The sequence below is a fragment of the Nycticebus coucang genome, chromosome 8, assembly GCF_027406575.1.
Source record: "Nycticebus coucang isolate mNycCou1 chromosome 8, mNycCou1.pri, whole genome shotgun sequence".
In the NCBI taxonomy this organism is placed as follows: Eukaryota; Metazoa; Chordata; class Mammalia; order Primates; family Lorisidae; genus Nycticebus; species Nycticebus coucang.
The window spans coordinates 4,386,110-4,530,288 of record NC_069787.1 but is presented as its reverse complement, the minus strand read 5'-3'; the positions used below and the strand labels follow the sequence as shown (position 1 = coordinate 4,530,288).

The 144,179-nt window shown below is 46.0% G+C and overlaps 2 protein-coding genes across 2 annotated transcripts; one reads left to right on the top strand and one right to left on the bottom strand.

Moving 5' to 3' along the window:
• Positions 1–25,403: 25,403 nt before the first annotated feature.
• Positions 25,404–26,336, bottom strand: LOC128592408 (vomeronasal type-1 receptor 90-like). The gene has a single exon (XM_053600339.1). It carries the CDS (start codon positions 26,334–26,336, stop codon positions 25,404–25,406), a length of 933 nt encoding a protein of 310 aa, XP_053456314.1.
• A 42,212-nt stretch (positions 26,337–68,548) lies between these two features.
• WNT7A (Wnt family member 7A) lies at positions 68,549–125,728 on the top strand. The gene is made up of 4 exons (XM_053599884.1): positions 68,549–68,904; positions 73,752–73,978; positions 90,084–90,355; positions 124,314–125,728. The coding sequence occupies exons 1-4, from the start codon at positions 68,834–68,836 to the stop codon at positions 124,791–124,793; spliced, it is 1,050 nt and encodes a 349-aa protein (XP_053455859.1). The 5' UTR covers positions 68,549–68,833; the 3' UTR covers positions 124,794–125,728.
• Positions 125,729–144,179: the final 18,451 nt, after the last annotated feature.

The window sequence follows — 144,179 nt, the reverse complement described above, 5'->3', positions numbered from 1 at the left end:
CAAACCCATAGCTAATATTATACTGAATGGAGTAAAGCTTTTCCACTAAGAACTGGAACCTGAAAACATTGCCACTACTATTCAATATAGTGCTGGAAGTTCTAGACAATACAATCAAGGGAAACACTCACCATGAAGATATTTCAATTATTAACATTTATCCGACCAACCAGAATGCTCCTCAATTTATAAGGGGAACCCTAATAGACATGAAGAATTTGATACCTTCCAGCACCAGTACCATAATAGTCAGAGACATTAACACCCCTTTGCCACTGTTGGATAGATCCTCCAATAAGAAACTAAACAAAGAAACATTGGACTTAAACTGGACCCTACAACAAATGGACATAAAAGACATCTACAGAACATTTTATCCTAACAAAACTAAATACACATTCTTTTCATCAGCACATGGAGCATCCTCCAAAATAGATCACATCTTAGGTCACAAGTCTAACTTCAGCAAATTTAAAAGAATGGAAATTATTCCTTGTATTTTCTTGGACCATCATGGAATAAAATTTGAACTCCACAACAACAGGAATCTTCATACTCATACAAAGACATGGAAACTAAATAACCTTATGCTGAATGATAGCTGGGTCATAGATGAGATTAAAAAGGAAATTACCAAATTTTGGAACAAAACAATAATGAATACATGAATTATCAGACTTGTGGGATACTGCCAAGGCAGTTCAAAAAAAATTTTTTTATATCGTTGCAAGCCTTCCTCAAGAGAACAGAAAGAGAGGAAGTCAACAATTTAATGGGACATCTCAAGCAACTGGAAAAGGAAGATCATTCCAACCCCAAACCCAGCAGAAGAAAAGAAATAACCAAAATTAGAGCAGAGTTAAATGAAATTGAAAACAAAATGATTATCAAAAGATCAATGAATGACAAAGTTGGTTTCTTGAAAAGTTAACAAAATTGATAAACCTTTGGCTAACCTAACCAGAAACAGAAAAGTAAAATCCCTAATATCAATCAGAAATGACAAGGGTAAAATAACAACAGACAACTCAGAAATTCAGAAAATCCTTAATGAATACTACAAAAAAACTCTTATTCTTGGAAATGTGAAAATCTGAAGGAAATAGACCAATACCTGGAAGCATACCACCTTCCTAGACTTCTCCAGAAAGAATTGGAAATGTTGAATAGACCTATATCAAGCACTGAAATAGCATCAAGTATATGAAATTTCCCAAAAAGAAAAGTCCGGGACCAGATGGCTTCACATCAGAATTCTACTAAACCTTTAAGAGGAACTAGTACCTATAATACATAAACTTTTCTAAAACATAGAAAAAGAAAGCAAACTCCCCAACACAGTCTACAAAGCAAATACCACCCTGATCCCCAAACCAAGAAAATACCCAATAAGGAAAGAAAGTTATGGACCAATATCTTTAATGAACACAGATGCAAAAGTATTCAATAAGATTCTAGAAAACAGAATCCAATAAAACATCAAACAAATAATACACTATGAACAAGTTGGTTACATCTCAGGGTCTCAAGGTTGGTTCAGTATACATAAATCTATAAATATAATACATCACATAAACAAAATAAAAAATAAAGACCATATGATTCTCTCAATTGATGCAGAAAAAGCTTTTGATAATATCTAGCATCCTTTCGTGATCAGAACAGTTAAGAAAATAGGTATAGAAGGGACATTTCGTAAAATAATAAGAGGCCATCTACCAGAAACCCACAGCCAATATCATATTGAATGGAGTAAAACTGAAAACATTTCCACTCAGATCAGGAACTAGGCAAGGTTGCCCATTGTCTCCACTGTGATTCAACATTGTAGTGGAAGTCTTAGCCAACACAATCAGGCAAGAGAAGGAAATCGAGGGTATCCACATAGGGTCGGAGGAGATCAAGCTTTAACTCTTTGCTGATGATGTGATTTTATACCTGGAAAACCCCAGGAACGCAACTACAAAACTCTTAGTTGTGATCAAGGAATACAGTAGTGTCTCAGGATACAAAATCAATACTTTTATCAGTAGCTTTTGTATATACCAACAATACTCAAGATGATAAACAGTCAAGGACTCTATTCCTTCTACAGTAGTGCCAAGGAAAATGAAATATTTGGGAATTTACCTAACATAGGACTTGAAAGATCTCCATAAAGAGAATTATGAAACTCTGAGAAAAGAAATAGCTCAAGATGTTAACAAATGGAAAAACATACCATGCTCATGGCTAGGAAGAATCAACATTGTTAAAATGTCCATACTACCCAAAGCAATATACAAATTTAATGCAATCCCTTTTAAAGCACCACTGTCATACTTTAAAGATTTGGGAAAAATAGTACTTCATTTTATATGGACTCAGAAAAAAAAAACATTGACTAGCCAAGACATTACACACAAATAAAAACAAATCAGGAGGAATCATTCTACCAGACTTTAGACTATACTATAAATCTACAATGATCAAAACAGCATGGTACTGGCACAAAAATAGAGAGGTAGGTGTATGGAACAGAATAGAGAACCAAGAGATGAACCCAAACACTTATCGTCATTTGATCTTTGATAAGCCTATCAAAAACATAAACTGGGGGAAAGATTCCATATTTAATGAATGGTGCTGGGTGAATTGGCTGGCGACTTGTAGAAGACTGAAACTGGACCCACACCTTTCACCATTAACAAAAATTGACTCTCACTGGATAAAATATTTAAACTTAAGACATGAAACTATAAAGATTTTGGAGAGAGTGGAGGGGAAACACCTGAAGAAATCAGCCTGAGAGAATACTTTATGAGGAGGACCTCTTCTCCATTCCCCACCCCCCAACCCCCAGCAATTGAAGCAACACTAAAATATACATTACTGGGATCTGATCAAACTAAAAAGCTTCTGTACAGCCAAGAACACAGTAAGTAAAGCAAGCAGACAGCTCTCAGAATGGGAGAAGATATTTGCAGATTATGTTTCTGACAAAGGTTTAATAACCAGAATCCTCAGAGAAGTCAAACTAATTAATAAGAAAAGAACAAAGATCACATTTCATTGTGGGCAAGAGACTAGAACAGAGGGTTATCTGCAGAAAACAGGCATATGGCCTGCGGACACATGAAAAAATGCTCATCATCCTTAATCATCAGAGAAATGCAAATCAAAACCACTTCAAACCACTTCATCTAACTCCAGTGAGAGTAGGCCACATAACAAACTCCCAAAACTACAGATTTTGGTGTGAATGTGGAGAAAAGGGAACACTTCTGCACTGCTAGTGGGAATACAAGCTAATATGTTCCTTTGGAAAGGAGTTTGGAGATCACTTACGGATCTAAAAAATAGACCTGCCATTCGATCCTGCAATTCTTCTACGAGGTATATATCCAAAAGACCAAAAATCACTTTACAACAATGATATTTGCACCAGATTGTTTACTGCAGCTCAATTCATAATTGCCAAGTCATGAAAGAAACCCCCAAGTGTCCATCGACCCATGAATGTATTGATAAATTGTGGTATGTGTATACCATGGAATACTATGTAGCCTTTAAAAAAGATGGAGACTTTACCACTTTTATGCTTACATGGATGGAGCTGGAACATATTCTTCTTAGTAAAGTATCTCAAGAATGGAAGAAAAAGTATCCAATGTACTCGGCACTATTATGAAATTGATTTATAATCACCTGCACTTTCATATGAAAGATAAAACACAACTATAGCCCAGGATAAAGGAGGGACCATACCTATGGTGCATATTGCAAGGGTACATGTCAAAGCTATTAAGTTTAGAGTATAAATGTCTTAACACAATAATTAAGTAAGTAAGGTGAAGGCTATGTTAATCAGTTTGACGTAAGCATTTCCAAATTGTATATAAAATCAGCATATTGTACCCCGTAAATGCATTAATGTATACATGATTTGTATATTTATGACTTAATAAAAAATGAAATAAAAATTTATAAAAAAAAGAAACAAATGGGTGCAGAGGAGATCAAACTCTCACTCTTTGGCAATGATATGATCTTAGAGAACCCCAACAATTCAACCACAAGACTCCTGGAAGTGATCAAAAAATATAGCAATGTCTCTGGATATAAAATGAATGTCCACAAATCAGTAGCCTCTGCATATGCCAATAACAGCCAAGATGACAAGCTAATCAAGGACACAATTCCCTTCACAGTAGCTTCAAAAAAAATGAAGTACCTAGGAATATATATTTAAAAAGAGGTAAAGGACCTCTACAAAGAAAATTATGAAACCCTAAGAAAAAAAATAGCAGGAGATATTAACAAATGGAAGAACACACGTGCTCATGGCTTTGAAGAATCCACATTGTGAAAATGTCTGTACTAACCAAAGCAATCTACAGATTCAGGGAGAGGAAAATGGAAGATGGCAAACAAGAACCAACTTTCACCAGAGGCTCCTGACCAGAATGGAACTGTCTGAGGAGACATACTGGACAGATCTGGTCTCTGAAACTTAAGGAGGGGAGCTGTGATAGGAAAGAAGATAGACAAGTACACATCCTATTGGCTGAGGCAACCCACAACTCCAAGAAAGAGGATTCAAGTGAATAAATTCCAGGTACAAAGCCCATTGCCATGAGGATGAGAGACCCTTCCCCCAAGTGGGAGGCTTGCTGTGTCCTTTCTACTACTCATTGGGAGACAAAAGAACTCTCATTTTACCCCACAGGTGAGAGCCACTAAAAACCAGGCCTCTTCTTCCAGAGATGTCCCTCCTCTGAGCCTAAGCATCATGCTGCCCAGCATAAAACTGAACAAATACTCTCCCTGCAATTCTGAACTCCCAGTTCACCCTTTCCTCCTTGCTGGATGGTCTGAAAGTCTGACCCCTGTGGAGCTCAGAGTGTGTGAACATTCCCTAAGATGTCCACACATTGTGTGAACAGCAGCACGGAAAAAGTGACTAGTGTGGAAGCGGGGGGCATGGGAAGAGAGGGATGTGTAAGAGAGAGAAACATGCTGGGACAATGCACTGTGGATGGTGGCACTGACACCCAATTCAGTCTTTCATAGGCAGGGACACTGACACCCACTTCAGATTTTCAAAGGTGGAGGTGCTGACACCTTTGTTTTGACTGTGGCCAATGATCTTTCCTGGCCAGATGGCTTACCATAGGGACCTGGATCCATCTCCTTGAGTTTGCTGGATAGAACTGTCTGTGGATATCTACTATTGGGTCATTGGAGACCCTTTGAACTCTCCCTGTTGAGCAGTTATTATACTGTCCGGGTCAATCTGATTAGAATTCTTGACATGGCCTGTCTACCCAGGGCCCCTTCAATGTTGAGTGGGGTTAGGACTGAATATGGTAAAGGACTGAATATCCTTCAATAGCTGTCACTGGGGGTGGGGGTGGGGGGAAGGGCAGTGTAGTTGCTTGTATCTCTCCCAAACTGAGAGTCAAGCCTAATACTGCAACTCCTTAGGATTGGTTAGAGGTGGCCAATTTCAGGACAGAGCCAGCTTGCACTCTCTCACTAAGCAGGTCTTCAGAGCCTCCAGCTATAGCTCTGAAAGGGATCTGTAAAGCTGTAGTGGAAAAGCCACAATCACCAGTCCAAGCTCTTTGGTAAAGGGCTGGTTAACTACAACTCTAGGACCCCTCAATTCAATCACACCTTACCAGTTTTACTAGCCAAACTGCGGAAAATAATCATGGGACAGAACAGCAGAAAAACTCTGGCAACATGAATAATCAGAGTAGATCAACTCCCCCAAGGAATGACAAAGGAGATAGAACAGAAGATGTCATTCATAGACAAATGGCTGAAATGTCAGAAATAGAATTCAGAATATGGATGGCAAATAAGATGAATAGAATGGAGGAAAAGATGGAAATAGAAATCCAGAAATTCTGGGAAGATAGCCAACTAGTAGTAACCCTCAGCAGAGGCTCCTGACCTGAAGGAGAAAAACTGGACAGAATCAGACTCTATGAAGCCAAAGGTGGGGAGCTGAGCCTAGAAATAAGTTCAACAAGCTTTGATTCCAAGTAAGAGCATTCAAGTAAACAAATTACAGGTACAAAGCCTATCAAATAGAGGACAGGAGACCCCTCCCCACTCTGCTCAAGCAGGAGAGCCGTGCATACTCCTTGCAAGCCAGCAGGGAACAAAAGACCTCTCATTTTACCTCACTGGAGAGGGCTACTAAACACCAGGTCTCTTTCTCTAGGGAGGTCCCACTTATGAACCTAAACACCACCACCCCTGGGCATAAAATTGAACAAATATTTTCTGCCACAATTCCAAAATCCCAGTCCACCCTTCCCCCCTCGCATGGCAGTCTGAAGTTCTTCCCCATGCAGAGCACAGAGTGTTTGGTCTTATTCCTGAGAGATCTGGATATAGTGTGGACTGCTGAACATCAGGATGGAATCTGTGACTAGTGGGAAAGAAAGAGGGCATGGGAAGAAAGGGATACTTCGGGAGAGAAGGAGCAGTCCCCTGGTTATGACTTTTCCCTGCCATTGGTGGTGTTGACCCTTAGGCTCTGTCTGCTGGGAGGGGCTGCAAACCCCCAGCTCTGGTGGTACCTGCAAGCAGGAGAGCGGTTGCCTGGTATGGACTGAGTTTTGTGGCTAAGGCTGGTCCCTGGCTCCAACTGGACTAGGGAGAAGAGGCTTGCCAGCCGTGGACCAAGACCAGAGGGCAGGGGCATGGTCCTCTGACTCCAACAGAGCTGGAAATCCTCCAGGTATAGACTGAGACCTGTGGATGGGGGTGTGTTCTCCTGACTCCAAGAGGGCTGGCGAGTAGAGAAGCAGACACCAGTGTGGACTGAGTCTGGCCAGTGGGGGCGTGGACTCCAGGTGCCAATTGTGCTGTTAGATATGTCTCTGTTGAGCAGGGTTTGTACTGCCTGAGACAATTTGATTGAAACTTGTGTCTAGGGCTGTCCACCTAGGGACACTGTGATGTTCACCTTCAAAGTTCTGTAGCAGAAAAGAACTGAAGAGTTGGGCAGGGAGTTGCAGCTGTCTGTATCTCTCCACAGGCATTAAACCTGGTTTATGTTGGCTGATTTCAAAACAGACCCAGCTTGTGCTATCTCACCAAGTAGGTCTTCAGAGTCTCTGGCCCAAACTCTGAAAGAGGCCTGTCATAGGGGATAAGCCACAATTACAAAGCCTAGAACTTTGGTAAAGAGCTGATTATCTCTACTACCTGGGAACCCCAATTTAATTTCACCATACCAGTTCTAATAACCAAACGGTGGAAAATAAATATAGTGCAGAACCAACAGAAGAACTCTGGCAACATGAATAACCAGAGTAGATCACACACACACACACACACACACACACACACACACACACACCCCAAGGAATGACAAAGGAGGTACAACTAAAAATGTCATTCATAGACAAATGTCTGAAATATCAGAACTAGAATTCAGAATATGTATGGCAAATAAGATATAGAATGGAAGAAAAGTTAGGAATTGAAATCCCAAAAGTAGTTCTAAAGTTCTCTCAATAAATTAATAAATTCAAAGACAAAGACACCAAAGACATGGACATAATGAAAAAAGAGATAGCAGAGCTCAAGGAAATGAAAAAGTTATTGAAGGAGCTCTGAAATACATTAATAGAGTTGACCAGGCAGAAGAAAGGATCTCAGAAATTGAAGACAAAGCATTTGAACATTCCCAAATGCTCAAAGGGGCAGAGAAGTGGAGATCAAAAATGGATCATTCCCTGAGAGAGTTGTGGGTTCACTCCAAAAGATGAAATTCTTATAGGAATTTCTGAAGGAGAAGAGGATGGTCCTAAAGGTACAGATGCTCTATTCCAAGAGATCATGAATGAGAATTTCTCAAACATTTCAAGACATACAGACATTCAGATAGTAAAACAGTTTCAGAACACCAGCAAAACTAAGTCCAAATAAAGCATCTCCTAGATACATTGTAACTAACTTTGCCAAAGTTAAGATGAAGGAGAAAATTCTGCAAGCAACCAGACATAAGAAAAACATTACCTACAAAGGAAGAAATATAAGAATGACTGAAGATCTCTCAGAGAAAACTTTTCAAGCCTGAAGAGGATGGTCATTAACCTTCAACCTCCCAAAACAAAGCAACTTTCAGCCAAGCATCTTGTATCCAGCTAAACTGAGTTTCATTTGTGACAGAGAAATCAAATACTTTAATGACATACACATGTTGAAGAAATTAGCCATAATTAAACCAGCTCTCCAGGATATTCTAAGAACCATCCTCCACAATGACCAGCACAATGCTCTACCATCAAAGTCAACCATTCAAAAATTTTTGAACAAAACCCAACTTCCACAGCGGTGAAAGAATTAAAAATGTCCACAGGATATTTGAAAAACATGACATCCAAAATACTACCAGGCTTATCAATTCTCTCAATTAATGTGAATGGCTTAAATTGTCCTCTAAAGAGGCACAGGTTGGCTGAGACATTAGGCTTTCAACCAATAAAGACAAGGGAAGACAAGGATGGACACTACATATTTGTCAAGGGAAACACTCTACATGAAGAGATTTCAATAATTAACATTTATGCTCCCTACCAGAATGCTCCTCAATTTATAAAGGAGACCCTAAAAGACATGAACAATTTGATATCTTCCTGCACTATAATAGTTGGAGATTTTAACACCCCTTTGGCAGTTTTGAATAGATCCTCCAAAAAGAAACTAAACAAAGAAACACTGGACTTAAAATTGACCCTAGATCAAATGGACTTTAGAGAAACCAACAGAATATTTCATCCTAATAAAACTGAATACACATTCTTCTCATCAACCCACAGATCATCCTCCAAAATTGATCATATCTTAGGACACAAGTCTAACCTCAACAAATTTAAAAGAATAGAAATTATTCCTTGTACCTTCTCAGACCATCCTGGAATAAAAGTTGAACTCAACAACAACAGGAATCTTCATACTCAAACGAAGTCATGGAAACTAAATAACCTTATACTGAATGATAGCTGGGTCAAAGACAATATTAAGAAAGAAATTATCAAATTTTTAGAACAAAATGATAATGAAGACACAAATGATCAAAATCTCTGGGATACTGCAAACACAGGCTTACAGGGAAATTTATAGCATTAGAAGCCTTCATAAAGAAAAAAGAAAGAGAGAATGTCAACAACTTAATGGGTCATGTCAAGCAACTGGAAAAGGAAGAACATTGCAACCTCAAACCCAGCGGAAGAAAAGAAATAACCAAAATTAGAGCAGAATTAAATGAAATTGAAAACAAAAAAATTATTCAGATCAATGAAATAAAAATTTGATTTTTTGAAGAGATTAACAAAATCGATAAAACTTTGCCTAGCATAACAAAAACAGAAAAGTAAAATCTCTAATATCATCAATCACAAATGATAAAGAAGAAATAACAGATACCACAGAAATTCAAAAAATCCTCAATGATTACCACAAAAAAACTCTATTCTCAGAAGTATGAGTATGAAAGTCTGGAGGAAATGGACCAATACCTGGAAGCATGCCACCTTCCTAGACTCAGCCAGAAAGACTTAGAAATGTTGATACACCTATATCAAGCACTGAAATAGCATCAACTATATGAAATCTCCCAAAAAAGAAAAGTTAGGGACCAGATGGCTTCACATCAGAACTCTACCAAACCTTTAAAGAGGAACTAATACCTATATTACAAAACCTTTTTCAACATAGAAAAAGAAGGAATACTTCCCATCACATTCTATGAAGCAAATATCACCTTGATCTCCAAACAGGAATGTACTCAACAATGAAGATAACTACAGACCAATATCATTACTGAATACTGACGCAAAAATATTCAATAAAATCCTAGTAAACAGAATTCAACAAGACATCAAAAAAATTATTCACCATGATCAAGTTGGTTTTATCCCAAGTTTACAAGGTTGGTTCAACATACATAAATCTATAAATATAATACGCTATATAAATAAAATTAAAAACAAAGACCATATGATTCTCTAAATTGATGCAAAAAAAAAAACTTCTAATAATATCCAGCATCCTTTCACGATCAGAATACTTAAGAAAATAGATGGGACATTTCTTAAACTGATAGAGGTCATCTACAGCAAACCCACAGCCAATATCATATTGAATGAAGTAAATTGAAAATGTTTCCACTCAGACCTAAAACTAGACCAGGATGCCCATTGTCTCCACTGCTATTCAACATTGTAAAGGAAGTCTTAGCCATCACATTCAGGCAAGAGAAGGTGATCAAGGGTATCCAAATGCAGAGGAAATCAAACTCTCACTCTTCATGGATGACATTAGCTTACTCCTGCAAAACTCCAGGGACTCACTGAAAAACTCTTTGAAGTGATCAAAGAACACAGCAGTATCTCAGGATACAAAATCAGTACTTAAAAATCAGTAGCTTTTATATATATCAACAATAGTCAAGCTGAAAATATAGTCAAGGACTTCATTCCTTTTACAGTGGTGCCAAAGATTAAATATCTGGGAACTTACCTAACTAGGGATATGAAAGATCTCTATAAAGAGAATTATGAAACTCTGAGAAAAGAAATAGCTCAAGATGTTAACAAATGGAAAAACATACCATGCTTACAGATGGGAAAAATCAACATTATTAAAATGTCCAGAGGAGGAGACAAGATGGCTGACTGAAGCCAGCTTTCCACAAAGGCTCCCGTCCAGAAGGAGAGTTAAAGGACAAAAATTCAGCAAGTAACCTGGTGGATTTGAGCTGCACTAAGAGAGAAGGTTGAAGAACGCACATCAACCCCGCTGAGGTGAGCTGCAACCACAAGGATACAAACAAAAGGTACAAAATCCATCACCAAGTGGACAGGAGTCTCCTCCCCCACGAGAATGGCTCGGAGTACCCCATAAACAACCGGGCAGAGTTCAAAGCTCCTCCCACTACACTCCATGGGAGAGACCCTCTAAAAACTGAACCTACCTCCCCTAATAGGGTGCCACGGCATCCTCCTGCCAGGCATAAAACTGTATAAAACTGTATATAGTCTCTACCTGGAATTCTGAGCTCCCAGCGCTCCCCTCCAATCACACTGAGGTCTGGAGGCCAGTCCCCGAGGAGTTCAGAGTCTTGGGTGATTTCTCAAGGGGTGTGGACGGTGCCTGGACTGCAGCTGGTCGGCACCGGCTCTGGGGCACGGGAGTGAGGAGAGGACAGTCGGCGGAGAAGGGACCGCACCGGAGCGGCGGTTCCCTGAGGCACAGAGCAACAGCTGTCTTTTGGCGACAATACAGCCAGGCATAAAACTGTAAAACTGTGTGTGTTCTCTGCCCGCAACCCTGGGCTCCCAGCGCTCCCCTCCACTCTCGCTCCAAGGTCTGGAGGCCTGTCCCCCAGGACTCTTGGGCGATTGCTCGAGGGATGTAGACAGTGCCGGGGCTGCAGCTGGTCGGTGCAGACTCTCGGGTGCGGGAACGGAGAGAGGACGCTTGACTAGAAGGGAGCTGCACCGGAGCAGCGGTTCCCTGAGGCATAAAACAGCAGCCCTCTTTTGCTAGCAATACGGCTCACTACCCAATATTCTGAAGCCACACCCTCTGTCTCCCTCGGTAACCAGAGACTGTGAGTATAGGATTTGCCTGAGGCTACTCCAACTTGCAAACTGGGGAAACTCCCAGGATGGGGCTGACCCAGAGGTCTGCTTTACTAAACCTAAGACGCACCTGGCCCTCAGGGGATCGTCAGCCTATAGACAACACAAGACCAAAGACAAGCTGATTTGGAATTCAATTCAGCTTCTCTTCTGCAGGGGAACCGCAGAGTTGTTCTGTTTTCTTCTGTCAGTAACATTAATCAGGGGTGAGACTGGACCTGAGTGAAAACCCCCCAACCTTCATCAAGCGCCCGAGGTTGTCAGGCCTCACCTCCTCCTGCTAGAGAGAGGCAGAGCGCAGCGGCCTGCAGACTTCCTTGTAATTCAGGCAGGTGCAAACTCCTGGAGTACTGATTCATTACAGGCAACTGGGTCAGCCAACTGCAGGGCTATCAGTGACTGGGTGTGACAGCGGTGCAAGGTGGGGAAGGAGGCATCAACCTTCCTAGACTGATCTATTGGCTGGGTGGCTCCTCCTGACTCCACGCAGCACTGGAGCAAGCCACACCAGAGTAGTCATCAGACCCCCTGTGATCCAGTTCCCAGAGACCTCTTAAACTCTCTCACCCAAGATAGGTGCAGACTGAGACAATTGATTTGGACTTTTTGAACTGAACCAATCGTCTGAGGACAAATCAGGTGGTGCCCAGGGTGCACGGTGGTAGGAAGGTTTGATTTTTCTTTTCCAATTGTTTGCCGGTGGGGGATGGGGTGACTTAATTGCTGATATTTCTCCACAGGTGAGACTTCAATCCAGAGTAGCTGTTTCACTAGGGTGGAACAGAAACCAGCTGAAAACAAGACAGAACCATTTAGCCCCACCACACCAGATAGGGCCCCAGTTTCTCAGGCCACAACACTGTACAGGCCCTCCACAAAGCCTCAGGGGAAAAAATCAGAGGGAGCAAAACAACCATGGGGCGGAATCAGCGGAAAAACTCTGCTAACATGAATAACCAGAATAAATCAACCCCCCCCCAAGGAAAGATATGGCAGATGCAATTGAAGATCCCATTCATAAACAACTGGCTGAGATGTCAGAAATTGAATACAGAATTTGGATTGCAGACAAGATTAGCAGAGTGGAATTAGGAATTCGAGGAGAAATTCAAAAGTTGTCTCAAGAATTTAACGAATTTAAAGACAAAACCACCAAAGACTTAGACACACTGAAGCGAGAATTTGCAGCCCTCAAAGATATGAAAAATGCAGTAGAATCCCTCAGCAACAGAATGGAGCAAGCAGAAGAAAGGATTTCTGACATCGAAGATAAAGCCTTTGAACGCTCCCAAACTCTCAAAGAGGAAGAGAAATGGAGAGCAAAAACGGATCATTCTCTCAGAGAGCTCTGGGATAATTCGAAGAAGGCAAATATCTGAATCATAGGAGTTCCAAAAACAGATGAAATGGCCTCGCTGGGCACAGAGGCCCTTCTGCGTGAAATTATGAAAGAGAATTTTCCAGACATGCCTAGAGATTCTGAAATTCAGATAGCGGACAGCTTCAGAACCCCAGCACAACTCAACCCCAAAAAGACATCCTCCAGGCATATCATAATTAACTTCACTAAAGTTAATATGAAGGAGAAAATACTCGAAGCTGCCAGGAGAAAGAAAACCATTACCTTCAAAGGGAAGAATATTAGAATGACTGCAGATCTCTCTGCTGAAACTTTTGAAGCCAGAAGAGGGTGGTCACTGACTTTTAATCTGCTAAAGCAAAATAACTTTCAACCCCGGATCTTGTATCCAGCTAAACTGAGTTTCAATTATGATGGAGAAATTAAACACTTTAATGACATTCATATGTTGAAGAAATTTGCCATGACCAAACCAGCTCTTCAGGATATTCTCAGACCTATCCTCCATAATGGCAAACCAAATCCTATACCACAAAAGTAAACTCATTCAGAAACTTTGGATCAAACTCCAATTTCCACACTGGCGAAAGGATTAAAAATGTCCACTGGACTTTTGAAAAACTCGATACTCAAAATCTCACCTGAACGGCTTAAACTGTCCTCTAAAGAGGCATAGGTTAGCTGACTGGATACAAAAACTCAGGCCAGATATTTGTTGCATACAAGAGTCACACCTTAACTTAAAAGACAAATACAGACACAAGGTGAAAGGATGGTCATCCATATTTCAGGCAAATGGTAATCAGAAAAAAGCAGGTGTTGCAATTTTATTTGCAGATACAATAAGCTTTAAACCAACAAAAGTAAAGAAGGACAAGAATGGTCACTTCATATTTGTTAAGGGTAATACTCAATATGATGAGATCTCAATTATTAGTATCTATGCACCCAACCAGAATGCACCTCGATTTATAAGAGAAACTCTAACAGACATGAGCAACTTGATTTCCTCCAGCTCCATAATAGTCGGAGATTTCAACACTCCTTTGGCAGTGTTGGATCGATCCTCCAACAAGAAGCTGAGCAAAGAAATCTTAGATTTAAACCTAACCATCCAACATTTGGATTTAGCAGACATCTACAGAACATTTCATCCCAACAAAACTGAATACACATACTTCTCATCAGCCCATGGAACTTACTCCAAAATCGATCACATCTTAGATCACAAGTCTAATCTCAGTAAATTTAAAGGAATAGAAATTATTCCATGCATCTTCTCAGACCACCATGGAATAAAACTTGAGCTGAGTAACAACAGGAATCTGCATACTCATACAAAAACATGGAAGTTAAATAACCTTATGCTGAATGATAGCTGGGTCAGAGATGAGATTAAGAAAGAAATTGCCAACTTTTTGGAACAAAACAACAATGAAGACACGAACTATCAGAACCTCTGGGACACCGCAAAGGCAGTTCTATGAGGGAAATTTATAGCACTGCAAGCCTTCCTCAAGAGAACAGGAAGACAGGAAGTTAACAACTTAATGGGACATCTCGAGCAACTGGAAAAGGACGAATATTCCAACCCCAAACCCAGTAGAAGAAAAGAAATAACCAAATGAGAGCAGAATTAAATGAAATTGAAAACAAAAGAATAATACAACAGATCAATAAATCAAAAAGCTGGTTTTTCGAAAAGGTCAATAAAATAGATAAACCTTTGGCCAACCTAATCAGGAAAACAAGAGTAAAATCTCTAATCTCATCAATCAGAAACAACAAAGACGAAATAACAACAGACTCCTCAGGAATCCAAAAAATCCTTAATGAATATTACAAGAAACTTTATTCTCAGAAATATGAAAATCTGAAGGAAATTGACCGATACTTGGAAGCACAGTCACCTTTCAAGAATTAGCCAGAATCAAGTGGAAATATTGAGCAGGCCCATATCAAGTTCGGAAATAGCATCAAACATACAAAACCTCCCTAAAAAGAAAAGCCCGGGACCAGATGGTTTCGCGTCAGAATTCTACCAAACCTTTAAAGAAGAATTAGTACCTATATTACTCAACCTGTTCCAAAAGGTAGAAAAAGAAGGAAGACTACCCAACATGTTCTATGAAGCAAACATCACCCTGATCCCCAAACCAGGAAAAGAACCAACAAGAAAAGAATAGACCTAATATCACTAATGAATATCACCCAATATCACTAATGAATATAGATGCAAAAATATTCAACAAGATCCTAACAAACAGAATCCAGCAACACATCAAACAAATTATACATCATGACCAAGTCGGTTTTATACCAGAGTCTCAAGGCTGTTTCAATATACGTAAATCTATGAATGTAATCCAGCACATAAACAAATTAAAAAACAAAGACCATATGATTCTCTCGATCGATGCAGAAAAAGCTTTTGATAATATCCAGCATCCCTTCATGATCAGAACACTTAAGAAAATTGGTATAGAAGGGACATTTCTTAAATTGATAGAGACCACCTACAGCAAACCCACAGCCAATATCATATTGAATGGAGTTAAATTGAAATCATTTCTACTCAGATCAGGAACCAGACAAGGCTGCCCATTGTCTCCATTGCTTTTTAACATTGTAATGGAAGTTTTAGCCACCACAATTAGGGAAGAAAAGGCGATCAAGCGTATCCATATATGGTCAGAAGAGATCAAACTTTCACTCTTCGCAGATTATATGATTGTATATCTGGAAAACACTAGGGACTCTATTACAAAACTCTTAGAAGTTATCAAGGAATACAGCAGCATCTCAGGTTACAAAATCAATATTCATAAATCGGTAGCCTTTATATATACCAACAATAGCAAGTTGAAAAAACAGTTAAGGACTCTATCCCATTCGCAGTAGTGGCAAAGAAGATGAAATATTTGGGAATTTATCTGACAAAGGACATGAAAGATCTCTATAAAGAGAACTATGAAACTCTAAGAAAAGAAATAGCTGAAAATGTTAACAAATAGAAAAACATACCATGCTCATGGCTGGGAAGAATCAACATTGTTAAAATGTCCATACTACCCAAAGCAATATATAATTTCAACGCAATCCCTATTAAAGCTCCACCGTCATACTTTAAAGATCTTGAAAAAACAATACTTGGTTTTATATGGAATCAGAAAAAACCTTGAATAGCCAAAACATTACTCAGAAATAAAAACAAAGCAGGAGGAATTATGCTATCAGACCTCAGACTATACTACAAATCGATAGTGATCAAAACAGCATGGTATTGGCACAAAAACAGAGAAGTAGATGTCTGGAACAGAATAGAGAACCAAGAGATGAACCCAGCTACTTACTGTTATTTAATCGTTGACAAGCCAATTAAAAACATTCAGTGGGGAAAAGATTCCCTATTTAACATATGGTGCTGGGTGAACTGGCTGGCAACCTGTAAAAGACTGAAAGTGGACCCACACCTTTCACCATTAACTAAGATAGACTCTCACCAGATTAAAGATTTAAACTTAAGACATGAAACTATAAAAATACTAGAGGAGAGTGTAGGGAAAACCCTTGAAGAAATCGGGGTCTGGGCAACTATTTTATGAGAAGGATCCCCCAGGCAATTGAAGCAGCTTCAAAAATACACTACTGGGACTTGATCAAACTAAAAAGCTTCTGCACAGCCAAGAACACAGTAAGTAAAGCAAGCAAACAGCCCTCAGAATGGGAGAAGATATTTGCAGGTTATGTCTCCGACAAAGGTTTAATAACCAGAATCCACAGAGAACTCAAACACATTAGCAAGAAAAGAACAAGGGATTCCATCTCAGGAATTTGAAGAGATTTGAAGAGAAACTTCTCTGAAGAAGATAGGCGTGCGGCCTTCAGACATATGAAAAAATGCTCATCATGTTTAATCATTAGAGAAATGCAAATCAAAACTACTTTGAGATATCATCTAACTCCAGTGAGACTATCGTATATCACAAAATCCCAAGACCAGAGATGTTGGCGCGGATGTGGAGAAAAGGGAACACTTTTGCACTGCTGGTGGGAATGCAAATTAATACATCCCTTTTGGAAAGAGCTATGGAGAACACTTAGAAATCTAAAAATAGATCTGCCATTCAATCCTGTAATCCCTCTACTGGGCATATACCCCGAAGACCAAAAATCACATCATAACGAAGATATTTGTACCAGAATGTTTATTGCAGCCCTATTCATAATTGCTAAGTCATGGAAAAAGCCCAAGTGCCCATCGATCCACGAATGGATTAATAAATTGTGGTATATGTACACCATGGAATATTATGCAGCCTTAAAGAAAGATGGAGACTTTACCTCTTTCATGTTTACATGGATGGAGCTGGAACATATTCTTCTTAGTAAAGTATCTCAAGAAAGGAAGAAAAAGTACCCAATGTACTCAGCCCTACTATGAAACTAATTTAGGGTTTTCACATGAAAGCTATAACCAAGTTATAACCTAAGAATAGGGGGAAGGGGGAAAGGGAGGGGAGGAAGGTGTGTAGAGGGAAGGGGATTGGTGGGATTATACCAGCGGTGCATCTTACAAGGGTATATGTGAAACTTGGTAAATGTGGAATGTAAGTCTTGGCACAGTAACTGAGAGAATGCCAGGAAGGCTATGTTAACCAGTGTGATGAAAGTGTGTCAAACTGTCTGTGAAGCTAGTGAATGATGCCCCATGATCATATCAATGTACACAGCTATGATTTAATAAAAAATAAAACATAAAATAAAATAAAATGTCCATACTACTCAAAGCAATATACAGATTTAATGCAATCCCTATTAAAGCACCGCTGTCATACATTAAAGATCTTGAAAAAATATGAGTTCATATAAAATATGAAAAATTTTATATGGAATCAGAAAAAAACCTCAAATAGCCAAGACATTACACACAAATAAAAACAAATCAGGAGGAATCATGCTATCAGACTTCAGACTATACTACAAATCTACAGTGATCAAAACAGCATGGTACTGGCACAAAAATAGAGAGGTAGATGTATGGAAAACAAGTGAACCAAGAGATGAACCCAGCCACTTACTGGCATTTGATCTTTGACAAGTCTATCAAAAATGTAAATTGGGGGAAAGATTCCCTAATGTAACAAATGGTGCAGGGATTACTGGCTAGCATCCTATAGAAGACTGAAACTGGACCCTCACCTTTCACCACTAACAAAAATTTATTCCCACTAGATAAAATATTTAAACTTAGGACATGAAACTATAAAAATGATAGAAGAGAGTATAGGTAAAATGCTAGAAAAAATTGGCCTAGGAGAATATCTTATGAGGAGGACCCCCCTGGTAATTGAAGCAATGCCAAATATATATCAAATTAGTTTGTATCTGATCAAACTAAAAAGCTTCTGCATAACCCAGAGCACAGTAAGTAAAACAAACAGACATCCTGCAAAGTGAGAAGATTTTTTCAGGTTTCAATCCTAATGTATGACAGTGGTGCTTTAATAGGGATTGCTTCTGACAAAGGTCTGATAACTAGAATCCACAGAGAACTCAAACTAACAAATAAGAAAAGAATAAGGAACCCCATTTCTATGTGGGCAAGAGTTGAACAGAAACTTCATTGAAGATGACAGGCGTATGGCCAACAAACACATGAAAAATGCTCATTATCTTTAATCATCAGAGAAATGCAAATCAAAACCACTTTGAGATATCATCTAAGTCCAGTAAGAGTAGCTCACATAACAAAATCACAAAACTACAGATGTTGACGTGGATGTGGAGAGAAGGGAATACTTCTACACTGCTCATGGGAATGCAATGCAAACCAATACAGCCTTTTTGGAAAGAAGTTTGGAGAAGTCTCAAGAAACTAAAAGTTGACCTACCATTCAATCCTACAATTCCTCTACTAGGTATATACCCAGATGATCAAACATCATTTCACAAGAAAGACATTTGCACCAGAATGTTTATTGCAGCCCAATTCATAATTGCCAAGTCATGGAAGTAGCCCAAATGCCTATCAACACATGAATGGATTAAAAAATTGTGGTAGTTGTATACTAGGGAATACTATGCAGTCATAAAAAGGATGGAGACTTTACATCTTTCATTCATGTTTACCTGGATGGAACTGAAACATACTCTTTTTAGTAAAGTATCTCAAGAATGGGGGTGGGAGTAGCCAATGTACTCAATACTATTATGAAACCAATATATAATTACCTACACATTTACGTGAATGATAAAACATAATCACAGTCCAGAAAGAAGAATGGGAAAGGAGGGAGAGGGCAAGGAAGGTGGGGATTTAGGGCGGGGGGGTATTTGGTGGGACTTCAACTGTTGTGCACAATATGGTACATTTCGAAACTACTCAGAGTATAAATGTCTTACCTCAAAAAATAAATAAGTGAGGTGATGGTTATGTTAATCATTTTGATGTAAACATTCCTCATTGTATATCAAATCAACACATTGTACCCCATAAATGTACACAGTTATGATTTAATAAAAATAAACATATAAAATACCATCATCATATTTTTAAGATTTGGAAAAAATAATTCTTTGTTTTCTATGGAATCGGAAAAACCTGTATAGCCAAGGCAATTCCAGAAAAAAAAAAAACCCATATAGCCATGGCAAGCTGGGGTATCACCCTACCAGATTTTCAGCTATACTACAAGACCATAGTAATCAAAATAACATGGTATTGGCACAAAAATATAGACACTGACATTTGGTACTGAATAGAAAACCATGAGGTGAAACTAACATCTTACAGCCACCTGATCTTTGATAAACCAAACAAGAACATACACTGGGGAAAAGAATCTCTATTCAATAAATGGTGTCGAGAGAACTGGATAACCACATGTAAAAGACTAAAACTGGACCCGCACATCTCACTCCTTACAACACTTGATTCAAGGTGGATAAAAGGTTTAAATCTAAGGGATGAAACAATAAAAATCCTTGAAGAAAGTGTGGGGGAAAGACCTGAAGATATTGGCCTGGGGAAAGACGTTATGAAGAGGACTTCCATGGCAACAACAAAAACAAACAAATGGGACTTAATTAAACCAAAAAGATTCTGTACAGCTAATGAAACAACCAAAGCAACAGACAACTATCAGATTGGGAAAAGATATTTGCATCCTATCAGACAATAATATTAATCAGACAAAAGCTTGATAACTGGGATCTACAGAGAACTCAAGTTAATCAACAAAAAAAGACTCAACAATCCCATATATCACTGACCAAGAGACATGAACAGAACCTTTTGTAAAGAAGACAGATGAATGGCTAACAAACATATGAAAAATTGCTCATCATCCCTAATCACCAGAGAAATGCAAATCCAAACTGCCCTGAGATATCACCTAACTCCAGTGAGAATGGCCCACATCACAAAGTCTGAAAGCTACAGATGCTGATATGGATGTGGAGAGAAGTGAACACTTTTACACTGCTGGTGGGACTGCAAACTAACACAACCTTTTTGGAAGGAAGTATGGAGAGTCCTCAAAGAACTCAAATAAGACTTCCCAATTGATCCTGTAATCCCATTGCTAGGCATCTACCCAGAAGGAAAAAAAATGCTTTTATCATAAGGACATTTTCACTAAACTGTTTATCGTGGCTCAATTTACAGTTGCCAAAATGTGGGAGTGGCCTAGGTGCCCACCAACCCAGAAATGGATTAGGGGTGTGGTATGTGTATACCATGGAGTGCAGTTCAGCCACTACAAAAAGATGGAGACTTTGCATCTTTTGTATTGACCTGGATGGAGGTGGAATGCACTCTTCTTGGTGGAGAAGCAGGAATCCAATGTACTCAATTCTAATATGAAGGCAGTACATGAGTTAATACGGGGGATGGGGGGAGTAGGGGAATGAGCAAGCGGGAAGAGGGGAGGACGGGGGTCATGGTGTATGGAACACCCCTTGGGGGCAGGACACAAATTTAAGAGGGACTTTATCTAACAAATGCAATCAGTGTAACCTAATTCTTTGTATCCTAATGAATCCCAAAGAACAAAAAAAAAAAATTAATTAAATAAAAAATAGAGAATTTCATCAGACCCATTTGGCTAAATAGCATATTCCAGGCAAACAGACATAAAACATACACGTGAAGAGTGTGACTACTAATCTCATTTGTCTAAATATGCATTGCACAGAGGGGTATAGGGGAATTATGGACAGATCAGGAAAGATTTTGAAAGAAAGAGACAGGTAAAACAAAAAGCAGTAAGAACAAAAGAGGGATATTTCCTTTCATCTTAGGAGTTTAGTCTTATATTTTTCTTTCTTAATTTCAAATTAATACGAGGGTACAAATTTTTAGGTTACGTTTTTCTCACTTCCACGGTAAAATTCCAGGGTACAAGAGCCCCTCACCCTGGGGGACATGTTACACACCCTGACTATGTGCACATTAGGGGAGATCCCGCCTCATGCCCTCCCTCCCTCTGCCAATTATCCTTCCCTCCCCCCTCTCCCTCTACCCCTATACTAGACTATATTTGTGTTTTATTGTTTATATGAGCATGTAATTGTTTATACATTGGTTTCAAGTAGGTATAGAATGCATTGGATGTTTGTTTTTCCATTCTTGTGATACTTTGCTGGGAGGAATATGTTTCAACTCCATCCAGGTGAATGTAGAAACTGAGGTGTCCATATTTTTTGATGGGTGAGTGGTGTTCCATGGTATACATATACCATGGTTCGTTGATCTGTTCATGGATTGATGGGCACTTTGATTGCTTCCATGACTTGGCCATTGTGAATTGAGCCACAATGAACATTCTGGTGCAAAAAAAAAAGTCTGAAAAACGGCAAGAAAAGTGAAGAAGCAAAAAACAAACAAAACCAAAGAAAAAAATCCAGATGGGGCATGTAAAAGATAAATAACAAATTGTTAGATTGACACCAACTGATTCCAACGATCTCAAAACAATAGTGTAAACACCCCAATTAAAGAGCAAGAGTCAGGTAAAAACTATTACTTGGAATAATCTGGAACATTTTATAATGACAAATAGGCATGAGAAGACACTGATAAAATTTCTATTTATTTCACCTAATTCTTCTAAATTCTAGTGTGTTTATTATAAAACACTAATATAATTTAAGGTAAATATAGGTATACTATTTACAGTTACTTATGAACAAGTATAAAATATCTTCATTTGAGAATTCCAGCAGATAGTACATAACCTCCCAAATGCCACTGACATTCTTTTCTTAATAGCGAACCTTATTTTTATTTATCTTTAGTTATAAATTAAGAAATTATAGTTGTATGTTTACACATCACAAAATGATGTTATGATTTATTAATACAATGTGAAATTAAATAAAGGTAATTAACATATCCATCACACCTCAAATATTTATTTTTTGTGAGAACATTTGAAATTTACTTTCGGTTATTTTAAAGTATACATTATTGTCTACTATATTTATCACTCTGGGCAATATACCTCAAAGAAAAGAAACCTATTCATTTTGTTCAACCTTGGTATTCATCTCTCTATTTCCACCCAACCCTCATCCTATGATAACCACCATGCTTCTCTCTACTTCTTTGAGTTTGATTATTTTATATTCCATGAAAAGTAAGAGCATGTGGTATTTTCCTTCCTGTGCTTGGCTTTGAAATAACATTATGAAATTCTATCCACATTGTTCAAATGACAAGATTTCTTTCTTTTTTAAGGCTATGTAGTATTTTATTATGTATACATAACCATATTTTCTTTTCTTTTCTTTTCTTTTTTTTTTTTTGAGGCAGAGTCTCACTGTGTCACCCTCAGAGTCTCACTGTGTCACCCTCAGAGTGCTGTGGTGTTGCACCTCACAGCAACCTCAAACTCTTGGGCTCAAGTGATTCTCTTGCCTCAGCCTCCCACGTAGCTGGGACTACAGGCACCCACCACAATGCCCAGCTATTTTCTTTTGTTTTGTTTAACAGGCCTGGGCTTGGTGCATGTGGCTGGTGCCCTAACCATAGTGCATGTGGCTGGTGCCCTAACCACTGAACTACAGGCACCCAGCCAATACATTCTCTTTATCCATTCATCTGTTGATGAACAACATGTAGGGTGAGTCCACAACTTGGCTATCATGAGTGGTGATACAATGAACAGGGAGTGCCGCCATCTCTTCAAATTAATACACTGATTTCAAATCTTTGGGTTAAATACCCAGAAGAGGGATTGCTGATCATATGGTAATCTTATTTTTAGTTATTTGAGAAACATATTGGGTATATTAATTAACATTCCCACAAACATGTGTGTAGCAGTTGTGTTGTGGTATTCCATTGCAATTTCATTTGCATTTCCTTTATGATTCATGATGCTGAGCATGTTTTATTATACATGCAAGGGTCATTTGTGCATCTCTTTTATGTGTCTTTTCAATTGTTAGGCCCAGAATTTTTATTTTCTTTTGTTTCATTCGAGGTAAATTTCGCATGATATAAAATGTACCCTTTCAACTATTTTAAAGGTACAAATCAGTGGTGTTTAGTACATTAACAATTTTTTGTAACCATCACCACTTTCTGGTTCCAGAGCATTATCATCACCCCAAAAGGAAAGGAGTCATTCTTCACTGTCCCTTTTCCCTAGATGCTGTCATCACTGACTGCTTTATATCTATATGAATTATTCTGTTCTGGACATTTCATAAAAATGGAATCACACAGTGTGCAACCTTTGGTCTCTTTCACTTCACATACTATTTCAAGGATAACTCAGGTTGAAGCATGTATCAATCCTGAAATTTTTTTATGGTTGAATAATATTTCATTGTATGGATATAACATGTTTTATTTTTCAGTTTTTAAGTTAATGGACATTGGGGTTTGTTCCACTTTTTGGCTACTGTGAATAATGGAACTATGAACATCCATGTACATAGTTTTTCATCATGTATTTTCAAATCACTTGAGTATAAACTTAGGATTGGATTGTGGAGTCATATGGTAATTCTATTTCACTGAGGAATTTCTATAAATGCATGGGTGTATGGTGACACTCAATTCTATTTCTTTGATCTATATATGTTAGTACTGCACTTTTCGTTAAGGTAGATAATGTAGATTTATAGTAAGTTTTGAGATTAGGAGCTCAAAGCCTTCCAACTTTTATTTTTAAAGATTGTTTGGCTATGCAGGGTCACTTGCAATTCCATATGAATTTTAGGATCAGCATTTCTATTTATGCAAAATAAACAGTTGGAATTTTGATATGGTTTGCATTGAGTCTATAGATCAGCTGGGGGACCTTTACAATATTAATTACTCCATTCCAATAACAAAGAATGTCTTTCAATTATTTAGTTCTTTAATTTCTTTCAACAGTTTTTGAGAATTCAGTATACAAGTCTTACATTTATTTTGTTAAATGCATTTATAAATATCTTATTATTTTTGTTACTATTATAAATAGAATTTTAAAATTTCATTTTCTAATTGTACATTGCAGCAGTATAGAATTAAAGCTGATTTTTATGTTGATCTTGCATACTGCAACATTGCTGAACTTATTTAGTATTTCTAATTGTTCCTCCTTTTTAATATTCTCATTTTTGTTAGTACATAGTTTTTTCAATTTTCTTAGTTCTTTGCATTTTCCACAACTATACTACAAAACAACTATACATAAGCTAGTTGTTTTAAAGTCTTTGTCTAGTAAATCCAATCTCTTGGGTCCCTAAGGGAGGTACAAATCATTTTGTCTGTCTCTTTCTCAGGGCAGCTGTCTGCAAACTAGGAAGAGGGTCTTCACCAGACACTGAATCAACCAGCTCCTTGATCTTGGCCTTCCCATTCTCAGAGATCTGAGAAATCAAGTTATGCATTAAGGGAGATTCAGCTTCCAATGTTTAGGCTTTTGTATCTCTCAGAGCAGTGACACAGTTTCTCCCATAGCTTATTAAGTGACAGCCTGTTAAGTTTTGGTTAGAGTGTATTCCTTAAATGATAGGTAATGTTTTACCCTCACTACTAATTTGAATGCTTTCTTTATGTAAGGAGTATTTCAGTATCTTCTGATGCATAGGATTGTTTAGAGTTTATAATGAGGAAGAAAAAAAAACCCAGCCAACTTGTTATATTCTTTCTCTGGTGTACTTTGAGATCACATTTCAAGAATTAAGAGAAGCATCCTTACAGATCATCTGGAGTTGTGTCCTTTGGAATTCACCACAATAACAGAATATTGAAATTGTAATTTAGCATTTTTCCAAGAAAATAATGTATAAGTTCCAGACTTTCATAATTACCATTTTTACACAAAAACAAATTTTTACAAATACAGATATGAAAAATGTAAGCTATTTCATTATCTATCAAAAAATAATTAAACATTACTGTCCTTTCCCCACATGGATGGTAAGGCCTTGATTATTCGTTGTTCTGTGCTAATTAGCACCAGAGGGCTGATGGTGGCATAGCCATTGGTCACCAGCATCTGGACACACAGATGAACTGGATCATTGTTCCACAATATTCCTAAAGAGAAGCAGATAATGAAATCCAAAAAGTATATGACCACAAAGAAAGTCATGAGCAGCAGAATGGTCTGGGTGGCCCTTTGCTCTGGGGATGCTTTTGGAGAAAGGTTGGTGCTGTGAAGATGCTGGGACTGCCTCTTATGCCTGAATAAGAGAATCACCATGTAGCCACTGGAGAGGGCCATGAGCCCTATAAGGAAGACATCCCGGAAGGTCAACAGTGAGAAAAATGTATACTTGATCAAGTAAGTAGCAGGCCAAAGGGAGCAGGATTCAGTAACAAATAGAAGACTGTCTGAGGTCACATTGGGAGTGGCAACAGTTGAGACTATGTAGCGAGCACTAATAGTCATATTGAAGACCCAGAGGAAAATAAAGCTACACAAGTTATGTGAGGGTTTCTGTTTGAACTTTGCCAAACAGGAGCTCCTGGGGCTGAGGGTGATGGCCTGGAGGACACTCAGGAGGCTGGTGGTGCTAATGGAGAGGCCCCTCATCAACCTGTACAGGTAGATAACTGACTTACATTTAATGTCATCCCAAATTTCTTGAGACCCAAAAAGATCTGTAGCTATGAAGCCCACAGTCAGCAACATGATGATGTGGATGAGGGCCAAATGACCAATGGTCAGGTCAGTGGACTTGGGCCTGTGCTTGAGAAGGAACTTGAAGATGTGGAAGAGAAGAAGGATGGCATTGGCTGAGATTCCAAGGCCAACTTCAGAGAAAAAGACATCTTTTATGGCAATAAAAGCAGAAAATTTATTGTTTATATTCATCTTATGAGGGGGAAGCATCTAGTGTCTAAAGATAAAATTTTAAAAATTACCTTCATCACAAATATCAACATCTTCATTAATCTCAGCCAACGCTACTGTCATCATTAAAATGCTTTAATCTTAATTATTTTCACCCTCCAATGCTAAATAGCATCCTATTTTTATCTCATTTTTGAATTTTTCAAGGGCAAGGTAATGATTTATTAGCCTTTGTACCTACAGCAAACTGTAAAATGGCAGGCATGTAACAAGACCACTACAATTTTTGTTGAATTCAAGTAAGAATCACGGAAAAGTAAAAATCAGATCCTCATGAACAGAGAGGGTCAATGGGATAGCCCATATTATGTCAGTGCCATCTATATTATGGTTCATTTAGTTCCAGACCAAATGTTCTTAAAACATTAACCGACAAAATGAGCTCTACTGTCAGACTGCTTGAATTTAAATCAATGTTCTGCTATGTATTAGCATAACCTGGAGAAGTCACTTAATACATGTGAGCCCCAATTAACTCACCTATAAAATATGTTCATATAACCTACATCAGAGAGAAATTAATGAGTGTAAAAATATTAAGTATACATACCAAACATGTAAAGGTGTTTCTGGCGCATAATAATGTCAATAATAATGTTGACTATTATTTTTATTAGTATGTAGATCCTCATCATGGGACTCAGGAGAAATTAATGCAAATTCTCTTAATAATCTCCAAGATTATCCCTACCAAGAAGACAAGAGGAATAACTACCAAAATAGCAAGCTCTCTTTAACAACGTCTTTTCATAGAACTCTAATGGAATTTTCAGTCTTTTTCTTACATATTTTTTATCTTACATATTTTTTAATTCCCATATTTAAAAAACATAGTACAAACGAGTAATCAGTCATTAGCATGTCTGCGTTCTAGATTTTCTTCTCTTTCCATTATTGGAAATAAGAAATTAGGGTGATAAATATAACAATTGAAATAAATTTGAAAAAAAGAAAAGAGAGAGACTACAGCTCTCTTTGCCACGTGGGACACAGCTGGAAGGTACATGTCTACAGGCAAAGAGGCCTGTCTTCACCAGACAGTGGATCTTCCGGCACAATGATCTCAACCTCCAGCACGGTGAGAAATAAATGTTGCTTGCCTGCATAATTAATTAATTAGGTGACCAAATTAATTTGGAGTCATTCCTGTTTAAAGGTTTAATTTGAAGGCAGATATTCCAATTCAATCCTAAAACCCAGGTCTCTGTAGAAGTCCAAGATTTGTGTCTCCTTCAAGTAAGCAATAACATTTCTCCAGACTCAGGGCCCATGTGGGAGTAAAGGAAGAAAAAAAAGAAAGAATCCAGTGATGGCTTACTCATGGGTTATTTTCCTATGACAGATATTTACTTTAAGTAGTTAATTCAGCCTCATAAATGTGGAATACATAATATCGTCAAATGGGTTGAATCAGATATTCTCAGGTTTGTCATCTGACAATCAAGGGTTTTAGGCTAAATTGTTTTCACAGCCTCATAGAGCACTGTGGTTTTACCAGCGAAGTACTAAGGAAATGTTAAGGCACCAGGAATGTTTAAGCATTCCAAGCCTCTATGAATAATTGGTATAACACCTTTGAAAAATTTTGTCTAAAACAGAAATTCCATACTAACTTTAGAAACATTTAATCTTTTTCCAAACTATTTATCAAGTTCCTGACAAGACATTTTCCTTTCCTATGTTCAGCAAAGTCGGGTTCACTCCCATGATGTGCTCAGGAGAGACAACAAGAAAATACTAATCTAGTGGTCTAGCTATCTCCACACTTCACAGCTCACATTCTTACAAGCTAACAAGTCCTAAATGGTTCCCAGTGCCTTCTATCTATTTGTAAGTGGCATATACCTACTTCTGTAAATCTATTTCATGTGACTCACAAAATATATACTGGCAATAGTTTACCAACATCAAATATGTAATAAGATACATAACAACATTTAAAAGGTAATACATTAGGTGGTGCCTATAGCTACACCAAGGCTGGCGGGTTCGAATCCGGCCTAGGCCAGCTAAAACAACAATGATGACCGCAACAACAACAAAAAAATAGCCGGGCATTGTGGTAGGCACCTGTAGTCCCAGATTCTTGGGTGGCTAAGGCAAGAGAATCACTTAATCCCAAGAGTTTGAGGTTTCTGTGATCTGTGATGCCATGACACTCTACCCAGAACGACAAGTTGAGACTCTCTCTCTCAAAAAAAAAGGTAATACATTAAAAGAATGAAATAAAGTGAATTAAAAATTCTAAGTTTGCCTTCCATTACATTACTGCAGTGAAATACAGACTGTCTCCAACTTCTGATAGTTTGAATTGTGATTTTTTCAGCTTTACCATAGGTTTATTGTGACATAGCTCCATTGTAAATCAAGGAGTATCTGGACTTTCAATTTATAATTTTTAAACTTTATAATGAGCTTATCAGGGTATTAAATGTATATTCGACTTATGATATTTTTGACTTACGATGCATTTGTCAGGACATAACCCTACTGTAAGTCAAGGACATCCCTGCATGCTTTAATTCAGTTTTAAAAAACACAAATATACAGCATTGTAAAACTGGTCAAGTCGCTTCCTTTTATCATCTGTGAATTAAAGGCATGAAACTATATTACCTCCAGCATTGTTTATTACTACTTAGGAGACTAACATTTTTAGGAAAGCCAGGACTATAGAGGTACCATGAATTTGAAATAATATTCAGGAAATAATGGCTTCAGTGGTTCATTGTTCTAAAACCACAGAAAAATAATATTTTTCTAAAGATGAAATCTCACAGTAGGAGCAGGAAAAAATAATCTCCATTTTCCAAAGTATAAATCAAGAAAATGACACGATTTGATGCAATCAATATATCAACTTATCTTTCCTCCATGTGATGGCAGGTGGGACCACAGAAAATATTTTTTCAGTCACCTAGGTGTCTCCAAAAGAGACACAAAACTTTATCAGTGAAACAGATACATAAAATACGTATGGCTCAAATTTATGCTTAAAAATACATATAGCTTTAAAATATCTAAGTATACAGCTATTTCTGTATAATATTTTATTAGAAAATATATTCTAGAGAATATGAACATTTCACAAGAGCAAGCTGAAAGGCATTCCCCCCAGCGTGTCCTCTCCCTGTGCTGCATCACGCTCACACCCGACTAGCGCAGCACAGTCTAGGGACAGAGCAGAAACTCTCTGCCATTGGCAAGACGAGCTAAGAGACTCCCCAAACACAGCTCCTAGGAGTGGCTGATGCTAAGGCAGCACCTGGCTTGACTGATGTACTGAGCGCAAAAATCACATTTTACACTGGAAATAAACAAGCTGCTGTCACAGAGACTTGGCATTATATATATGATGATGCAAATCACTGGGAAAATAACATGGAGGAAACTTCCGCATCAGGTCACAGATAGGCCACATTGTAAAAGACGGAGGAAAAAGCTAAGTGGGAAGATCAGGGAAAAAACAAATACAGGGAGTAAGATATGCCAAAGGGGAATCCCTGCTTTCACTTTGAAAAGTCACCGTCAGGAGTTCTCATAACTGAATGTGAAAGCTGGGGTACTCTCGGGAGAAATGAAACCCAGGTAATATTGCCATTACAACTCAGGTGAAAGAAACAATCACATCATATATCCTGCCATTACTGAACTCACAGGATACACACTACCATCCAACAGGCCACAGACTAGGTCACACAACTGAGCCAAAGGTCAGGAGGGCAGTGGAGTGTGCAGCGTGAGGAAGAACCCCTCAGCCAACCCCAGTGCAAGGGGCAGCGGGGCACAGAGTACAGGGTGAAGGGAGGGCACATTGGTTCCCTGCTCAACATGAGCACAATCATGCATGCCTCTCAGTGCTGACGTGATACTACAGTCTGTTATCTAGCGCTTAGTGATGTGCTTAGATACATGGACGAGCATGCTTTGATTTGTTAAGATATATATCAACTTCACTTTTATTACCATCACTATCATTATCATCTATAAATCAGAATTTAAAAAATAAGGTATCTGGGAAGTGAGACCAATCATGCACCACGTTCCTGTTGTTAGGGCCATGTGTACTGGGCAACACGCTCTACCTTATGCCACAATTCTGACTGTAAAACTAGGACAAGCACGATGGAGAAACACTCGGCACGGTCAGGAAAGGCAAAATCACCACCAACTGGACATCAGTGCTGAGTAAATACACAGCGCCAAGAATACTGCACAGTGTATGAACCCCAGGAGAATAAAGAACTCACAGGATATTTAGGCAAACTAATGGCAACTAGTTTCAAAAAGCCATGAGTAAAAATTATCCATTGCCTTTTTTTTTTTTTCAAACTGGAAGAATTGTAGAGATCAGGGTACACTTCTGCAGCTAGCATATCTCTGGTATTAATATTTTTCAAATCTATCATGAGAAAAATCAGGAGAAAGGTCAAGGAGTATCTGGACTTTCAATTTATAATTTTTAAACTTTATAATGAGCTTATCAGGGTATTAAATGTATATTCGACTTATGATATTTTTGACTTACGATGCATTTGTCAGGACATAACCCTACTGTAAGTCAAGGAATTAATCTAAAGGAAAAACAAAACTAAACAAAAACATGAAACCCCAGAGATGCATTTTCACAAACAGTAAGCTGTCATTACTGTGAAATTCAAACAGTTCTACAGTGGAATACCTTAACAGCTATGCCTCGATTTCTTGCTAAACAGCTCTGCTTTTTGTTAATCATCATATTCTTGTACCTATGTAACAAGAATTAGTTCATCTGTTGAACTAATTAACAGATTAGTTGATTAGTTAACTGTTATGTTAGCTAGTTATGTTATGTTAACTATTTTAATTAGTTATGTATCAGTGAAACAGATACATAAAATACAAAACTAATCTTGTGAACAGGTTAGTTCATCTGTTCACAATAAACCACAAATAGATATAGTTTGGGGAAAAAACAAGCAACGAAAACCCAATCATAAAGATAAGGAACAGATGGAATTCATCTTATTCTACATTTTCTTCTAAACTAAATAGATTTGGCAAAGTCCATTATCAATTAAAGAAAGTGATATTTGTAAATGAATATTACATAAAGAAAAAAAATAAACATGAATAATCTTTCTCCTTATTAGCTTCCAGGAGATAATACCTTTAGGCCTTCAGTATGTAGGCAGGAACGTGACCATTGTCATCACTGTTTTCATTATATTAATTGCACTTGCACCATCATTGACACTATCCTCTAATATGAAATTTCCTAACTAATACAGCACAGGCTTAGAGGCTGACATCAATTAATTTGACATTTGTGAAACAAAAACTCCAAGAAGAAAGGTCTTCATGAGAAAATACTGGTAGATGGTTTGTAAGAATGTGAAGTTAAAATCTGTAAGATAAGGTTTTGAACAAAGATCCTCATTTGTTTCTTAAAATTAAAATTATTTTTTAAATTATTAGAAGTACCAGAAGGTACTTATAAAATAATGGCTCTAAATAATGAAAATTAAAAATGATAGGGGCAAAACTAAGGCTATTTAATAAAAATATGGAGTTAAAATTAATCTTTTCCCTAATGAATATGAAAAGTTTAACCAAATGACCAGAAAACATAATATGCACCTTGAGAACTGATACCCAAAGTATATAAAGTTACTTTATCAGATAAATGAAACCTAAAATTTATTATTTGATATTAAAGTCCTCATTTTTATTAGTCATTACATAAAAGACTAAATATATTGAAAAGCAGATATCTCCATATCACTATACAGAAATAATCTTGTGAGCTGTAGACTTTTAAAGCCGATGTCTATTCTGAGGCTACCAAAACCTCACCATCAGACCCAATTTGTCTCCTTTCATGACCTACCAGGACCTTGGCCACACACTGATTCTTTATCTGCAGAATAAAGAGGCACTTACCCAGATGTGCCTCTTTGGTGTACATGACAGGAACACGCAGTTTTAAAAAAGGGATTACCATTAGCTCAGCTCTCTGCAGGCCTGCAATTTTAGTTTCCACGGGAGGGAGATGACATCCCACTGGGGAGCACAGGACCATAAAGTCCCCTGTGAAACACTGCACCTGCCCCTTAATTTTACTTTATTCTCTCCAGGATAATAACAATCTGGAGATAGCTGTGTCCAAAAGTTTTCTCCAAGTTCCCTTATTACATCTGTGTCAAGGGCTCAGAAGGGTCACAGTCATGTAGAGAAAACACCTGTTTGATCCTAAGGTCAAATTAGTTCAATCCTATTTCATATCTTGTAATGCCTCTGCTCTGGGGTGAGAGATTTCTAATACTCCTGTGAATTCATGGTGGCTGTGTGTGTTCTCTCCCTACAGTGTGTGATGGGTACCCTAATCATTAATTCTATTTTCAGATAGAGTGCATAATTTCTGGACCATACTGGTCTTGTATTTATTATTTCCAAGCTCTTAGTTTCAGGTTTCAAATTTCTTCTTATTTCTTCTTATTTCTAGGAATCCCTAATGTGACTACAAATGTAATATATAGTCCCTGCATAAATGATCACCTATACACTTCAGGAGATAGAACAAAAACTTCTACATACATCATTGCTAAATATCACTACCATCACTTTCGTCATACTCCCCTTGGGAAGCTATGTACTAATGGCAGCGCCTAGTCAACCCTTCAAAGCACTTTTTCTAGGACAAGTTCACAAATTTAATTGTCAGACCTTGTACAATAGTAGCTCTGATGGCTATTCCAGAAAAAGAATTCCAAAATTGCTTTGAAGGGTAGACTAGGCACTGGCATCAACGCATAGCTTCTCACGGTGAGGACGTCCAAGGTGACTGTAGTGACATTCAGCCACAAGGTAGGTAACACTTCTTCTAGGATGAATTTATAGACTTAATTGTCTTACCTTACACATCTCAAGTTGCTGGGAAACTTTCTAGGACTGAAATACTAAAAAGTCCAATTCCTGTACCTTCTAGGACAACAAAAGAGAAATATATCATGATGGTCCACAGTGGTGACCAAAGGAGTCTCTGGCAGCAGAGGAGCCACCAGGCTTCAAATGTGATTACTCCATGAAAGCAAAAACGTTAGACAACTTGACCTTCAGCAACTATCGACTTTTAAAATTGTACTAAGTTAATTAGGAAGGGAACCAAAAAGGGAATAAAAGTTTCTTTCCATTCTGAATTTTAATGAGATAAAAGTAAAATGCTCAGGAAAATACATTATTACCTACAAATCACCAAGACTATTGCCTTAAGAAAGTGCCATAAACCATCTTTTGTCCAACAGTAATATGGACTCAGGCAAGAACATATGGGATCCATAGCCCAGGTCTGCCCTCCTTGCCCCTGATCAGGACTATGGAACACTTGAGCTGTGGCCGCTACTCTCATGGGTTAAGCAGCAAGTGGAAAGCCAGGTGGGGTGATAATGACATGAGCCAAGCAGCAAAGTTCTATCCCAGCTTTTCATCAAGCAACCGTCTGCAAACAAGTAAGAAAGTCATTAAGTCACCTAGATGTGCCTGTGTTCCCAGGTTTGAACAAATGTTCCTTTTTCAGCCCTGCTGTTAGCCAAAACAAAAAATGGTGTTTCTTGGTCATGAAAAAGATATTACTTATTCTTATGCTAGATAATTAATTAAGATTTTAGCCTAATTAAGCATAGTTTATTATCACATTATAGCAGAATCTGTTCAGAGTATATTCTAAAAAGTGTGATTATCAGCTCTAATGATTTCTAAATGTAGTTTAATACTTAACATCCAGTTTCTTCAATGACAGAAATTTTAGATAAAATCCTACGATAAATTAGTCCAAGTAGTAACGCTTTTGTGTATTTTATTATCATTAAGTTTATTTCTTGTGCTACTTGGTCTAATGTTTCCACATGGGAAATGAAAGTTGTTAATTCACAAAAACCTCTGTGTTGTAGGTCAAGTCACAAATATGATGCACTCACCAAGTCCACAAAACTCAGAGAAAGAAATGAGAAGGACCACAGCTCTCATTGAAAAAAAAAAAAAAATTAGGTAGACAGACAGGCGTGAGGTAAGATGGCCGACAGGAGGCAGCTTTCAACAGAAGCTCTCATCTGAAGGTAGAGATAATGGCCAGAATGAACCCAATAAAGCTGAAGGTCAGGAGCTGAGCTGAGAGAAATTGATAAGTGCACATCATCCCTGATGAGGCAAATTGCAACTCCAAGGAAGCAATTTTCAGGTACAAAACCCATCCCAAAGAGGGTTTTCCTATCCTCCCTTTCCTCCTCCCCCACCCCCCAGCAAGAGAGTGGTTCACTGTGATTCTCTACAAGCAGAGAATAGAAGACCTCTTGTTTCCTCCCATGGGAGACAGTCCCTGGAGGCCGGGACTCCTTCTCCAGAGAGATCCTGCTGTCAGTATGGGCATTCTCTTGCCCAGCATAAAAGTTCAACAAACATTTTCCCTGCCATTCTGAACTCCCAGTCCACCCTTCCCCCCTTGCCTGGCGGTCTGAAAGCCTCCCCACTGCAGAGCCTGGAGTGTTTGGTGGTTCCTTGCTAGGGCTGGGCATTGCATGGGCCATGGCAGTGCAGCTACACTGAAACTGTGACTCATGTAGAAGTGGAGAGAAACACAGGGGGAGGGTAACTGGCCCAGCACCACCAAAACGCTTATCAGTGGCAGGCAGAGGCATGGGGACACGTGCTAGGGCATCTGCCACACAGCAGAAATAGTGGCACGCTTCCTGCCAGGGCCAAATTTTGGAGAGATACTTTCCCAATTCCGTGGACCACAAGGAGCCAGACCTCACCCTGCAGGGGTACCAGAGGAGGAATGCATCTGGGGCAGAGGCGTGCTCTCTGAGGGAGAAAAACACACTGCAACATTAACCCCTGGCTTGGAAACAGACTCAGGTGGAACACTCTTCAGTATCAGAGTCAGGCGTTAGCTCCCCCTGTCTGCTGGTGGCAGAGTGCAGTGGTCCAGCCAAGGAGGTACTGATTCCCCTTTGACTCTGGCAGGCACAAATCCCTGGCGCATTTGCTCATTGGAGGAACTGGGCCACGAGCCCACAGGATTATCAGTGACTGGGCATGGCTTAGGTGGAAGGTGGGAAGAAGACAACCCCCCCAGATTAACTCTTTCACTGGGCAGGCCTTTCTGACTCCACTGAGCACTGGAGTGAGTCACACTTCAGCTGCCAGTGGAACCCTGCTGTCTGGTTGACACCTTTTGGGGTTGTTTTTTTTTGGGGGGGGTTGGGTTTTTTTACTTTTTTTTATTGTTGAGAATTCATTGATGGTACAAGTAACCAGGTTACACTGATTGCATTTGTTAGGTAAAGTCCCACTTATAAACCTCCACCCCCCACCCTCCTTCCCTCTCTCTGGTCTTCCTTCTCCCACCTCCTTCCCTCATTCCTTTCTTCCCTCTCTCTGCTCTTCCTTTCCTCCAGCCCCCTCCCTCCTTCTCTCTCTCTCTGTTCTCCCCTTCCCTCACTACCCAATGTGTACTAGGTCATTAATTGTCCTCATATCAAAATTGAGTATAGGATTCATGCTTCTCCATTCTTGTGACATTTTACTAAGAATAATATCTTCCACTTCCATCCGGGTCAATACAAAAGATAAAAAGACTCCATCATTTTTAGTGGCTGAATAGTATTCCATGGTATACATATACCACAGCTTGTTAACCACTCCTGGGTTGGTGGGCATTTAGGCTGTTTCCACATTTTGGTAATTGTTAATTGAGCTTCAATAAACAGTCTAGTGCAAGTGTCCTTATGGTAGAAGGATTTTTTTCCTTCTGGGTAGATGCCCATTAATGAGATTACAGGATTAAATGGAAAGTCTAGCTTGAATTCTTTGAGGGTTCTCCATACTTCCTTCCAAAATGGTTGTTAGTTTCCAGTCCCAACAGTGGTGGAAAAGTGTTCCTTTCTCTCCACATCCACACCAGCATCTGCAGTTTTGAGATTTTGTTATGTGGGCCATTCTTGCTGGGGTTAGATGGTATTTCTGGGTGGTTTTGATTTGCATGTCTCTGATTAATTGGGGACAATGAGCATTTTTTCATGTTTGCTAGCCATTTATCTATCTTCTTTAAAGAAGATTCTATTCATGTCTCTTGCCCATTGATATATGGGATTTTTGGCTTTTTTCATGTGGATTAATTTGAGTTCTCTATAGATCCAAGTTATCAAGCTTTGGTCTAATTCTAAATATGCAAAAATCTTTTCCCATTGTTTAGGTTGTCTATTTGCTTTAGTAGTTGTCTCCTTAGCTGTACAGAAGCTTTTCAGTTTAATGAAGTCCCATTTGTTTATTTTTGTTGTTGTTGCAATTGTCATGGAAGTATTTTTTCATAAAGTCTTTCTTCAGGCCAATATTGTGAAGTATTTTTCCTATGTGTTCTTTGAGGATTTTTTATCATTTAATGCCTTAAATTTAGGTCTTTTATCCATCTTGAATAAATTTCAAGCACTGAGATCAAAGAAGTGATAAAAAAATCTCCCAAACAAAATTGCCCTGGTCCAGACAGCTTCACATCAGAATTCTATCAAACCTTCAAAGAAGAGCTTATACCCATAGTGTAGAAATTATTCCAAAAAATTGAGAAGGAAGGAATCTTCCTCAATATGTTCTATGAAGCAAACATCACCCTGATACCAAAACCAGGAAAAGACCCAACTAAAAAGGAGAACTACAGAGCAATTTCACTAATGAATATAGAGCAAAAATTCTCAACAAAATCCTAGCCAAGAGATTACAGTTTAGGTATTTCATTTTTTTTGGAAGCTACAGTGAAGGGAGTTGTGTCCTTAACCTCTCATCTTGGCCGTTTTGGTGTATACAAAGGCTACATCAAAAAAGTCATACATCATGATCAGATTTCATCCCAAGGGATGCAAGGGTGCTTTAACATACACAAGTCCATAAATGTTATGCACTATATCAACAGAAGCAAAAACAAAGACTATATGATCCTCTCAATAGATGCAGAAAAAGCCATTCAATAAAATCCAGCATCCTTTCCTAATTAGAACCCTGAAGGCTTTAGGCATATGTGGCACATTTCCTAAACTGATTGAAGCTATCTCTGACAAACCCACAGTTAATATTTTACTGAATGGAATAAAACTGAAAGCTTTTCCACATAGAACTAGAATCAGACAAGGTTGTCTTCCATTGCCACTACTATTCAATATAGTGCTAGAAGTTCTATCCAGTATAATTAGGCAAGAGAAAGAAATAAGGGGCATCCAAATGGGAGCAGAGGAGGTCATACTCTCCCTCATTGCTGATATGATCTTATACTTAGAGAAACCCAAAGACTCAACCACAAGACTCTCAGAAGTCATCAAAAAATACAATAATGTCTCAGGGTATAAAATCAATGTCCACAAGTCAATAGCCTTTGTATACACCAAAACAGCCAAGATGAGAGGTTAATTAAGGACACAGCTCTCTTCACTGTAGCTTCCAAGAAAATGAAATACCTAGGACTATACCCAAAAAAGAGGTGAAGGACCTCTATAAATAAAATTATAAAACCCTAAGAAAAGAAATAGCAGAGGATATTAACAAATGGAAGAACATACCATGCTCATGGCTGGGAAGAATCAACATTATTAAAATGTCTATACTTCCCAAAGCAATCTACAGATTCAATGCCATACCTATTAAAATACTAAGACCATACTTTCAAGACTCGGAAAAAATGATTCTTCATTTTGTAGGGAACCAGAAAAAACCTCATATATCTAAAGAAGTTCTTATTAATAAAAACAAAGCTGGGGGCATCAGCCTACCAGACTTTAGGCTATACTACAAGGCCATAGTCACTAAAACAACATGGTACTGTCACAAAAATAGAGACATAAGACATTTGGAATTGAATAGAAAACCAGGAAATGAAATTAACATCTTATTACAGCCACCTAATCTTCGATAAACCAAACAAGAACATACACTGGAGAAAGAATCCCTATTCAATAAATGGTACTGGGAGAACTGAATATGTACATGTAAAATGCTGAAACTGGACCCGCACCTGTCTCCACTCACAAAAATTGATTCATGATGGCTAACAGACCTAAATTTAAGGCATGGTTGCTGGACACCTTTTGAACTCTCCTCTTGATCTGCATTTATGCTGACTGGGACAACTGGTTTGAAATGCTTGACCTGGGCCAGCCACCTGGGGACCCTCCAAGGTTGAGCCCTTGTTGTGCTGTTGTGGGAGGGACTGATTCTCCTCTTCCAGTTGCTGCCCATGGGGTGAGTATCTCAGTTGTTTGCATCTCTCCCCAGCTGAGATTTCAGCCCAAAGCCACTAATTCACTAGGATTGGATAAAGGCTGCCTGAATACAAGATAAAGCCACCTAGCCCCATCACACCAAGCAGGTCCCCAGAGTCTCATGCTGCAGGATTGAAAGGGACCTTTGTAAAGCTGTAGGGGAAAAAGCCACAGTCACCAGTCCCAGTTCTTTGGTAAAGGCTGGTTAACTACAACTCCAACAGCCCTCAATCCAATCTCACATTACCATCTTCTCTACCTAAACTGTGAAAAATAATCATGGGGTGGAACCAGTGGAAAAACTCTGGCAACATGAATAATCAGAGTTGATCAACTCTCCCAAGGAATGACAAAGGAGACACAACAGAAGATCCCATTCATAAACCAATGGCTGAAAAGTCAGAAATAGAATTCAGAATATGGATGGCAAATAAGACTAATAGAATGGAAGTAAATCTGGAATTAGAATTCAAGCAGTAGTTCAAAAGTTGTCTCAAGAAATCAATGAATTCAAAGACAAAATCTCCAAGGATTTAGACACAATGAGGAAAGAAACTGCAGACTCCAAAGAAATAAGAAATACAGTAGAATCCCTCAGTAACAGAATGCAGTAGGCAGAAGAAAGGGTCTCTGATGTTGAAGACAAAGTTTTTGAAGGCTCAAAACTTCCCAAAGAGGCAAAGAAGTGGAAACCAAAAACAGATCATTCCCTGAGAGAGTTGTGGGACCACTCCACAAGATCAAACATTCGCCTTATAAGAATTCCTAAAGGAGAAGAGGATGGTCCTAAAAGCACTGATGCTCTACTCCCAGATATAATGGAAGAGAACTTCCCAAGCATAGCAAGAGATACAGAAATTCAGGTAGCAAGACAGTTTCAGAACCCCAGTAAGACTCAGTCCAAATGAAGCATCTCCTAGGCACACGGTAATTAACTTTGCCAAAGTTAATATGAAGAAGAAAATTCTGCAAGTAGCCAGATGTAAGAAAATCATAACCTACAAGGGAAAGACTATCAGAATGACTGCAGATTTCTCAGCTTAAACTTTTTAAGTCAGAAGAGGATGATGATCAACCTTCAATTTCCTAAAACAAAACAACTTTAACTCAGGATCCTGTATCCAGCTAAACTGAGTTTCATTTGTGATGGAGAAATCAAATACTTTACTGACCTACACATGTTAAAGAAATCTGCCATAACTAAACCAGCTCTCCAGGATATTCTCAGACCCATCCTCCATAACGATCAGCTTATTGGTCTACCACCAAAGTAAACTCACCCAGAAAGTTTTGAACAAAACCTAACATCCTATAATAGTGAAAGGATTAAAAATATCCACTGGACACTTGAAAATCATGACAACCAAAACACTACCATGCTTATTAATAGTCTTAATTAAGGTGAATGACTTAAATTATCCTCTAAAGAAGCACAGGTTGGCTGACTGGATACAAAAACTCAAGACAGATATCTGGTGCATACAAGAATCTCATTTTACCTTAAAAGATAAAAATAGACTCAGGGTGAAGGGATGGACACCTACAATTCAGGCAAGTAGGTATCAGAAAACAGCAGGGGTTGTGATCTTATTCACAGATAAAATAGGCTTTATACCAACACAGGTAAAGAAAGATAATAATGGTCACTTCATATTGACCATTACAAAGAGATTTCAATAATTAACATTTATGCACCCAACCAGAATGCTCCTCAATTTATAAAGGAAGCCCTAAAGGACATGAACAATTTGATATCTTCCCACACTATAATAGTCGGAGATTTTACTGACCCTTTGGCAGTGTCAGATAGATCCTCCAAGAAGAAACTAAACAAATAAATATTGGATGTAAAGTTGACCCTACAACAAATGGACTTCTCAGACACCTATATTTCATCCTAATAAAACTGAATATACATTATTCTCATCAAGCCACAAATCATCCTCCAAAATTGATAATATCTTAGGACACAAGTCTAACCTCAGACCATCCCAGAATAAAAGTTGAACTCAACAGCAACAGGAATCTTCATACTCAAACAAAGTCATGGAAACTAAATAACCTTAAGCTGAATGATAGCTGGGTCAAAGATGTGATTAACAAGGCAATTTGCAAATTTTTGGAACAAAATGATAATGAAGACACAAATGATCAAAACCTCTGGGATACTGCAAATGCAGGCCTAGAGGGAAATTTATAGCATTGCAAGCCTTTATCAACAAAAGAGAAAGAGAGGACATCAACAACTTAATGGGACATCTCAAGCAACTGGAAAAGGAATAATATTGCAACCCCAAACCCAACATAAGAAAATAAATAACCAAAATTAGAGCAGAATTAAATGAAAACAAAAGAATCATTCAGAATTTCAACAACTCAAAAAGTTAGTTTTCTGAAAAGATTAACAAAATTGATAAACCCTTGGCTAACCTAAGACAAATAGAGAGTGAAATCTGTAATATCATCAATCAGAAACAATAAAGGTGAACTAACAATAGACACCCCAGAAATTCAAAAAGTTCTTAATGAATACTACAAAAAACTCTATTCTCAGAAATAAGAAAATCTGGAGGAGATAGACCAATACCTAGAAGCATGCCACCTTCCTACACTCAGCCAGAAAGAATTGTTAATGTTGAAGAGACCTATATCAAGCACTGAAATACCATCAACTATATCAAATCTCCCCAAAAAGAAAAGTCCAGGACCAGATGGCTTCATATCAGAATTCTGTTGAACCTTTAAAGAGGAACTAGTACCTATATTACATAACCTTTTCTAAAACATAGAAAAAGAAGGAATACTTCCCAAAATATTCTACGAAGCAAATATTACCCTGATCCCCTAACCAGGAAAAGACCCAACAAAGAAATAAAATTATAGAACAATACCATTAATGAATATTGATGCAAAAATAATCAGTAAGATCCCAGCAAACAGAATTCAGCAACATATCAAAAAAATTATACACTATGAACAAGTTGGTTTTATCCGAGGGTCTCAAGGTTGGTTCAACATATGTAAATCTATAAATATATCACACAAACAAAATAAAAACCAAAAACTATATGATTCTCTCCGTTGATGCAGAAAAAGCTTTTGATAATATCCAGCATCCTTTCATGATCAGAACACTTAAGAAACTAGGCTTAGCCAGATCATTTCTTAAACTGGTAGAGGCCATCTACAGCAAGCCTACAGCCAATATCATATTGAATGGAATAAAATCAAAAACATTTCCACTCTGATCTGTAACTAGACAAGGATGCCCAACATCTCCACTGCTATTCAACATAGTAATGGAAGTCTTAGCCATTGCAATCAGGCTAGAGAAGGCAATCAAGGGTATCCAAATGGGGTCAGAGGAAATCAAACTCTCACTCTTCACAGATGATATGATCCTATACCTGGAAAATCCCAGGGACTCAACTACAAAACTCTTAAAAGTTATCAGGGAATACAGCAGTGTCTCAGTATACAAAATCAGTACTTACAATTCAGTAGCTTTTATATATACCAACAAAAGTCAAGCTGAAAAAAACAGTAAAGGACTCCATTCCTTTTATAATAGTGCCAAAGAATATGAAATATTTGGTAATTTACCTAACAAAGGACATGAAAGATCTCTATAAAGAGAACTATGAAACTCTGAGAAAAGAAATAGCTGAAGATGTTAACAAATGGAAAAACATACCATGCTCATGGTTGGGAACAATCAACATTGTTAAAATGTCCATATTGCCCAAAGCAATATACAATTTTAATGCAATCCCTATTAAAGCACCACTGTCCTACTTTAAAGATCTGGAAAAAATAGTACTTCTTTTTATATGGAATCAGAAAAAGCCTTGAATAGCTAAGACATTACTCAGAAATAAAAACAGATCAGGAGGAATCAGGCCTCAGACTATACTACAAATCGATAGTGATCAAAACAGCATGGTAGTGGCACAAAAATAAAGAGGTAGATGTATGGAACAGAATAGAGAACCAAGAGATGAACCTAGCCACTTGTCATCATTTGATCTTTGATAAGCCTGTCAAAAACAAAAATTGGAGGAAATATTCCATATTTAACAAATGGTGCTTTTAGCTGGTGACTTGCAGAAGACTGAAACTGGACCCTCACCCTTAACCATTAAGAAAGATTGATTCTCACTGGATAAAAGATTTAAACATAAGGCATGAAACTATAAATACACTTGGAGAGAGTGCAGAGGTGCACTTGAAGAAATTGGCTTGTGAGAATATTTTATGAGGAAGACTCCCCTGGCAATTGAAGCAACACCAAAAATATATTACTGAGATATGATCAAACTAAAAAGCTTCTGCACAGCCAAGAACACAATATGTAAAGCAAGAAGACAGCCCTCAGAATGGGAGAGGATATTTGGAGGTTATGTTTCTGACAAAGGTCTGATTAACTAGAATCCACAGAGAACTCAAACTAATTAATAAGAAAAGAACAAGTGACCCCATTTCATTGTGGGCAAGAGACTTGAACAGAAGCTTCTGCGAAGAAGACAGGTGCATGGCCTACAAACACATGAAAAATTGCTCATCATGTTTAATCATCAGAGAAATGCAAATAAAAACCACTTTGAGATATCGTCTAACACCATTAACTCCCACATAAAAAAATCCAAAAACTACAGATGTTGGCACCGATGTGGATAAAAGGGAACACTTTTGCACTGCTGGTGGGAATGCAAGCTAATACGTTCCTTTTGGAAAGAAGTTTGGGAACACTTAGAGAACGAAAAGTAGACCTGTGGTTTGATCCTGCAATTCCTATCCACAAGACAAAAAAATCACTTTACAACAAATATATTTGCACCAGAATGTTTATTGCAACCCAATTCATAATTGCCAAGTCATGGAAGAAGCCCAAGTGTCCATCAATCCACGAATGGATTAATAAATGGTGGTATATTTATACCATGAGATATTACGCAGCCATAAAAAGATGGAGACTTTATCTCTTTTATGTTTACATGGATGGAGCTGGAACATATTCTTCTTAATAAAGTATCTCAAGAATGGAAGAAAAAGTATCCGATATACTCAATACTATTATCAAAACAATATATAATCATCCACTTTCATACGAAAGATAAAACACAATTATAGCCCAGTATGAAGGGGGGAAGAGGAGGGTGAAGGGAGGGGAGAGGGGAGGCCAGGTGGATGGAGGGTAATCGGTGAGACCTCATCTATAGTGCACATTGCAAGGGTTCATGTCAAATCTATTAAGAGTAGAGTATCAATGTCTTAACACAATAGTTAAGTAAGTGAGGTGAAGGCATTGTTAAAGGGTTTGATGTAAGCATTCCAATTTTATATAAAATCAGCACATTGTACCCCATAAACGCATTATGTACACAGTTACCATTTAATAAAAAAATTGTTAAGAGAAAAAAATAAAATAATGCTTACTCAGGAAAAAAATAAAAATAAAATAAAAAATAAATTACCTCTGCCATCCAGGATCTGGTTTTAATTCTTGATTAATTCATACATTATAAAGTCAGGAATGAAAAGTGACAAAATTCCTACATTCTACTTCTCACCTGTCATTCCTATTACTGGGGAGCGTCCCAGTTCTCTGTGGGCTCAGAAATTCACTAAGATCCCTAACCTGCCAGGAAATTACTTTCTTCACTATGAATAAGATGAAATGTGGTGAGCCACAGAGTTGAGGAAAAAGCAACTGTGGGAATGATTTGCAAACACCGATTCCTCTTATAAAACATAATCTTGATACCTCAATGATGGAGTTGCAGACCTGGTTAGACAATATATTTTTAAACATTCATTTTGATGTAAGTGTAGATTCACACAGTGTTGTAAGAAAGAATACAGAGAGATTCCTTCCCTAATAGTAACAACTTTCAAAACAAAAGACAGTATCACAACAATACTGACACTGATCCAGAGCATTTCCATTACAAGGTTCAGAGCATTTCCATTACAAGTATCCAGCACGTTGCCATTTTAAAGCCATAGCCACTAGCCTCCTGCCCACACATCCTCCTTAATCCCTAGCCACCACTCCATCTGTTGTCCATTTCTCTAATTTCGTCATTTTGAGAGTTTTATTTATTTATTTTTGTTTTTATTAAATCATAACTGTGTACATTGATGCATTTATGGGGTTCAGTGTACTGATTTGATACACAATGTTAAATGCTTACATTGAACTGATTATATTCTTTCCTTAATAGTTTTGAAATGTTCTATTGCATCATGCACATCCCAGGAGGAGGGAGAGTATTTGAACTCACTTAATCAGAGTTTTATTTAAATGGAGTCAGACAGTATGTAACATTTTGAGATTGGCTTTTTTATACTCACAATAATTTTCGGAAGAGTCATCCAAGTTATTCAATGTATCAGCAGTTAATTGCTTTTCATTGTTAGGTAGTATTATGGAGGAGATCTGGGTTATTTCCAGATTAAGGCTGTTACCTGTAAAGATGTTATCAGCACTTTATGTACAGGTTTTCTGTGTGAACTGAAGTTTTCGTATCACTGACAGAAATGCCCAGCAGTGCAATTTGGGGGTACTCTTCCATTTATTTTCAGTTAAATGTTTCATGTTTTCAAAACCTGCCCAAATGTTTTCCAGAGCAGCTGTACCATCTCACATCCCCACTAGCAATCTATGATTGATTCCATTTTTTTTTTTTTTTTTTTTTGCATTCCCACCAGCATTTGGAATTGTCATTACAGATGGTCCTTGACTTGGGAAGGGTTATTTTAGGCTCTTTGACCTTATAATGGTGTGAAAACAATACCCATTCAGTACAAATCCTACTTCAAGAACCCACACAACCATTCTGGTTTTCATTTTCAGAACAGTAGTCGATAAGTTAAATGAGATATTTGATACTTTATTATAAAATAGGCTTTGTGTTTTTTCCCAACTGTAGGCTAATAGTATAAGTTTTTTGAGCACAATTTAACGTAGGTTAAACTATGATGTTAAGTTAGGTTAATCATCCTTCATATGCTTATTCTTCCTTTTAAGAGAAATGTCTCTTTACATCTTTTGTCCATTTTCTACCTGGACTATTTACTCTTTACTGTTGAAATCTGAGAATTCTTCATACATTGTAGATACTATTCCTTTGCAAAATGCATAGTTTGAAAATATTTCCCCCAATCTGTAGCTTGTGACTCTTCACCTTCTTAATAAGATCACAACAGAGGAAATCATTCTTTTTTATCTTCTTTTAATTTTTGGATTAAATATCTATAACATGAAGTCTGCCATTGTCTCTATTTTTAAGTTTTATTTAGGTAGTTGATGAATAACAACTGTATATATTTAAGGTGCACAAATTGATGTTTTGATATACAAGTAATTGTGAAACGATCACCACAATCAGGTTAATTAACGTATCCAAACATCTCTGCCATGTTTTTTAAAAATTTTAATTATATTTATCATACATATGATTATGTTACATTATTTTCATTTGTTAGAAAAAACCCAGGTTGTATTTGAGTACTTCACTCAGAAGGTGTGCCATATACCATTTTTTTTCTTTTGTGCTGCAAACACTTAAGATATATTACCTTAAAATTTTTCAAGTATACAATACAATATTGTTAATTGCAGTCACACACTGTACATTAGATCTTCAAAACTTATTCTTCTTGCATAACATTTTACCAACATCTTCCGTTTCCCCATCTCCCCAGCCTCTGGCAACACCATTCTACTGCCTGCTTCTGTGAGTTTGACTTTTTCAGATTCCACATGTAAATGAGAACACACAGAATTTGTCTTGTTATCTGGATTATTTCACTTTGCATAATGTCCTCTAGGTTCATTATGGCAAGTGGCAAGGTTTTCCTCCTTTATAAAGATGATATCCCACTGCATAGATACACAATGACCTTTTACAGAAGGGCAAAATTAGTACAGTTGCTAATTTCATTTTCTGAATTAAAAAGTGTTGGGTGGCACCTGTGGCTCAAAGGGGAAGGGTGTCGGTCCCATATTCCAGAGGTGGCGGGTTCAAACCCAACCCAGCCAAAAAAAAAAGTGTCAAGCAGCTCAGAATCAACCAGAATCTGAAGTGCTTGCATCTCAGTGGACTTAATAAAGTCAATCAAAAAATCAAATTTACTGGTATCAAATAGAGTATCAAGTAATAATTAAATGTGGTAAAGTTCAGAAGAATGATATAAATTGTGGGATTTTCAGAAAACAAGTTTTCTGCTTTGGTAAAACTGAGACTTCATCTTGTCATGCCAGAACAGAGTACATCTAAATGCCTTTCAACAAAGATTGAAATTAAAATTAAAAGGCCAGAAGCTGTGACATGGGAAAGAAAAGCTAGAGCAGCAAGGGGATGAGGGGGTTAAGCCAAAGCAGTTCACAGCAGGTGTAAGATCCTGGAACCATCATCACCCCAGTATACAGAAAATAAATAAATATATAAACTGGTTGGCAAGATCAAAGAAGAAAATAAGAATAAGAAGTAGAGAGAGATGAAGCTTTAAGCAGATTTATTCAATCAAATGGTTCTGATGAAGTGAAACATGCCACAAACAAATCATTCTGGAGTCTAGTGGCACAATTTGAGTACCAGCTGCTCTAATGTAGGTAAAAGAAATGTTGGAATCAGTTCTTCTGATGATATGAAATGGAAAAAGTACTAAATAAATTGGTTGAAATAAAAGCTGCACACACACACATACATTTTCTTTATCTATTTATCTGTCAATGGACACAAAGTTTTCTTCCCTATCTTGGCTACTGTGAATAATGCTTCCATGAACACAGGGATTCAGATAACTCTTCAACATACTAATTTCTTTTCCTTTGGATATATACCTAGTATTGAAATCGCTGAATCATATAATAATTATATTTTAATTTTTGAGGAACCTCTATACTGTTTCGCATACAGGATATACCAATTTAAATTCCCATCAGCAGTGGATAAAGTCCCCTTTGCTTCATACCCTTGTCAACAACTTATCTTTTGTCTTTTTCATATTAGCCATTCCAACAGTTGTGATTTCACATTGTGGTTTTTATTTGTATTTCCCTGATGACTGTAATGTTGACCATCTGTGCATATATGCCTACTGGTCTTTAGTATGTATTCTCTGGAGAAATGTCTATTCAATCTATTTACTCATTTTTAATCTAGGATTCTTCATTTTTTGCTAATACACTATATGAGTTCTTATATATTTTGGATATTAACCTCCTGCAAGATATATCATTTGTAGATATGTTCTTTCTTTCTGTGGGTTACCTTATCATTCTGATGATTGTTTACTTTGCTGTGCAGAAGCTTTTTCCTTTGATGCAATCCAATTTTTTTTTTTTTTACTTTTGGTGTCAAAGCTAAACTTTCATCGCCCAGATGATATCAAGAAGTTTTTCTCTGTTTTCTCCTAGTAATTTTATGGCTCCCAGTCTTATGTTTAAGTCCTTAATCCATTTTGAGCTAATTACTGTGCATAGAGTGAGATAAGGGTCTAATTTCATTCTTCTGCATGTGCATATCCAATTTTCCAAACACCATTTACTGAAAAATTTATTCTTCCTTATTGTGTGTTCCTGGCACCATTGTCAAAGAACAGTTGACTGTAAATTTATGGATTTATTTCTGGGCTCTCTATTCTGCTCCATTCTTCTACATCTGTTTTTATGCCAGCGCTTTATATTTTGGTAAGTGTTGCTTTGTAACATACTTAGAAATCAAGAAGCACAACATGATTAGGGTGTTCAAGATTGCTTTAGCTATTCTGAGGCTTTTGTGATTCCACATGAATTTTAGAATTGTTTTTCTACTTTTGTAAAAAAAAAAAAATGCCATTGCAATAGTATTGCATTTAATCTGTAGACTGCTTTGAGGAGTACAGACACTGCAACAATATTAGTATTTTTTTTTTTTTGAGACAGAGTATCACTTTGTTGCCCTGGGTAGAGTGCTGTGGAGTCATAGCTCACAGCAATCTCAAACTCTTGGGCTCAAGTGATTCTCTAGCCTCAGCCTCCCAAGTAGCTGGGAGTATGGCGCCCACCACACCTGGCTGATTTTTTAGAGACAAGGATCACTCTGGCTCAGTCTGGTCTTGAATCCATGAGCTCAGAAAATCCACTCGCCTTGACCTCCCAAGTGCTAGGATTATAGGTATGAGTCACCACACATGGCCTAATTATTGATCCTTTCTTAAAACTTCACCTTAATATACGATTAGGTTACATTGTTTGTGTTTGGTAAAGTCCAAGCTGTAGTTGTATTTATGTTTATATATGTCTTCCTTAATTTCCTCATCAATGTTTTATAATTTTCATAGTACAAATATTTCAATTCTTTGGTTAAATTTATTTCTCAATATTTTATTCTTTTGGTTGTTTTGAGAATGGGATTTTCTTAATATCTTTTCAGACAGATTATTGTTTGTATAAAGGAATACCACTGATTTTTATGTTATTTTTTATCCTGTAACTTTACTTCTTTTAGTAGCTCTAACATGTTTTTTTATCATTTTTTTATTAAATCATAGCTGTGTACATTAATGCAATTATGGGGTACAATGTGCTGGTTTTATATACAATTTGAAATACTTTCATGAAACTGGTTAACATAGCCTTCACCTCATTTTCCTAGTTATTGTGTTAAGACATTTATATTCTACACTTAGTATATTTAACATGTACCCTTGTAAAATGCACCACAGGTGTGCTCACACCAATTACCCTCCCTCCACCCATCTTCCCTACCCTACCCTACCCCTCCTCTCTCCCCTTCATCTTGGGCTATAGTTGGGTTACAGCTTTCATATGGAAGTGTGGGTGTTTATAAATTGGGAAGTGTGGGAAGTAGGGCTGAGCAGATTGGATACTTTTTCTTCTATTCTTAAGATAATTTTCTAAGAAGAATATGTTCTAGCTCTATCCATGTAGACATAAAAGAGGTAAAGTCTCCATCTTTTCTAAGGCTGCGTAATATTCCATGGTGTACATAGACCACCATTTATTAATCCATTTTTGTGTCAGTGGGCACTTAGGCTTCTTCTATGACTTAGTAATTATGAATTGGGTTGCAATAATATTCTGGTGCAAATATCTTTGTTATAAAGTGATTTTTGGTCTTAAATCTGAAATAAGTATCTATAGAACTTACCTGAGAAAACCTATAAAACTCTGATGAAAGAAATCAAATATCTAAATAAATGAAGAGATATTTCCATTTTATGGATTCCATTGCTATGTAAGATGCCAATTCTTTCCAACTTGATCTATATACATGCCAAGCAATCCCAATCAACATGCCAGCAATGTAATTTGTGGATGTGCAGATTCTGCAGTTTAAATAGAAAGGAAAAAAAACTTGGAATATCATCATATTACTGAAGAAGCTCCACGACTGATGGTACCCAACTTCAAGATTTGCTACAAAGCTAAAGTACTTGGCATAGCATGTTATTGGTGAAAGAATAGACAAATGGACCAAGGGAACAGAGGAGAGCCCAGAAACAGACTCACATAAATAAATCATCTTTGAGTAAGAGCAAAGAAAACTCAAAGGAGAAAGGATAGTCTTTTCAACAAATCATGCCAGAACAACTGGATGTTTTACATGCAAAAATAAATAAATAAATAAATCTAGATCCAGACCAAAGTGGATCATGTACCTACCTATAAAAGGCAAAACTACAGAACTTCTGGAATATAACATAGGGGAAAATCTATATCATGGATTTGGTAATAACTTTTTAGATACAACACAATAAACACAATCAGTGAAAAAAATCACCATTAGATTTTATCAAAATGAAAAACATCTTATCTCTGCATACTATGAAGCATTTGAAAATACACCCATGAATTTGAAGAATGTATTTGCAAATAATATATAGGATAAAGGACGTGTACCCAAAATATACAAAGAACTCATAAGACCCAGGGGAAGAAGAAAACAAACAATATAATTTAAACCTGGGCAAAAGTTCTAAGTATATCCCTCACCAAAGGAGATGACAAATAAGCACATGACAAGATGCAGCACACCACCTGTCATTAAGTACATGCAGACATGTAAACTGAAGCAACAGTGAGATGCCACTACACCCCTATCACAATGGCTAAAATCCAAAACCCCGATAACACCAAATGCTAGTGAGTATGCAGAGCAATGGGAATTCTCTTTCACGACTGGTGGGAAAGGGAAAAATGGTGTCACCACTTTGGAAGACGCTTTGGTAGTTCCTAATGAAGCTAAACATAATCTTACCATAAAATCCAGCAATCACACTTAAAGAACCAGGCCATGTATTAAGAAATATGTCATCATCTTCCCCACCCCCCACTATAACTCCAAGTTGTGCTCAGATCAGTCCCCAAGGTGAGGTACTCCACATCCCAGGGCAGCCTATGCATTTTTCTCCCAACTGTAGAGCACTGGAAATAAGTGTAGCACTAAGTCATTTTGTGTCTTTATCAAGAGACCTGGGTTCCCCCAGCTTCATCCATTCTAGTTCTTGCCACAGAGAACTCGGTGTTCAAATAAAGCCTCTGGGAGGTCCCGTATGTGACTAGAAAAACTGGCTTTCCTCTTTGTGGAGAAGAGTGAAGTAGGACACTTACACCTTCAGGGCTGCTCGTTTACTTGACTTCCTGCCGTTCCTAATATTTATTCTTACTTGACTTCTTGGTACCACACAGCTCAAAAGAAATTACAAATATTGCTGTCACCCTTATTCTCCTGGACCTCTCTGCACTTGGCCATGCACTTGCTCCTCAATCTTCAAGGAACGACACTGATTCCTATTCTTACCTTGAACTTTGGGCATCTCCGAAAACCAATCACAGTCCTATAAATCACTTCTGTATTATTTATGTAGCAAGTTCTACCAATGACCTCTTCTTCACCTTACACATGTGTTTGAATCTCTCTGAACCTTATAATCTTCAAGCCCTGGATGACTTTGGGGATAGAGATGGACATAGTATTTTCTAAGATGTGCTCATGATGGAACCATGATATCTTTTTTAAAATGGCAGCATCCTCTATGTGACCAGGTTCTGCCTAGACAGACACACCTGATCCTTCCAGTAAATCCTCAGGAAAAATTATATTCTTTTATTTAATTACCATGCAATCAGCAAAAAGGAATTTAATATTAATACAATTCTCTAATATTCACATATTAAAATTTTGCCAGTTTCTGCAATAATGTCCTTTACAGTAATTTTCTTTTCCCTTTGATCCAGTATCCAACTAGGGTCTAGGTTGTATTTACTTAGCATGTTTCTAGTCTTTAATTTGTAACTGCTCCTTAGCCTTTCTTTGTCATTTATGACATTGGTATTTTGGAGCATATAAGCAAGTTGTTTTATAGATTGTCCTTTAACTGGGCTTTGTTTCCTCATTATTACATTCAAGATTACATTTTTGGCATGAATACTTCATAAATAATGTGTATCTTTCTCAGTACCAGAAAATGCAAAATGTTGATTTATCTTATTATTAATGACAATAACTTTGATCTCTTTGTTAAGGTGATGTTCACCATGCTTCTTAACTGCAAGGTTACTGTTTCTCCTTTTGTAATTAGTGTGTAAAAATACTCCTAAAAAAGCTCACCAACGGACAAAGGAAAGGAAAGTCAAAGTTTATGTTTTGGAGAGGCAAGATGACATTTTGGGCTGTGCTATCACTGGTGATGAAACATGGGTGCACCTATACAACACTGTAACAGAGTGTCAAAGTGCACAATGGAAGTCAGCTGATTGTCATGACCAAAACCGTCCAGTCAGTCCAAATCAAGAATCAAAACGATGTTGCTAATGTCTTTTGGATATCAAAGAGATTACTTATGAATTTGTGCCACTGAATAAATAGTTAACCAAGTTTACTATTTGGAGGTGCTGAAAAGGCCAGGTGAAAAAGTTAGATGAAAACGACCTGAACGTTTCACCAGTAACTCATGGCTCTTACATCACAACAATGGACCAGCTCACAAAGCACTGTCTGTGAGGAAGTTTTAGCCAGAAAACAAATAACTGTATTGGAACACCCTCCCTACCTACCTGATCCAGCCCCTAGTAACATTTTTTTTTACCCAAAGATAAAGGAAATATTGAAAGGAAGGTATTTTGATGACATTCACAACATCAAAGGTAATACAATGACAGCTCTGAAGGCCATTCCAGGAAACAAGTTCCAAAATTGCTTTGAAGGGTGGGCTAGGCACTGACATTTGTGCAAACCTTCCCAAGGGGAGTACTTCAAAGGTGACTGCAGTAAATAAGTTCACGAACTTAATTTTCAGACCTTTATAATCTATTGACACGTGACTATTGTGGCAAGATCTGCTAGATGCTCACAAATCCTCCTCATGTAAGACGACTACATTTTTCAGGCTCCTTTGTGGTTACTTTAAGACCATATGAATGAGTCCTGACTGTTGGAATATGAAAGGAGTTCAATATGGAATATGCTACCTCAAGCTGAGCCCCTGAAACGTCCCATCCCACCTTCTTCTCACAGACTAGAAGCAAGGGATGAGGACTTGACTGAGTCATAAGTCCTTTGAGCCCAGGGATACCTTCTGAGGCAGTTAAAAGACTATTATTAAAAGACAACCCCTGTGTCCCCTTCTCCTCCTGCTAGAATACCCTGTCTAGCCACCAGCTGCCCTTCCCCCACAGCACCCTGGTGTTCCCACATCTCCATGGCATTGTTTCAGGGCTAGGGCAGGAAGGTAACTGTGACACCCAGCCAATAAATGGGTCAACAGACAGTCACAGGCTCATCAGTCAGGCCCTGGGAATGGTGCAAACCAGGCAGCACGCAGGCAGATGGGTCACACACACATAATACATAGTAGGAAGATCACTGCTGTTCCCGTGGTCTGGCCTTGGACAGCTCTGGTTGGCAGTTTCTTTATGGAGTGACCACATTTCACAGGGAACTGTGCTGGGTTAACAAGCTTACATGATAAAGATGAACTTACCTAGGATCCAAGATGCTCCATTCTCTGGGTCTGTGGCTTCATCTGTGTCCAAAGCTAACAGAAGAGGCAGAACAGAACAGACAACTGCATCACGGCTAGGACGGAGATGTCTGCTCAGACTGGGGGGGCACAAAGGGAGAAGTGTCCAAATCAGGAAGACTTGCTTAAGGAGGGTCTTAACAACTGAGGAGTTCACCAAGAGCACTAGAGTAAGGGAAGGCACACACAAGCTGGACAGACCCACATGTGCAAGGGCACAGAGGGCTGCAATCATCCTTTGCTTTCAAAGCACTGAGAGCTTCATTTTAGTAGAGACACGGGGTGTGTTTATGGAAGAAACAGAGCAGGCTCTTCTGTATGAATTCCGACTTGATCCACAGGCTGCAGATTGTGCCCTAGGGTGCCTGCCCAAGGGGGCAAATGGGGTTGAAATCCAATAAAGCTCAACTCACCAAGCCACGTACCCTGGCACGGGTTTGAACCCACCAGGGTAAAGGAGTACCATTTCTGCAGTGCCCATAGGTGTTGAGTGGTCTAACAGAAGCCCTATTTATCCTGCCCCAGCATCACAGCTTTTGAAGCCTTTTAACACACAGGATTTCACTGAATGCTCACAACTCCATGAAAGAGGGATTATGAACAACACCTTATAGATGGAGAAACTGAAGCTGAGATGTGGAGAGACAAAACTCTATGGAAGATACTCATAAATGGGACCCCTTAGGTCCCAGCAATTCCCTTTGGGCTAGAAGACCTAGGAAAATCCAACAAGACTCTTGGCCATCTGCCCTGCAACAATCTTTTCTTCATGTGGAAAAACACAAGCTTGAGGCATACAACTACCTTATTACAACTTTACCTTACATGGTTCCAAGTATAAATTTTGAAAGATGGGGTGAAAAAAATGAATATTTCTATTATTCTAAGATTTTCCCCCACCCTAACTGTTTTGTATTTGTTGGAAACTCATCTATAAAGGATTTCACGTCTCCTTAAGCCCTGCCAGCAGACGCCCTGAACACCTCTGTTTTACTTTTATATACAACGTGATTTTATGGCCCCTCCTAAGTCAAAGAGGGGTCTGCAATCTCATTCATTTAAGATTTTTTAAAAATTGCTGAGAAATTGGAGCAAAGAAAATCTGATTATTACCTAATACCAATGCTAGCTTGGATAAAAAATAAATGTGACTTTTTGGGGAAAAAATATCCTACTAACTGAATTCTGTTTCTTGGCTTATGAAAAGCAGAGCCCACCCAAGAGAAGGAAATCTCTTCAACCTTGGCCAAATTGCCTAAAGCATCCTAGTCACAACATTGCAGGAAGAGACTGTGGGTGAATTCAGGTCCTTAAGCAGGTTCTGATTAAAGCTGTGTGGCTTGCTGCCACCATGGAGTATATGATGGTACTGAAATACTCTGGGTTATAAATTTTATCATACTCCTCTTCCTTTTTTGTATGTGGACAATTAATTCAATACTTAAAATTCTTTTGAAAGTTGTACTAAGAATACGTAGGCTGTTGATAAAGCAAGTACTGAGGGGGGTCTCTAAAAGTTCCAGTAACCAGCCCAGTTACCAAGGAGGCCAGTACTCATCAGCCCTTAGCTTAGAGGAAGACCTAAGTACAGTTCTGGCGCCATCTCATGTCTAATATTGAGCTCAGCACCTTAAATAGGAAAACAATTTCCAGAGCTACGCTCTGTACAGGAAGGGGTGCACAGCCAGGTGTTCCTGGAAATATGGGAGAGGGATGGAGAGGTGCAACTGGAGGAGGCTAAAGCCAGCTCCTGAAGGGGCCTTTACCTCACAGGCGCTGAGGGTTTTTGCAGCTAAGTAACACGATCAGATGTGTGCTTTCGAGCAGTTCAGCCGTAGGCGCTAGGCATGGACAGTGACATGGATCAGATACTTAAGAGGTCAGTGCTTCATGTTCGTATGTACTGCCTGAATTCTTGGGCCACACCACTGGAACAACATCCTCTCGTGAGAATGTTACGCATTGTTCACATCTGTATTACTACTCCCTAAAACAGTGTCTGCTACATAATACTCTTTCTTTAAAAATAAAAGGAAGGATTGGAGGATTGCTTGTGCTCAGAAGCCGGAGCAAAAGTGAGACCCCGTCTCTACTAAAATATGAAAAACTAGCTGGGGGTGGGGGAAGCACCTGTGGCTCAGGGAGTAGGGCGCTGGCCCCATATACCGGAGGTGGTGGGTTCAAACCCGGACCCAGCCAAAAACTGAAAAAAAAAAAAAAAACTAGGCACGGTGGCACGCAGTCCCAGCTACTAAGGAAGCTGAGGCAGGAGGATCATATCGCTTGAGCCCAGGAGTTTGAGGTTGCTGTGAGCTATGATGATGCCAGTGCACCCTAGTCTGGGTGACAGAGTGAGACCTTGTTTGTTAAAAAAAAAACTAAAAAATACACGCCTGTAATCCCAGCACTTGGGAGGCCAAGGCGGGTAGATTGCCTGGGCTCACAGCTTCCAGACCAGCCTGAGCCAGAACGAGACCTCATCTCTAAAAATAGCTGGGTGGTGTGGCGGGCGCCTGTAGTCCCAGCTACTTGGGAGGCTGAGGCCAGAGAATCACTTAAACCCAGGAGTCTGAGGTTGTTGTGAGCTGTGACGCCACAGCACTCTACCAAGGGTGACAAAGTGAGACTCCGTTTCAAAAAAAAAGTAAAAAGTAAACCAAGGGAGGGTATTTTTACATATAGACGACTATGTGATACTGTCACAAAACCGATTTCCTACACCACCCATCCCCAGGGCCTTTTATTGCAGGTTGCCCGCACACTAGACTGGGAGGCAGGAGGCACTTGCCTCGCCTTACACGTGACAACACCGCAGCTGAGCGAGGCCCCGCCCACCGGTGACTCGCCCCGCCCACCGCCTGCGGACGGCGAATAAACCGAAATCCCGGATCCTGTGGGCCAGCGTCTCCCGCTCACCTCTCTGGACCTCCAAGTCTGCCATCTACCACACCAAGAGCCGGGAAAACCCTCTGTGAATAAACACGAGCCACAAGGATCGCTCCCGAAGAGCCACATGTCCACACTGACTTTCCCCACCTGATCGCCCACGACACCCCACGCCTGGGAACTGAACTCAGCGGACCCCGTCGGAAGACGGGACATGGGATCCCTCTGGAGTATGTGAGAAGTCGCCCACGCGCGGGAGAGCCTAAGGAAGGCGGCGCCACCAGCCTCTGCTGCCTCCCTGCACTGTCCCGACTTGCTAAAAGAGGAAACTGAGGCCGTCGGGGAAAAGATGCACCTCTGAGGTTACGTCTCGGGAGGACCCGAGAGCCCTGCTTTCCAGTGGCTCCGAAGGGGACAGCGGCATAACACTCCCAGCCCAGCCGCGCCTCTCCCAACTCCTACCGCCTCAAGACGTTCAGCCTCGGCCGCAGCGGTTGGGCTCGGCCGGCCCCGCTCGGCCGCTCCGGGCTCCAACGGCTCGCCCGCGCCGGATCGGCCCCGCCCGGCCCCGCCCGCCCTCTGTTCGGCTCCACTCGGCCGCTTTCGGCTCCACCCGATTCCCTCAGCCACCGGCCCGCTCGGCTCCACGCGGCCCCGCTCGACCCCCCGGGCTCCTCCTTCTTTGGCAAGTGGAACCGAGCGGGGTCCCTGGTTCGCCCCTGGGCGCCCGGATCCTGTCGTGTGCTCGGTCTGGCTCGGCCCCCATCGGTTCCGTCCGGCATAGCCCAGCTCCACCCTGCTGCCTCCCTCGCCTCTTAGAGAGCCGACTGGGGCGCGGCTGCTGAGTGAATGCGCAGTTTTCGCTGCTCAGTTTCTGATTGTAAGGGTGAGGGTCTGATGGGCTGGGTGTAGGTGCCAGAAAATTCTTCACATTGAACTAGGTCTTGAACAACGAGTAGAAATTGTCTAAAGCGGCCCGGCGCCCGTAGCTCAGTGAGTAGGGCGCCAGCCACGTACACCGAAGCTAGCGGGTTCGAGCCCAGCCCGGGCCTGCTAAACAACAATGACAACTGCAACCAAAAAATAGCCGGGCGTTGTGGCGGGCGCCTGTAGTCCCAGCTACTTGGGAGGCCGAGACAAGAGAATCGCTTAAGCTCAAGAGTTGGAGGTTTCTGTGAGCTATGACGCTACAGCACTTTATGGAGGGCGACATAGTGAGACTCTGTCTCAAAAAAAAAAGAAAAGAAAAGAAAAATTGTCCAAAGGGAGAAGGAAAGGACTTTTTTCCAGATAAGAAGAACGGCATGTTACATTACCAGAAAGAAATCTTGGGGCCTTCTTAGAATGATGGTGTTTGCCACATACTAGGTGCTTTCCTGGTCATGTCATTCAACTGCTTGCAAGAACCCTACAAGAACAGATATGATTATTTTTTTGGAAAAATTATTGTATTGTGTTTGTAATAATGCTAAGTGCTTTTATAAATAATTCAAGCTACACAGCAAAATGTTGCAAAAATGGAGAGAGTAAAGGAATCAACTGCAAATCATGGTACCCCAAAGCCCAGAATATATTAGACAACATTATTCCAGATATCTTTTTAGGCATGTATATGGAAGAAAGGGAGAGAGTGAAAAAAAAAAGAGGAAGGGAAGAGTAAGAGAGGATGGGTAGAAGGAAAGAAAGAAGGAAGACAGAGTGGAAGGAAGGGAGGAAAATGAAGAATTTTATTAAAATGAGATTATACTATATATGCTAATTTCTTAAATAAAATATATGGAGCTTATCTCCCTGTGAATTTAACAAAAAGGAAAAGAATTTTAAGTGAAATAGAAGCAGTTGCGAACTCGACATACTTGTTTTGTTACCAAAAAGCCTATTTCTTACAAGACCCTGCCCATAATGGACAACAGTCAGAGACTGAGGGTCATTTTCTTCTTATATTGCATGTTTCAATCTTAGCATTTATTTTTCCTTGTTATGAAGGATGAGAAAATTAATTCTCTCACACTTTCTTCTAAGCCTGCCCCCAACATAATGCTTTCAGCCTTTTTTAAAAATATATATATAGTGCCAACATCTGGAACTTGCACATTCACTGTGCCACCTCCCTTCCTGTGGATTCATAATTCTACCCCTGGATTTGTTTGTTAGCTTTGCTCATCTCAGTCTTGTTACCTTGACTTTTTCCTTTCTGATTTTCTTGTTTACATTTGTCTCTTGGTTGGCATAGCTCCACCTTGTAGATGGGAACATTAAGGCTTGTTCACAGTGACCTTGTCCATGGCAAATCAGTACAGGAGGTGAGATTATGACCATGTTTGCCTGACTCAAGAGAGAATATTCAACATAGCCATGGCAGCTAGGAAGTTTTGAACTTGCACGTTGGCATCTAGGGAAGGAAGGAGTCGCTCTCACTTCTTGAACCTTCTAGGGCAACCAGAGGAGCATGGACAGGACTAGGCACTACCTGTGCCTCAGGGGGGTCAGATTAGAGGTTGGACAGTTTTCCTGTGGTGCCTGTAACCCAGCCCCAAAGATCTGGTGACATAGGGTGTCTGGTCCTGTTGGCCTAGATTCTTCTGGAAACTGAAGTCAGAGAACATAAAAGACAATGAGGAAGCCCAATGCACCTGTTTTCCTTCTACTAGAAACAAAAAACAAACAAAAAACAGGTGCCTAAACAATAGATTTTTCTTTTATTGGAAAAATTTTAAAGCCCAGAGTCAGGCGGTCTAAGCTGACATGGCAGCTCAACCATGCCATCAGGTCCCAGGCTCCTTGTTGCTTTCAATTCTGTCATTTTTCTCAAGACACTTCCAGAGGAAGAGAAATAAAGAGAAACCCAAGGGGCTAAAAGCCCAGTCTTTACCATCAATGTCTCATGGGCCAGAACATGTCACGGCCACCCCTGGCTGAAAAACATGCTGAGAGATGACTTTTTAAAAAGTTGGTTGAAAGACAGAAAGAAGCTTTATCCTCATGATAACTGATGTTTTCCATCACTTTTTAGTCTACAATAATAATAGCTACATTTCATCATTTATACGTAATCATTTGAAGTGCCAAATATAGGCCAGGCACAGAGCTGACTGTGCTGTGCACACTGGTGAGATAGACCAGGGTCTGTCCTTTGCTGGTTTCGGGACTGCTTGCTGTGTGCCAAGCACCTAACTGCCTATTACTTTGTTTAATTCTCATCAGAGCACTGGGAGATAAATACTACCATCCCATCTTACAGACAAGCAAACAGAAACTTTGAGAGGCTAATAATCAATTCTAGCCTTCATAAGTATATAACAGAGCCAGAATTCCAACCCTGTCAGTCCACTTCAGAGCCTCAGACATTATCCCACAATTATCCCCTACTAGTAGGTTCCACCCTTGGCTACATCTTAGAAGATCCTTGAAAGCTTTTATAAAATCTAATGCCTGAGACCTACTCCCCAAAGATGCTGATTTAATTGGTTGGATACAGAGCCCGGATATCGTAATATATTTGCATTACTTTAATCCTCATAACAACTGGAGATGGAGGTATTTTACTCTCTATTTAAACTGGGAAAACTAAGACCCAGAGAGGTGGACTCACTTGCCTAAAATCCCATAGCAAGTCATCAGTGGAACTGGGGAGTGTATTCACAACTTTTTTTTTTTTTTTTTTCAAATTGCTGCCCTTGACACCAGGAAAAGGCAGCCTCCATAAAGTTGTGGGGTACACGGTGAACCTTTCTGCCCCAGCCAGGATGCCAGGTGACAACTGGGTGATAAATGGGCCAGGACATGCCAGGATGTAAGGCGGAAGCCCAGCCCACTGAAGGCAGAGGTGTGGCTGGGCTGAGGTGGGGCCGCACACAGAGATGCACTTTTTCCCCAGCATAACAAGCTGGGGGCTTCCTCTTCCCCAGCTGAGCCCTGTGTGATATGGCAGGCCTACAATGGGTCACTAGCCAGGACCTAAGAGGTCTGGCAGGCAGGCAGGGGCCTAGGGCCAGTCCCCAGAGGAAGTCACATGGCCAGGAGCACAGGCCTGACCCAGGAATAGTGAAGAGAGGGAGATATTTCAGGCCCAAGAGGAAGGGCCCAGCCCACGAGATGAATCACCCAGGACTGAGATTATCCTGAGGAAGACCTTGGGGGTGGAACCATGATAAGCATTCTCCTCCCAAAGTGACCAGGAGCACATGGTCATCTGGCCAGTGACCAGCAAGGCAAAGAGAGGCTGGGAGCACACAGATGAATCTAACAATGCCCACTAGCTCCAGGTGTTTTCCAGAAGTGACTTCTCAGTGACCCTACAACACAAGGAGGAGCCTTGGGGACCAGTCACATGCTCAAGGTCTCAGGGCCAGTGATGGGATTTGAAATGGAGTCTGTCTTTCTGTTGCTGCCAGCTTGCCTTTCCAAAGCAGGGAGCGAAAACTGCTACTGACCTCCCATTCTAGTTATTTCTTGTGTGGACATGAAGGTTCACAAGTAAACACCCAAGCTCTAGACTCCTAATGGCAAACCAGGCCTAAGGTCTTATGTTTGCACTAGGCTTGCCCAAACTTCTTGCATGAATGGGAAGCAGGGAGTCCAGAGAGGACAACTGGCTTACCCAGGACTGAAGACCAAGTTGGGTAGAGGCCACTTTGATCTACTCATGCCTCCCAGTCAACAGGTGTTTATCTTCCAGATCTCTAAACATGCCCATCAGCATCACCTGGGAACTTGTTGGCAATATACATTCTTGGGCTTACCCCAGACAGAATGAATCTGACCTGGCAGGTGGGCATCCATGCCTCTGTGTGCGAACAGCCCCTCCAGGTGGGGATTCTTACGCCTCAAACCCCAAAGTATACAAACACTTTCACAGGGGTGGTATCTGGTGTCAGCTGGTTTTACAATGATTATTTGACACCAACCACAAATTCAATAAAAAATCCCATCCACCTGATGGTCCATCTGTGGGTCATAAACCCTGAGAGCGGACAGGTCCTTTGAAACCAACAGGGATTTTCTCCTCAAACTTAGGGAGTGCAAAAGCTCCTGGAAAGAGAAAATTGTGCTGCTTCCCACATGCAAAATGAGGGTTTAACTAATTTTTATTAAGCTCTTACTGATAAATGTACTATCATAAAACTAAGTGTAGGCTCTTATGCCGTTCTAAAATCAACAAGTTCCAGAATGAATACAAACAATCACCATCAATACTACAAAATCTGACTTTGTAATGAAGACAGTGACATACGGCAGAGAACAGTGATTTGCTGACGGCAGACTGTAGTTTGCAGCCTGACCACATGTCACCACTACCCCACAAGGCCCGTTACACTTGGCTCTAGGCATTACCCTTTGTCATGAGATGAATCAGCCTCTTGATACCTTCCTCAAGTACAGACCCTCCTCACTCTTCCTCCACTCAGGGCAGAGGCGTCACGCATTTTTTTTTTATTAAATCATAGCTGTGTACATTAATGTGATCATGGGGCACCATACACTAGCCATACACAGGCATGCCTGGCCCCATCTCTGGGCTGGAGAAATCAAGGCCCAGAGAAAAGTGGGGACCTGCTCTTCCCTCTCTGATCCCTCTAATCTCCATCAGCTGACTTCCCATTAGGGTGAAGCAGTGTCCTAACCACGGTTGTCCCCCCACACAAGGGGCTCCTCTGGAATAAATAGAGCTGCTCTCCCACGGAGAGGTTTGAGCACAGTTGTCCACTGCTCAGTGGAGATGGAATAAAGGAGGTGTGGGCACTGGGTGATGACTGTGCTCTGATGGTGGCCAGACTTGGCCACCACCAGAGGAGCTGATTAAAGGCACAGAATCAGCACACTCCTCTGCCTGGAAGAACATCTTGAAAAGTCTGGGCATCTGCATCTGTAACCAAGTAATTCTGCTCCCCACAGAAGTTTGGGAAACAGCAATCCAGATGATGTTCAGGATTTTGTCTGATCCTAGAGGGCTGGGTTCCAACACACGTCTTCATCCTCATCATCATCAAACAGCTGGCATGTGCTGAAGGCATGATCTATGCCAGACACTTGGTTGAACACCTTCCATATATGATTGCTATAAACCATAATAATCCCCATGCAGGTGAGGAAATTGAGGCTAAGGGAGGGAGGGTCATCATTTTCCTAAGATCACACAGCAAGAGGCTGCGCTGGGACTCAAAGCTGGGTCTGCTGCCCCAGCGCCCTTTGCAGTATTTTGTATCTACTCTGCCCCTGCCTGGCCAACTGTCTAGGGAGACTCTCATGCCTGCTTTGGCTCTCAGCTCCTTCATCCGTGCAATGGACTGACACTTTGCACCCTGCCCCATACTCTGGCCCTGAATCCACAAACAGGGTTGATGGCTCATCAGCGCAGTCAAGAGGCCTTTGACAGCAAGAGGGGTGAGATGCCGATTTTCCAGTCCTCAGGCCCCGTCCCAGCCCCTCCCAATGAAGGGGCTTCTTCTCTACACAGTCTGCCCACCACCGCCCAGGAAAACACTGAATCACTGGCATGGGTGAGGCCCACCTCGCGCACAGCAGTGGGAAGGAAGGGATAGGAACGGCATCCATGTAGGTAAAACTGGTGCAGAGGACCCATTCTTAACAGGGCTGAGGAAAGGTGAGTGAAGACAAAAAGGGAATCACAAATGTTAACTTATATTAATCACCTACTATGTGTCAGACACTCAGCCAGATGCTGAGTAAGCAATTTAACCCCTCAACATCCCAATTTTCTCTTCTGGAAAATGAGGTTGTTGTGAGGAGTCTATGGGATTCATTCAATTCTTTATTTATCAAATAAGTACTCCTTTAGGGCTGCGCATATGCCAGGCACTGTTCTAGGAAGGCAAGTGTTGGGACAAATATCCCTCTTCACAGGGCTGACAGTGCAGTAAGGAAGCCAGACCAAAAAAAAAAGTCAAAAAATAAATATATAATAACATTAGGGGTGCTGATAAATTCTAGGAAGATAAATAAAGCCAGAGTAAGAGGAAATCCAAAGAGCCCCACAAAGGGGAGGAGTGATTAGGGCCACCTCCCTGGAGGCAGCAATATAGGACATGGTGGTCTGTTTGAGGGCTGACCCATATAGCCGTCTGGGGGAAGAGTGTTGCCAGCAGTGAAGAAATATGAAGGGCCCACCTGGGGGCCTGGCACATAGTAGGTACTCAATAAATTGTGCATGGTTTCACGGTTCAGAGGGAAGGGCTGTTTCCTTATTTTACAAGGTGGATACCTCTGTGTTCTGTGTAATTATTGCTACCCAACTGTGGGAATGGGGTCTGCAGGTCCCAGATTCTTGCTCCACATGCTCCCATCCCAGGATAAAGGACTTGGAAGCTCCAAGGCAGCAGGAGGAAGAGGAGCTGGCACTAGAGGCTGCTCAACCTCCCCCAGCCTGGCACACAGTGGGAGGCTCCTCAAGTAGACACTAGGTGCCAGTCATGGGGGGTGGAAGGCTGAACAGCCACAGAATAGCAGAGGCTCACCTCACTTGAGAGAATCCACATGGGACTGGGTCACAGCCCTGCTCAGATGCCTTGGGTGCCTTCTGCATCTGCAGGACAGAGTCTGTAGGTCTTTACATTAGACATCCGGATTGCTTCTGCCGCCTTCTTTCCAACTCCTCTTTCCAACTCTTTCACTGGACTGGTTTTCCAGGATCTTTTGGGCATCACGGAGTGTGGCATCCATGGGCTCCCCTCTGGAGGTGTTCACGTCAGGGGATGGGGGGGGCAGGTCAACACACAGGTCTAGGCAAGGCTGTGTGGCAGGCACTGTGACAGGGCCATGCAGGGGCTGCGGAGCTCAATATCCAGGGAAGGAGGTGGCCAGGGACGGCTTCTGAGGGAGGCGAAATGAAGCTCTGAGGGTTCCTTATTGCTCAGGTCTCAGTACACATGTCTGAGCTCCAGGGAATCCTGTTCTGGCTCAGGTACTGGTGGTCCCCACCACACTGCTCTCTGTCACAGCTCCTAATTTAATTTCCTTTCGAACACTGTCCTCATATAAAAGTATTTCTTTCTTTCATCTATCCATCCAACAAAAATGATGTGCTCAGTACAGGGCTCTAGCAGTATCAAACACTTCAGTACCAGCATCTTTCCCTATGGTATGTTGTTAAGATTGTCTTATAAACAAAAATATAGAAAACAAAGGAACAAAACACAAATAAGAAGACTTCACAACCCCCTCTCCAGGGGCCCATCAGTGGAGACTACCTTAAACAGCATGTCACTTCTTGATTGGTGGCCTCATTAAGTGGTGCCCACAGCCTCTACGTTAATTTAATCTCACAAATGTGTAAACAGCCCTTGCTATGTTCCCAGCAGTGTGCTAAGCACTTTACACATAGCATCTGAAACCTCATAACGACCCCAGGAGACAAGGTGTGATTTAAGCAATTTTCCCAAGTCCACAGACATGATGCATAGTGGAGCCAGAATTTGAACCCTTCTAGAGCTCTCATTGATAGCAGCGTCTGAGATAGATAGCAGGGCTCAATGCATGTTAGTTATTACTGCCCCTGAGATCTAGGCAGCCTCTGCTAACGTGTCCAGCAGAGGGCGCCAAAGCCCCTGGCTGACTGTGCACCTGCAGAGAGATGCTTGGTTTGGCTGAGAGAACAGCACCTGCTGAAGAGAAATGATATGCCCTTCTCTTGATCCAGACACAGGGAGCCACACAAGGAGGAAGATTCTGGGTTAGAATGACTCTTCCAAAGAAGAACTTTCTTCTGAGGGTCCCATTAATTCATAAAACATTTATTCACTCTTGGTTCCAGCCAGGTCTTGGAATGAATCATAGTTCTGGGGAGCTCCCAGTCAAGGGAAAGATTGAATGACCTGAGAATCATTAGCCACAGAGAAATCTCAACGAGTTAAAAAAACGGTCTAGTATTAGCAGCATGCCTTAAGTATTAATAAAGCTATTTATTAAGTGGCAGAGCTGGGATTCAAACTGACTCCAAAGTCTATGTTCTTGTTACCAAGCCATGGTGCTCAATTGATGCAAGCCCTGTGCTGGGTGCTGGAGCCAGAGATGAAGAGGGCAGCACATTTCCCACAAGGAGGACATGTTCTGATGGATGAGTGAGGGGGTGGACACACACATTATTCAGGGTGGGAAGGGGTCTGTCAACATCAGCTCAGGGGCAGCACAAAGGAAGAAATGCATTGAAATGTGCTCCCCTCAAAGATCACATGCCCATGTTCACCTCTGCATGCCCGTACCTGGCACAGGGCCTGGCACACTTTAGTACCTAAGGGTTGCTGGAAGGGTGAATGAGTGAGGAAGAGACCAAGTGCTTAGGACAGAAGCAACATTGATCAAGAAAAGGCTTTTCATATGAGCCTTTCATATAATACTTGGGTAGGGCTTAGAGAATGAAATAGGAGTTTACCAGTTGGAAAAGAGGGTTAAAGGCATACACAAAGGAATGACAGGTTGCAGTAGCAGTCTCTCAATTTTTTGTAAAACCACAACCCACAATGTACACACGTGCACACACACAGAGTTGGAACCTTATAATGTATAAGGCTTCCTGTTATTCTCTCAGAGGTCCTCAAACTTTTTAAACAGGGGCCAGTTCACTGTCCCTCAGACCATTGGAGAGCTGGCCTATAGTTTAAAAAAAAAAAACTATGAACAAATTCCTATGCACACTGCACATATCTTATTTTGAAATAAAAAACAAAATGGGAACAAATACAATCACACTGCCCCATGTGGCCCGTGGGCCACAGTTTGAGGACCCCTGGGACTAGTCTATTGTCTTTCCATAAATGCTACTGTAAACCCACCAATCTGGTAGGAGGAGTTTGGGAAATGTGGAGGCTGTCAGTGTAATTTGGAGCCAGAATGTAAAGATCTTTGGGTGACAAGATTGGCCCCTTTCCAGCCCTCGCCTCCCCTGCCTTCTCTGGAAAGGCTGACACTGCAAACCCCTTTCTCTTCTTGCTCTCTGATTAACTCTCTGCCTCTCAGGCTCATCTTTATCAGTCACCTGTAATGGCTCCATTTCCCTAGCTGGCTATTTAAATCAGGCTGATTTCCTGGGGCCTTGTACCAGGCTTTCCCCATTCATCCTCCTCAGCTTTCTGGGGTGTCCCATCCACACCTTGCTTTGAGTGGCTACCTGGGCTTGGCAGTGGAGACCCCAGTTGCCCTCCAAAGTCCTGACCCTCCCTCCTGCGCACCAGGTATATGTATTCAGTGGCCCCTGCAGTAATCTACAGATACCTCAAATTTGGCATATCCAAACCAAGTTCATCTCCAAGACCTCCTCCTCTCTGGATCCTTTCTCTGTGTTGTCGACACAAGCCACATTCTCTCACAGGACAGGTTGCTGTCCTGAAAGCCTTCCCATCCTGCCTATTCTGCCTTCAGATGCATCCCGTCCTCTCCTTGCCTTCTCTCCCACCCTTGTCCAGGCTGGGCCTTGCCCCTCTGCATAATTGTTGAGACCTCCTGACTTACCCTCACTTCTCATCTCCTTCTGTTTGCTCTTAGGACAGCCATCACAAGCTTTCTGAAATGCAAATCTGATAATATGACACCTCGGCTTCCCTTCATGATAAGGCCCACATTTGTTAATATGTCCTGTGTCTCCAGACTCCGTGTTGGGCCTATTCCCTGCAAATCTCCCTGTATCTCCATTCCCTCTGACACCTCAAGCTCCATGGTTGAGCTCATGCCATCTTCAAGGCTGCACTTGCTGGTTCTTGAGTGCTGGGTCCCCAACCTGCCCCTCCACTTTCTCAGCTTAAATGCTGCCTCCTCAGATCTAAAATAAACTCCAACATCCAGCATTCCCATTACCTGCTTCATTATCTTCACTTGATCCTGAGCTATGTGAAATTGTGCAGTTGCTCACTGAGGGGCTGTCTCTGTCCTCGGCCGTAGGAGGGAAGACCTTTGCCTTTCTTCTTTCTTGTTCCTGGTATCCACAGTGCTCACCATGGTGCCTGGCACAGACACTAATACAACGTGAATGAAACTCATGGACAGTGATTTTCAGGGAAGAGAGAGAAAGAGGCAAAGAGTGTGTGTGTGGTGTGTGTGTGTGTTTTAGAAAGGCGGCCTTGAAGGACAGACAGGGGTAGGCAGACATTTACTAGAGTTGGGTACATCTTGTTTCCAATCTGGCTCTACCACCCACTCCTAACTGGTGACTTTAGGGAAACACCTTCATCTCCTTGGACCTCAATTTCTTCAGCTGAAACTTGAGTCCAATACCTCTGAGGGTGTATATCAAAGACAGAGGTCAACAGCTCTGCTCAGCCAGGATGCTCAGGGCGCTGGGTCCCAGGAGCGAAGCCGAGTTGCACCACCCGCCGCGCCCAGCTGGTGTCGCGGCGAGAGCGCTCTGAGAGGCCGGGTGAGCCCCAGGACTGCGTAATGCATAGCAGCCCGGCCTCAGCCCGACTCTGTCTGTCCGCTCACAGCGGACCCCAGAGGAGGCTGCCCCACCTGGGCACCCACCTGCCCGACCCCTCGAATAGATAGGGTAGGGAAGAGAGATGCTAAGCCAGTGATATCTGCTCCGACAGTATCTCCGCGGAAGGGGGCGCCCTCTCCTGAAGCTGGACTTGGAAGCTGGGGAGAGGGGGAAACCCAGGTGCGCCCTACCACCCCCAGCTCCCGGATCAGGACTGGGAATCTGGACAGCAAGCCGAGGCACGAGGGCTCTCTGCGGAGTCTGATCCCCTTCACCCAAGGGCAGCCTCCGAATACCAGCTCAGCCGCAACCTGCGAGTTAGTGACCCATGGGGGAGCAGCGGGTTCCCATCTACTCCCAACCCGGATCTGCGCCCCCGCCTCTCACCCGCGTCCAGGAGCAGGGAGGGGGCCCGCAGGGAGAGTGCGCGGGGAGAGGCGCGGGGTGAGGCCCTGTCCCGAGGGCTAGGGGACTTGGGGCGGGCTCTCCAGGGAGGCGAAGGGGGAGGGGAGGGGCGGGGGAGAAGAGGGAGGGACGGGGGCGGGAGGCAGCAGCTCCCCCGCACTCCCGCGACTCACACACTTGCACCCGTAGCTAGCGCGCAGCCTGGCGTCTCCCCGCGCCACGCTTGCTCCTCCCTCCCTCCTCCCGCTCCGTGGCTCCCGCGCTCCTGGCTAGGCTCAGGCGCTGAGCGCTTGGACGGGCGCACCGACAGACCGCCCCGGGGACGCCTTGGCTCGCGCCTCCCGGGCGGGCTATGTTGATTGCCCCGCCGGGGCGGGCCCGCGGGATCAGCGCAGCTCGGCCCGCGGCCCCGGCGGCCAGCGGGGACTATGAACCGGAAAGCGCAACGCTGCCTGGGCCACCTCTTTCTCAGCCTGGGCTTGGTCTATCTCCGGATCGGGTAAGGGCTGCCTGTGCCCCCTCCGCGTGTGTCTCGGCAAAGTTGGCGCGGCCCGGGGAGGGTGGTGTGCCATCTGGGAGCCGCCGCGGGGCACCAGAGAGGCCGGGTGGGCGCGGTGTGGGTGCACAAAGAGGTCCCGCAGGCAGATGCCCCAGGAGACTCAGGCAAGGGGGACCGGCCATCCGGAGGACATCTCAGTGTGGAAACCCCCAGAACCAGAGACAGCCAGCAAGGACTCTGCAGCCTGAGGGAGTCTAGAGAGGACCAGGTGGTGGAAAGGGTCGGCCTATCTCGAGGACACTTCAGATTTGACATAGGGGCAGCAGGTCCAGTGAGGACACCAAGCCAGGACCATAGCCGCTCCCAGGGCGCTGGGTTCCTAGATCTAGAGAGAAACTCCGCACACGGAGGCGCGGACAGGGCCGCTCCTAGAGACTGGGCAGTCCCCTAGTGGCAGGCGGGCCTGTCGGCGCAAATAGGGAACAGGTACCCGGAGGGAAGGACTTCACCGGCAATAGCATAAACCGCCGCTCAGAGCCCTAGCGCCACTCAATTTCCAGGGACACTCAGACTCCCAGGGTTCCTTCTCAGACCAAGGGGACAGCGCCTCAGCCCCCAACAAAAACACACAAAGGTAGGAGGAGAGATCCCCAAGACACCAGGGAGACTAGCTCTCAAAGCAAACTCCAGAGAGAGGCAGGACACCCCGCCCCCTGGCACTCTGGTCACCGGAGGCGACCCGGGCGCCCGCGGAGCAGCCCTCGGGAGGCATCCCAGCATTACCGCGGAGGGGTCTGGGGCGGCGCTGGGGCGGGGAGGTGGGCGGGGGTGGCTCGGGACACATCTCGGAGCTGCATTAGCATGGCCACCCTTTGTACTTAGGAGATAATACGTGTGAGACACGGAAGGACAGGAGTGGGGGCTCCAGGGATTGACAGAGGTTCTGGCGCTGAAGGACCACCTTCACAGGTTTCACACAACCTGCCCCTCCGCTCTCCAGCAGTGACCTCCTACCCGCCCCTCTTGGGGGCTGCAGCGAGGGGGCGTAGGTGGCAGATCTTTTGTGTTTTGCCACTGCTGTCCCCACTGCTGCCCCCAGCGCCCCGGCTTCCCCATCCCGCGTCTCTGCAGCGGGGGCTGCTTAGGCAGAGGAGCCTGACAGCCGGCAGGTGCGCTAAGAGCTGGCTAGGGGCCGCCAGCCCGACCGCGGTCGGAGAGGCGACGCGGGGAGAGGCGGCTGCGGGGCTCGCGAGCTGCCTGCCGGTGTGTTTAAGTGTTATTGATTCGCCCGCGTCTGGGTGGCTTTTCTTTTTTCCCCTGCTTTAATCTTCATCTTGGCCCGCGCCCCGCGGTCCGCGTACATCCAGCATCCAGGAAGCCGGCCTGGCTGATTGGCTCTGGCCACGTGCAGCTTTATCTCCTTTTTAATTAGAAACGGCGCGGAGGGACCCGGGAGGGGAGAGAGAAAGGGAGAACTGCAGAAATAACCTCCCCTGGCCGCCCCGCCAGTGGGTGGACCTCCCGGGCGCCAAGGCCTCACTGGATGGAGCCTGCGGGGGCCCAGCTGCCGTGGAGGGAGGGCGGAGGGGAGCCGCGGGGCGCTGGCCTTCTGCCCCAGGCTGCGCTCTGAGGTGCGGAAGGGGTCCCAATGGGGACGTGGCATTTGCGTGGTGACTTAGGGCCAGGCTCTGCTATTCCCTGAGCCTCTAGTTATTTATCTGTAAAATGGGATGAGATCTGGAATTCCCTGAGAGGTTTTCCAGTTTCCCAGATGTGACAGGCTCCTGCCAGCTTCCAACTGATGGAGGGTCATCTACTCTATTCTTTTATTTGGATAGTTCAGGTGACTCCAGCACTGGCCCCTTGTAACCATCTGACCCCATAATGACTGTGATGATAACACGACATTTGTTGAGCATTCACTATGCCGCTGGCGCTCTTAAGCACTCTCCCTGTTTTAACACATTTTGTTTCACAGCATCTCTTTGAGGTGGGGACTAGTTATTAATACCCTCCTTTTAGCAATAGGAAAACTGAAGTACCAGAGGGAATGCAACTTGCCTAAGGTGTGACACAGCTCCTTAGTGAAGGCAGCTTAGATGGCAATGAGGCCAGACTTTTAAGGTGCTACACTATTGTTCCAAGGCATTTTTTGGCACCAATAAACAACTACACTGTCTCTGGTGTAAAAATTTTCTACTAGTCTGCGAGGTGTTCAGGGGTCCCTCCTGACTTGTGGTGGAATCATCTCCACTACATCTTCCCACACTGACCCTTCCTTAAACATCTCGGGCATTCTGGCCATGTGGTAGGCTCTATCTTAGGGGCTGACCTACAAGTGGCAGAGCCAGGCTCTCCCACTCTAACACCTGCTCCTGCCTCCAAGTCTCAACCTTTGTGAGTCTCGGTTTCTGAAAACATGAAAAGGACATCACAATTCCTGCCCTCCAGGGCTGTTTAGAAAGTTCCCATGAGCTGGTGTGTGGCAGCAGCCACCATGCTGCCTTGGCACATGGTAGGGATGCCCCCAAAGTTCATTGGTGCATTTTATGCATATTTGGGGGCACCTGCTATGTAACAGGAACTCACCCAGCATGAAGTGCAATAATTCATTCATTCAGTAGCCATGCCCTCAAAGCGCTCACAGTCTCATGAGGAAAACAGGTGATAAACAAATGAGCACTCAAGTTAAAAATGAATATATACATTAAAACATTTCACAAGACCATGAATAACCAAGAGTATCAAATAAACAGAACAGAGATTGTGAGGGAAAGTTGTTAGGCGTAGGGAAGGCAGAGAGGTTCCCTTAGCTGGGATGGTCAGGATATGACCCTCGAGGTGATGGGATTTATAGCAAGAAGCCAGCTATGAACAGAGGGCTGAGAGAGCTTCCAGGGAGAGGAACCAGCCAGGACAAAGGGCCTATGGCAGGAAGAAGGCCAATACGTGCGGAAACCCAGAAGCAGCCAGGTATGCGCTGGGAGAGGAGTGGGTCTACATCATCTCCATTGGCATAGGGAAGCCTCACCCTGATGAATTCCAATCCCTTTCCACAGGGGAGCCCCAGGATGATGGACTTGCCCTGTGTAGCAGCCCCCGGTAAATGGAAGCTCGCACTATTACAACCAAAAGGAGGCATTAGAGGGGAGGTCTTCTCCTTTAAAAGTTCTCTTCGTGAACTTTGGGGGTCATCTTGATATTAGAAATGGCAACACCAACTGGCCAGGTGCCCAGGAATCACATTAATGCCTCTTTCCCTGGCATCAGGCCATCAGCTCTGCCTGTGGCCATCCCCACCACTGCCATCAGGCCAAGCCACCAGCACCCCTAGTCTGCCTGCTCCTTCTCTGGCATCCTCCCCCCCGACCCGGTCCTTTCCTACATGGAGCAGGGGCCACCAGATCATGGCAGTATCCTGTTGACAGCCCTTTGGTGACACTGCCTGATGCACCTGGGAAAACTTCAGCTCTAGGCCATCCCTTCTCCTGGGCCTTCCCCCTCCTCAAGCCCAGGATTCACATCACCTTGGATGTTTCTGTTCCTTGGAGACTTCAGGTTTATCTCCCTCCTAGAACTTCGCATGTTCTGTTCCCTCTGCCCAGAATATCTTTACCCACATTTTCCCCTGCTTCCTCCTGGCCATTCAGGGCCCAGCTCCAATGTCACTGCCTCAGGGAGTCCTCCTGGGACATCCCAGCTAAAGGGGCCCCTCCCACCCTTAGTTGCCATCACAGCATATTTACTTTCAACATAGTGTGTGTCATTGTCTGAAATGGCCTGTTTTATTCATTTGTGACACCTGTCTCTCCCCCTCCATAGCACCTTGAGTGGTGTTGTCTGCGTCCCAGCCAGTCAGGCACAGACTGACTGGCACCTGGCACGCCACAGGTGTCCCGTATTTATCTGTTCGGTGGACCAGTTGAGGAAGGCAGGAGCTCCAGTCATAATAGTCACACACGAGCTCCATGCCAGTCACTTCCAGAGAGGGGCACATGTACTCCATTGCCAGGCAGGTAGAAAAACCAAGACTTCCACTTACAATTACTCTCTAAACCGTTTTATAATAAAACATATACTTATGGGTGGCGCCTGTGGCTCAGTGAGCAGGGCGCCGGCCCCATATACCGAGGGTGGTGGGTTCAAACCCGGCACCGGCCAAACTGCAACCAAAAAATAGCCGGGTGTTGTGGCGGGCGCCTGTAGTCCCAGCTACTCGGGAGGCTGAGGCAGGAGAATCGCTTAAGCCCAGGAGTTGGAGGTTGCTGTGAGCTGTGTGAGGCCACGGCACTCTACCCAGGGCCATAAAGTGAGACTCTGTCTCTACAAAAAAAAAAAAATAATAAATAAATAAATAAAACTTATAAGAGAGTATATATAACATGCACAAACCAATTATTTTAAATGAACATCGGTGTACCCTACGTGGGCAACTGCCACATGAAACTTGGCGGTCATCATTCCCTTGCTCACTTTTAGAGTTTTACCGCAGAGGTGACTCATAAGCACTATTGGGTTTCTTTTGCCTCTTTCTCAATTGAATCTACCATAAACTCAAAGACGACTTGTTTGCTCTCAAGATGTTTGCAAAATACCTTTCTATTTTGTTCCTAAAGAAGAAACCAAGCTTCACTGATCTTGAACATATACACTGATATAACCGCCTGTGTAGCATTTATAAATTTGCAAATGAATATACATGGGGTGGAAGTGCAGGATCGAAAGAGTTGGGAGACTCTTGCTGGGGAAAGTGGGGTTACCGGGGATGGACACCTGGGTAGGGTGTCTAGGTTGTGTCCCCCACCTTGCTGGCCTAACACTCCCTCTGTCTGTGTCTCCCTTTCCAGTGGCTTCTCCTCAGTGGTGGCTCTGGGAGCAAGCATCATCTGTAACAAGATCCCAGGTCTGGCTCCCCGACAGCGGGCAATCTGCCAGAGCCGGCCCGACGCCATCATCGTTATAGGAGAAGGCTCACAAATGGGCCTGGACGAGTGTCAGTTTCAGTTCCGTAATGGCCGTTGGAACTGCTCTGCACTGGGGGAGCGCACCGTCTTTGGGAAGGAGCTCAAAGTGGGTATGTGCTCACCCTAACACCCCGAGCAGGGCTTCTAGGCTAAGGGAAACCGGAATACCCTTAACAAGTCTCTGGGATCCCCTCACCTGCCCACCCATAAGAATGTCTCTCCATATGGGATCCTGCAGGTGTCATGACTTGAATTCAGGTCTCTGGTTTGAGCTCACAGCACCCCAATGGTGAGTTGCAAACCAGCCCCCAAGGGCCGCAATGCTAACCTGCTGACACAATTCTGACGTTGTGTCGTAAACTGAAGCCCTAATTTAAAGTTAGTTGTTTGACCTAAAAATATGAATTTCTGGCTTCTTTGGAAAGGTTGGAAGATCTAGTGATAGTTTACACATGGGCCCACATGGTTAGAATGGGCTGGAGCTGAGAGCACAGCTTCTTTTAGGTGGAGCCTGCAGCCCATTCACTGCCACAGTCCCACTACGTCCTACTATTTCCCAGCCTGCAAGTCCTGTTGTTGATCCTCCTGACTCCTGTGGATGTTGACAATGCAACCCCTATTTTATGTGGTGGGCAGGAACACACAGACACACATGCACACAGAGAGTTGAGCCACCGTTTGACTTCTGAGGCAATTTTGACAAAAGCCTGGTGGATGGGGTGGGGAGAGTGATGTCGGTCGCCATGATGCCCTGGCCAGTGAGGAGAAGGCCATGCTGTGTTGCTGGGTGCATCAGGCTAGGGGGCCAGGAGCCCCGCAGGCTCGTTTCTGCACCGTGGGCTCCCCTGAAAGTCAGGTCAGCCTCAGGTCTCTGTGGGCTGGTGGTTCCTCATCCCGCATGGCTGCTCAGAGAGCACCTGTGTTCTCTCCCTCAGCCCCAACATCAGCACATTCCGTGGAATTGAAAAGACCCCCCAGTCCAGCCACTTCCCCCTATGCTCCCTGCCTCCCCTCGGGTCACAGGACTATCATATCTGGGCCTGCAGGCTATTTCGTGTTCGTACCAATTCATCTCCTTCTCCTTGCCGTCTACCCTCCACCTCAGCCATCCTGCAGACCCTTCTGCACCCAGCAGACAGGATGATCCTTTTACAATAGAAATCAGATCATGTCATTGCCCTAACTAAAACCCTCTGGAGGTGTCCTCCCCTCAGAAAGAAATGACTCAGTGCTGTCTGGCTGATGCTGACTTCTACACCCACCTGCCCCGTTCCCCGTGACCACTCAGCCTAGTCCTTTCCCCAAACGCACCACCCTGGTTCCTGCTTTGGGGCCTGAGCACCACACATTCCTTCTGCCTTAGCTCCTTTCCACAGTCCACCCCCTGGCCCTGCACAGGTCTTCTGGAGCATCCTGGATCATGCCAGGGAAAGTCCTCTCTCACCTCTGAGCTGCATCTCATCAGCCAAGCTCTGAGGTCTGTCTAAATCTGTTCTTAACTTATTTGGAGCATCAGCTTCACTCAGGCAGGGGCTCCAGTCCCGAGCTCATTACGGGGTGCTTTTTTCCCCCTTCCTCTGGGAGGGAAGGACAGCCTCATCCCAGCCCTGCAGCAGGCCTGGTCCATCACTGTATTCTGTAGGCACCTGCTTACTCTCACCTGAGCAACCTATGGAACAGGACGCTAGGCTCAGGGTGAAGTTGGCAGAGAGACTGGTGTCTCCCTCTTCAGAGCCCCTTTCCACAGTCCTACCTGTTCAGGGGGTCTTTGCTGTGCAGAAGTTTGCCTTGCACCACTTGCCCTTCTCCTCCCCTTGTCTAGGGGCTTACTTGTCAGGTGGAAAACTGAGTCCCAGATGGAGGATGGGACTGCCCAGTTCCTGCAGTGAGATGGCACCTCTGCACTCTGATTTAGGGTGCTAAACCCTGTCTTGTGAGCCTCTCCCAGCTTGTCACCTCTGTCCTACTCAAATATCTCTCTGTGTCTCTCTCTTTCTCCCCCACCCCACAACCCATACACACACACACACACACACACGCGCACACACACACACACATGCATACAGCCCAGTCCTGGGGCCCAGGCCTAGGAATGATTTTAAACTTATAGCTTGACATATATATAAGATCTTACAGATGAGGAAACTGAGGTTCAGAGGGGACTTGTCCAGAGTCAGGACAGTTTAATGGCGTGGTCTCCCAGGCCTGAGTTCATGCCCGCACAACCTGTACTCTTGGAGGAGACAGTTCATGGGCTGGTATGGGAACAGTACTCGCAGAGGTGCAGTATAGGCTGAGGCAGGATCTGGACTGCTTCAGGCTGTTGAGCAGCTCCCCACTGGCCATCCTTGTAGAGCTGAGGCTGGAGAGAAGGAGCATTGTCAGTTTAAACCAAGGAGGAACAGAGGGCAGTGGCAAGAGGCATTCTATTGGGCTTGGGCTTGCAGAGGTGGCCGTGGGGAATTCCAGCAAAGAGAGGAGCCCTAGAAAACCTGTGAGATAGCAATGCTAGGGCAACTGGTCTGCAGGCCCAGAAGGGAGTGGGAGCTGGGGCCAGGAAATGTGTGGGGTCAATCTCAGGGGGGTTGACTTTCTGGGCGGTGGAAGCTGTTGGAAGGTTTTGAGCATGGCCATGACTGCCAGAGGATAGGTGGAACCTACGAAATTAATGCTGTGCAATGATTTTTTAGCAACAAAAAGGGCAGTATCATATGATTCAACCTAATAGGAATTCTGGAAGGTTCATTAAGGGTTGCATACAAATTCAATTCATTCACACTCGTAATGACATGCTTTGATTCATTCACACATTCACCCAATCCTGGTCCATGCTAATGGTGACTACTGTGGCTGGAGGCTGCTACTCCAACACTTGTGGCCAGAAAAGACTTCTGGGTTTGTGAGGGAGATGAGCTCTGGGCATGCCCAGTGGAAGAGCAGGCCAGGTAAAGGGAGCAGTAAGTGCAAAGTCCCTGAGGCGGGAAGGGGCTTGGTGGGAAGCCTGAGGAACAGCAGGGTTAGGGGCCAGTGTGATTGGAGTACAGCGGAGAAGGGTACAGAGGAAGGCCCAGGGAGCAGGAGCTGTTCAGTCCAGCCTCTGTTGGGCCAGGTCAGGAAACATGAGTGGAGAGCCCCTGGAAGGACAGGGTAACAGCTTCCACACTGCAAGGGAAGCTGGGAAATGTAGCCTTTGGGATTTCAGGATATGGTTGTGGCAGCTGGGAAGAGAATGAACTACAGAAAGTTCATTCTGTCGGGTGGGTCTTCAGGAAAGAGGTGTCTGTGGCTTGGGCCTCACTGATGGCCATGGAAAGCTGTTTCAGAAGTGAGCTGCCAATATAAAGGGGAGCCGACAGCCCACAAGCCAGCTAGGAAAGGGTTCTCCTCCTGCCTGGGCTTCTAGGGTGTGGTCGTGGGACCAGTGGCAAGAGGCAGAGAGAGATAAGTCAACGTGAGATCCCATCGGTCTAAGACGTTGCTTCCCCTCTGAGCTTTGGTTTCCTCCATGGAAGCAGGTGCCCTGCCCCTAGATACCTTTGCAAGGAGTGAGCCTCACATTTAGGGTTACTGGGCTCCTCATCACTGCTCTCACTCCAGCTAATAAGGACTGCCTCGTAGGGGTGGGGATCGGGGTATGTATGACCTTTGGCTTTGGGAACTCTGGCCAAAAAGTTCAGAATTTAAATAGGACCAACCCCCTGCCTTTGAAGAGACTTCCCAGAAGCTTCACCCCATACTTTTGCTGCCAACTCATGGGCCAGGACCTGGTCAAACAGCTACCTAGCTGCAAGGGAATCTGGGAAATGTAGCCTTTTAGTCAGAGTGGCCACAAGAGCTGCTGACACATGGGGCTGAGGAGGAAGGGCTCTCCATCCTATTCTGAGACCTGAAGGCTCGCCTCCCACCCCTCCTCCCTCCTCCCCAGCTCTGCCTGTTCTCAGCAGCTCTGTCTCCCCTCTGGATGTTCCAGTTTTCCAGCATAGATCTGAGGAGAAGGCCATAGGCATGCAGCAGGCAGGACCCCCTTTGATGCTAGTAACTGAGGCCAAGTCCAGGCACTTGAGGTGAAAGGGGAGGTTATGGATGTGGCAGAGTTTGACCAAAGTCATGTGACTGTTTTGTGGCGGGGCTGAGATGGGTAGTGAGCTCCCTATTGCTGGAGGGATTCTTCTGTTTGTGTGGGCCACCATGTCTGAGATTCTCAAGGCTGCTGGGTTGAGCCTTGATGCAGGCTGTGGGACGGCCAAGCAGCCACCGGAATTGGAGTCACATGGCCTGGTTTCCAGCCCAACCGTCTCCCTACCTTGCTGGTGACTCTCACAGAGTCCTTCACCTTTCTAACTTCAGTCTGCACATCTGCAGAATGGGGGAGTCACAGAGCTCACTTTGCTAGGTGCCAGTGGCATGATATAGTACAGGATGTTAGACCCCGGCACATGGCAGGTTGGGGCCATTGGAGGATGTCCCTTCCTCCTTGTGTGCCCATGTCACAGGATTTTGAGATGCATGCTCTAGGTTTTATTCTGGGTGCAGTGGAAGCTATGGGTCTGATTACTAATCTCAGCTCACTATTTTGACTCTGCTTCCAAAATCTATCCCTACATCCATTCACTTCTCACCACCTCCACAACCACCTCCTGGTTCAAGCCTCCATCTTCAGAGTTGTTGCCTAGGACATCAAGCTCCTAGTATACCCCACCTCCTCTCTCAACCCCCCCAATCCCCGCAGCCATCCGGCATAGCATCTTCCCAGTGTCACTGTGAGCATGGTGCCTACTACATACCCTGCTGTGGTTTCCTGCTGCCCTTGGAATAAAATGCAGAATGGTCCTCTGCTCTTTTATAGACCTCTACAAAGTCCTTCCCCTGTGTTCCTGCTGCCTTGATGCTCTTCCCCAGGTGTCAGCTTACCTACATCCCTCATCCTTCCACCTTCTGCTCACCTGTCACCCTGTCAGAGAAGCCTCCCTTACCCCCTGTCCAGAGCAGACCTCCTGTGCCAGCCTGCCCCCCAGCTTGCTGTATTATCTGCTCATTTGTGCTGTCTACTGTTTTAGGCCCAAACCCTACTGCTTGGCCATTGGCTGTGGACCTTGACCAAACAGGAGTGATATTAGCACCTGTCTCATAGGCAGTGGGAGGAGGCAAATACTAATTCCACTCAGAACCATGCCTGGCACCCAGAAAGTGGTTCATAAATCGTAGTTGTGTTGCTGTTATCAGAAGGAGCCCTTGGGAGGGAGCAGAGGCTTTTGACATAGTGCCTGGCACATGGAGGGCTTAGTGCATATAGGGACACCATGTCCCAACTCATCTCTGGGGCTGGGGGTGGAGAGAAGGGCATGTGGAAGAAGCAGCTGAGTGATGGTGCTGTCCTCTCTGGCAGTATGTAGTTATCTACTTAGGGGCCACCTCCTCCAGGAGGTCTTCCTTGATCATCCCACTTGAGCTACATCCCCTCCCCTGCCCCAGCATGGCTCCCTGTGCTATTGTCCTTAAGGCTCTCAACCACTTTTGGAAGTGACTTTGCTTACTTTTGCAAGAATATGTCCAACATTAGTCTTGTCTTCAACCAGGAGGGTTCACGGAACCTGGACCTGACGATTGTCTTCTTCTGGGCCCCAGCGCCTGGCCCAGAGCAGTAGGTCCTCATGGAAGCCGTGAGGAAAAGCAGGCCCCCGACAGTCCAGCTCCTTTCTCCCCCATGCATACAGAGTTGCTCTGAGCCATGGAGCACAGGCCTGGTCTCGTTTGCCCTCCAAGCACCCGAATAAGTATGTACACTTAGAGGTACACAAAGAGGTGGGGCCAAGAGATCTGCAGAGTACTCACTTGTACTCCTGTGAGTGTGTACAAGACTGACCCAAACACAAGATGGAACATTCATGTCTGCACATTTCCTTTTCGATCCATTTCAGCCCAGTGATCCCACTTGTCAAAATCTTTGTGAATGTTGATTCGATCAACTGTTCTGTTAGCTCTTCTCCCTTTGCGTTGGCTTCAGATGGAATAAAAATGTTGGCTCCCCGAGGCCTGGGAAGGATCCTTGTAGGACACAGAGGGGCTGTGCCCAGGGTCTGGTCAGCAGAATCCTGTCCCTACTCTACATCCCACCCCCTCTGCCAGCTGCTCTGGGGAGAAAAGGACCATTCCCCGAAGGATAACATGGGGGCCTCAGCATGTTACTCTCCCTCTCCGAGACAGTCAGTATGCATGTTAAAGGCTCTGAAAAGTCCTGCAGACAGGAAAGCAGCTGAAGGAGGCTTTACACTGAGGATCCGCTCTTTTCCAACCTTAGACTCACTGATCATCCTGTGGAGCTGCTCTTCAGGGCATCTTCACCAGGAAACCCCTCTCTGGAGACCTCCGCAGAATGACTGTCCTCAAAATGTGGTTTGGGGGCCAACCTGGAATCCACCAAAAAGTGTATGCCCCCCCCACACACACACACCCCTCCCTCAACATCAGTATCTCTCCCCAAGGGTACAGAAGAGGCACATCCTAGCTCTGACATTGACACAGACAGTGAAATCTAGTCTAGTGCACCTTACCCTTAAAAGTCCCTTCAATCATGAATAAAACTCAGAATACCTGGTTTTCTGTACCAGTGCAGGAGAACAGTCCATGCAGTGTACAACACAGGGTACATACAGGGCTGCACTGTGTAGAATGAATAATACGAATCCAAAATGTAAGGGTGTAGCATTTTCTTTTTTCCTGGTGTATTTGGTTAAATTTGTGTAAATGCTCACCCGTTTATTCACACCCCCATCCCACAGGTATTTATTAGACTCTCTGCAGAGTAGATGCTGGTGAATTGTAGATGAATTGGCTGGGGGCTATGCCTGGGGTGCTCAATGTCTGACAGGACACACAGGGGCAGAAATGTGCTCTGGGGCCTGGTGGAAGAGGAGAGACCCTGGGAGGATGAGCTCAGAAGCTGCCGGCAGTAGGGACTGTCCACGGCTCAGGAGGGGAAACAGGAAAGGCTTTGCAGTATGTCCCAGAGAGAAGTCCTGGGGACCTGGGGCAGCTTTGCACGGGAGACTCTAGGATGTGGGGTAGGAAGGGCGGGCAATGATGGAGAAAGAGGTGGGGCCAAGAGATCTGCAGAGTTTGGGGCACCAGGCTCAGGGGGGTTGCTTGGCAGGGGACTTGTTTGAGGGATTTAATCAGAGGAGAGGCAGGATGCAGGAAGATAAGCAAATTCTTCGCACACATAGAAATGTGCCATGTCTCCAGCATTATCATGGACAAAGAAATGGTGACTTCCTGACCTATGCTCTGGGGATGGCTGCCTTCTTTTCCACATGCTTTGCAACCTCCTGTTTGGTACCCCCCCTGCCAGAATTTTTCCAGGGATGGGCAGATGATCTAGGATTGAGCCCCTGGAATCCACCCTTCTCTGTCTGCAAACCGGGAAACTTTGATGCATTTTTGGGCTCTGCTTCCGTCAAATTTGTCAACACTTCTCTCGAGCAGTCACGTGAGCATCTGCCTCCTCTCCCTAGGTGACTGGGCTCAGAGTTCCATCTCTGTGGCCATCTTGAGCTGTGAGCACATCTCAGAGCCTATGTCTGGTGGGCTGATCAATGCTTGGAAGGGTGGACTTGAAGACCCTTCCACAGACAGGGACAGAAGCAAGGGGCGGGCCAGCTCCACTTTCTCTCTGCCATTTCTTAACAATACACCATCTTGCCCAAGCAAAGACCTATTCTTTCCCTATTCTTGCTTCAAACACAGCTAACAAAGGACTTTTTGTCTCGTTTGCATTTTTTTTGCAAGCCTCAGTTCATCCTGGGTTTTAGCTCTCCTGACACTATTCTTTGAGATGAGTCTTTTGTTATAACGTTCTCTTTCCAGCTTTCATATGGTAGACAGACAGACAGACTCACACACACACACACACACTCACTTGCTTTCACACCCACATCCATCCATACATTCATTCAACCATTGAGGCTTCACAGATAAGTAATCCAAGTCTCCACTGATAATCCATTTCAATACAAAATAAGGATGGATAAGGTGCTGGGCTGCAAATAGAGGGAAGAGTTATGAGGCAAACCCTCAGAGGAGGGGGCTTGGGACCCCTGGCTTGATGGATGTGGTCCTGACCAATAGTGCTTACAGCTTACTGGGCATGGCCAGAGTCTCTCTCACACGCTGGTTTATTTAATCCTCTAAACAACATTCGAGGCAGATATTTTATTATTCTGCATAAGGAGTGTTTATTATTTCCCACTTTACAAATGAGGAAACTGAGGCCTTAAGAGGTAAATTGACATATCCAAGGTCTTGCTGCTGGAAAGAGGGGCCAGGATGTGGGTCCACGTTTAGTGGCCTTTAGGGCTCAGAGGGTGGGGGTGGGAAGGAAGGGTATTTCCAAGCTGAGGGAACAGCCTATGCAAAGGCCTGAGTCAGGAAGGAGCTGTCTTTGACCACTGTCAGACGGTCAGCCATGTGCTCTGGCCTTGTTCAGAGGGAATAGAGACCACTGAGTGGAGAGAAAGGTGGAGGCTGCATATGGCCCTCCAGTCTCCCTACCAGGCTCAGCCCAGACACAGGCTCCCTGCACTCCCAAATCTTCCAGCCTCATTGAGAGGTGACCTGGTTCCTCTGGACAGAGAAAGGCCATGTGGCATTCTGAGTCCAGAGGGGCTGTGAGCTGCCATGCCACCGGGCTGGCAAGAGCAACCTTTTTCCATCTGTGTATTTTCCAAATCATCATATATTTCAGGGTGTGTCACTGCAGATTGCTTGCTCTCTGACCCATTGGCTTTAAATAGCAAAAGAAAAAAAAGATACAATGCACTTTGTGGTTTCCAGTAAGATACCGTAAATACACCCAGATAATATTCCGGTGCAAACCATTTACAGTGGCTACACAGGGCGGTGGAATGGAATCTTTCAGGCAGGCTTGGACATCAGTTTATTTCCTCTGTACCTGCCAGGACCATTGTGGAGCTGAAACCATGGGGGGTGTCAGCTGGGCCCCCCATTTCCATCCCCGTGATAACACTCACTGTTCTTTATTCAGCACCTCCAAGGGCTCTTAACACATTTAACTTTATGGCAACTTGACGATAAGGTTCCCATTTCACAGATGGGGAAGCTGAGACCAGGGGAGACAGAGACCTTGCTCAGTCACCCAACTGAATAAGAAGAGAGGAAGGACTGAGAGGCTCAATGAGCTGAAATCACCTGGGATGTCCCAGTGAGGCTGTTCCCTGGGCCTCTGGGTGGAGACTCTTCCTGGAGATATGGATGGATTCAGAGTTAAGGAGGGTGTGGTGGTGGTAAAGGTGGAAACCCCATACTGGGAGCCAGGAGACTGTGGTTCAATCCTCTGGTCTTGCTGAGTCACTGGTGACATTGGGCAAGTCTCCCATCCTCCTTGAACCTACCATTGTAGGAGGGACCCCTGGGCTTTATGTCTATAACTTTAGAGGTCTGTTCTCTGATTCTGGAGAGAGGATGCTGTGAGCTGGCAGGACCCACCACTGCCCTCCTCCATAGCCTCCCTTTCTCCCATGCCCCTGTGGCTCACCTTCTGCCACCGGCTGGCTGCACCACCTCTGCAGCCATCACTCTGGCTGCCCCTTGGCCTGGAGCTGTCTGTCCTCCCAGAGAGCCTCGTGTCTTTCCTGCTTAGAAATCCCTGCCCCAGATACCTCTATCTGCATCACTGCCCTGTCTTACGTTCTCTGAAGTCCTTGATTGGCACCAAGTGACAAGATCTTGCTGCCATGAGGGCAAAGACATGTCATCTCAGTTTCTCCAGCCCCTAACACAGTGCCTGGCACATAGTAGGTGCTGAGGAAATACCTGTCCAGTGAAGGAATGGATGGCTTGGTGAAGGAAGTGGAGGGAGGGCAGGATTTGATGGAGCTTCCTCTGCTCCTGGGCAGTGGGGAGAGACAAGTTTTTCAGGGTGAGTCTGTCCCTGCATAGTCAGTGATGGCCACGCCCAGTGCCCACTCACCGGGTTCGTGTGGAATATCTGGGGGTGATTGTTGGCAGGAGTGAGTCACAGCAGGAGAGTGGTCAGACCTTGGAGCCTGACTGCGTGTAAATCCCCACAGGTTACATTGTGTCTCTGGGTCTCAGTGTCCACATCTGTAAAATGGAGATAACAGTCCACGCCTCATAGCACTGTTGCCAAGATTAAGTTGATTGCTTAGAAGAGAGCCTGGTAAATAGCAGGCATCATGTAAGAGTTTGCTATGCTTTTCATTAACTATATGCTCTTAGGTATATCATCTCATTCCTTCTCTGCAGCAATGAAACAATGGTTTTAGAAACCCCCTTGCAGGTATCTTCTGAGAGGCAAAAGAGATGGCATTTAAGAAATTTCCCAACTGGAGGGGCTTCCCCAGGCAGCTGAGAGAAGGACGTTCTAGTGAGTGTGGTTAGGGTCCAGGGGAGTCTTCTGGAGAGGCTGAGGACAGCATGTGACCTTGGGTTTGCATCCGGCTCTTCCTGGGCAAGGCTCCTCACCACTCTGAACCTCAGTTTCCCCACCCACCCGGGGAAAGTGAGGAGGGTGTGGATGGATGGAGTTTAAGACAACCCTTATCCCGAGCATCTGAGATTTTTTATTTCGGGATTCTTTTCTACTTTCTTTCCACCACCAAACCTCATCCTCAGCTTAGCAAGCCCTCCGATTTGAATGCGTCTGCCGCACCGCTTACTGACCAATTTTATCTGGTGACAACCAAGTGCTAACTCTTGACAGAAATAAATGCGAGAACCAATACATGAAGCCAGAGGAATCTTTCTCTCACTAGGGGGCTTCCAGTGTACTGGGGTTCCAAGGAAGGGAGGTGGGGTAGGGCTGAGGAAGGACATTGCCCAATTTGGGCCTTGAATTCAGTTCTGGCTGGTTTCTAGGTGGGTAAATCACTGTAATTTAATTTCATGGTAAATCATTTCAATTTTTAGAGCTTTCATTTCCTCAGCTGTGAAATTATGGAGAATGGTATTTACCACTGGGGATTTTGCAATATACTGCACAGTGAGCTGAGCACAGTAGGTGCTCAACAGAAGTTCCTTTCTCTCCACCCTTTACCATCACCCCCTGAAAAAAGTCCCCAACCCACAGGCTAACTCCATGGGGCATATTATCCAGCTATATGGCCAGGAGATGGGCTGTCAGGGGCCAGAGTTCATCACACCTGTGTGGTCAGGTCTTCTCTGAGCCTCAGTTTCTTCATCTGCAAAATAGGGATGCTGTTATTATCTCCCTTGAGGGGTTATTTTCCTAAGGAATAGATAAGGATTCTCTTCTAGCACTAAGCCTGGCAGATAAAAGCACTCAGTGAAGACTTCATGCTTGCTGGCCACTGTTGGGAGCATTCTTTCATTTATTTATTCATTCTGCTGATGTTTATTAAGTACTTACAATGCGCCAGGCCCTGAAGTGACCAGCGAGGACCACGACTAAGTGCTTGTCTTCAGGGAAATTATATTGCAGAGGTACAGGAGGGATGGACAATGGGGCTGCTACACAAACAGACAATAAACAGATAGATGAGTCAAAGATGACAGGAAGCAGCCAGCGTGGTGGCAGGTGCCTGTAGTCCCAGTGTACTTGGGAGGCTGAGGCGGGGGGTGGGGGGGAGGTTCCTGAGCTTGGGAGTTTGAGGTTACAGTGAGCTATGGTCGTGCCACCGTGTCATTCCAAACTGGGCAACATCGTGAGACTCTGTCTCTAAAAATAAAAAGAACAGTGGCAGGTAGCAATAGGGCCATGGGGAAGACTAACAGGGACTCACTGTACTTGCAACAGTACCCATGATGTCATCAGTTACAATAGTCATAACACACACTGCCCTTTATTTCAGCATCTTCTAGGTGCCAGGTGACAGCTACTGCTTCCTATCGGGTGGGTGCTATTAACATATGAGGAAACAGAGGCTCAGAGAGGCTAAAAGTCTTTTCCAAGGTTATGCAGCTCCTAGCAAGGTTGAAACTGGGGCTCAGATCTGGCTCATCCCTTACACATTATTGCTCTCCTTGGAGGCAGGGAGCAAGAAAGACATGGCCTCTGCCACCTTATGAACCCGACGTTTGGCTGGGCAGACAAGACACAAGAACAGCCCCCACATACTTGTCTCTGCCTGGGGCTGCCTTGTCCTTTGGGACCTGGTGGAGTATGCGGAGCATAAAGACTGAGGCTGGAATGGGACCCAATGAGAGTTGTGTAATAGCAGTGGCAGCAGCTGATGTTTGCTAAACACTTAGAATGTCCAGGCACTGTGCTCAGCACCAACGCCTCATTCTGTGAGTCCATTCACTCAGAGGCATGCATGCTGTTCTGTTCCCATTTCTCAGAAGCCACACAGCCAGCAGAAGCCCAGGGCAGTTTCCTAGTGGTCAGTGAGGGGTGGGGATTGGAGGGTCCCTCTCGAATGTTATTTGGCAGGGCCAATGTCAGAGTTAATGGCAAAGGTCAATAGAAATTCCTCAGAGTCCCAAAGAGTTGGACTTTATCAGCCCTTACCTACGGGGTAGGTGCTACTCACCTGGGTCTCTGAGAGCCCTAAAGCCAAGAATGACAGCCCCTCGTTTCTCAGCCCCGTGGCTGCAGGCCTTCACTTCTTGGAAGCAGTGGGTACTGAGGTTGTGGAACCTGACAAGACTTCAAGTAGCCCGGGTCTACCTGGAACTTGGGGAAGTTAATGAGTCCCAGGGTACAGCAGCCACCCCACCTGGGGGGGGGCAGGGGGTAAGACGAGAGGGGTGTGTTAGGAACAAGTCTGGAGCTAGTTATCCAGTCTGCACCATCTGGATGGTCAGGTGCTGCTCAGCAGATTCAGAGAGACATGGGGACAGTCACCTGCCTAGGGGTAGAGCAGGGGGCATATAAAATGATTACCAAGAGTGTTGAGCTAGCAGTCCCCCACCCTGGCCTCGGCCCTGCTCGCAGAAAGCACAGGTCAGGCCCCGCCCCTGCTCACCCCGCACACTCCATTCACAGTCACCTTCCAGCTGCTGCAGCTGCAGTGGTGACTGCCTACTATACCTTAGAGTCATTCAATCCTGGGTCTGTATGGGGTACCCAGAGGCCAGGTCTGCAGCGCAGCTCTGCTGCCCACCAGCTAGGTGTCCTGGGCAGGTATGACCTTTCCTCTTGGCTTCAGTTTCTTCAGCTGTCTGTAAAGACAAATGAAGACCTCTGCTCCTTACCTCTGAGCCCTCTTGTGAGAAACTGTTACCACTGTCATCAACAGAAAATGGTGAAACTCTAGCATCTGGGACCACTTTCTCACGCCAAGCTCTTTGCTAAGTTGTTTACCGTTGTTAGTTCTTTCTAGTCCTCCCAACCACCATAATAATGTGGGCACTGTTATCACCTCAGTTTACAGTGGAGGAACTAGAGCACAGAGATGTTATGTGTTTCACCCAAGGTCACACAGCCTGAAAGCAATGGAACAGAGACGCCCCCAACCCCTGCTCTCCAGCTGGTTGTTCTCCTTGCTGACGTTCTTAAGGACCTAGCCAGTGTCTTGGTTTCTTGTGCATTTGATACTCTGGCATTCTAACTTGTACCCAGGGTGGGGGACCCTGCCTCTCCTCCTCTAGGGGTCTCTGGAATCACTAGACTGGGGTAAGTCTTCCCACTTGCCTTGGAGACCTCGGAGCATGCAAGGGGATGAACTTTGGGATGAACCTCAAATCTGTGTAAAGGCAGGAATGTAACTATTCCTGCAGATCCCAAACTCCCCCTCCCCAGCCCACCAGCTCCTGCTCTGGCTGAGACAGGCCTGCTTGCTCAAAGTCTAGCTTTGCTGGAGGATTGGAGTGCAGAGTTTCCTCATCTGCCCTTTCCTTGGGGGGCTATCCATCAAGACCTTTCCGATGTCTTGCCTAGTGGCGAGCAGCACAGCAGCACAGGATGCCCACATCCCGTTCCCCTGTTCCCTGCTATCCATTCTGTCTCTAGCATGTGGCCAGCCCAGCTTCCGTAGATGTCACACAACACATCTTGATTGCATATAATAAAGGCATTCTTGGGTTTTATATCCAGACCAGCAGTGGCACCTGTGCAGTGCTGTCCATGATCTCCTGTCCCTGCTCTGCCAGGCCCTCAGTGGACGCATGGTACCCAGATATGGCTCCTCATACCAAGTAGAAGATAAATGCAGAGAGCTGGGAACCCAGCAGGTGCCCAAGTAATCAAACTCTTCACTTTCTAAGTCCCCAGAGTTGGGGCGAGAGGGCGGAGGCAGCACCCCCCTCACATCCACTCCCAGGTATGCTAAGAAGGGCTCTGGGCTACAGGTTTCTGCATTTCATAGGCCCCTTTCCTGCACCTTCTCAGTAGCTCCTACAGGTAAACAAGGAAACTGAGGTTCTAAATGGGGAAGGAACTCACTCAAGGCACAGTCAGTAAATGGCAAACCTGGGATTGCAGCTTAAGCGTCTGCCTCCAATGTCCATGTGAGCAGGGCGGCCTTGGGGGGATGGCATGGGACACCAGAGCAAAGCCGGCCAGTCCAGCAGGTGGACAGGCCTATGTCCTGCAAGTCAGAGAGCAGCTGTGGGACTGGGGCACAGATTGTTTGTTTCTTTGTTCTTTTCTTTTTTTTTTTTTTTTGAGACACAGTCTCACTATGTGGCCCTCAGTAGAGTGCTGTGGAGTCACAGCTCACAGCAACCTCCCGCTCTTGGGCTTAAGCGATTCTCTTGCCTCAGCCTCCCAAGCAGCTGGGACTACAGGTGCCTGCCACAGGTCTAGTTTCAGTTCTTTTTTTTTTATGAGACAGAGTGTCATTTTGTCGTCCTTGGTAGAGCACCATGGCATCACAGCTCACAACAACCTCCATCTCTTTGGCTTAGGTGATTCTCTTGCCTCAGCCTCCTGAGTAGCTGGGATTACAGGTGCCTGCCACAACATCTGGCTATTTTTTTTTTTTTTTTTGGTTGTAGTTGTCATTGTTGTTTGGCGGGCCCGTGCTGGATTCGAACCCACTAGCTCCGGTGTATGTGGCTGGCGCCCCAGCTGCTGAGCTATAGGCACCGAGCCACGTTGGTTGTTTTTTTTTTTTTTTTGGTTGTAGTTGTCATTGTTGTTTGGCAGCCTGGCCGAAGGCCACAGGAGGAAGAGGAGGTGGGTGGGTCAGAATGACCTGGGGCTCAGCAACTTGGAGGTCACCTCATCCACCTCATCACCCGCTGCTTCAGCCGTCTGCATCCCAGCATCCTGAAACACCTTCCCCTCACCTCATTTTGCCTACAATCTAAGGGGCCTCTTCCCCCCAGTGCCATCCCTGAGACCCACCCTGACCATGAGAGTAACCTGCAGAGTGCCTGCTTAAGGCCCCTACCACGTGTAGGACTTCCCATAGATGGCCTTGGTCAGTCTTCACCCCAGGAAGCAGACACTGCTCTTGAACCTATTTTGCAGGTGGGGAGACTGAGGCCCAGAGAAGCTAAGGGCCCAGGTGGCAGCATTGTCTTTGCACAAGTGACTCCTGCCCAGGGTTCTGCCTCCTGCACCCTGGCTGTTTAGGACCCCTTCACAGTCTCATGAGCCACAGAGCAAGAGAGAGGATGGACATCTAGAATAGGTGACACATAGCAGGAACAACAGTGGCCACGAGAACAAGAACTATGGTGTCAGGCAGTGGCAGGACCGTGAGCCCAGCACGGGGCTGACCACCCTGATGGACTCTTCTTGTTTCCCATCATTGGCATGGGCAGGGTGCTATTGGTGCATCTCTATTTTACAGCCCCAGAGACTGAAGCTCAGGGAGAGGTCGTCTGTGGCCAAGTCGCAGAGCCAGGAATTGATGTTCCCAGGCTGTAAACTCAGGCCTCTGGCTCCAGAGCAAGTGCACTCTGCAGGCGCCATGCTGCTTCACATGGTCATGCGGAGTGACCTCGGCGGCAATGGGGAGTGGACAGGCTGTGGGGGATGGGGGTCCCTCCATCTATCCTAATGGTGCCTGGATAACCAGCCCACGTGCCTTGCTCCTCCACTACCCAGCCTATTCCTCCAGGGATTGGGGATCAAATGGGTATCTGCCTCATGGGGGTGCTCAGGTCATCACCCCGAGAGGGAGGTTTGTTGGAAGTCAGGAATGGGGGATCAGTTAAGCCCTAGGGGGCCATCGTGTTGAGCTCGACCACCCCTGGCAGAGAGGCCCAGCCTCCTCACTGATGCCCAGGGCCTGACCCAGACTTTCCTCTCCTCTCTCCTCCTCCCAGGGAGCCGGGAGGCTGCCTTTACCTACGCCATCATTGCCGCCGGCGTGGCCCACGCCATCACAGCTGCCTGTACCCAGGGTAACCTCAGCGACTGCGGCTGCGACAAGGAGAAGCAAGGCCAGTACCACCGGGACGAGGGCTGGAAGTGGGGTGGCTGCTCTGCCGACATCCGCTACGGCATCGGCTTCGCCAAGGTCTTTGTGGATGCCCGGGAGATCAAGCAGAATGCCCGGACTCTCATGAACTTACACAATAACGAGGCAGGCCGAAAGGTAGGCAGCCAGGGCGGGCAGCCGGGCGGCTCTGCAGAGAGCCTGCCAAACAGCTTGTTTGTAACCTCTGCTGTTGGGTGTGTGGGGGCGAACCACAGGGCTCTGCCCCTAGGCTGGCTCTGCTTGACTCTGGCATCACTCTGCCACTGGTCAGGATTTGTGTGTGGCGTGAAGCTTGTCAGGTACTGGGGAGGTTGGATAACTGAGCCTCCATTAAGACAAATTGGATGTTACTCAGAGAGATGGAAAGAGGGACAGATGTGAACGCTCATCCTTGGGAGGGGCCAAGCAGGCTGTCCCCCCTCCTCTCCGCAGAACCTTCCAGGTGGCCATGGTGAGTCACTCACCTGTCCTGCTCCAGATGATGCCCAGGGGTAGATTACAGGGCCCTGACTATCCCATCCTAGGTCTGGGAGCTCCTGCCCATGGTGGCACATCCCTGCAGGTTCTCAGTGGCTCCTTCCTCCGTGTTTCTGGGGTCAGACCACTCTGCAGGGCACAGGTTACAGACTTCCTCCTGCCCTTAAAGCTCTCAAGCCCTGAAGGCAGACAAAAGGAAGACAAGTGGCTTTCCTCTCTCAGTCTCAGTTTCCTCATTTGTAACTGCCTGGTTGGACCTTGGTAAGAATTAGAGGAGAGAGTAACACGCGGCCTGTGATGAGTCAGGTTCAGGGTGGGTGAGGTGGTGTCCCATGAGCCACCTGCAGCACCAGGCCTGAGACACCTGCTGCCACAGAGTCGTGTTACCAAGCCTGTCACCTGTGGGTGACACAGACACCGGAGCTGTCAGAGGTCATTGGCCTGTCCTCATTGGGCTTCCTGGAGGACATGGACCCCAAAAGGTGAATGAAATTTGGCAGAGAAGACAGGTGAAGGCAACCCAGGTCTGATGGCAAGGGAGTGGACCAAGGCGCAGAGATAGAGCCTGGGGCCAGGTCAGGTCCCCACTCTGGCTGGTCTCGGGGTCCCTGGAAGAGTAACCACAGCTGGGGTGGCCCGGCAGGCTCACATAAGGAAGCAGAGCCTTGTGTCTGTACCCAGATCGCCCTGTGGCTGCCTTCTCCTTACCAGCCAAGTTTCAGCCATGATGGCCTCTCCTCAGAGAAGCTTCCCTTTCACTTCCTAGACTTGGGGGAGGGTGCCTTGTTCTGTGGCCTTCTCTATGTAGACTGAAAGCTGGCTGAGGACAAGAACCTGGGGTCTGAGTCCCACGTGCACTCTGGACTGCCCTCTAGAGACTCTATAAGCATGGATGGGTGAGCAGGTGAGCATCTGTAGTCACTGGGGAGCCACTGGTGGTTCTGCAGCAGAAGTGCAAAAGTCACAGAGACAGACCCTTATTAGGCAGAGGGAGGCCCCGAGCTGGGTCAGCAGAGAGGCCTGGATAGAGAGCAGGCTGGTCTGACCTGGAGTTTCTGAGCAGAAATAGTCCTCTCAGCTCAGGGAGACCAGCAGAGGGACACACATCCTCTGGCTGACCAGCCCCTTTCTGATTAGGGAGGACTTGGGGGTGGCTTCCTGGAAAAGCAACTGAGTGTTTTCCTGAGCCAAGAGGTAGAACAGGGGATACCTCAGTGTGTATGGGGATGGCAGCCACCAGGGCAGCCTCTTTGTGAGTGGAGGTGGGAAAGGAGGCACAGCGGGCACTCAGGGACTCAGGTCAGTGGCCTCACCGTTCAGCCCAGATGTGGATCCACATGGGTGGGAGCAAGGAAGTCACCAGATGCTGGGGCTCCATCCTCTCTTTGGACCTCTGTTTCCTGATCTATCCCTTGGGTCTATGACCCTGTCTTTGTTCTAGATGGCCAGGTGACAGCTTCTGCAGTGTGACATTTATTTAAAGCCATGGGGCTGCCCACTGCTGCTCCTGGCTGAGCATCCTAAAAGCTCACAGACATGTTTACCACCCGCTCCCTCACTCCTGCCACGGGGAGACAAGACTCAACCTGACCACAGGCTCTGGGGCTTGTTGGTAGCTGGTGAGAAAGAAAAGAGGGCAGGGGTAGTAAAGGAGGGGTGCACCACGTGCCTCCTGCAGACCCGATGAGGGGTGCCCCCAGGGCCGCAGCGGAGCCCACCCACTCACCAGGCAGAGGAGGGAGAATACACACTTCGGGACAGGTCTCCAGCTTGGGCCCTCGCAGGCACATCCAGGTCCTGGGGATAGGGAGGTGGGGGCACCGCTGCCAGTGGCCAGGCTTCCCTGTTCCCTCATTGTCTCATTCAGGGGTGAATCATAGAACGGTCAGGTTAGAAAATAGCAGGGGAGGGTGCAAATACCTATTAGGGAGGTGATTTTAGAATCATAGTTTCCCCTACTGGCATTATAAGGGTTTGGGGTTGAAATCACAGACTGTTCAGGTTGAGATGACAGAATATTAGTTTCACATCCCAGCATGTGGAGTGGGAATCCTGGATCTTTGGTTAGGAGGGAGAGAAGCATTGTGTTGTAATCTTGCAATGGTGGAAGCTTTGTGGCTTTGCATCCTTTCTTTCCAACGTTTTGCGCAGTGGGGAGATGGACACCTACAGCTCTCTCGCTCAAGACTAGATGCTCAGTCTAGGGAGAGAGTCAGGCAAGAGCAGCAAAGGTTATGATTCAGGGCCACACAGTGCAGGAGAAATGCCATCAAGAAGGTGCAGAGAAGAAGTCAGAGCAGGAGTGGTTTCCTCTTGGAGAATCCTGGAGACTGCTGGGGGGAAGAAGGGACCTCTCAGCAGGGCTTTGAAGGATAAGTAGGAGTCCTTCAGAAAGCTGAGTCAGTGAGAAGGAAGAGAGTAGTTCAGACAGAAGCAAGTGTGTACAAAAAACATGAAGTCCTAGCAAAGCATGGTGTGGGGGGTCTTGATATGGCCAAGGGTGGGGGATGAGGGTGATAAGGCTGCAGGGAGGGCGGGGCCTTGAGTGCCAGGCCAAGGAGCAAGACTTCCTCTTATGCTGAGATGCCACAGGGAGCTTTGGTGAGGAGTGTGCAGGCAGGTTTCTAAGCCTCTCTGGGACAGAGGACGGAGTGGAGGAGCCATGACCATGACTGGTCTCTAATCCCACAGGGGCTGGGGTGAGGTGTGTAGCAGGAAACATAACAGGCAGGATCCTCCTTGGGGTGTGTTTGGGGTGTACGGGGTGTAGGGGTGCCTCACTGGGATGGGGACCTGGGGGTGAGGACATCAATTTTAGAGGACATGATTAGGGTACTTTGGGATATGGGATTGGGAGATACTGGGGGCCAGGGCCAGGATGCCCAGAGCCACCAACACCTGAATCCCAACTCTAGAGAGAGAGTTGCTGGAGCTGCGTCCTGGCAGCCACCTGCAGGAGGGGTAATGGAAGCCCTGGCGTTTGTAGGATTGCAGGGTAGGAGGATTAAAGCAGGAGAGTGGGAGAGCCTGAGCCACAGCCTGGGCAAACGGGCTTCGGGGCAGGAGGGTCGTGGGAAGGGAGGAGCTATCAGGCCTTGAGTGCCAGGCCTCAAGGGAGGAGGGAGAGGGAGGAGAACCAGGAGGATCCAGGCCTTCTAGGTGCCTGGAAGTGTGTGTATGTGAAACGTCCCCCAGCGGGGTGCAGAGGATCCCAGCCTGTGCTCTGAGTTGGCCTCTGCTCTTTCCTAGCTCTGGTCCCCTGGGCAAGGGACAGGCATTGTACCTGGCCGTCCAGGCTGTTGAGGCCTTGCTGTACGCTGAGCGTGAAGTGCACTGGGGATTCGGGGGCCTTGTGGAAGGCAGGGCCCTCAGCCAGCCCTTGCCAGGAGTGTGGTGACTAAGCCCAGGAGAGGCAGCCCTGGGGATGGCGGCCCAGCTGGGACGGGGCTGGCCCCTGCTGGAATGCATCTCTCGCTCCGAGGGAGGTGAGCTCAGGGTGATGGAATTCCACCGGAGTGAAAAGTCACCTCCCAGTGCCTGCCCAGCCTCTTGCGCATGGAGGGGTGTTGGTCTTGTCCCTTCCTGCCCTGCCCCGTCTGGTCCGGGTGCTCCTGGGAGCTGGATTCCCACCCCTGCCCTGGCTCAGGCAGGCCTATGAGTCAGGGGACAGAAGAACCAGCCCCTGGCAGCTGGGGCAGGGCCTAGATAAGGCCTGCTCAGCTATGCTCCTCTCTGCTGTCCTGAGTGCCACTTGCATATTTGACCAGATAGAGTGGTCCTTGGTGGTATGTTGAAGGCCCAAGGAACCAGGCCCCGCCCAGCCTGAAGGTGCTGCCCAGGGCAGGCAATTGGGGTTGGAGGGGTTCCCTCAGGCTGCCGTGCCCCCCACATCTGCCCCACAGATCTAGGTTCTTGCCTTTGCAGAGGGAAGGCCTGCAGCCAGGACCTGGGACACTTGTAGCAGGGGCAGCCTTGCACAAATGTCTTTGATTTCTTCCATGGTAGGGATTTCTTCCTTTTCGTCTCAAAAGAGTCTCCCAGACCTGAGATATGTGGAAGGGTCAGGACTGAGGATCCACAGGGCCACTGGACATCAACCTTATCTCTAGCTACTCTCTTCTGCCCACCACCCTCCCACCACACACTCCTGGAGTTGGCCAAGCTTGTTCCCACCGCAGGGCCTTTGCACATGCTATTTTAATCTGTCTAGACTGCTATTCCCTCAAACCTCTGTATAGGCAGCCCCTTCTCTTCCTTCAAGTCTCCATGCAGATGTCTTCTCAGGCCCTCCCTGACATCCCTGCCCAACATCTACCTCATCTCCCCCTACCCCATTCCGTGTCACTTTCCATGTGAAACCACTGCATGAAATGATCTCATTGTGCAGCTCTCTCACCCCCCACTACAAAGTCAGCTCACGAGGGTAGGGATGGCCGAGGTTTAGAGCCGGATCCTGGGGCCTAGAACAGTGTCAGGCACATAAGAAGTGCTCAGGAAATATTTGTCTAGTGAATGAATGAAAGGACAAGTGTCCACTCTTCCTTGGGGAGAATTTTCCAGGAGCAGGGTTGCCACATAGAATACAGAACTCCTAGGTAAATTTGACTTTGAGATAAACGACAGATAATTTTTTAGTCTAAGAATGTTCTATGCAATATTGGCCCATTGTTTATCTCAAAGTCAGATTTAACAAGGTTTATTTTTTAATTGAACTTAACCTTGAGATGATCATACATTCGCATGCAGTTTTAAGAATACATAAAGCCCCTGTGCATCCTTGTCTCCGTTTTCCCCAGTGGTAACAGTTTGCAAAGTATAGGACGATCTCACAGCTAGGATGGTACGGTCAAGATCCAGATCCCACAAGGACGCCCACATGACACTTTCCTAACCACACCCACCTCCTTCTCTCCCTTCCCCTCTGGTGCCAACACCACTCATCTCTTCTCCATTTGAATCATTCCATCATTTTAAGAAGGGTGCATGAGTAGAATCATACAGTATGTAACTTTTTTAGATTAGTTGCTTTTCACTCCTCGCAACGCCCTGGAGAGTTATTCAGGTTGCCGTGTGTATCGGTAGCGTGCTCCTTTTTATCACCACCTTGCTTCTCATGGTGTAGATGTACCAGTGTGATTAGCCGTTCACCTGCTGAGAGGTGTTTGGGTTGCTGGCAGGCTGTGGCCAGTACACATAAAGCTGTTGTGAGCATGTGTGTAAAAGTTTCTTTGTGAACATAAGGTTCTCTTTCTCTGGGACAAATCCCCAACAACACAACCGTATACAGTGGCTATATGTTTAGGGTCTTAAGAATGTGACAAACTGTGTCCCTGAGTGGCTGTGCCATTTTGCATTCCCACCAGCGGTGTGTAAGTGATCCAGTCTCTCCATATCCTCACCAGCATTTGTTGATATCACCATTTTTAAAAACTGTTGCCAGTCCAGTAGGTGTTTTATCCCTCACTGTGGTTTTCTTCTGCTTATTTGCCATCTGTACCATCGTCCTCAGTGTCATGTCTGTTTTATGAATCGTGTCCATTTTCTAATGATTTTTTTTTTTTTTTACTGTTGAGCTTTGACATTTGATGATATATTCTAGATCAGCGGTTCTCAACCTGTGGGCCGCGACCCCTTTGTAACAATGAAAATACATCCTGCATATCAGATATTTACATTACGATTCATAACAGTAGCAAAATTACGGTTATGAAGTAGCAACGAAAATAATTTTATGGTTGGGGGTCACCACGACATGAGGAACTGTATTAAAGGGTCACGGCATTAGGAAGGTTAAGACCACCCTAGAGGCGAGTCTTTTCCCAGACCCGTGATTTTAAAATATCTCTTGCCAGTTTATTGCTTGACTTTTAATCATTTTTTTTGTTTGTTTTTTCACAGAGGAAAAGGTTTTAGCCCTGTTAGGGTCCAATTTGTCAATGTTTACTTTTATGAAAAGTGCCTTCGCTGTTGCCTAAGAACTCTCTGCTCAGCTCTAGATCCCGAAAATTTTCCCCTCTGTTTTTTTGGTAAAAGTTTTACATTTTTGCATTTAAATTCATAATCTGTTTTTTAATTGAATAAGTAATTAACTATTTTAAATGCTAACAAATGTTTCTTTTTCAAAACTTGCTTTACAGTACTTTTTTATTTTTAATTGTAGTTAAAACACACTTGACATAAAATTTACCATTTTACCCATTTTTATTTGTATGGTTTACCGGCATCAAGCAGGTTCACGTTGCAATGCACCATCACCACCATCCATCTCCAGAACGTTTTCCATGTTCCCACCTTGAAACTCTGACCCATCAAACACTAATTCTCCATGTTCCATCCCTGAGCCCCCAATGCCCACTCTGTGAATTTGACCACTCTGGGTACCCCATGTAAGCGGACCATAGACAATATTTGTTCTTTTGTGTCTGGCTTATTTCATTTGGCACCATTTCTGAAAGGTTCTGTGATCCATGTTGAATCGACATTTGTATAAGGCCCAAGTTTAAGCTGAGGTTTATTTCTTGGCCTATTTATGCGCTAACCCTGGCAACGCCCCTGGCCTGTGCTGCCCTGTCAGGGAGAGTGGCCCTTGGAATTGCTGTACGGCTGGAGGCTCCCCTCCCTACTTGGGCACAATTCATCAATGGGAGCCTGAAACTGAGACTCAGAAGGCCTTACCCCCATCACACTCACCAAGAGGGTGGAGATTTCCAAGCCTGGCTCCCAGCTCAGACCTCTCTTCTGCTCCCTGTGGCTGCTGAGGCCGGTGGAGTTGGGCTGGATGAGGGGCCACGGTGGAGGCCGGGAGGTCCGTGGTGGGTTTGGGGGAGCCCAGTGGCATGACTAGTCTTGGGTGTGGGGGCCCAGGAGGGAGCAGAAGCCATTGCAGATGGGTTAGAGCAAGGCTGGCCCAGCTGGGGCGGAGAATGCCCAAAGGACCTGAGGATTTTCCATTTTTTTCCTGTAACATAGCAAGGGCAGGGCCAGCCAGGTCCCGTCACTGATGCCACAGTGATAGCAGTGGATGGTGCCCGGGAAGGGAGGGGACAAGATAAGAGAGGCCTCAGGGTGGGAGCAGGGGCAGAGTAGGGCAGCCCTTCCCATAGGGACGGGAAGTGTCTGTGACCCCAGCTCTATGGGGCCTGGTCTCTAGAGCCCCACTTTGCTCTGGGCTGCTAAGACCTCCCTCCCTCCCCCCAGTGCAGGACTGACATGGGCAGCCTGGGGCAGGCACAGAGCAGGCGGCCAGGCACACTGGCCTGGGAGGAGCTCAGTCGGCTCAGCCTGGAGTGGAGCAGCCTCAGGGAGCTGTCACTATCCCCAAGCTGTAAGGATGTGAGATGGGGCTGTGAGGGTTGGGAGGGGAGCAGACTAGACAGGGAACCATGGGAAGGAAGAACATGGGGAACGGTAGGTTTCAGCTCATGTGAGAAAGAACTTGCTCCCAGGAGGTGGGATAAGGTCCCTGTCAGAGGAGGCAGTGCAGATGGGGGTTGGTGCTTATTTGCTGGGGAATAGAGACGTGGTTCTACTATTAGCACTGGAAATGCATGTACTAATTGAATCTCCCCAGTCGTCCTGCCAGGTTAGCATTCTCTGTTCTCTTCAATTTACATATAGGAAAATGGAGGCACAGAGAGGTTAAGAAAGTTGCCTAAGAACACACAGTGGGCAGGTGCTGCCCCAGAATCTGAACCAGGCTCCAGACTCCCTACTTAGCCACTGAACATCCTTCCAGCCCCAGGAGTCCTGGACTGAGATACTTCTACCCCTACAGTCTCCCTGACTTCCTGTGATTCCTAAGATTCTTGGGTCCTCTGATTTAGGGAATTTGGAGACTATAGTCCTCAACCCACAAAGGCCCCACTCTCTGGTCACTTGGGGATTGTGAGTTATCCAGGTCCCGAGTGTCCTCTTGCATTCTGGTGCCTGTGAACTTGGGAGAGTCCTTCAGCCACCATCTGCTGCCTGGGAGAAGACACTCCAGGGCCAGGAGGGACCTTGTCCGTGTAGAGAGAGGGAATCTGTGTCTTTCCCCTCCCCAGAAGGTGAAGGAGCCCTGGACCCAGACACGGGCATTCCCATTAATACTCATACTTGGTGTGGAGATCTGGGGAACTTTGCAATTTTTTTGAGGATTTTTTGCAACAGAGTTTTGCTCTGCTGCCCAGGCTAGACTGCAGTGATGTCATCATAGCTCACTGCAACCTCCAACTCCTAGGCTCAAGTGATAATCCTGCCTCAGCCTCCCAAAGTGCTGGAATTGCAGGTATGAACCACCAGGTGCAGCTCACCTTCTGCTGTGACGGAGTTTCTGGGTTTCTCAGTCTGAAGAAGGGAAAGCCATACCCTCTACCCCTGCAGAATCCTCCTCATCCTTCCCGGCCCCAGTCATGAGAATCACCTTGGTATCTCCTGGAACCCAGCTCAGACCCTAGCATATTCTAGACAACGTACAATAGCAGAAATGCAAGGCTGGTGTGTAGAACCAGCCATCAGAGCAGGGCAGGCCGTGGGGTGGAAGTACCTGTCCTCTCTAACTTCTCAGTCACTGGCCTGTACCTTCTCATATACTTGGGCAGAGGAGGGGTACTTGAAGGGAACTCTGGAGCCTGCTTCTGGATCTGCTGCTTCCTGGGCTGTGTGATTTTGGGAATAAAAGTCTGTGCCTCAATTTCTCCATCTTTGAAACATAGGCAATAACAGCTTCATAGAGCATTGGGAGGATTTCATGGTTAAATGAATTTAAAGTGCTTATGGCTGTGCTGTCCAATGGTCACCACAAGCCACATGTGGCTACTTAAATTTAAATGAATTACAAACAAGATTAAAAATTCACTTCCGCAGTCCACATTTCTAGTGCTCCATAGCCACGTATGGCCCCTCAGCTCCTCATTCCCATGGCAAACAGTCTACGGTGGCAGGAAAGTCAGGTGGACAGAGCTGGCTTAGGGTAGTGGCCACAGAATGAGGACTCAGACATTGGTATTCTCATTAAGGGACCCGCAAAGGTCTCAGCCATAGTACAACCCAGTCCTGCCTCCTCCGTGGCCTCAGGCCAGCCCAGGCAGGTCTCAAATACTGGCCATCTGATTTCTCTTGGAGGGAATTGCTAGTGTGGCTGCTGGCCCTGCTGCCAAGGGCTTGTGTGAAACCCACCTGAGCTGGGGAGGGGGCAATGTAGCAAGGCCTCAAGTGAGACAAAGTCAAGGGCTCAGTTACATCCTGGTGAGACCAAGTCAAAAGGCGCCCACCACGGACAATTGCCTCCTTTGTCCTCAGGAGGGGGACCGGTACTGCTGGGTGTTATCAAATCTGCCGGGATGATCGGGGAGGGGAGCCCTGTGATGGGGGAGGGGCCCAGAGAGGGGGACAGACTGTCCTGGAGGGAGGGACAACAGTTGGACAGGTGATCTGCCAGGAAGAACTGGCACCAGGAGCCGACTTTCCCTAATCCCGAGCACTTACGTGTCCTTTGAGGAGAAATCCAGGTGCAGTTATCCCTAGAAAGGACTTCTTGCCTGACAAAGGGGCTTCTTTAAATTATCCCCTTCCCTTTCACTATGCACAGGAGAACAGCTTGTCAGCACTGTCCACAGGGGTCAGCACTTGCTCCCGCTCTGCCCCGGGCAGTGTCTGCATGCTCTCCAGAGGTTAATCCATTTAATTTGCCCGACATCCTTGGGGGTCCTGTTAACACCGTTTCTCAGGTGGGCGGCTGAGGTATAGGCAGGGACTTGAGCAGCATCCAGGCTCCTGAGCAAAAGAGCTGAGAAGTCCCAGGGCTTTTGTGCCCTCAGGGCCTCCTCAAGACATGGCAGGGATGGGGTAGACCCCAACCAGCTGGGCCTGGGCTTGTGTGAGGCCAGCACTCGGCAGTATACCCAGCTCTTGACATCCTATGTGCTGGTCCCATTCTAAGTGCTCTCTGTAAATGATCTCATGGGAAATGGCCTGTTGTTATTCCCATTTAACAAAGGAGAAAAACTGAGGTGCAGAGCAGTTAAGTGGTGTGCTTTAGGTTGCCCAGGTAGAAAGCGTCCAAGCCAGGCCTCCCTCCCAGCCATCTCACCTCTGCAGCCCAAGTTCTGCCTGTTCTCTGTGCAGCCTCTTCTTAGGCCTCAGTTGTATCTGTGTGTGTGTGTTTGTGTCTGTGTGTGTGTTTGTGTCTGTGTGTGTTTGTGTGTGTGTGTGTACTTTTGGACCTGGAAGGATTGGCAGTATTTTGAAATAATGATTCTAACACAACATTTATAAAATACTTCATAACTTGGAAAACCTTTTGTTAACATTTTTTCTCGGCCAAGACTCACAGCTGTCCTCCAGATGAGTGGTGTACTTGTGCCCATCTTGCAGGCACGACTCTGGCTGGGCCCACTCAGTCCCCTGGGACGGTGGTGGAAGGAGTCACTCTCCCCTGGGCTGGATGGCAGGGAGGTCAGCGACTCTGGCCCAGACCACAGTGGGAAATGGGAATGTCATGGACATGGGAAGACCTTTATTACGTATCCTGACTGTGCAATTATTTGCTGTGTGACCTTGGGCAGTCACCCCTCTCTGATCCTCAGTTTCCTCACTGGGAAAAAGGGCAATGAGAACTTGTGCTCTTGAGAGCTGCTGTGCAGCCTAAACGAGATAATTACCAGAGAGAGCTTGGTCCCGTGTTCTCAAGCATGGCACATGCTGGGAGAACAGCAGTGATCTCACAAATTATTGTAATTCTCAGTAGCAGTGATTTTAAAGCCACAATCAAGTTTTAATTCCTACATTCTAGTCCTAAGGATCATTCTAGCTCTAAAGTTCTCTTTTTTTCCATGTACTGGCCGCATAGTGTGCTAGAAGGACTTGGGGAGACATAGCTGTCCAGGCGGTCACTGAAATTTGTCACTTCACAGAATAGGGAGGGTCACAGAGGACCACACTGATCCTCCTCTCTCTGGGACAGCTGATGTCCATCTGGGTCTCTCAGTCACATCAAGCAGCCACCTCCAGAGAGGACCCTGCCCTTGTCCTTTCCAGCCCTTTGCCATGACCTTTAAAGTGTCCATAAAGTCCAGTCTCCTGCCCAAACCTGCTTCCCTCACCTTCCTACTTCAGGGTGTCCTGGGCCCGTGAAACTCACCTGGCCCAAACTCCACTCCCAATCTGCACCCCACAAACTCACTCCTGCTTTTTTCTCCCTCCCCTAGTGCAATAAATTGCAGCTTTATCCTTCCATTTGTGTAGGTCAGAACCTTCTTTCCTATCCCACATTCATTGTCAGTTCTGCCTACAGCCTCTATCCAGCCTCTGACCCTCACACCAGCCTGCACCCACACTCTTACTTACCCGAGGCAATACAGCCGCCTCTGACTCCCACCCTCCCACCACCACCCTTTCCCTGCAGCAGCACAGCAGGCTCCACACTTGGCCCCTCGCAGTCTTTTCAAATGTAAGTTCACTCTTGTTCCCCTCTGCTCATAACCTCCCCATGGCTCCCATCTCCCCACGTTTTCACAGTGGCCGACATGGCCCTGCATGACCTGGGTCCCTGTGCCCCTCTGACCTCGCCTCTTTCTCCTGTCCCTTTGCTCACTCTATCCCATGCACACTGTGTCCTCACTGTTCCTCACACACGTAGGAGCGTCTCTGGCTCTGGGCCTTTGCACGTGCTGATCCCTCTACCTGGATGCTCTCCAGGCAGACATTTACCCTCACCTCCTCAAGTCTTAAAGAGGCCTTTCCTGATCACCCTATTTGCAACTGCCCTCCCATCTGTCTCACCACTTCCTGTTGCCTCCCATGTTTTATTTTTCTACGTAGCACTCATGGCCACCTGACATAATATTGGTAGTTTGCCAAATAATCCTAATGTGGCTGGGGAAAGTTAGAGTGCTTGCTGCAGGCCTCCTGCAGGAATAGCACTGGCTCAGATGGGAGCTTCCTTCCCACCTTTTTAACTCTGTTCCAGTGGGCTAGCAGTGAATAAGTATTTTCTTTTAAAGCATGTATATAGCTTTTGTCTTACTCTAGGCACTATTCTAAGTATTTCATATATATTCATTCGTACAATGCTCATAAGAACCCAGGGAAGTAAGCACTATTATTATCTCCCTTTTACAAATGAGAAAACTGAGGCACAGCGAGGATCAGGGACCAGCCCAAGGTCACACAGCTCATAAGCAGAGCCCCGCCGTTTAGTCGCGTATCCACTAAATATTTATAAAGTGTCTTCTTTGTTTTAGGTGCAAAATTGTGGAGACCAACAGATAACTAAAAAATAACATCATGGTAGGCTAGTAGGAAATGCTGAGCAGGTAAATAAGGGAAAAGGGAAAGCATATCCACTCAGCAGACATCTGCTGGGAGCTACGGCATGTCACCTCTGTCTTAGTTGTGGAAATCGGAAATAAATAAGACACAGTTTCTACTTGTGAGGGGCTTACATTCTGATGAGAAGAGTGGATTACTGCACATAAATATTATGGCATGAACTGGATTCTGAGGTGGTAGCAGAGGCTACAGGAGACTGTGGGCCCCAGAATAGGAGGTCTAGCAAGGGACTGGCTTGGATGGGTGGATGTGTGGGGGAGGGGAGGGCACATAGATATTGGGAGCACAGACAGATAGTATTTGGAAGGATGGTTGAATGCATGGTTGTAGGGGTAGATAGATGAACGGATGGTTAGATGAACAGATCTTAGCAGCTAGTCGGATGGATGTATGAATGGACGGATAAATGGATGGATGCATTTGGAAGGACGTTTGGGGTGAATGGATGGGTGAAAAGCTGAGGTCATTGCCTGAAAGTTGGACATTTTCCCAGTGATATCATCAGACTAGCTGAAAGAAAGGGTTTGAAATCCATGCATTCATTCATTCAACAAATATTTATTAAGCACCTACTTATGTGTCTGGTACCGTCTTAGGCTCTGGGATTAGACATGGTACCTGCCTTTACAGAGCTGACATTCGGGGTCAGGGGAGGTAGAAGACAAACGTATAACAGAATGTATATAGAATCAGTTGTCATCGAGTAATAAATGCTAGGATAAAAAAAAAAAGGCAAGAAGACAAAGCAGAGATGGCAGGAGGAGGCATTTTACTTTGGTTGTTCAGGACAGCCTTCTCTGAGAAGGTGAGTTTAAAACAGGAAGTGAGGAAGTGAGCCATCCGAATTATGTTTGAGTCAGAGGGAACGGTTAGATCAAGACCCCGGAGGCAAAGAGGCCAGTGTGGCTCAGGGAGGAGATGAGGTCACAGACAGGTGTGTTGGGCAGTGGGGAGTACCCTGCAAGGTGAGGCATTTGGGTTTGGCTGTGTCCTGGAGCCAGTGGACGACGTTGAACCCGGGCGGGCTGATCTGCGCTGGGGAAAGCACACAAGCCTGCACCCCCTCCATGGGTTCCCAGCCCTGCTTCCTCCTGGCTGCTTCACAGTTGGGAGGCTGTCAGCATTTTAATTACAGCTCCCAGCTCTCAATGGTTTACAACTCAACCATTAAACAGGCCCTGGGCAACGTGTGGCACCTCTGAGTGATTCACTTGCTCACCGTTTCTATATTTAGTGCCATTTCATGCTTGCTGGCCAAGTTTTCAGAGAGAAATAGGAGGAATTTGGGGAGGGGGAAAGTTGGAAAGTTTTAGTTTGGGGGTTTTGTTTCTTTATAAAACACACAGCTCTTTTCCAGTTGTTTTCTGAGATTATCTCCCAGCCCTGAAAAGATTGGGGCTCCAGTGGTCGGTGCATCCGTGGTAGTGCTCACTCACAAGACGCCCCCCCCTTCCCCAGCCCTGCTGGTTTGAGGCTGTTTAAAGTACATTTGTGCTTCCTGGTGAAAGAGTTGGGTTTAAAGGACACCCCAAGCTGAGAGTGTGACTAAGGGGCAAAGCCATCAGTTACTTAATATTCCACGCAATATGAGCTGGGCTTCGGCAGGTTTCCCACCCTCTCTATGCGAAGATGGGATTCCCTCAGACTTCCAGCCTAGGGCTCCTCAGGCCTTCTCAAACATTCATGTGGCAACTTCCTATTCCACATATGGGATGCTATATTTCCGGTCAGTTCCCAGGTGACGTGGGTGCTGCCGGTCCAGCAGCCATACTCTGAGCAGCAAGCATGTGGACCAGAACTATCAAGTTGAAATATAATACCAGCCACACCTGCACGGTAACTTTTCCTAGTTGCCACATCAAAAATCTAAATAGAGGTGACATTAAATGTAATCATTTTATTTAATCTAATTATCCCAAATAGTATCATTTCAATCTGTAATCAATATAAAGTACTGACATTTTATCTTTTTTCCTGTAATAAGTCCTTGAAGTCTGGCATCTGTTTTATACTTACAGTGCATTGCAGTTCAAACTAGTGACATTTCAAGTGCTCATGTGGCTGGTGGCTTCCAGGTTGGAGGGCGCCGCAGATCTAAATCTGGCTTGAATACTTTTGGTGATAGGGAGCTCACTACCTGGTGGGAAGTCCACGCCATAGCTGCATAATCTGAGCTGGGAGTTGATCACAGGACTAACCAGGGAGACCCAGTTTCACTCTCTTGGTCCCCAACAAGTTGGCATTTTCTGTGAGTCAAGTACCTCACATCTTCTGCCTCAGACAGCCCCTACAGCAGCCTGAGAGGGTTTCCGTGGTTGTTCTTAATCTCTGCTTTTCTTATTGTAGAATTTGGCTCAGAAACTTTAAATGACATGCTCAGGGTGACCCAGCTAAGAGGTGGTAGAACTGGGACTTGGAATTAGAACTTGGAAACCTCTTCTCCCTCTGCATAAAAGGCTGTGGATCCTTCAGTGTGACTCCAGGCCCACTTCAGCCCCTGCAGATACACTGGCAAGCCTAAACAGTGCCAAGAGAGCCTCAGGGCTGCAGGAGGGTGGGCATCAGAAGTTGCACAGCTGGGACAAAACCCAAGTCCCTCTGAACCTGGGGCTCAGCCCCTGTGGCAGTTCCTTGCATCTCAGAGCACTAAGGACTCTGATATCCCTCAACCTAGGTCTCCCTCCACCACCACCTCAGCCAGGGGGAGAGGAGCAGAAACTCAAAGGAGTAGAGATAACCAGGGTGTTTTCTCCCATTTGCTGCCTTGAAAAACCTCTATGCCACAAAACCTGGTAAAGAATATATCTCAGATATCCTTGTACATATGTCCCAGGGCTGGTTGTGGGGCAGCACGGAAACTCAGTTTAGGCCAGCCCAGCCTCCAGGACACCAGCTTCTGCAGTCTGGACACCAAAACAAAGAGGGAAGAGGCCTCAGGGAGCTCCTGTCCTGGAATGGGAGGTTCCAAGGGTTTCCTTGGTAGCTGGCCATCCAGATGGGGCCTTGCTGGGGTCCGAGCAGTGCAGCCGGGGATGGTCAGGGAAAAGAGGGTGTTCAGCCAGGCATGACCCAGCTCTGGGGTGCTTACTTCATGCTCACAAACATCCCACCTGTGTCCTTTCTCCAAAGCCCCTCCCTGGGTGTTTCAGCCTGGCTCTTCTGTCCTCTTCTATGAGAGCCCACTGTGATGGGACGGCCAGCGAGGCTCCTGAGCCAGGGCTCCTTCATTCATTCATTTACTTGCTCCTTCATTCATTCAGTTGGCAAATGCTTGCTGAACATCTCTTAAGAGACAGGTCTGTTCCAGAGGCCTGTGAACAAGACCGACATGATCTCTGCCTTCCTGGGGCTACCAGCAGGCAGGGAGGAGAGAGGCAAGCAAGTCTTCCAAAAGTCCCCCAGTGGCTGGAGGACATAAAACAGTGATATGGGAGGGCCCCGTGCAGAGGTAGCCCCCGGTTGCTTTGAGTTGCTGAGCGGTAGCTGGAACTGGAGAAAGGGTGTCACAGGCAGAGGGAACAGCAGTTGCAGAGGACGTGAGGCTGGAACAGTCTTGGCATGGTCTAGGGATGAGTGTCTCCAGAGAGTCTGTGGCAGGCCTGAGAGGAAGTATGTGCCCTGGAGCCCCAGGGGACAGGACAGAGCTTGGTGTTTTCATCAGAGGCTGCCAACTGGCTTCAGATAACTGGCCCCCAAAGGCGTCCCCATTAGTGGTGTGTAGGCTCCAGGCAGGAGGAGCAAGGCCTCCAGCCCTTGGTGCTCACAGTCCCCTGGCAAGTTCATCCAGTGCTCCCCTCAGGTGCCAGCTTGCCTTCCTTTCCTACCTAGCCCTGTCACTGCTGTACCAAACTTCTCTCCTGCTCCACTGCCTGCTCCTTTTCATGTTCCAGCCCCAGGCCTTTTGTCCAAATAATACTGCTACAGGGTGATACCTTTGCTTTGCATTTCCGGTGGTGAACTCCTCTTCATCCTTCAAAACCCACATGGCATCTACTCTAGTCTCAGGCTTGCTCAGGGCCTGCTCAGCCCTGTGACAATACATAACCAGCCCTTATTTTCACCTAATCTCTTATAGGAAGTCATATTGACCTGGTTGTCTTCCTGACTACCTGGGTGTTCTTAACAACAGAGACCTCATGGGATTACCTTCACTTTGCCAGCACCCAGCACAGACCCTGGCATTGGAGAAGTCCCACTGGCTGGTTCTGGAAGAACAGAGGGGATGGAGGATGTTACCAGGGCTTTCTACCCCAGCCACATGCTAGGATCACCCACAGAACTTCTAAAAACATCAGATCCCTGGCCACACGCTAGAGCCTAGACCAGGGAAACCCTAACCTTTGGGGAAGAGGCCCTGGAATTGCAGCTTCTCAAAGTCCTGATTCTGAGAGAAGCTGGGAAGCGAGCCTGGGAGAGAGGAGAGGATGCTGACCATGGGGTGTCTGGGCAGGCAGTGCTGAGACCCTCAGGCCACCGCAGAGCAGGTGGGGCCAGTCGGCCCAGTGGGCCCAAATTCCTAGGGACACTTGATTAATAACAGTTTTACCGAGTGTACAATTCAGTGATGTTTAATATATTCAGAGTTGTGCGACCATTGCCACAGGAGATTTCAAGACTTTTCAGCACCCCAAGAAGAAACCCCATCCCTGTTAGCAGTTGCTCCCTTCCTTGTTTCCCCCATTCCCTGGAAACTGCAAATCTTTCTGTCTCTGTGGATTTGCCTATTCCAGCTTTTTCCTATAAGTGGAATCCTACAGGGCAGGGCCTCGCGCCTGGCCTCTGTCACGCAGCAGGGTGTTTCCCAGGTCCATCGGGGCCACCGCACAGGGCAGCACTGCTCCCGTGTTTATGGCGGAACGCCACTCCACTGTGTGGATGAACCACGCTGCCTTTATGCGAGTTGTTTCTCCTTTTGGTTTTTATGAATAACGCTGCTGTGAACATTCACAGACATGTTTTTGTGTGGATGTGTGTCTGGTCTGACTGCTGTGCCATCCTTGTGGTGAGGGCCCACCTGTCCTTGAAATCTACCATCTTCGGGGCTTGCCCTGGAAGAGCGCAGATGGGCAGCATGGGCCAGCATATTCCGGGCCCCCGGCCCTGTGTCTCCACGGGGCTGGCCACAGCCATGCGGGTCAGCAGGTGCTGTGGACGTTGGCTGGGTCCTGGTCAGTAGGGCAGTTCACAGCTGATGCATCACCAAAGGCTGAGCAGGGGCCTCCCCTGTGAGCTGGCTGGGCAGCGCCTGCTTCCCTGCGCCCTCCCTCCAGCTCTGCCTGACTGAGCCTCCCCTTAGGTTTTCCTGCACCTGCCCAGGCTCTGGTCTGTCTTCAGTGCAGACAGCCAGGCTTCTCAAATGCCCTGCACACACACCCCTCTTTCCCAAATGAGAACTTTCAGGAGCCCCCTCTGATCCTCCAGCCTGGCCTATGCCCTGCTCCAGTTTCTTGGCCCCTCCCTGCTCCCTTCTGCACTAGACCTTTGCCTGTGTCCCCTCGGCCTCATGCCTGTGCTTCTCCTCAGCGCCCCGTCCTTGCCTCCACCTCAGGCCTTGCCTCCTTGCTCTACTCAGGTTCCTTTGCTGTTGCCCTCAGTCATCCCTTCAGCAGATACCAGCAGCACCAGCTATGCTCCCGGCACGGGCCTAGGTGCTGGAGACACAGCAGTGGATGGACCAGATCCCTGCCCTTGGGCTCCTACATTCTAGTGGGAGACACAATAAACCCATCTCACAGAACGTGTGCTATGTCAGATAACCACTACGCCCAGGGAGCAAAACAAACCAGGGCAGACGTGGGAAGGGCTGGGGCAGGGGTCCCGGAAAGTGTCGTGGGCAAGGCGATATTTGAAAGAAGGCAGGAAGGAGAATGGGAGGTGCAAAGGCCCTGAAGCAAGAGCGTGAACAAGAGGATGGGGGTGGGAGCAGATGGAGAGAGAGAAGTAGGAGCCCCGGGCACCCAACCCCCAGCTTCATCCACCCAGCCTTTGACCCAAGCGTTCAGCATTGCTATCTCCCCACCCCGGGCACTCACAACGGGAATGGTTTAGGGCAAGTCCCAGACATCATGCTGTTTCACCCACACATTCTTCACTTGTTTCTCTAATCGACAAGGACCTGTAAAAAACCATGGTACCATTATCACCCCAAGCAAAATAACTGCTCACTGCTGCAGAAGGCCCTGTCTGGTTGGATTTCTCTGATTGTTTTAAAGCTATTTTCCAATCGGGTCGTGGGAGGGAATCTGCTGGGGGCTGTGACCACAGGTGATGCAGGTTTGTGCTTTCCTTTAGAGCCACCATCAGGGGAGGTGCAGCCTGGTGCAGGTGTGACCGTAGGCTGTGCAGCCACTTCCCCCTCCAGAGTGTAAGCTCCCAGGGAGCAGGGGACTAGCCTGTTTATGCCCACCTGGCCACCAGCCTCAGAGTCTGCCCAGGGCAGGGATTAAATTAACAGAGTGGAAAGATGAAGGAGTGAAGGAATAAATGAGTGGATGGATGCCAAAGCCAGATAGTGGCGCTCAGAGCTGAGAGGGACACGTGGCCAAGCAGCTCCATGACCCTCCTGTCAGCCTCCCCGCCCTTCATGCTGTGTGGGGCAAGCGTGTGTGGGTGTGTGTGAGTGTGTGTGTGTGAGAGAGGAGAGTGAGTGAGAAAATATGTGTGTGTGAGAGAAGAGAGTGTGTAAGAATATGAGTGTGTGTGTGTATGTGAGAGAGAGTGTGTGTGAGAGGAATATGTGAGTGTGTGACACTGTGTGTATGAGTGTGTGAGAGTGTGAGACTGTGTGAGAGAGTTGTGAGAGTGTGTGTGTGTGTGAGAGGGAGTATGCGTGACTGTGTGAGTGTGAGTGTTGTGTGTGTGTGACAGTGTGAGAGTGTGTGTATGAGTGCGTGTGAGAGTGTGAGACAGTGTGTGTTGTGAGTGTGTGAGCGTGTGAATGTGAGTGTGTGTGTGTGAGAGAGGAATGTGTGACAGTGTGTGTATGTGTGAGGGTGTGAGACTGTGAGAGAGTTGTGTGTGTGAGAGTATGCGTGACTGTGTGTGAGTGTGAAAGTGTGTGTGTTGTGTGTGTATGACATGTGAGTGTGAGACAGTGTGTGTTGTGTGTGACAGAGTGTGGGAGACTGTGAGACTATGTGAGAGTTGTGAGTGTGTGTGTGTGAGCGAGTGTGTGAGAGAGTATGTGTGACTGTGTGTGTTTTATGTGTGAGAGTGTGAGTGTGAGACAGTGTGTTGTGAGTGTGTGAGTGTGAGCAAGTGTGTGTGAGAGAGTGCATGAGTGTGTGTGAGTATGTGAGAGAGAATGTATGTGGGCGTATGAGAGTGTGTGAGAGTGTGTATGTGAGAGAGTATGAGAGAGAGAGTGTGTGTGTGTGAGTGTGAGACAGTGTGTGTGAGAGAGTGCATGAGTGTGTGTGAGTGTGTGAGAGAGAATGTATGTGGGCGTATGAGAGTGTGTGTGAGTGTGTATGTGAGAGAGTATGAGAGAGAGAGAGAGAGAGAGAGAGAGTGTGTGTGTGTGTGTGTGTGTGTGTGTGTGTGTGTGCGCGCGCGCGCGCGCACGTGCTGGCTTGTGTGCCTGTTCTGGCCATGCAGTTGTGTAGGGGACAGCTGGGGCCTGGAAAGAGACAGTCTGGAGTGACGGTCTGTTAGTCCAGTTCCCAGAGGGCCTCAAGAGCATGGCTATGGAATCTGGATTTTAACCCCAGGACAGTAGGGAGCAGCCAAATGCTGAACTTCAGAGGGGCCTGACCTAGACCGGGAAAGCTCCCTCTGGTGTGGGTTGAAGCCACTTTCCTGCAGGGTCAGGGTTACCCCATCTGCATCACGCTGGCCCTGTCCTGTGGAATGTGGCTTCTCCTGCCATCGCAGCTCAGGCAGACAGGAATATTTGCTTATAGTCAGTGCACCTAGTATGACTTAAAGAATGCACCAAAGAGAAAATACTCCAAATGTTTACAGGAAAAAAAGAAGCTATTTTTTTCCCTCTTTCATCTGAGTTGCCCAAAGGAATACAGCTGCAGCCAAACCAAGGGCAGCTCTCTGCTGTGATGGATGGACAGGGGGCAGGGAGGGGGGTGGCGGAGGAGGAGCAGGAAGAGGAAGGCGAGAAGAAGTGAAGGTCCCAGGGTGGGTCCCAGGCTGCCTGCCCACCAGGCTCCACTCTGTTCTGGTTCAGGTTCAGGAAAGGCACCCCGACCTGGAACTCAGCAAGCAGGAGGTGTCCCAGGCAGGGCTCAGGGAGAGACACCTGGAAGAAGGGGAGGAGGGCAGCCCTGGCTCAGAGGGAGGCTGCCCGTGATGCCACAGCAGCAGCAGAGACTTCCCCTGGCCCCATGAGAAAGCTGGGGCATTAGCCCAGTAGAGGCAGGGAGATGGTACCTGGCCTCTACCAGTCACCAGCTGGGGGCTAGCCCGGAGAGGGGTGCGACGGGTGAAGCAGCTCCCCAAGGGAGGAAGCCAGGTACCTGGCACCACTGGGCAGTGAGTGCTTGGTCCTGAAGGAGGGTCTAAGTGGCAGGCGATAGTGTCCACCACACAGACCAGCCCAGCTGACCAGCCTGAGGGGCAAGGCCCTCCCATCCCACCCACCTTCCTTTGGTTCCACCGCATCTTAGAACGCTAGAATAAGACACTGGGTTCAAATATCAGTTCTAATACTTGCTATCTGTGTGACCACAGCTGTCACTGTGAGCTTGGGACCCCAGTCCCCTCACCTATAAAATAGTGGTGATGACAGTAAATCCACTTTATGAGGTTGCTGTGCAGATTACATGTTAAGCTCACTCAAGATCAGCGGCTTTTATCAGAGGTGGGCAGGGCTCCTGCCCTCACGGCGCTCACAGACTGGTGGGAGGAACAGGTGTGCACAGGAGAAGTCAGGATACAGAAGCGTGGACAGGAAGCCAGGGCTGAACCCCACGCTGAGAAATTGTCCTGACTCCAGACCTAAGATGAACACAAAATTCCAGGCAGCGCCTTCAGTAATTTATCAATCATAGTCACAGCAGCCACATTGCCTGAGAGCCTCCCTCGCCCTGGCATGTAATCCTGATACTGCCAGCTCTGGGTGTATGCCACTGGGAGGAGTTAATGAGGAGACAAAACTGAGGTTCAAGGAGGTGTCTCATTTACCCAGTGTCCCAGCCAAGGCCGGAGGAGCAGCATTAGTGGGGACAGCATGGCTGTCACTTGACAGATGCTGTGGTTACAGTGGAGGGAGGCAGTCACACCCATCACATGGGCCACAGGCAGGGAGTCCAGGAACACACTTCCCGGACACTCTCTTCTTGCCATCCTTGTGGGATCTCCCATGGGTGGACCTGACTGGAAGCTGGAGGGCAAGGACCCCATGGATGGAGTGACACAGGGCTGTGTCAGACCCACACAGGAGGACGGGCACGTGCTTTACGTGGATGGTGCCTGGAAATGAGAAATGTGGGCAGCAGGGACTTTGGAAGAATGGGGTGGGGAGAGCCAGCAGGACTTGGTGACCATTTCCTGCCTGAAGTCCTCCCAAGTTCAACCCAGGTGGGACCTCCTATGCAAACCAAACCATCAGCCCTCTGAAAAGGAGGCCACCACGCCCATCACACCTTCCATCTGCTTTCTGAGCGTCTCTTTGACGGTGCGTCCTTTCCCAAGGGCTTGGCTGATGTGGCTCCTTTTTGGCACACGTTTGGGAACCAGCCTCCTGCTGGGGAGGGGGCGGTGGGGTCTGAGAGTGGAAGACACACTATGGGCAGCTTGGAAGGGAGGGGACACTGCAGGGACCAGGAGCACGTGGTGGGCAAGGGGTAAACAACTGTGACCCGACTGTCTCAGGAGCTTCCTGCAGGTGCCCTGGGCTCCTGTGTCAGGAGGTGGCAGCACAGACAAGCCTCAGGAGCGGGGGTGTTTACAGGATGGGATTCTGGGGTGAGTGGGCCCGAGTGTGGGAGAGGGCAGGAGGGAGGGGGACCGGCTGGGCTCAGAGGGGCACTCCTAACAACTCTGGGCGAAACAGGCATTTCCTTGTGTCTCTGCAGCCAGTTGACCATCCAGAAATTGAATTCTACCCCAGAAGCATCTGGGAGAAGGTGGCCAGCCTCAGCCTGCTTCCCTCCTCACCCTTGCCCCCTGTCCTGCTTTGTCCCTGTCCTTTCTCTCAGAGGTCCCTATCTAGTTCCTGCATCATATGGTAGGGAAAACTGAGGCCCAGAGAAGGAAAGAGACTTGCTTGCGGCCACACAGTGGTGGAGAGATGGAAGCGGGACTCCAACGGACTGCTTCTTCCACCCCTCAGTGCCACCCTTCCAGCCCTGTTCTGGCTAACCTTTGCATCCCCTGCACAGAACGAGAAAATCTCCCACAGTCTGGGCGTGTGTTCTGTGAGCTGCCCGCACTGGGCCCTGTGCTCGTTTGACCCCCGCCATTCCCCATTCCCTCTGAGGAAGGACTTGCCCCTGCTTTACCGCGAGGAACAGATCACTTAGGATATCTCTGCTTGCAGGTAACAGAATGCCCTTCCAGAAGTGGCTTTGAGGATAGGAATTTGCTTTTTCTTGTAAAATAAAAGTCTGGATGTAGTTTATTTCAGAGGCTCAACAATCTCTTTGTGGGCCCAGGCTGTTTTCACCCTTCTTCTCTGCCATTGTCACCCTGTCAGCCTCTGATTGTCTTGTCTGTTGGTCACAAGATGGCTGCCTAAGCTCCAGGAATCGCACTCTAACACCACCTTGAAGGACAGAAAGGGAAAAGTCATTCTCAAATCTCTCTTTTTATCTGATATGTTATATGTTTTCAGCCTCCATAGTCAGAGGCAGGAAGGCTGTAATGAGCAAACAGAGAGTATGCCCTGTTCCCTTTAACTAGCCATTTCTTTCTTCTTTCTTTATTTTTTAAGAGACAGTGTCTTGTTACATTGCCCAGACTGAAGTGTACATGTGTGCGCGTGCGCGCGCGTGTGTGTGTGTGTGTGTGTGTGTGTGTGTGTGTACATATATATATGTATCTCACTATAACTTCTAACTTCTGGGCTTAAGCAATCCTCTTGCCTCAGCCTTCCAAGTAGTTGGGACTATAGCCATGCACTTCCATGCCCAGTTGCCTTATTTTTTTTTTTTATCTCACTATTGAGGCTGGTCTCTAAATCCTGGCCTTAAGCAGTCCTCCTGCCTTAGCCTCCCTAGTTGCTGGAATTACAGGTGTGAGCCACTATACGGTCTCCTTCACCTGTTCCTACCATCACCAGCATGTGACATCAGAAGAGGGATTTAATCCAGGGTTCTTGAGCTACCTGGCCCCGGTGCTGGTGCTGGCTCTCCTGCTTCAGGCTGCCTTTTGTCACACTGTGCTACCATACAGAGACTGATTCTGATTGCCAGCTCACTGCTCAGGGCCGGAGGTGCAAATCGTCCAGAACTGACTGCTCCCTGTGAAGGAACCAGGTTGGCCGAACTCAGAAGGGGTCAAGGGGAAGGAAGCAGCTGATGCCCGGCTAACCCAGAGACAGTGTCAGTCTGCAGTGCTGCAGGTCCTGGCTTCCCCAAGGCCTTTTTCAGCAAACCAGTCTTTGGCTCCCCAGAACTGCTCCATGCCATTTGGCTCTTAAAACCCATCAACTTGGTGTTGGCTATCTGCTTTACAAAAGGCACAGATGAAATGATTTCTGTACTAGTTACGATACATTAATCTGTAATCAACAGAAACTCAAGCTGGCTTAATAACAAAAGGAATTCATCAGTTCATGGAACTGAATGGTCCTGGGGTAATGAATTCAGGTCCAGCTTGATCCAGGCTACACATGATATTCCCAGGAGCTGGTTGCATGCACCCCTCACCTCCCCTCTGAGTCTCAGCTTCACTGTGTTAATTGGCTCCATTCACAGACCTACATGGTCACAAGATGCCTTTCCTCAGCTCTGGCCCTCCTGTCCACATCTGGGAGGAAATAACCAACAGCACTTGTCTTCTATTCACTCCGAATCCTCAGGACTCACTCTGACTGGCCCTGACTGGTCTGAGTCACTTATCCTTGGTGATGACCAGTGGGGCTACTTCAGTTTCGGTGGCTGGAGAAAGGTTCACTGAGGCATCATTTGCAGAGCTCCAAGGCCACTCCGGGTTTGCTAAAAAACAAGCACCAAGATAAGGACGGCAGGTGCTGGAAGAGTCCTTCTCAGGTCCGTGGGGCTGGGGCGATACTGCTCTAGGGAAGAGGTGGCACCTGTGGAGGACCTTGAAGGGCTGAGCTGGGCTGGGCCCTGAAGAGATGATGGGAAGCATTCCCGGAGGAGGGTTCCCAGGGGAACAAGAGCGATTTCTATCCATCTCTGGGAGGTGCAAAGTCCCCTCCTGGATCAGAGTTCGTGCAGTGCTAGGAAGCAGTGGTGTTTCACACTGGGAAACGGCTTTCGATTTTAAAATTAGATGGTCCCCAGAATGCTGTGGAGGGTAGCAGACACTTATGGTCATCGGAGGGCATGTGGCATGTACCTTGTGGGAGCCAGAGATTGCTGTGTGTCCCCTTCCCCTCAAGATCCTTTCCTTCTTCCAGAAAGTTCAGCCCCAGATCTTCTGGGCAGCCCTAAGGCCCTAGGACAGGCCCAGGAGGCTGACTTTGATATTATCTTTGATAGCATTATGAATCAAGGAATTTTCTGGAGCCAAGTTTCACTCACTAGCCCCTCCCAGGTCTGAGAGGGGCTGGGTAATTCTGAGCTATGGGCAGCATCTGGTACATTGTTGGCACTTCCTGGGGGACCTGTCAAAAAGAGATTGATTTTTCTCCCTCCAGCAGTGCAGAAAATCCTACTGCTCCAGACAGGTTTGGGGCACCCTTGGGAACAGAGAAGGATCTTGGTTGTAGTCCCACTCAACCTGTTATAGGAATCCCCTTTACAGACCCCAGCTACTATTTGTACACACTCCAGGGCAAGGAGCTCATCACCTCCCCAGCAGCCCCCTTGAGCCATGCTGAGTTTGGTGGGGGAAGGTGGCCTGTTACTGGAGCTGGAATCTACTGCCCTGTTACTCCCCCCATGGACTGGGCAGTGACCAGGGACCCCAGAAACTCTTCTCCAGGCTGAGCATCTGCATCTTATTCAATGTGGGATTTCTAGCTATTTCTAAACATGCTCTGTTTCTGTCTACTACTAGGGCATAGCCCAGTTCTGAAAATCACATGGCAAGACTATCCCCTCCTTTATTGTGGGCATTAGATCTTAGTTAATATGACCTCAGACTGTTGGCTTTTTAGCTCTTGGCTTCTATTGAACTTGTAGTCACCTAAGCTTTTGGTCTTTCTCAGTCTCTCCCATCCTGTGATTTTACAATCAATTTTTTTAATATCAAAAATTGTAGATGTTTACCCCACTTCTGGCTAGTTTCAGCCACATGTTTTCATCTCCCTACAATTCCACTCACATTATCCTCCCAGGTGCCTGAGCAGACCACAGCCAGATTTCAGTAGTTCGGAAAGACCTGTGTACTCCCCAGATGACCATCTTCCTGGCCACATACTGCACGCTTCTCCTTAAGCTGGCTCCGTCTTCAGCTTCTCTGTCTCTGTTCTCCTTCCCCATCACCCTGAGTTTCTTCCGTATCCTTCCTGTCACCTGGTTCCCAGCTCCGCCCTCACCATCCTTGAGCTGCACACCGGAGCAGCACCTCCTGATGCAGGCTTGCCCTGCTCTCACTTCCATCCCTCACACACTCGCCAACTTGGAGATAGATTTGGGGGGGATTATTGATTCCAGGGATGCTTTTGGTTTGGTACCACAAGCTTGGAGATGGCATGGGCTTCAAGCTCAGAGACCAAAACAGCATCAGCTCATGTCACAGTGAGTGCTCCCAGGGGCTCCACCACAGGGGCGATGCCAAATAGCGCACAGTCGGTGCTTGCCCTACAATGAGTGAGTGAGCAAGTGTGGTGTGGACAGACAGGCACTGGCCCCTCTTTCCACTTGCAAACACCAGCACCTTTTCCATACCAGGCTCTTTGATTAGAGGCTGGGGGTGTAGAGGTCAATGACCTGGACTAGGCCCCCTGAGCGGTATGGCGGGGGGGGGGGGTTCTCCAGAAGCAGAGGCTGACATGGAGTTTTGGAACCAAGTTATTTACTGGAGACCTGTGAAGGGGAAGGGGAGGAGCAGGACTGGACAGAGGCAAGTGAGGAGCTCTGAAGCAGACCCTGCCTATCAGAGTGTCCTGCCTCTGGCTGCACTGGCCAGACCTTTATTTTTCTCTCGCAGTCCCCAGAGGTAGGCTGCCAAGGCAAGCCGTTCTCTGCAGCTGGGGCAGACCCATGTGCCTGGACTGTGCCGGAGTCCACTCCCGTCTGTCGGTGAGAGCCAGTATTCGGGGATTTGCCAGGTGATTGTTAAGTTTTTGGCACCTTAAAATCAGCCATGATGGGAGCATTTGATTTATCCTGCAGAAATCAGGAAACACTACACAACAGGGCTCTTGTCTTTTCTGAGGGCTGGTTTTACCAGCACACTATGACCAGTAGCTGTGGAGCAAGCCCTTCCTTGAAGGGTGACATGGGGTGCTGTGTCTCTGGCCCACCACACAAGCTGCGGGCTGAACAGGGGATGCTGACATGTAGGAAAGTCATCTCAGTGCCAAGGGGACAATGACCCAGGACAGCTATGGAAACCAACAGGGAGTCACTGTCTACCTGACAATCAGGGAAGGCTTTGTGGAGGAGGTGACTTTTCTCTGATGTGGTAGACTACTCAAAAGGGCCAAGACAATTCCCTGAAATGTAAGTTCCTATCCATCTACCTGGTCCCCAGGCATCAGGTGGCTCCCCTAGAGACACCCACTCTTAGCAATCTCTCATGTATCATTCCAGTGATATTCTGGGCTCTTAGGAGTATACACATACAAGTCTCTTATTTCTCACACTAACACGTTCACCCTCTGCGTGCTTTTCTGCACCTTGCTTTGTTCCTTAACTATGACCTCACAGATTGGCCCTGGGAGGTGAACACAGAGCCATCCTGTTCTCTTCAGGAGCTGTAGGACATTCCAGCTTGTAGAACAGATGTGCCATAATTTATATAACCAATCCCCACAGGAAGATCTTTAGATTCTTTAGGCCTTTGGATATTTCGGATAATGCCTATGTGAGGCTGTTGTCATTTTTCACAAGCACCAACATCCCCACAGGATACATTTTCAGATGTGGAATTTTTGGGTCATTCGTTGTAATGGAGATTAGGATGGGCATTCCAGATAAGGAAGGGCAGGTGCAGGACTGAGAGGCCTTAGAGGGGGTGCTGCTCCACCCCCTATGGAAAGAACATAGACCTGGAAGTCAGGAGGATGGGGCTGTGCTGGGCCCTGCCATAAGGAGCCGTGCGATTCCACTGTGATCATGGCCAAGTGCAATGGGCACACTCAAACTGGGAAATTAAGCAGAGCTTAAAAAGAGACTGATGTCCAACAATGAGTGGATAAAATGTGGCATGTCCATGCCATGGCATATTATTTAGCCGGGAAAAGGAAGGGCATTCTGATACATGCTACAACATGGATGAGCCTTGAAACCTTCATGCTGAATGAAGGAAGCTAGACAAACAAAGGCCACATATTGTGTGAGCCCATGAATGTCTAGAACGGGCCAGTCTATAAAGAGAGCAGATCAGTGGCTGCCTAGGACCGGAGAGATGGGACTGCTAATGGGTATGGAGTGGTGAAAATCTTCAAAAATTACATTGCAGTGATGATTGCACAACTCTGTGAATACACGAAAAAACCACTGGATTGTACACTTCAGATAGGTGAATTATAGAGGCTGTGAATAGCACTGCAAAGAGCTGTTTGAAAAAAAGAGTTTGCTAATAAAATAGGATAAAGTTAAAGGAGCCCCCAGGGATGGTGCTGCACCCTGGGGCTGACCACACTGGGGAGTCTGTCCTCCTTAGTGGAGGAAGTAACATTGCCAGAATCCAGGAGGATTTACAGAGAGGACATCCCAGCCGGAGCTGTGACGTCTGGTAGGAAAAGACAGTCATCTCAAGGGCCTGGAAGGGCGTGAGCAGGGGGCAGTAACTTCCAGAACTTTCCTCCTACTCTCTGGTTTTCTGCCAGTGCTGTCTCTGGAAGGGCCTGCTGAGTCCAGACACCAGATTCACAGATTTATTTTCTCATTTATTTTCTTTTTGCATTGTGAAATCTTGGCATCACAGGATGGTAAAATGGCAAACCCCAGCAGTCTTATGGGGCTGGTCTTTAACCTGGACCCAGCAGTATAGTCACTGACATGAAACACATAACCTGGTGACAATGCTCCAAGCCGTGATTGTCCCTTCCCTCCGCCACTGTTACTGCTCGGTTACTCCAGACTTTATGTCCACCCAGCAATGCAGGGTTGATGCCTGGCTGGCCTGGCAGGGCCTCTAGGACCCTGAACATTCAATAGCAATTGCTTGGGCCTGGGCATATCAGTTGTGGAGTAGTCTGAAGGCATCCTGCCTATGAATTGCCTTTGGGCATTTCCTGAGCACCTGCTGTGTGCCAAGCACCGGGAAGCTGCATGGAGTCCTGTCATCCCAGAGCCTATAAGCCCTCAGATGGCCTGACACGGAAGCACAGAATCCAGATCCCGAAGGGCCCCCTCAGGCAGCCCAGAAGCTGGTAGCTAGCCTGGCCTTGAGGTTTGGGGGGTGGGAGATGCAAAGAATGCAAATTTGTCCCTCACATACTCCTCGGCTGTTGTCCCCTGCCTCAGGGAGAGGGCTGGGTGCCCATCTGGGTGACATCCCTGGCCAGGGCATCTGTGATTATGCCCGGCTTAATGCAAACATAATGCGATCACTGAGGCTCTCAAAATGCAGCGTTTGCAGGCTTAGCGGGCTGGATGTCACCTGATCAGGGCCCCATTCAGTACCACCATGGCCTCAGGCTATCAGTGACCACAGAGGAAAAGGGAGGCCTACATGGTGAAGGGGGACTGCCTGAGGCAGGAGGGGCAGTGACCCCCTCCCCAAAACCCAGGATCCAGTCCACTGCAATGGGAGCATTTGGTGCCATGGACTTGGAAATACACCCTAGTTTTCACACTGCTTCCCCGCTAAAGCCTTAGCTTCTCATTGCCTTTTTTAATAAAACAACTTTATTGAGGTATAATTCCCATACCATACACCGTAGCCATTTAAAGTATGTAATTTAATAGCTTTTACTGTATTTGCAGATATGTACAACCATCACCACAATCAATCTTAGAACATTTTCATCACTTCACAAAGAAACCCAGACCCTTTAGCAGTCAGTCCCCATTTCCCCCCTTCCCTGCCCTAGGCTGCCGCCAATCTCTACGTGTCTGTATAAATCTCTCCATTCTAGCCATTGGTTACAAATGGGATCATTCAATAAGTGGCCTTTTTGACTGGCTTCTTTCACTTAGCATGGTGTTTCCAGGGTTCATCAACCAGCACCTCACTCTTTGTTATGGCTGAATAATGTTCCATTGCGTACAGCACATTGTCCTTATCTATTAATCAGTTGATAAACATCAGGTTTCTCCCACCCCCATTTTTTTAGCTATTATGAATAATGCTGCTATGAAGATTCAGGTACAAGTGTTTTGTGGTCACATATCATTTTTCTTGGGCATATATCTGAGAGTAGAATTGTTGGGTCATACAATAGCTCTATGGATAACACCTGGAGGGACTGCCAGACTGTTTTCGAAAAGTGGCTGCACCTTTTCACATCCCCACCAGCAGAGTGCCAGAGGGATTTTATTTTTCCACATCCTTGTCAGCACTTGTTATTGTCTGTATTTCCTATTTTAGCTATCCTAGTGAGTTTAAAGTAGTGTCACAGTGTGGTTTTGATTTGGGTTTCCCTGACGACTGATGATGCTGAGCATCCTCTCACGTGGTAATTGGCCATTGTACCCGCTGCATTTTTATAATTGGAATATGTTGTTTGTTTGAAAAAAAGCATATAGAACATCCATTTTCATTTAAAAGGGCAATTATACAATCTAATCCATGTAACCCTTACCCACGTCAAAGAAAAGAACATTGCCAGGACCCCAAAAGACCACTGGGTGACCCAGGCCCATCACATTCCTTCACCCCCATGAGGAATACTGCTATCTTCATATTCGGGACCCTCGTTTCTTTACTTTTTATTATTTCTGGTACTGTCTCCCTGTGGATGCATTCCTAAACAATGCAGTCCTGTTTTGCCTGCCTTTGAATTTGATACAAATGAAATCATTCTGTGGAAATCATTAATGACGTTCTTCTTTCCCTCCACACTGCATTTCTGAGATTAGTCCCTGTTAGTGTAGCCCGCTGTAACTATTCATTGTCACTGCCCTATTGTGCTCCTTTGAATGCACACACCGTCCTTGATCCATTCACCATGGACGGTCATCCGGATGGCGCCCAATTCCGAGCTATTATGAACATTGCTGCTGTGAACATTCTTGAACCTGCTTCCTGTGCACACACAATGATTCTCTAGGCTCTATACATGTATCTTAGAAGCAAACCGTCTGAGTCATAGAGATGTGTCTCTTCAGCTTTATTAGATATGGAAAATGGGTTTCCATATCTGCACCATGTCCGCACCCGCAGCAGTGGATGAGCCTTCCAGGTGCTCAGCTTCCTACCAACACTCGGTATTGTCACAGTCCCTTTTGAATGCCCACAGGCATCTCTGTCTTTAAGTTTGGGCTGTGATGGAATCTCAATCAACCTAGTTCCTCAGACGTGCCTGCCTAATCCTGCCGACAATGTGCTCAGCCACACCTCTGAACCTTTGTTCTTTCTCCCACTTCTTAGGCCAAGGCCAAAGGTGGGCTGAACACAGGGAAACTATCCCCTCACCGAAAGGGATGTCCGTGGTATTTTGGGAACACTCCATCTGAAGGGGCTGTGTAGGTGGTCATCTGAGAACGCTGGCATGTGGGAGGTGCTCTGGTGTCCTAGAACCCAGCCGGTCCTGTCTCGGAGCCTTTTGGATGCCTGAAGCATCACTGGCCCAGCTGATTATAAGTATTGAGGTTGAAATGCGACAACCCCCCACCTTCCTGGTGGTTCTGTTGACCAAGCCCTGGTTACCTCTCCTGGAAACAAAAGCTCTTAGGAATGGGGGGACTCTGAACATGAAGCCATACTTGGGGTCAGAGCACTTACCGTGTCACCTCTGCATTGCCAACAACCCAAACAGGCCCAGGGCCAGAGGCAAAACTAGCGATGTTTTTTTAAATGTCTGATGGTGTTCCAGCACCCTGACTTTCATCAGAAAAGATGGAATTGTCTTCACTTTATGTTAGAGTTGAGGAAACTGAGGCCCAAAGAGGGAGTGTGACATTCCCAAGGTCCCATAGCAAGTAAGTGGCTGGCAAGCACTTAATTCACACCCCTCAGCTGTAAGCCCCTAGCCTCAAAATGTCTCATAGACCAGCTCTGAGACTTAGTCGAGCCTCAGTGAAATGGAATTATAATTATTTTTCCTCCGTAAAATGGAATTATAATTATGCCAATTTCATGCAGTTAAGTAAGATGCCACGTATAAAAGCACAGGCCCCATGTGTGTAACGCCTGTCATTTACTCGAAATATAACTAGCAAAAGTATTTTGACAGTCTGAAAGAAGGACTTCATGTGCACGTACTTTGCATCAGCAACTGCACACCACAGTTTATCTCCGTCCCCAGACACACTGGGGCAGTGGTTCTCAACTCTCCTAATGCTGCAACCCTTTAATACAGTTCCTCATGCTGTGGTAACCCCCAACCATAAAATTATTTTCGTTGCTACTTCATAACTGTAATTTTGCTACTGTTATGAATCGTCATGTAAGTATCTGATATGCAGGATGTATTTAGGCGACCCCTGTGAAAGGATCGTTCGACCCCCCCCAAAGGGGTCGCGACCCACAGGTTGAGAACCGCTGCACTAGGAGCTCCATAAATGTCTGTTAGAATGAAATCAGGCTGAAGGAAAGAGGAAGGACGAGAAGTTAGCCCCAAAGATATTTCCTTCCATGTTACTTATAGTTGAAGAAAAGGAAGGGAAGGAGGGAGGAAGGAAGGAAAGAGAAAGAGAGGGGCAAAAATGTGTTGGTTTGTTTTTTTTAACATCCTGAAAACAACCTAAATATCCTGTGCTCTGAGGGGTTTGGTAAAATGTAGCCTTCTTTTATTGCTGAGATATTCTGAAACAGCAAAATGTGGTTCACGGGCCAACTCTGGTCCACTGTCTGCACGTGTAAATAGAGTTTATATGCAAAAACATCCGTTAGTGTTGTCAATTCTAGAACTTCGTGTAAGCGGAATCCTAGAGCCTGTTCTCTTCTGTGTTCAGCTTCTTTGACTTGCTCTTAAGGACGCCTTCTTCTTCGTGTGTGTGTCTTAGTCATTCATCTTTTCTCATTTCTGTGTGGGATCCCACCGTGGGATTATAATGAGGTACTATTATTACCCCCATGCTGTATGTGAGGAAGCTGTTTCACAGAGGGCTGAAGTGGACTCCCCAAGGACACAGCAAGTTCATGGCAGACGCAGGGTTTAAATCCTGGGTCCAGAATCAGCATGTGCTTTTTACCTACTTTTAAACAGTGCTGCTTATTACACTAGGATGATGGAAACCTAGCAGGTTTGGGGAGCTCAGAAGAAGGGGTACATCGTCCAGCTTGGGAGGGATCACTCAGAAGCATGGTTCCCAGACTCAGATGCCCACAGGGCTTGGTGGGTATCATAAGGCTATAGGGAGTAGTGAGGACTGTGGCAAATTGAGGAACGCCAACCTGTGAAGTAGGCAGCTGCTGGTGTAGCTGTAGGTATTGCTGCCGTGTGACAATGCAGGGAGCCAGAACACAATGAGACGTCCACGCTGCCTTTTGGAGCCAGCTTCTATGCCAGTAGATCAGCACCCAACTGTATCATTTATTAAACATTTTCAGCATCACCCCAGTGTTACCAGATGCCCTTTGTTTGCCCAAAAAAACCTGGAAGTCTGTCTTTCTCCTTGTTTTTAAATGTTGGTTTAAAATTGATTTTAAGCCTGTGTAGACCAACGAGAACCTGTATGTGGTCAGGATATGTCCCTGTATGTGGGGGCTGGATTGGTCTCAGTGCCAGTTTAGGGACCATATAGGAGTTGAGAGGCAACTAGAGCAAGCGAAGTGAAAGGCGCAGCGCAACGGCCAGAAGAGAGGGGGATCAGAATCCAAGTCTGAGTTTCTAGCCAAGTGGGGTAGGGACTGGGCCAGGCTGGAGTCCACACTCGGCCATCCGTGCAGTGACCTGTGCTGTGCTCTTCCCCACCCACCCCTGCAGATCCTGGAGGAGAACATGAAGCTGGAATGTAAGTGCCACGGCGTGTCTGGCTCGTGCACAACCAAGACTTGCTGGACCACCTTACCGCAGTTTCGGGAGCTGGGCTATGTGCTCAAGGACAAGTACAACGAGGCTGTTCACGTGGAACCCGTGCGCGCCAGCCGCAACAAGCGGCCCACCTTCCTGAAGATCAAGAAGCCGCTGTCATACCGCAAGCCCATGGACACAGACCTGGTGTACATCGAGAAGTCCCCCAACTACTGTGAGGAGGACCCAGTAACCGGCAGTGTGGGCACCCAGGGCCGCGCCTGCAACAAGACGGCCCCCCAGGCCAGCGGCTGCGACCTTATGTGCTGTGGCCGCGGCTACAACACCCACCAGTATGCCCGCGTGTGGCAGTGCAACTGTAAGTTCCACTGGTGCTGCTATGTCAAGTGTAACACCTGCAGCGAGCGTACCGAGATGTACACGTGTAAGTGAGCCCGGCCTGCACGCACTCCGCCCGCCGGCTGCAAGTTAGACAGCCGGGAGGACCAGACAGTTTCTGAACCGCGTGCTCCTGGGCAGGGTCACTGCCTGGATCTTCGCGGGGAACCACAGGAATGCTGAGCTTGTCTTTTCTGCTGAGGAGGGCACTTTTTCTGGGTTTCCTGCAGGCACCTGTGGGAACCATCTCTCAGAGCCCTGGACCATTCTGTTTTACACCCAATGCTGCTCCGCCCTCCCCCAGACACCGCCCAGGCCCCTCCGTGGCTGGAGTGGAGCCTTTCACGGCAGGAACTCTGGACCCGTGGGCCTCATCCTAGCAATATTTAACAATTTATTCTGATAAAAAAAAGATAATATTAATTTATTTAATTAAAAAGAATTCTTCCACCTCGTCGGGATCCGTTTTCTGCAATCAAAGTGGACCACTTGCTTTCCTAGTGGGATGACCTTTGTCACTAGGATTAGGAGCCGAGTAGAACTGTACATAATAATTCTTGATGCAGATATTTCTACCTGTTGAATACCCTTCTTGCGGCATTAGGTGTTTAAGTGCAAAAGCAGACATCCTATACACACACACACACACATTTATATTTTTTTGCTCTTTGCTGCTACTTATTTAGAAATTTGAGCTGGTCCCAACTTGGAAATGTTTTTCCAGAGTATGTTTCCCATCCTTTTGCCCTCCCCAGTTTGAACCTCACCATTAGAAAAATCCGGTTTGGAATACATAGAGAGAGGAAAGATAATAATAAACTCCCAGAAGTTTCTGTCTTTTGAAAAGTGAGCCACTGGATAAGAGAGCATATTTTGTAAGAAACTATTTTTATATGAACATCTTATTTATATCAAGTCTGCCTGTATCAATCCATGGCCTGTGCTTCTTTTTAATGCTGATCCTCACTCTGGGCTAAGGAGGGGTGAGGCCTGGGATTGGGGTCTGGCCCCCACAGGGAACTCACATAGCCGAGTTCTCGAGTTCTGTTTTTGAAGTGGGCAAAAGCCATCCCCGGGTGCCTGAGCTGAGGCCTCATCTCATCGGTATTAAATGGGAAAGAAATCAAATCCCCAGCTCCAGCCTGTTAAGCTCAGGCCTTTCAGCAGGGTCACTGAGTAGTGGCCCCAGAATGAGCCACTGTGGTGGGCGGGTGTTGTGTCCATCTCAGGGGCTGGGCTGTCGTCACCTGGTAGAGGCCAGCTCAGGGAACCCCGCACTCCACCAGGACCCTCTGACCATTGCCTGCATGTCCCCAGAGGTGAGGTTTTGTCCTCATATAAAGGTAGAAAAGCAGGTGGGGTGAAGGGCCAGGGAGCAGCCAGCCAGCAGGATTCCTGGAGCAAGGCTGTACCCAGTGCCTCTGGGCCTAGAAAGCTTTCCTCCTGCAGGTTGTGGGGGTTCTAATATATACATAAATGCCCTTTGCATCTCCACGTATGTGTCTGTGTGTCTCTGTGCGTGTGTGTGTCCTTGAGGATTCCTGCATTCCTAGAGTCATAGTGACTGTGCCTTGAAGTCCTCTGCTATGCTCCTGTGTGAACCGGTACCTGTGTACCGCTCTCCATGTGCCTGGGAGATTAGGGCTTGTGCGTGTAGCTGTGTGCCTGTGCACCAGCTGGTCCCCAGGCTGTCTCTACTTGCATGTGAAAGTTTATGATGTGAGGCTGACAGCGGAGACCTCATGTGATTGTGTGGAACCACCAAGAGATGGCATCTCTAAATTCTGTCCCCACAGCTACTGGTGAAGCTCAGATACCTCTGAGCCCCACAGCTCCACAGCCCCACATGCTAGGAGCCCCTCAGCATCTAGGCTGTGTCTACTCCCCACTATAAACCTGGGACTGCATCACAGCATGGAACGTTGGTTGTTTGGTTTCTTCCCTTGGACCCTTTTTGGTTTCATTTTCCCTCTCCTTGACTGTCTAGGTGAATCGGCATGTGAAGGAGTGCTGAAGTGAATGGATAGAAGGATGGAGGATGCGTGAGTAGATACTTGGACAAATGAGTGGACACATGGATGGATAAGTGAGTAGGTAGATGGCTGACTGGATGGATAGGTGGGTGGATGAATGGGGAGATGAATGGATAGGACAATGGGTCGGTAGATGGATGGTGGATAAGGCAAGGAGTTTCTTGGAAGTCCCAGGTCACGTTCTACCTCTGTCTTGGAAAAGATACAGTGTCGCCAATGAGCAGGGTGGCTTTCTGAGCCTGTAGTCCCTCTGGTTCTGACCTCATTGGCACCTGGGGAGGTTCTAATCAGCCTTCCTGGACAACTGTTTAATGTTATTACATACGTATGATCTCATATAGATCGCCTCTGTGTCCTCCTTACCTGTCCAGGTGAAGAGTGGTCCTGAAAGCAGCTGGGCCTGCAAGAACAGCCATGCCAGTCACCTGCCAGCCTGTCACGGCCTGCCCTTTGTCTGGGTATCCAGCTCAGCTGTGCTCTGGGCCTCAGTTTCTCTACCTATAAAACCAGGATAGTACCTACTTCACCAGGCTGTTGTGAGGGTCCTCCAGGGAAAGAACGTATGGCACTCTGAGCTGCAAAGCAATGGATGAATACAAAATACCATTAACTATCATTACCACCATCATTACTTTTCTCTTTGTAATTATTGGATTCTTCAATCCCTACAGCTTACGGGAATAAATATTTGGGTCTGTGTTAGGCAAATGTATTTCCCCTACTTTGTTATATTCCTAAAGTGGCTTTTCAACAAGATAGACATTAAAAAGGCCAAAATCTTAAGAAGCTGAGTCAAAAAATCAAAAATCCCAGGACTCTTCTGTTGAAAACACAGGTGCCTGAGGTCCGTGCAGGAGCACAGTTTCAGAAAGTGAACTGCTCTGTAGCAGCTGTGCATCTGTGCCCTGTGGGAATGTGGGCCTCGGCAGAGCCAAATCCTCTGATTTTTCACCAAAGGGTTTTTAAGTAAAATCTCCCACTTTTTCAGGATGTTGACAAACACCCGGAGGATAAAGCAAACAATGACTACAAGCTACACTTGGCCTTTGTGCTTCTACTGTGTAGTCTCTCACTTATTTCAGAAATGGAGAAACTGAGGCCCAGAGAGGGGCAGAGCTTTACTCAAGATCACACAGCAAGTCCAGCAGAGGGAAGAAGAAGCCCAAGACTTGGGCCTCCTGGGGATGGCCTTTCACCCACACAGCACACTAACAGAGGCAGCAGAATGTTGGGGTTAGCGCTGGGAGGGATGGAGCTCCATACACGCCCTCACTGGACTTGAGTTTAAAAATAGTTTAAGCTCCCAGAGAGAAGAAGCCCTCAGGGATGAGCAGGTGCCTGAATCACTCCACTCCACAGAGGATGCCCAGCCCGCTGGCCAAGAGGATTCCTCAGCAAGACCTGGGTCTGGGGAGTCCTGGGGAAATGTCTATCCCCAGCTGAGGTGGAGCCATTCCCTGCACACTTTGAGGCCATCCAAGATGTGTTTCCTGAGCCTCTGGAAAGCCTCTTCTTCCCTCTTTATAGAAGAGGACCAACCTCAGGGAAGAGACTACAAGTGAGGGATAAAGGGCTGGTGTCCAGGCTGTCCCACCTTGGGACTTGGTCCTGAGGCTTCTGTCACTTCAAATGGAGGCTTGAGGAAGATGGAGAGAAAGGATCCAGGCTGTGCAGGCTGTCCCAGCCAAATACAGTCTTCTGTCATCATCTCCTCCCTTCCCTCTTGTTGGAAACACCCGGTAGGCCACCAAACTCTGGAAGTTCTTCCCCAGGGCATCCCGTGAGTTTCCTCACTACCCACCCACCCTCATCACCGACTCTGGTCACCATCATCTCTCAACCAGGAAGAATGTCACAGCCTCCTCTCCCTGGGTCTCATACCCATCAAGCCAGCCTCCAAGCTCTGGCCAAGCCAATCCACTCCCTGTCTACCACTAGCCATGGCTCCCCATTATTCTGTAAGTAAAGTCTAAGCTTCCTGCCCCCTTGCCACCTGACACCTGACATGCCAACAGCCCTTGCACAGCATGTATGAAGTAATTACTTCGTGCCAGGCAAGGTTCTAGCAGTTTTCATGCAATCTCTGTCTCTACCACACCCTACTTTGTCTCTGGCACAGAATGACTGAGGTCCCCACAATTCTTGTCCTTTGCTGTCTCCTCTGTCTGGAGCGCTCACATTTCTTTTCTCTACTTGATAAACTCCTGGTCCTCTAAAGAGTCTTTTTGTGCTGCTGCAGAGAGGATGAGACCTGCATTCTCTCCTTGGGCTACTCCCTAACGGTACTCCTGAGCCATCTAAAAGGTAGGGAGGTGAGGGACCCAGGTATAGGACAAGTCACTGACAGGCATGGGACTGGAACTCATATCCCAGGCTCAAAGACCAGGTCTCTTTTCCTGCTTGGGGGAGTGTGTCAGTCAGCTTTGCTGAGTAACAAACCACCCCTAAACTCAGTGCTTTCAAATAATAAGTGTTTATCATTGCTCCTGCATCCATGGCTGCATTCCCTCCTGTCCCTAGGGGTCAGGTAGGTAGCCTTAATGACCACATATTTTGGGGTGGGCTCCCTAGAGGCTGGGCTAGGATGGTTTCAGTTAGGATTACTGAGCCCTCTTGGACATGGCCTCCTCCCCTCAGTGGCCTAGCTCAAGCTGATTACCATCTGAGGGGAAGGATTTCCAAAGTGGGAGCAGATACTACAAGACTTCTGGAGGCTTAGGCTCAGTACCGGCACTACATTAGTTCCACCATGTTCTACAGGACAAAGCATGACCCAGGACCAGCCCAGATTCAAGGCACAGAGAAACAGATGCCATCTCTCATGAGGAGAAACTGCCTGATCTCATACCAAAGAACATGGCACAGGGAGGGAAATACTTTCCAAAAACTTGACCACAGGACTAGTGTAAAGACGTCACATCGGCAGGAGACCACCTTGGCATGGATGCCATGCAGGGACATAGCCACTGTGTTATGTGGACCCCTTGAGCCTCAGCTTCTCATCTTGACATCTGTATAGTCCTGAAGTCAGTCATGAGTCTTGTCTTCTTCTGCTCCACCCCTCATCCGGTCCCACTGACTCAAATTGTACCAGATCCAACCACTTTCTGTCTGCACAGCAACCAGCCATTCGTGTTGCTGAGTCTGGCTGGCTTCTTGCCACACCCAGGTCCTCTTGTTCTGGGTCATGTGACTGGGTTCTGAACCATGGAGTGGAGACGATGTGCTCCACTTCAAACCTAAAACACCTTCCCACTCCTTGTTTTGCCCAGGCTGAGCACCACCAACCAGGGTATCTGGGATGGTCTGGGGTAAGGGCCCTGGATCCCTGAACGGCCTCATGGAGGAGAACCACCTGCCGAACAGGAACACCTACGGGCAAGAAATCTAAGTCTGTAGTGGGAAGCCACTGAGATTTGGGAGTTCCCCCTGTTACAGCATAGAACCCCCCCTCACTAGTTCCAGCCTCTGTGGTCTTCCTTCTCTTTCTCTTCTTCCAATAATTCCTGCCTTGGGGGCTTTGCACATGCTATTTCCTCTGATCTTCACATTACAGAAGGACTCGACTCAACTGCCAACACTTCAGGGCATACCTCCAACCACCCCGGCTCCCAGGACTCCCATCCACTATTTTTGTTTCTCTGTGGCTCTTCTCACTACCTGAAATGATATTTCTCATATGTCAGAGGCTACACAATATAGTTATATAGAACACGACCCTGGAGCCAGATTCCCTGGGTTCAAACTTGGCTGAACCCAGGCTGTGTGGTTTAGGGGGAGTAACATAACCTTTCTGTGCCTGTATTTCCTCATGTGGAATCTGGGGGCATTAATAGGATTATCACAGTGGTTAAATGAGTTAACACATGTAAATTGCTAACTGCAGCCCTGGAACACTGTAAGGCTGTGAAAGTGTGAGCTTTGTGTATTCATGTGGTCATTAAGTTTCATGAGAGCAGGACTTTGTCTGTTTTTGTGGCTGCTGGGTCCCCAGTGCCCAGCACACAGTTGGGGTTAATAAATATTTGTTGAATACAAATGAATGAGATCCGGAGCCTGTTCCCAGACTCACCAGACTGCCTGCCTGAGCTAAGGTGGCTGTCAGAGTGGAGGAACTAGATGACAAGCTGAGGGACAGGGGCCGGTGGGGGAGTGGGCACAGATAAAGCCCCCTCAACGTGGTCACAGGCACATCTGCCCCATTGACAGGGCAGCCACTGGTTGCCACAACAACGCTCCTGGCCCCAGAAGAATGTGCTGGAGACAAAGGGAGAGCTCGGCAGCCACCCCCCAGCTTAGCCCCTGAGATGGCAAGCAGCCCCCAACCCAGAGAAAGTGTCACACCACACATGCGCACGTGGGTACACACACACACACACACACACACGGAGTCACTGAGTAAGGGACCCAGAGGGAGACACACAGCCAAAGGAGAGACCAGACATTCACCAAGGGAAGTGCAAACCACATCAGCTATGGTCAGTGCTCCAGACAGACCCCCACAGTAGGCTCTGAGAAACACGCAGTCCACCTGAAGGGGTGCTCCATCCGGACACAGACTGCAGATGGGGGCTCAGCAGAGGACTGGGTGAACCTGCCCCAAATGGGGGACTTGGCTTGACTTTCACTGTTTACCTATAGACCCTAGCATCTGCTCAGTGGCAGGCCCGTGTGTATGTGTGTATGTATATGTATGTGTATGTGTGTATGTGTGTATATGTGTATATGTACGTGTATGTATATGTATGTACATGTGTGTACATGCATGTTTGTGTATATATGTGTATGTATGTGTGTATATGTGTGTACATGTATGTTTGTGTATATGTATGTGTATGTGTGTATATGTATGTACATGTGTGTACATGCATGTTTGTGTATATATGTGTATGTATGTGTGTATATGTGTGTGCATGTATGTTCGTGTATGTGTATGTGTATATGTGTATGTATGTGTGTACATGTATGTTTGTGTATATGTATGTGTATATGTGTATGTATGTGTGTATATGTATGTACATGTGTGTACATGTATGTTTGTGTATATATACGTGTGTATGAGTGTGTGTGCACACGTGTGTACATGTATGTGTATATGTGTGTAGGTGTGTATGCACACACGTGTGCTGGGTGCTGAGGAGAGGGTGGGCTTGGAGATGAGCCTGGTGGAGGAAGACCCAGTGCCACCTCCCTCAGGCAGGAAGTACCAGAGTGTACAGAGAAACAACCTCTGAGGCTCTGTCCCACCCCACACAGAACAGTGAGCCCTCCACAAACCCCAGCTCTCAGTCCAAAAGACAACTCCATCCACGGCTTTAGGCCCCACTATAAAAAATACTGGGGGTGCTCCCAAGGTGCCCCCCAGTGCTATGGGATGGGAGAGAAGCTCCGAGCACCTGCCATTGACTAGCCGCTCTTGCCCTGTGTCAGAACTTCTAGGCTCGGCCCCCACTCCAGTTGCTGCCAGGCGGGCTCCAGAGGCCACAGCAGCCCTGCCAGAAATGGGCCTTAGACAGTGATTCCCAAAGCGAGGTCAGGGACTTCGCTCAGGGGATCAGGAGGTCAACAGGCCACCACTATTTCATAGCAATAGGAAGATGTTTTGCCTTCACATTCAACGTTCTCACTGGTGTACAGTGGAGTTCCCCGGAGGCTACCGGTGAAGCGATCTGGTAGCCTCCTGAAGGGAGCTGCGGAGGTGACCATCCAGCAGACTTCTATGAAGCCATGCACTAAAGAGAATTTAAAAAATGTAAAATGAGGCCGCTCTTCTCACTTATATTTTATTTTATCTTTTGGTTTTAGAATATAGAGCTACTTTGCACTAAAACTATGTTATCTATGAAAACAGAACAGGTTCATTAACATTGCAAATGAATTAATACATGTATATTTAATTTTTTCATAGCTTTAATTTCTATTACTGTGACTATTGATAGATGTGACATAAACATACACAACAGCTCAAGGTCTATAATAATTTTTCTAAATGTTACAGGGTCCTGAGATCCAAAACATTGAGAATGACTGCCTTAGACACACCGCTAGCAATTCAGTACAGTCCCTCTGCTCATCTAAACCCAGTACACAATACAAATAAAGACCATATGTAGGCTCTTGCTGTGTGCCATGCCCTGTTCTGAGGGCTGTGTCACATGGAATGCTGGGTCCAGCCCCCCAGGTCAGTGCTATTACGATAGAGGCAGGACCTGGCACTGAGATTCAATGACTCAAGGTGGTGGGACCAGGAAGCAGCACAGTCACAGTCTGACTCAAGACCACCCCCATTCCAAACCCTCCGATATCATGCTCACACTGTGCCTAGGGCTCCCATACAAAATACAAGATGCTCAGTTAAATTGGAATTTCATATAAACAACAACAATAAAATTTAGTATTGTGGAGGTTTGTGGAGGGCTCACTGTTCTGTGTGGGGTGGGACAGAGCCTCAGAGGTTGTTTCTCTGTACACTCTGGTACTTCCTGCCTGAGGGAGGTGGCATTGGGTCTTCCTCCACCAGGCTCATCTCCAAGCCCACCCTCTCCTCAGCACCCAGCACACGTGTGAGCATACACACGTACACACATATACACAAACATACATGTACACACATGTGCACACACACGTACACACATATACACAAACATACATGTACACACATGTGCACACACGCATACATACACACACGTACATATACACATATAAATTTCATATAAACAACAACAATAAAATTTAGTATAAATATGTCCCAAATATTGCACAGGAACAACTTGTACTAAGATTTTTCATTATTTAGCTGAAATTCAAGTTTCACCGGTAGCCTATGATCTTAAGGGCTAAATCTGGCAACCCTACTATACCATGCCTGCATTGGGTGCCTCTGCCCACTGGACTGCTGCCCCAGGCACCCTACAGCCAGTGTCTCCCCCTCCTGGACCTGCGGGTGGAGGCACTATTGTCTCCCTTCCTGGGGCAGAGACGAAGGCAGGGCAGGGGGCTAAGTTGTTGTGATGATCGTGGGTCTTTTTCTTTCTGGCAACATTTCCCCCAAAGTCCGAGTCTCTCCTTCTAGTCAGTGAGGCCTACTTTGAGAGGTTGTACCCAGAGCTTCTAGAATCTGCTTGTCCACCTCCACCCCTTCCGTCACCCCTAGAGGCGGCCTTCTCTTCTTTCTGTCTCCCTCACTCTGGTGACCAAAGAGAACTGTGTTCTCTGCAAACTTGTTCTGACCCTCCTTGGGCATGGGGGCTCTCAAGAAAGGCAGGGGAGGGCAATTTCCTCTCAACAGCAGAATCTCGAACATCTGTAGGTCTCAGGGTGTCTCAGTGACACCCATTCTATAGACAAAGAAACTGAGGTGCAACTCCCAGGATGGACTGTTTACACTTAAGTAGGTGCCAGGCAGCTCCACCCTGAAATGCCGGGCCCTTCTCTCCACAGGGACGTCTGCACCTGCCACCTGCACACCTGGACCAGGACAGAGAGAGGACGTGCCGCTGACATTGCAACGCAGAGTAGCATTATGGCATTATTGTCACTGGAAGGCAGCCAGGACCACACATCTGTCAGGAACCTGGTGGGGAGTCAGGAGCACTGCAGTGGACTTTTTCACTTAACATATAATTATTTCCTTGAGTAAAATCCTTTCCCCACCAGCCTGGCCCCCTTACTGCTATTTCTTTGTTTGTTTTTTTCCTTCAACTTCTGAAAGGATGGTCAATTAATGTGGCCGAGCACCATCTCTGGCCCAGGAAGGCACAGGGAGGGGAGGGGGGGCAGGGATTGTTGCAAAGAGTACTCAGGAGAGAGCCTAGAGCGGAGATCAGACAGGGCAGGAGTGGCATTAAGAGCACAGGGTGTGGGTTCACATGCTGTGAGCTGCGTGATCCTGAGCACGTTGCCTAACGTCCCTGGGCTTGAGCTTCCTCATCAATTATTGAGTGCCAGGTGGGCCAGGCCTCACTCTAAGTACATCACACATACCCTCTCGTGTAATCCTCACAGTAGCTCCGTGAGGTGGGCACTGCCTTCAGCCTTGGCATATTAGTTTGCTGAGGCCACTGTAACAAAATGCCACGCTCTGGGTGGCTTAAACAGCGGAAGTTTGTTCTTCTGGGTGGTTACCTAGTGATGGGATTGCAAGATCAAATGCAAGGTCAACGTCTAGTTCTCCATACTTCTTTCCAAAAAGGCTGTATTAGTTTGCAATCCCACCAACAGTGTAGAAGTGTTCCCTTCTCTCCACATCCGCGCCCCCATCTGCAGCTTTGGGGCTTTGTGACGTGGGCTAAGCTTACTGGGGTTAGGTGGTTTTGATTTGCATTTCTCTGATGATTAAAGACAATGAACATTTTCTCATGTGTTTGTTGTCCGTTCGTCTGTCATCTTCGGAGACAGAGAAGGTTCTGTTCTAGTCTCTTGCCCAGAAGGAGGTAGGGCATAAGGCGGGATCTCACCTACTGTGCACACTGTGAGAGTGTGTAACACACCCCCGAGGGAAGGGCTCTTGTACAACTGGAACTTTACCCTGGAAGTAAGAACAATGTAATCTAAAAATTTGTACCCTCGTATTAATTTGAAATTAAAAAAAAATCAGGCTAAACTAGGAAAAAAAATTGGTAAAGAATGACAATTTGATCAAGGTGATAGGGCTGGTACGGTTTTATCCAGGGCACTAAGGGGAAAGCCAATAAAATCTCTACCAGACAAGGGGAAAAAACAAAATACAAAAACAGAAGTCTATTTCCTCGCAGTTCTAGAGGTTGGGAGTCCAAAGCCGACATGTCAGCAGTGCGAGCTCGACCCCAGGGCTGTGAAGGCAAATCCGGCTGACCGTCACCGGGCCATCTTCTCCAGTAAATCTTCACGTTGTCTTTCTTCTGCGTGTTTCCTGATCATGGTATCTTTCCTGTCACCTGAGTGTCTCCATGTGCATTTCTATGTCCCAATTTTATCTTTTTATAAAGGTCACCATTCACGGTGCATTAGAGGCCACCCCACTTTATCTCCAAAATGACTCCATCTTTTTTGTCGCCCTGGCTAGAATGCTGTGGCCTCATCATAACTCACAGCAACCTCAAACTCTTGGGCTTGAGCAATCTTCTTACCGCAGCCTCCCAAGTAAATGGGACTACAGGCACCTGCCACGATGCCCAGCTAGTTTTTCTATTTTTAGTAGAAATGGGGTCTTGCTCTTGATCAGGCTGGTCTCCAATTCCTGAGCTCAAGCAATCCACCTGCCTTGACCTCAGAGAGTACTGGGATTAGAGGCGTGAGCTACTGCACCCAGCCTGAGAATACTTTCTGAAGTACTGAGAGTTAGAACTTCAATGTATGAATTTTTTATGGGTGGCACAATTCAGCCCATGCGTCTGAGTATAGATAAGGAATCTGAGGCCAAGGAAAACATGTCTGGGCCGGGCCAGGCGTGGTGGCTCACACCCGTAATCCTAGCACTCTGGGAAGTCAAGGAGGGTGGATTGCTTGGCTCACAGGCTCAAAATCAGCCTGAGCCAGAGCAAGACCTCATCTCTAAAAATAGCTGGGCATTGTAGCGGGCACCTATAGTCGCAGCTACTTGGGAGGCTGAGGCAAAAGAATTGCTTGAGTCTAAGACTTTGAGGTTGCTGTGAGCTATGACACCACAGCACTCTATCAAGGGCAACAAAGTGAGACTCTGTCTCAAAAAAAATAGAAAGAAAGAAAAGAACAAAATGCCTGGTCCAAAGTTGTACACATTTTAGAAGCTAGAAGCAGGATTCGAACTCAGTCCCCTGTCAACCATTCAGCAGCAGTGCCTGTTCAAAACCAAGCCAATCATTTCTGCATGATGGGGCTGTGCTGAGGACTAAATGGCATGAGCCATATGAAGTGTTTGCAACAGTGGTTGGTACAGCAGATGCTGTACCTCTTACGGCTTTGTGGCTAGGTGGTGGGCAGCAGGGGCATCGTGCTCTGGACTTCAGACTGCTTATCTGTGGGAAGCGGGGATAACAGCCCCTCCCTAGATGGCTGCAGCCAGCCTCCAGTGCGCTGCCACCCGCTGCCAGGCACCCAGACACACTGCCGTGTGGCTCGATCCTCCTTTTCCCCAGTTTGGGGCCCCCAGGAGGTCTGAGTCTGACACAGAGATGCATCAGACTGGGTTGGCAGCAGGGCAAAGGGAGGAGAAAAGAGTCAAGTTTGATTCAGGTGAGGAGGGCACCTGAATGTCGCTGGGGACATCTGCTTCTGGACAAGATGAAGTAACAGGGGCTGAATTTAGCCTCTTGCCTAAAAATATGAAATGAATTAAATGCATGAAACTGATTTTTCTTTTTTCTTTTTTTTTTTTTTGAGACGGAGTCTCACTCTGTTGCCCTCGGTAGAGTGCCATGATGTCACAGCTCACAGCAACCTCCAGCAACCTCCAGCTCTTGGGCTTCGGTGATTCTTTTGCCACAGCCTCCCAAGTAGCTGGGACTACAGGCGCCCGCCACAACGCCTGACTATTTTTGTTGTTGCTGTTGTTGTTATTGTTGTTATTGCAGTTTGGCCGGGGCTGGGTTCAAACTCACCACCACTCACCACTGGGTATATGGGGCCGGCGCCCTACTCACTGAGCCATAGGTGCCACCCGAAAAAGTGATTTTTCTAGGCACTGGATTTTAAGCAACAAAGGACATAATGATCACCCAGTTAGCAGCCTTGGGACCTTCCAGGTCATGGCACAGGGATGTGGAGCCGCCCGGAGAACTCCTGCGAGTCAGGAAGAACAAGCCAGCCATGGTTCAAAAGGCAGAGGGCAGAAGAGGAGAGAGAGAACTCTGGGGACCTGCAGAGGGTTTCTCTTGAGTATGTAGCAGATACAGTCAGTCCGGGTATAAGAAGACAATATGGGCCAGGGGGAAACCATCTGAAAGGATTGGAGAGAAGATTGCCTGTCACCTCACAGGGCTGGGAAGAGGGCCCGTTTTCACAGCCACGCCTGGGAAAATCTTACAATTGCCAGCAGCAGTTAGATTACTCAGGAAGGTCTTGCCTCAGTGGGGTGGCAGCAGGTATTACTATCAGCCTGAGCACCTCAGAAGGTTCCAGACCTTCCTACCAAACCATAAAAGCAAAACTCCAAAGAACCACATTGCTTACAAGTAATTAACTGCATCTCTGAATGAAGCTCAAGAATATTCATAGTAACAGAAAAATATCCAGCACCCAACAAGGAAAACTCCACAATGTCTGGCATCCAAGCAAAGAATACAAGGCGTGCAAAGAGGCGGGAGAACGTCACCTACGATGAGAAGAAAAATAAATCCATCAAACCAACCCAGACTGGTACAGACAGTAGAATTAGCAGAGAAGGACATGAAAATCATTGTTGTAGTGGCACCTGTGGCTCAAAGGAGTAGGGCGCCGACCCCATATGCCGGAGGTGGCGGGTTCAAACCCAGTCCGGGCCAAAAACTGCAAAAAAAAAAATCGTCGTAACTGCGTGTCATGTGTTCAAAGAATGAAGTTGAGATAGGTAAGATATTTTTAAAAAGTCTTCCAGAGTTGGAAACTACAAGGTCTGAGACAGACACACTGGGCAGGGTTAACTTCTAGACGTTGTATTTAGAAGTAGAGATCGGGACTAGAAGGCCTAGCAACCGAAACTACCCAACAGGAAAGACGCAGAAAAAATGAAGGTTTTCAAAATGAAAGGTTCATCAGGGACCTGTGGGAACGTCGAGCAGCCTGACATGCAGGTAATTGGAGTCTGGGAAGGAGAAAGGATAAGGGAGACAGAAAACATATTTGAGGAATGAATGGCCAAAAACGTTCCAACTCTAATGAAAACCATAAGCCTACAGAGCCAAGAACTCAACCAACCCCACACCTGAGAAACAGCAAGGAAAGTACAGCAAGCCTCATCATAATCAAATTCCAAAAAGCAGTGATGAGAAGAAGATCTTAAGAGCAGCCAGAGGGAAACAAAAGAGGTTACTTTTGTAGATGCACAAAAGCTGAAAGATCCATCACCAGCTACCAAAAACTGCAAAGAGTGTCCTCCAGGCAAAAGGACAATGTCAGCCAGCGGAAACCTGGATTTACGCAAAGGAATAAAGAGCACTGGAAAGGGCAAGTCTGTGGGGAGATATAAAAGATGATTTTTGTGCTTTTAACTATCTTTCAAGAATAATTGACTGTTTCATTAGGGCTACCATTACAATGTGGAGAACGGGCTTAGAATGGTGAAGTCACCCACCTGCACAGCGGCAAAGGCCGATGTGAATCCAGGCTTGAAGAGTTTGGTTTCATTTTTGGTGGCCATAAAAATATAACAGTTACAAATACAGTTGCACAGCATGGGGATGGGGACCTCTGACTCCACTCACAGTTGAAAATCTGTGTATAACTTTGACCCTCTCAAAACATAGCTACTGATAGCCCACTGCTAACCAAAAACCTCACCACCAACACGAAATAGCCATCCATGTGTCTTGAATGTTACGTGTTATATTCTCAAGAACAAGTAAGCTACAGAAAAGAAGATGCTATTCAAAAAATCATAAACACAAAAAAATATAGTACTGTTCATTAAGTGGAAGTGGATCATTATAAAGGTATGCGCCCTCATCGTGGCCACAATGAGCAGGCTGAGGAGGAGGAGGAAGAGGGCTTGGTCTTGCTGTCTCAGGGGTGGCAGAGGCAGAAGAAAATTTGAATAGGGGCGGCACCTGTGGCTTAAAGGAGTAGGGCGCCAGCCCCATATACCGGAGGTAGGGATTCAAACCTGGCCCTGGCCAAAAACTGCAAAAAAAGAAAATTTGAATAGAAGTGGACCTGTGCTGTTCACACTGTGCTGTTCACAAGTCAGCTGGGCACGTATATATCCACATGTGCCTGGGCACACACACGTGCGTACGTACATACAGTGGTATAGACGGTGTTTTTTCCTCCTGATGGTCTTACGAGTTTTGTGTTCTTTTCGCTTATCTGTATTTTGTGATTTTAACTCCATATTGATTTGGTGCAAAAACTTTAAGTTGCTTTGGGGAGAATAAAGCCACTGGTTTCATTGAGATGGAGGAACTCTTTTTATAACCCATTTCTTTTCTTATTCATTTATAAAGTAGGTCTCCCCAGGGTACCTTCTCAAGAAGCCCTAATACAGTTTGACTCCCACAGGGAAATGCAGCAATGTTCTGGCCCCTGGGGCTGGAGACACCAGAGACCTGGGAATGCAGCAGCCAGCAGGACCTCACTCCAGACTAGCTCTCCAGCTGCCTCTTAGATGTCACCATCTAAATAATGGTACAAGAAGTAATAGCCATCAGGCTTCCTTAGGGTGCTGGACAATGCAGAGGTCTGCGATGGTGGGTGGCTGCATGTGGGCCCAGCACAGAACTTCCTGGGCCCCACACCATTCCAGAACTGTGACCAAATCAAGGGGGGAAGAGCTGGGGCTGGGGGACCCCGGATGCAGCTCTCATAGTTCACTGACCCCTCCCCCTAGAACTCTGCAAGGCAGGTTACATATAACAAAATAAGGCTCAGAGAGGGGTTGAGTTCTGACTGGCCCCAGTAACGTAGCCTAGCATGGCAGCCCCAGGTTTGAAACACATCCCCTGCTATCATGCAGTACACTGTCCCACCAGACTCCTTACTTCCCACATGGTCAGGTCTATACTCACCATTTTCTGACAAAATTGTTCTGCCTTTCATGTTCAAGATTTCAGAGAATGGCACCTTCTCCAGACTTTCAATAACCCAAAGTGGGACACACCCCCCCCACCAGCCCTGACATCTGATCGGTCACCAGGTCCTTGCTGACCTTACCTCCAAATCTGTCTATTCCAGCCCCACTATCATCACCTGCTCAGGCTTCAGGAGCAGGGGTCGTATTTGGGCCCAGATTGAGGGCAGGAGAGGCCAGGCTCCAACCACCTCTGCATGTTACCTTCTCAATGAGCCACAGCCCCTCACATCCTCCCCTGCCCACTGCACCTCTCTCTCCCACTGAACAGTAGCTCTTGTTTATTCCTGTCTTTCTCACCAAACCAGGGGCTCCTCAAGGATGGGGACCATATCTTATCCTACACCAAGGCCCCAGGACCTCGCTATGCACGGTACAGACTATAGGTCCTAATAAATGCTTAATGAATGAACAAATGAATTCAGTGAATGCTGGAATGTTTGAATTACTAATTCTTTAACGACCAGACCTTTTCCTTCTTCCCCCTTGGGCTCTGAGGATTCAAAATTGAGGATCTTTTATTGTGTTCTGTGTGCTAATCTCTCAGCACCTGTCTTGCCTGAGCCAGCCCTAATAAATGTTTATTGATTGAATAACTGAATGGACCTTTACACATGCCACCCTCTGTCTGGAATGTCCCCTAGACATCGGCTCACCCCCTTTCCTCCGTAATTCTTTGCTCAAATGTTACCTTCTCAATGAGGCCTGACTACCCCATTTGGAACTGAAAGCACCTGCTCCCTCCCAGGTCCCTGGCCTACCTCCCCAGCTCCGCTATTTCTACCTTCCACTTACCATATCATCCACTTACTTATTATGTTGGTTGCTTATCATGTGTGTCCCCCACCACCACCATCAGAATAATAATTGCTTTATACACAGAGCTTTCTAGTTCCTTTGTTTTGTGCAATTTCCTCAGTGCCTGGCACAGTGTCCAGTGAGCACTTGTTGACTGAGGGAACAGCTCTTGCTCTGCCATCAACTGCTGCCTGGTCTGAGGCCAACTCCTCAAACCCCCTGAGCTCCTGTATGCCCATTTTTAAAGTAACCAATCGCAACTATAATTGTAACAGAGAAGGTTGGGTGGTGTGACAGTCATTGGCTGTGCTCACAAATGCCCTGCCTCTCCAACTTTCAGGCACACAGTAGGGCTATGCCTCTTGTCCCCTTAAGGTTAGGCATGTGACTTGCCTCAGTCAATTTGAATGGAAGGGGAGGTGGTGACAGGTCTCATGTATAGGTGGACACTTTAAGAGCCAGTGTGCAACTCACCACTCTCTTCTCCCCTCTGCCTGGTGACTGGCAGTGCTCCCAGTGGTGGCCACTCTGTCAGCCTGACTCCCAGAGTGAGGATGGCCCAGAGCAAAGCCAGATCCATTTTGGACATGCAGCGTGAATGAGAAGTAAACTTTTGTTATAGTAAGCCACTGGGATTTGGGGCCTTTTGTTACTGCAGCATTACCGAGCCTGTCCTGACCAATGCCAACAGAATGAGCTCTTCGGGCCTGACAGATCTGATTCTGCAGTCCTGTCTGTGTGTTACTCTGAGAGCTCGTTCCCTTTTGTGCCAGGGGAGAGAGGACATGCAAGAATAAGAGTAACAGTGGCTCATCTTTATTATGTGCTTACCACTCCCAATGGCCCCCTTTATCCTGAGGACAACCTAGTTAGGAGGTGCTGCTGTGGTCCTCTTGGGGTGCAGAGGGGCAAGAGGCCTTGCCTGGGGTGCACAGTTGTGAGGCCAGAACTTCAAGCCAGCAGATTAGCTCCAGCACATGGACCGCTTGCAGGTGAGCCACCAGCAGGCAGTTCTGTGTTTTGCCTCATTCATCATCCAGGTTCCTGCCACTCCAGTACCAGCCACCAGCTTGCTGCATGAGGAAGGCTTGAAGTTCAATGCCAGGCCCGCTGTGGGTTGTTTTGGGGCCCAGATTAAAGGCAGGAGATGCCAGGCTCTAACCCTCTTTGCTCAGGTAGTTATGCGGGAGGGGACTGCTAGTCAGAGAAGGGCTGGGGATCTAACAGGCACCAGGACACAGCTGGCTGCTTAAAACCCCTCAGTGTGCCCCACATGAGTCAGTGTGTGCATTAATTCACATTTGCCTGGGCTCTACTCTTTTTGGGCTGGGCTCTTTCTTCAAGAACACCCAGAGCTCCTGGTCCCTGACCAAATAGCACCGGGTGGGCTAAAGAGCGTCTGCTCACCCACGCCAGCTGACCCAGACCCTGCATTTAATGACAGTCGGGGTGGAGACACCAAGAGAGACAGGCCCTTAGCAGAGAGAGGCCAAGCAGATAACTGAGAGCTCAGTGTGCCTGGATTTCACTTTTGCAAAATGGTTTCCACAAACAGACATACCCTTCTAGAAAGCAAATTTTGCTTATTCAGCGTTGGGGCAGTGATGGACAATTCCCCCTCACCTAACCTAGGGAGTGGGAGAAAGGAAAGAGATACCTGTTGTGCCAGAAGCTTGGCATAAGGAGCTTCATTAAAGCCCCTGAGGCAGGTCTCACTGTGATCCACTTCACAGGCGAGACCTGAGGATGCCGAGCAGTCGGGTGACTCGGCTGAGGCCAGGAGGCTGCCGAGACCATGATCCACTCGCCACGATCCACTCCTACGCACAGCCTTCATCACCTGAAGCCACAAGGCTGCCTGGACCATGATCCACTCGCCACGATCCACTCTGACGCACAGCTTTCATCTCCACAAGACCCGCCCTGTTAGTGGGAGTAGAGTGAAACCACCAAGGACAGGACTCCTCTGGGACCTCAGCTGACTCTGGGTGAGATGGAGTCACACACCTCAGACACTGACTCTGTGTGAACTAGGCCAGGGCTTCCTCCTGCCACACCTCAGTCTCCTCAGCAGTAAATGGGGACACTAAGATGCTGAGGACAGGGCCATCCACACCCCACTGTGGGCACTTGGGAGCCTGCAGGCTGCATCCTCACGAATTGCCTGAGGGTCCCTGTGGGAATGTCTCAGGGCGAATGTCCAGGATAGGAGCTGCCGAGTCTTGGGTCGGTGTAACTCCATGTGCGCAGGAACCCAAGGTTAGGAAGTGGCTTACTGGGTCGATTCCTCCAGTCCCCGCTCCCACTCAGGACAGCACACATCCTCTGCGCCTGCACCCACACCAGCATTGGGCATCACCCAGCTTTCCAGTTCCTGCCAGTCTAACCAGGGTAAGGTGAACGCGTTGACATTTTAATTTGCATTTCTCTGACTACTAATGAGGCTGCCATCCTGGCCTCTCCTGAATCCTCTTCTGTGAGTTTGCTGGTTTTTCCCTTAGGCCCACTTTCCCACTGGGATCACCACCTGAAACCCCTTCTCTGAGCTCCCACCTGGCTGACCTCAAGTGTCTCCTTGGGAAGCCCGCACTGGCCCCTCATGCCCCGGGCTCTCTGCACTCCCACAGTACCCAGGTACCACCTGCCCAGCCACAGGCAGGCTGAGCTGACTCTCAACCTTTGCTTTCTACCTCAGTCATCCATCCACTGGGTTCCTGTCATGACAGAAGTAAAATTCAAACTCCTTACCGTGGCCAGAGTGTCCACCAATCTGGCCCCTGCTGACCTCTAGCACTCTGATCGTCCCTGCTTGCTTGCTAGCCACTTGGGCTTCCTGGCAGGTCCCCATTCAGATGTCACCTCATCCCATAGGCCTCCCCTGACCTCCCTTTC

Bases quoted from the DNA above. Each gene is read 5' to 3' on its own strand.
- LOC128592408 (XM_053600339.1), bottom strand. From the start codon at position 26,336: ATGAATATAAACAATAAATTTTCTGCTTTTATTGCCATAAAAGATGTC.
- WNT7A (XM_053599884.1), top strand. From the start codon at position 68,834: ATGAACCGGAAAGCGCAACGCTGCCTGGGCCACCTCTTTCTCAGCCTG. The intron at 73,979-90,083 runs GTATGTGCTCAC...TCCTCCTCCCAG, and splicing joins TGGGAAGGAGCTCAAAGTGG to GGAGCCGGGAGGCTGCCTTT. The intron at 90,356-124,313 runs GTAGGCAGCCAG...CCACCCCTGCAG, and splicing joins ATAACGAGGCAGGCCGAAAG to ATCCTGGAGGAGAACATGAA.